Consider the following 139,971-nt stretch of genomic DNA (forward strand, 5'->3'; position numbering starts at 1 on the left):
AGCATACCAAGCAAGGTACTCCTTATCCCACTTGACTACCTAGACCAAACTTCTTTGATGTACTATCATCTCGCCCCACCCTAGTACTATGTTGGCAAGTGTCAACGATTCATGTATCCTTAACTAACAATTCTAAACTAAGCAGAAAATAAACATGATGACATGACATTTACATGCTTTTAAAATAAGACATATACATGAACATGACAAGTATGCATGAGTTAAACAATTCAAGCATTTTTTTAAATTTCTAATAATGTATCAAATTCATGATTTGATATATTTTGTGTGGACCCGGAATGTGTCAACCCACATTGACACAGTTAAATTTTATTAAATTCTTATTTCATTTGGTAATATTTTAAATTAATTTAATAATTATAAGTATTTTATAATTCAGTTCATGGCTTTTAAAATTTTATTTTAATTAAGTTATTTTTAAATTTGTTTGTTTAATTTTTTTTATTAATTTTTAATTTTGAATTTTAAGTTTAATTTTGAATTTTAATTTTGAATTTTAAATTTAATTAGTTTTGAATTTTGATGATTTTGAATTTTATTTTAAATTTAAATTTTTCAAGTTTTTAATCATGAATTTAGATTTAACTTGTTAATTTTATAAAGTTTTTAAGTTTTAAATTTTTAAGATTTAATTTTTAAAATTTTTTAATTTAATTTTTAGAATTATTCAATGTTTCATAATTAAAAGGTACACAATTATAGTTAATTTTATTATTTAATTATAAATTTGTAATATTTAAATTTGAATGATTATTTTTAAAATTTTAAAATTTATTGTAAGATTTTTTAAGATTTAATTTTGATTTTTTATAATTAAATTATTAATTTTAGAATTTATATTAATGGGTTTTGAATTTTTCTTATTATTAAAATTATCTTGATTATTTAATTTTAAATTATTAAGTAAATTTAAATTATTCAACTTATCTTGATTGTTATTAATTTTATCTTATTTAGTTAAATTTTTATTAATTTTTAGATTTATTAAATTAATTAAAGTTGAATTATTTAATTTATCATTATCTTGGTTGAATAAGTTAAAGAATTGGTCTAATTTTTTATTTATTTAAATTAAATCTAGATTAATTAAATTTAAATTATTAATTATTGAATTTATTAAATTTAAATTAGTAAAATTATTATTTAATTTAGATTTATTAATTAATTTATTAAAGTTAATTAGATGAATTTTTATTTTTGATAAGTTTTAAATTTGAATTAATTAATTTTGAATTATTTGAATTGGTAAAATTTGAATTAGTCAAATTATTTGAGTTATCTAAATTTAAATTTTTTAAATTTGAATTGTTCAAATTGAATTGATTAAATTATTTAAATTATCTAGATTTAAATTTTTCAATTGATTTAAATTTTCTAAATTATCTAGATTTGATTTTTCAAGTTATTTAAATTTTCTATTTTATCTAAATTTAAATTTTCTATTTTAAATTTATTATTTATTGAATTAGTCAAGTTGACTTTTTCTAACTTATCTAAATTTTTAGAAAAATTAAATCTAGCATGCAACTTAGGGGTATTTTCATAATTTAAGGTACTTATCGGAATCACACCTCCTAATTCCGATTTCTTCTCAACCGTCTTCCTTCTGGGCACCGATTCTTGTAGTGTCCGCATTTCTGACACTTGAAGTATTTGATATGGTTTTTATTCCTCCAGGTTTCTGGCATCAGTTGCTCCTTTATCGTCGGTTGTGTCGTTCGATTCTTATGACTACGATATTGATTTTTGTAGTGTCCTCTCTCCCTGCATTTAAAACATGTAATATTGAATTTAAAATGAACTTTAAAATTTTTGCCTCACTCACCCTCCATCTTTGTCTTCTTGCTCCCGTAGCGGTGAGACCGATCAAGAGCAGGTCTGCTCTGATACCAATTGTAGGATCGTGGACGCACACTAAAGCGGGGTGAATAGCGCGTATGTCATTCATTCATTTTCGTTCTATCAGAAATCTCTAAGCACCGAAATTAGTAATAGCAGGACTCGCAAATTTACTTGGTTCCTAACCCCCTGTATTAGTATGTCCAAGACCTATGTACGGGAGGCACCTGTCCATTAGTGGTCTCCTTTCCGAACCTTGTTCGGAGACGGAGAAATCCATCTTACAGTCTAATAAAGAATAATAATAAATTAAAACAGTAAGACTTAAAAGAAAACCAAACACTCATGTCAAACCGATCCGGAAGTCCTGAGTATCGTATACTTCTCTTTGAACTTTCCCGGTTGCACGAGCCTGATCCCATTTGTGTTCATCAACACCACTATATGAAGAAGATGGCTTGTAGAAGTTATATTCTGATTGTGCAAGTTCATCCTCCTTATATAGCCTCTTCCATGCGACTAGAAACCTTATTCAGGTTACTGGATAAGATCTGATCCGATCCGATCTTCTCGATCTTATCCGAGCTAAGTCTTCTCGATCGAGTTATCTGGATACACCATCGAGTCGCTTGGTCCGTCCGATCGACTGGATCGAATAGAGTCTCCTAGATCCAATTGACTCAAGTTTAATCTGAGTTGATCCCAAGCTTGGTTCAGCTGTTTTTGTTTGCTTCACTTATGCTTTCTCCATCTTGCTTTCAGGTCCTGATTCCTGCAAGACAAGCATACAAACATACAAACAACCTAAGTCTTACACTGTGGGTTTAACTTTGGATTTTCAATGAAATCATGGGTTAGTTTGACGCCTACTATTCGCACACTAGGAACGCGCCCGTACCCACTCCACTCAGGAGAGTTTTGCCAACAAGTCCTCCAGACTTGTTGGACTTCCCGCTTAGCCATGATCCTTGGCCCCCAAGATTTGCTGCTAGGCTACCGGTCCTCTTGACCGCCTAAACTTCCACCAAGCCTTGGTCCTCCTGACCTGCTTGGATTTTTGCTATGTCTCCCGATCCTTCTGACACTGCTTGGACTTGCACCTAGTGCACTTGACCTTGCTAAGACTTCTATTGGGATGTATACAAGAATCCTAGTTATCAATGTAAATAAACATTCTTATATGAGAATCACTTTTGGTCAATGTTTGCATTTAGTTTTTATGCAAGTGTCCACTTAATCTATATTGTAGATAAATATGGTGTGCGGAGTCACACACAGAAGACCGTGTTATCAGTTCCTTATAGATTATAAACAATGTTCACAACCAAGATGGATTGGACAAATCATTGGACTGGTTGTAGTGTAATTTGGTCTTATTCTGTCTTGACTATAAAATTACACTAGTACACTCAGTGTGTATTGAGCAGGACCATCTGAGGATTGATCAATTTATACTGACTATATAATCGAACTAAACCTCTGTTACTATAGATGTACATGTTCTTAATCCCTATATAATAACAAACACATGTACTTAGTATATATTTCTTTGATTTATCAAAGGGTGAGATTTAGTACGATAGATCAAAAGGCCCGATGAGTTGGGAAGTAGTATTATGTACATGGTGTGTTGTTGATTATAGAAGGAAACTGTGTCCTATAATCTAGACTGATTATGTCTCCTTGAGGAGCTCATAAAGGATTATCATGCAAACCCTGCAGGTGGACTTAGTTCCGCATGATAACAAAGGTTGAGTGGTACTACTCTTGGATTAGAAGTTGATTAAATTTGAATTGTCAGTAACTCATTTAATTGACGGACATATGATATCTTAAACACAGGGAGATTAATGTACTTGTAGTAAGAAGGAACCCATAATATAATATGGGATTGGTGCGGTAGTGCAATAATAACTCTCTAGTGGAATGAGTTATTATTGATGGACTTAAGCTGTGTGTTCAGGAAGAATATGAGAAGCTTAAGCCCATCGGGAGACCAAAACCAATTCCTCCTCGAGGTCCCTACTGTAGCCTCTGAAAATCCTCGAACCCACCTCAGGAAGAATTCATGGAGACCTTCGGAAGAATTCTTGAAGACCTCTTGGAGACCTTCGGAAGAATTCTTGAAGACCTCAGAAGACCTCCGGATGAATTCTGAAAAGAATTTTGTGAGAAATTTTGGATAGGAAATTCTATTTATAAAAGAAAATTTCTGAAATTTTATTTAGAATTTTTTCGGAAAAAATTCGAATAAGAAAAAAATTTTCTATAAGAATTTTCGCTAAGAAATTTCGTCTCTTCTCGTACAAAATTTTATTATAAAATTTTATGAATTAATTTTGTTATATTAACAAAATATTAATTATGGAATCTCGTTGAATATTAGCGAGATATAATTAAAAAGATTTTGTAAAAAGATAAGAACAAAATTAATGGAAATTTATTAGAAAGATAATTAATCTTATCCGTTGATTTTTATTAGATTTCTTTCATAAAAAGTATGGAGTGACATCTAACAAGTACCTTATGATTAATTTGTTGGTGTACTGAGTGACTTAGAATGGTGTGAAATGCTTTGGCTCAAGTTTAGATTTCAGATGTTCACGTCAGTGCATCATTATAAATCTGAGTTAAAAAAACTAATGTACAAAAATCAAGCTAAGTGGTTCTTCCTAGTAAATAATTAGTAGGACAAGTACATTAGATGATTAATGTACTTAATGAAAACTGCTATTTTCTGATAGTCAACGTACGTAGTAATAAAAATTAGATATTTCAACAAGAACAATTTATTAGATAGTTCATTTTTAATTATTATTTTCAAATTTAGATATTTATTTAGCTTCAAATAATATTTGGACTCTAGGATTTTTTTTTTGTTTTGCATTTCATACATGCTTGCACTTATTTTTTTTTAAAGGAGAGAAAATTAAATGGTTTTAAAATTATTTTTAATTGAAATATTTTCCTGAGAAGGTGTTAAGAGTGCGTTCTCCCAATGTCAATGGGGAACAAAGAAAGGATTTTTTTTGCAAAGTGTTCAAGAGCTAAGTATTTTTCGAACAAAAGATTTTTTTTCAAAACTACTGATTTTAAAATTGTTGTTAAGTGTTTTTACCCTAAAATTTCTTAAAGTAGTTGAATGCTAAAAATAACATTTGACTTCTCCTCTATTTATTAAGATACTATATTTTTTTATATTTGTCAAAAGGGAGAAAGAAATAGAGTTAAAGTTGAAGAGAAATGTATATTTCAAGCGGGGAGGATTTTTACTCTCCTTAGAAAATGAAAAATTAACTCAAGAGGGAGAAATTTTTACCCATGTTAATACGGGGAGAATTTTTTTTTGTGCGTACTCTTTATTCTCCCATATTAGTTCATGTTATTTTTCTTTAACTTTAACCATGTTGTCAATTATAAAAAAGGAAGAGATTGTTAGTGCAAATAGCATCATTCGATCAAACTTGAGTCTTGATATTGACAAAGGGTCAAAGTTAAGGTTACTTGTAATTTAAAGTACTTATTAAGTTTACAGGAAGTCCTAGTTGAGGCTAGACAAGGAAGTCTTGGTCGATGGAACTAGGCAAGGAAGTTCGATCATAGTCGGAGGAATTAGGCAGGAAGACTTGACAGATCAAGGACATTGAGTAAGAATCCTTGGGGGTTGAAGGATACTCTGGGGTTGAGGAACAAAAGTCTGAACGGGATTGAGGACCAGAGGTCTAACGAAAGTCCTGAGGGTCAAGATCAGCTGAGCAAAAGTCCAAATAGATTGGGGTGGACTAAGGTTTGACATCAGGTAAACTCTTCCAAGTGAAGTAGTGAGAACACACTCTCGGAAAGAGAGCAGTAGGCGTTAGTTCAACTTAAGGTTTCACGGGAGATCAAAAGTTGAAATCGAATATATGTAAGCCGCTGTTAATATTCATTATACTATGCTTGTACTAATACTGTAATGCAGAGATTGAAAGTTGAAAACACACATTGAAGTCTGGACAAATCCAGGCGCTTGGAAAGGGTTTCAAGCACCTGAAAGTGTCCGAGGTGCCTGGATTGGGCAGAACACAGTAGCAGAGTTGGCAGGTTTTGATTGGTCGGTACACATCATCTTCTAGGTGCCTGAAAGGGATCCAAACGTTCAAAAAAGGATAAGCTGTAGTCAAAGCGAAGTTTAATCCAGTAGCCAGCATGTCCATTCTAGGTGCCCAAAATGGATAAGTTAGTGATGAGATCGAATCGCATTGACCTTGTTAGAGGGGGGCCTGGAAGTGGATCTAAGGGCTCGGATCATTCTATAAAAGTAGAGTTTGACTAGAGCTGCAGAACAAATTCTTTATCGATTGTCCAAATGCTACTTTGTGAATCCAAGTCTTCAAGACAATGTGCTCAAGATTCAATGACACAACAACACCGCGAAACTGTTACGAGCTCAAATGAGCCTAGCTTTTGGTAACGTCTTATTAGTTGCTACATGTCTTTTCATGTTTCTTTTGTGCTCTTAATTTCTAAGGGTCAGTAGGTTATTATCAAACCCTACTATTGTAAAGAAACGAACCTTCTTCTTGTTGGAGAAGAAGTTGAATACTGATTGCCCAATGAAATGTTCAAATTGACTATGGACTTTGGAGTAGTAGTAGCCAAGTGATTAAGAATCAAGTAAAAAATAATTATGTTTTATTTTTGCTGTAACAATTTGAATCGAACGTTTTTTGAATGTGTACGAAACATGTTATTCATCTCCTTCTAGTATTTTTTCGATCCAACAAATTTATCATGTTAAAATAATTTTAATGAAATTTAAATAAATTAATAAACAAAATTTTATTATAAAAGTATTTTATATATTTTTTAATAAAAAAATATTGGTAATTATTACAATACTAAAATAAATAATAATTTACTCTTTTTTCCCGGGTTCGTCAGTATTTTACGTCTTATATAATATATATAAAATTATTCCGAAGATTATTCTAGAAAAAAAGCAAAACTAGAAATGGAAATGATAAAAAATGCCCAACAAAAAAGTCCTCGTTATAAAAAAAAAAGTAAAGCGGCGTTGAGGCCAAAACCATTCTCTTATGGAGTCCAGCGACCAAAGGCGGTGCGACCTTCCCCCTCATCCTTCCGGTTGCAACTCCTTCGATCTCACCCCGTAATCGTGGTTGCGTGTCTCCGCGAAATTTCTCTCTCCTCCTCTCTCAGTTTACCCTTTCGTCAGTGATCGCGTCGGTCGTCTTCGAATAGGCGGCGGCGTTTGTCGGTGAGAGGTGGATGATCCACCGACGGAGTCGTAGCAGCAGCCGCAGAAGCAGCAGTTGATAGAAGACGAAAAAAAATGTTGGAGGACAGAGTTGCCTACCTACTGCAAAAGTATCTCGGCAACTACGTCCGCGGCCTCAGCAAGGAAGCCCTCAAGATCAGCGTCTGGCAAGGTAAACTAAATCGATCACAAGCTATCCCACTGTTGGATTACGTTTTTGATTGCTCCCTACGTTCCTCTTCCTCTTGGTACTTCATGCACTGGTGACGGATTCAAAATTTCCACCCAGTTGAAGTGTCTTAGTAGTATGCGTCAGGAGGACGAGTGAACTCGTCTTACTCTGCTGACATGCAAGAATACTTAAAAATTGAGAATCATTGGGTCTTGTAAAAGTTTGGGCCATTGCCTCCACCCGATCAATTTTGATAATCATTTACTCCAGATCGTCCTCCCACCAGTTTTTTTTTCTTCAGCAAGTTGGCTGGTTACTGACATCAGAAAGAGCCATATTGACATTAAAACATGGAATAAGGAATGTACCATGAACACAAATAATAAAAAAACTTCCAAAAGTTTTATGTTATTGCCTCCATTCTTTCAATTTTGATGATAATTTACTCCAACCATTATGTACAAGACATAATACCTTCAAATGGGAATACTCCACCAGATCAGACCCTTGCTGCAGCATGTTAGCTGGTTACTGATATTGGAAAGAGCCATATTGACATTAAAACTTGGAATAGGAAATGTAACCGTGAGCAAAAATAAGGAGACATAAATTCTTGAGCAATATCAGATGATTGGAAGAATTTGAGTTTTCCCATGCTCAGTATGATGTTAAAAGACCTAATAGAAAAATATCATCTTACTGAACTGGATGAATTACTAAGTCTAGGGAACCTGGAAACAATGAGCAAAGATTAAGACACAATTATTTTCTTGCCATCAAAATGGACCAAGAGTAGGAACTGGATTAATAACCTATCTGTCAGCAATATGAGCAGTGCCTACAAGGAAATTATTGCAGAAGAATTTTGCTAATATTTCCCCCCAGTCATTGGTTCATGCTATGTCCCAAACATATATATGCCATCAATCCAACTGAACATACCCTCACCTTTGAAGAGATAAAGAAGCTTTTCCTGATCTGAGGGTGGGGGTGGGGTGGGGGAGAAAATCATTGGAAGGTAATGGCTTTATGCATGAATTATACAAGAAAACATTGGAGATTGATATGGATAATTTGATAATACTATGGACTAATTTTGTCTTTTTGCCAGGTCAGCAGGATTCATGTCCAAGAGGTAAAATTACCATGCTTACAGAGCTTTATTGTAAAGAAAGGGATAAAGCTAGTGAGTGTACACCACTTGGATGGGCAGTTAACAACTTAGAAGGTATCATCCGGAAAGGGAATTGGTGGGTGCCATGTGTACCCTTGGGTAATGGCTAGGTGTGTTCCATAAGTCTATAAAAGTACTACAATAATTGGGAATTCGTTAGACCATGGTTATAGGCTCCTGTCTAGTTCAGTTGACTTATAGGTTGCGTTCGCTAGTGGATCCAATTCATCACTTGGATCCAATTTGTGCAAGAAACATCAATTCTGACAACTGTGGTTTGGTTGAATCACAAACACTGCAAGCAGTTCAGATTTATATCCTTATGGGAGCTAGTACGTCTTCATGGCTTCCTTTAGTGGAAACAGATTTATATCGTTATAAAGAATCAATTGGTGCAGATTACTCCATCTGATTGTAAACAGAGGCATGAGAAAGCTTTAGTGGATACTTTCGATGAATTTTAAGAAAGGAAACCTAAGACTACAAATTCTCAATTACTTATTATCTCTGATCTTTAAAAACGGAAGATGTTGGAGTTACACAAGATTTAGGCACAATTTAAAAACTTTATTTTGTGTTGGTTGGCGTGGATGAAAATTTTTTGTTTTGTTGGTTGATTAGAACGTTCAATGACCTTGGGACATACAAATAACATAAGAACCACTTCTGTTTGACAAGCATGAAGTTGTTGGTGCCCCAGTTAGTTTTGATGTGATCAACCGAGTTAAGTTAGATCCTGTGTTATTCTAATCCCTTTGCTAAGTGTGCATGAACTTAGGTACGGAGGAAGTCGAGCGTAAGACGTAGTAGACGAGAAGGGATGCGCGGGGAAGTGAGCCGACGGGCTCGGTGCAATCCGAGGGACGCGGAAGCTACGGAAGAGTATGCCGGTGGAGCGAGAAGGACGTGCGCGACGTCCGAGGGACGAGAAGCCGGGAGGAAGCACGCTCGAGGAGCGAAAGGCCAGAGTCGGGTTCGGGTGAGCCTAACTCTGGTTGGTCAGAAATCACCCAAACGATCTACCTACAAAAAGTCAACTAAGTTGACTTTGACCAAGTCAAAATTTGACTTGGATCAGGCTTGACCAAGTTGGAAGCTAGCATGGCTTAATTGGAGATAAACATTGGCATGGCATGGCTAACCAACATTGCATGTGGCTAAACGTTGCATGAACGTTGGAAAATCCAACGTTGCATGAACGTTGGTGTTGCATGAACGTTGGAAAATCCAATGTGCATGAACGTTGGTGTTGCATGAAACGTGGCAAGGCTAAACAACGTGGCATGGTTTGATTGGAGAAATCAACATTGCTTAATGTTGCTTAACGTTGGAGAGATCAACAAGACTCCTTATCTGCTATTAAAGAAAAAGGATAAATTTTATCCTTTTATCAAATCAACGTTTGAGATTTAAAGCTATTTTCGATCAATGATTAGGATCGCATCAACGGATCAACGGCCAAGAGGAAGCTCATCTACTATCAACGATCCAGATCTATTCCTTTAGGTTATAAATAAGACTTAGAATTCTAGAAGTGAAATATCAATTACTTTTGTCATTCTCTCTAAGTCTCTGTGCTACAAGTGTAAAGGCTTCTCCGCCTAAAGGAGTTTTGTTTGAGCGTCAATTGCCTTGGAAGCAACGACCGAGTTGCAACCAAGTTTTTTTTAAAGGAGTGTCTATTCTGCGACTTTGCTTAAACCGTCTATTCACCCCCCTCTAGCCGGTTCAACCCGATCCAACACCACTGCTAGTCTTCCATCAAGCAGCAGGTGGAATAAGGTTCTTGATAGATTGCTTAATAGAGGTCGAGCCGTGAAGGTTGCTAGGTTCTTCTCCTGTTGCCAAACATGAACTCTCCGTTAATTTCATTGAGCATGTGGACTACGACACAACGAGGTTAATCATATAATCTATTTTTTTTTTCTTGTAGCATACAAAATCCCCTTATTCACAGTACTAGGTTGAAGAATTTATACTTTAGTGCCAACACCCAAGCGTCGTTTAAGTCTTTTTCACTTATTTGATAATTCCTATCACAAATTGATTATATTTTAAAATTACGAACTAAAAAAGATTGACTTGAAAAAAAACATGCGAGATCATGCTTAATTTAATAAAGACTATATTTGATTTTTTTTTAAATTTTCATATCTGTATTTTCTAGGCTTATGTTGGATATTCTTTTGGTATGATCCATGTAACTCTCCACATAGATCAAAATTTAAATTTTAGTGATATCTACCATGTGGCAAGTTAACTAATGTTAATTATGGTATCAAAGAAGTATATATGAGTACTTTTTTTTTTTCTTTTGCAATGATTGAAAATAGTTATATAAATTATTTATAATTAAGTAGAACGTGCCATTGTGATTTGTTGGTGCAAATCTGTTTTTAAAGAAAAACAAATGCAAAAGGAATATATAAGGACTTGAGCCAATGACTCCAAAGGATAAGGAAATATACGTTTACCACCATGGAAATGGAATGATTAGTGGATGCCATATTATGCCTTTGATACAATATGTATTGTAAAACTATGATGTCTTGTTAGCATTTTTTTAATCCAAGCACAGTGGGTGCAATTAGGTGGATCTGATGGTCAAACTAAAGCTGTTTCAATTTGATTGGAAACCAAAATTTTGGCTAGAATTTGGGATTTAAAAATTAAATATAAATTAATCAAAAAGGAATCCCAAACTATTTTCTAAAATACAATCTTATTGAGATTAATGATAAAAAATATTATACTTACAGTTTTATGATGGCTAACAAAGATAAAATAAATAAATATATATACCCAAACTCTAAACCAAACTAAATCAATCTAAACTGAAGCATTCAATTTATTCGTGTGCTCTTGGTTTGCATGCTAGGTTAAAGGTTAAATTATTAATCTCAGGTCAGTTTCTGTTTGAACTTGTACACATTGTTAAAATCAAACCTAGCCATTAGGAATTTTAATGATTTGTGCAATTCAAACAAAATATAAACTGAAATCAATAATACCTAGTATGCAAACTAAAACCAAATTGATAAATCAATTGTTTTGGTTTGGTTTGGTTTATCAATCTTGGAACATAGATGCTACCAGAGATTAAAATTTCGTGCCGAGCTTGTTGAAACGAGCGAAACATTTTATTCCGCCCCTGACCGGCACTAGCACGATCCGGCACCAGGCCTAGCCACAGAGGGATCGCACGGAGGGGTTGCGCGACCCTAGCGGCCGAGCTAGAGTGGTCACATGACCGCGGCGGCGGCGTTGGAGGGGTCGCGAGACCTTGCGGCCGCGCCCGGAGGGATTGTGCGATCTCGCAGCGGCACTCGGAGGGGTCGCGCTACCATGACGACCTCGCCAGAGGGGTCGCACGACCTCGCGTCCGTGCGTGCCGAGGTCACACGCATCGGGGAAAAAATTAGGGGTTTTTTAATTAAAATGTAAGATTAACTCAATTAAAACTTAATTAAACCCTAATAAAATTATCTAATTAATTATATATTTTATTTATTTTATTTAAACCTAATAATGATTTATTTATTTATTTCTTAATTATATTATTATTTTTTAATGAATCCAATCAATCCTTAACCTAAATAAATAATCAAACATATTTTCTAAAATTCTAATCAAATTATCCATTAAAATATATAAAAATTTATTTAAAATTCTAATAAAATTTTATATATTCCTAAAACCCTCCACAAGGGTCGCGGTGCCACGACAACCTCCACGGGCTATTGCAGCTGTGATTTTTTTAAATTTTTTGATTTAGTTAATTTTTTTTTAAATATGTATTAAAAAAACTATTATTAATAGTTATAAAATAATAAAAATTATTTCAAAATTTTTAAACAATTTTAAAAATTATTAAATATTTTATAAAATAATTTATTATTTTTTTAAAATTTAAAATTAAATATAAATTTAAAATAATCTAAAAATTTAAAGAAAATATAATTCTTAAACATTTCAAATAATTTTTTTAAAATTAAAAATTTACAAATACATTCAAAAAAATAATTAAATAATTTTATAATTATTTTTATCTTTTCAAATGATTTTATAATTTTAAATTTAATTTTGTATTTTAAAAATTACTTTTTTAAAAGTAATTTTTATAACAATTTAATAAGCATTATCTTATGAGAAAATATTGAAATATAAATTCAATATTTCAACATATAAAATGTATTTAATAATCAAATATTAATAAAATTAATATACATTTATATTTAAAATTTAAAAAATACTGAAACTATATCGGCACGGCACAATACGATACCGAAACTGTATTGTTCTGGTCTAGGACCGAAACTTCAGCACGGGTTGAGATTTTAAATCTTGGATGCTACCCCTAGTTCCTAATGGATTCCTACTGGCATCATGTGTTGACCAGGCCAACACAACACCACTACATCTCATTTTGAGTAGCAACTCAGAACCTTGATTTTAAGCCTAACAGCCTGCTACATTTTATCTTGATAATACTTTCAGAACTTTCCACAAATTACATGAAGCCTTATTTGGAAAGACTATGAAGCCTTTCTATTTAATATCAAAATTTTTAAAAGGGAATGAATATTGATTCTATATGGATGGCAATGATGCATCCCTTTGCAAAATTTTTCATCATCCAATTTTTCTCTCTAGAATTGATTCTTAAAAGTTTTATATATGTGAATTGTTAGGATCCTATGGTAACATATGGGTAACTTAATTAGTTCACTTGATGGTAATGGTACAATGTTTACTTAATGGGAATCTGGGAGTTGAGAAGAATACTGTTTTGTGTTTTCATAAAGAGAACTGTTATGCCTTATTCATATAACTGATTCTAGTAACCAATATTCTTTTCATAAAGGGAACTATTATGCCCTATTCATATAACCAGTCTAGTAACCAATATGAGACTAAACACATAAATGTAACTACTATCAATATTAACTCTTAACCTCATCCTCAAGTTGGAACATTGATATTATCTATACATAATTTGATATATAGAATATAAAAGATCTCATAGAAAGAAAAAACTGAGCCTTGATGATAATATAACATATAAGAGACTTTGACGATGAAGTTTTCTAAATAGAAATTTGCGATGATCATCAAAAGAGAGATCTTCAAAGGACAAAGTGATCGTCTTCAAAAACTTGATATTTATTCTTCCTTGACTCTCTTCAATTGAAGATACTATAGACTTCTGTATCTAGTGAAGATTAAGTGGCAACTCACAAAAGGTTGCATAGTGAGAGAGATAGAAGCAACTTTAGTATCTAGTCTTAGTATAGGGTGGTCAATATCAACAAAGAGATTGAGTAAAGCCTGAAGTTATGTTTAGAGTTGAGGATGTTTCAACCCTTTAACAACTTGAAAACTTCCTTGAGTAACATATGTAGATGATTAGGGCCCTGAGAAAAGTTTTAAACATTCCTCTATTGATTAGGGTATCCTTACTTGTACTAGTCATGAACTTGTAGGAATTGAGAACCATGTTTGAAATCTTGTATTATGCTGGACAACATGGTTGAAATGTATTGTTTTGATAAATTATTGAAATTCGATATTACTCGACATAAACAATGTCATTCGTGCTCTATGTCAATCATGTTAATGAGCATCATGTCATGCGACACTCGCCACCCTTTTATTCTACAATACAAGTCAAGATTAATTGAATAATATTGTTATTATTTTGTAGTTTGTGTCTGTACGGTATAATGTCAAATTTGTATTCCAGATCTCTTCTTTTTCTTCATCTTCTTCCTCTTTCCACCTCTAATTCATCATCAATACTATATATTGAAATGTAGTCGCCATACTGAAATAATATTGTTCTAGTTAAAAGTTAAAACTCTGGTGTGATTTGGGATTTTGAACCATGTTGAGAACTCATCTAGCTCTCATGCTGTGGCTGGAATATGTATATACACATTGAGTTTAATGAATCAGTGACATGCTGGTATCAATTACTTTTGTGACTCATCCTTTATACAATTCTATCTTCCCAATATGTTCTTTGCAACTCTGCTCCTGGAGTCTTTTGTGTTTCACTGTTGTTCTTTACTCTACTCCCCTGTGAAAATATGACGCTTCCATCCTTCTCCTTTGGGTGCAAGTCCCGTTGAGATAGAAGGGTGCAAGGTTGGTAGCTGCAAAAGCACGTTTTCACTTGATTGAAAAGTCAGTCTCATTCTCATCTTGGTATTAATGTGATTATATTCAGGTTTTTCAAGTTTAGTAATAAAACACATGTTGTCTAATATTCATTCAAGCATTGGCTAATATGCCATACCATTTTATAGTTCTTGGTTTCCAAGTGTTATTATCTTGACATGCTTCCACAACATCTATGTTAGCGTTGGCAAGTTGTGTTAGTCCTAACTACTAGTGGTTCAATGTTACTGTTAAAAACCGTGCTAATTAGATTTAGCCACTTTCAATGCAATCCTCCACTTTTTTCATCTGAGCTTGGGAATAATGGTGGAAGTTGTTTTTTGATACACTTCATGTAGTTGGTTCTATAGTACTGCAACCATGTGGAATCATATTTATCATCCTATGCTTAGTTGCAATACACGTTTCTTAGTGCTGAGAGAGGCCACAATTAAAGTTAATCTGTTCTAGTGATTTGGTATTGTCTGTTCTCCTTCCATGATGAATAATAAAATGCTTGGATTTGAAAAACTATCTAAGCATCATAAGACCTTTTGCTGGTGCTGCTCAGATCAGATGGGCAAATTTACTTATATGTTAAAGTGGTTAGCTGAGAACACATGTGCTATCTGACTGGTTTTCGAATAATACTATTGGTTCCTACTAAAACAACAAGCTATCGAATAGAAGTCTGGTGGTTACACATAGGGCATCAACATGGAAAAATATCTGTCTGCCTGATAAATTTTGCCGTTCCAAATAAGCATCTATTATTAAATACCAAACTAGAAATATATCCTCCAATTGATTCAATATAAGCAAAACTTTGGATTGTGTTTGTAAATCATTTGTGAACCTAGGTTTAATAAATGATTCATAGATGGTCAAAGGTCCATCTAATCATCATTTGACTGCCCTGTTGTATTTTCTTTCTAGTGGGACTTGCTTTCATGCCATATATTGCTAACTAATTTTCCTTTTAATTTTTCATGTCATGCAGGGAATGTTGAACTAACAAACATGCAATTGCGGCCAGAGGCCCTTAATGCTTTGAAGTTGCCTGTCAAAGTTAAAGCAGGTTTTCTTGGATCTGTGAAGCTTAAGGTTAATAAAATTTGTTTTCTTATTTAAAGATTCTTAGTTGTATTTCTGAACCATTGATTTCTCATTTGATTTAATGAGGATTGCACTTATCTTTTATTATCCTTCCAGGTACCATGGAGCAGATTGGGTCAAGAACCAGTTCTGGTTTATCTCGATCGAATTCTTATATTAGCTGAACCTGCAACACAAGTTGAGGGTTCTAGTGAAGATGCTATACAAGAAGCAAAGAAGAATAAAGTGAAGGTATGCATTGACTTTGTTATTGTCCATCTGAACTTGAATTTCTTTGTTATAATGCAGTTAATCTTATCATCTTGAGTAGGAACTGGAAATGAAGCTGTTGGAGAATCAGCATCAGCATAAATCTGAAATGGTGCGATGGCTAACTTCTGCTTTAGGAATTCTTTGGTCAAATGGTATTGAGTCATCTCTATAAATATGGAATGTTGAATCTCATGTACGAGTTCAAAATCATAGGTGGAAACCTTAAAGATAACCTAAATATACTTTGTATAGAAAATCATGACATTTCTGGTTGCCAAACATTCACCAAGTTCATGCTATATCACCAGTAAATGAATTGAAAAGTTGAGATCTCATTTGAACATTATCCGGATTATAGATCAAGATGTTTCTACAGAAAGTTTCAGCTTATTCCACTAATCAAATGTTCCTGAAGATGGTTGTATTTTCATAATTTTTGGTTTGCTGGTTTCTACATATTCTTAGGGAATCAGATTTCTCATGCTATATCACCAGTAAATGAATTGGAAAGTTGAGATCTCATTTGGACATATCCAGATTGTAGATCAAGAAGTTTCTACAGAAAATTTACTTGTCAAACATTTCTGAAGATGGTTGTTTTTAATTTTTGGTTTGTGGGTTTCTACGGATTGTTGGGGAACCAGCTAAGTTCTCAGACAACTCAGAAGTAGCAAGTACTATTATTTTTCCCTTTTTCAAGAATTAACATGGTTTATATTAATTTTTAGTAGTTACATCTTAGCCAAAAAAATATGGCTCATTTCACCAGCACTTTCACTGTACTCAAAGAGTTAGGGACAAAGTTAACACAAACAAGAGCCTATTTTGAGTATTTTTCTTTAAGCTTCCAGTTGTTAATATTACATCTATTATTCTGGTTAATTAACATTTAATATTTCTGAAGAATACATCATGGTTGGGATCCTTGGTTAACACTATAATTGGGAATCTCAAGCTATCCATTACCAATATACACATAAGATATGAAGACACAGAAAGGTATGTTCTTTCAGTTTGCCATTACCATTTTTCTATTCCTAGCAATCTTATAACTCGTTTCCTGCAGCAACCCTGGACACCCATTTGCAGCAGGTTTGAAACTTGGAAGACTTTCTGCAGTGACAATAGATGATCTTGGTAGGGAAACCTTTGCTACTGGAGGTGCTTTGGAACACATTCAGAAGGTTGCCCATTTTTCTCTGCTTATGATTTGGAACACTTCATTGTTTCTCTTTTCTTGATGTGCAACATTGTTTTACATAACATGGTAGTCTTTTCTTGATGTGCAACATTGTTTTACATAACATGGTAGCCCAACCTACAAAAAGACACTGGTTGAAGAATTCTCGTCTGATATTCATGATGCAAGTTTATTATTTTTTAGGATCCTGTTGTTTCAATACAGTTATCCCTTATCCAGTTTGTCTTTTTGCAGTCAGTCGAACTTGAAAGTCTGGCCTTCTATTTTGATTCAGATATTTTGCCCTGGACTGTCAACAAGTCATGGGAGGATTTGCTTCCTTCAGAGTGGAATCAGGTATATTTTTCTAAATTAACTTGTATTAGAAAGATAATGCACTGAATTCTTTATTCCATTTTTTTAGATATTTGAACTCAGGAGCGAGACTATCAAAGAACATAACTACATTTTAGAACCAGTAACAGGGAATGCAAAATACAGTAAGCTACAACTAGATGATTCCAGAAGCACAGGACAAGCTCTACAAAATGCAATAATCAATTTGGATAATGTTACATTATCTTTATCAAAGGTATTCACTAACTTTCTCTTGTTTAGAAGTAGATTTTTTTAACATGTTGACCCTTAGTAACCCTGACATTCTGGATATAGGATGGGTACAAAGACATTGTGAAGATGGCTGATAACTTTGCCTCCTTCAACCAGCGCCTGAGATATGCTCACTATCGTCCTTCAGTCTCAATCAAATCAAATCCTGCTACTTGGTGGAAGTATGCATACAAGGTGGTGACCGATGAGACAAAGAAGGCCAGGTAGTTAATCATTTATGTTTTTTTAACACTAGAATTGTATGACTCAGTGATTTTGCACTAGTTGAAGCATAGCCTGAAAACATCAGAAATCATGAAGATAATAGCAAACATCAGTTGGATAAGAAATCAGATGGTGTGGGTTTGCAATTGGTCAGATTTGGGGAGTTGGCAGATTCTTTGAAATTGGTAGAATCAAGAGGGGAAAAGCAGCTTTTTTGAGCATGAAAGATCTTGATAGGAGTTCACTGTGGGTAAGTGGCAAATGGATCAAAATGTAGGAGATGGATGAGTGATGAAGGAGGATTGTTACATAGCACAATATGTTCTACTTCCCTTTCTGATTTGAACAACAAATTCTCTCTGTGCACATGATTGGAAATTGTGTCAAACAATGTATAACTAAACAACAAATCTCAAACAAGGAATCACAGCTAATGATGCAACCAACTCACTAACCAACCTGTAACTAGAGGCCAAAGAAAATAACATTCAAGTGAGCACAATGTGCATAGAGGGTCAACAATAGATGTGCATAAAGTAAAATTCTTCAGAAAGAATATCAATTAATATTAACAAGCTCTTGATGTGAAAATTTTAGGTATCACCAACTATTCAACTTTAGTTATCGACAATAACTAAGTTTGAGTTATGATCAATTATCCATCTTTAAATCATCAACATTTAGAAAACTTTAATTTATCATTTATTTAGAAACACTGATTTTAATGTTATGGTTAAATGCTATAGCAATATTTATTGATCGAGAAGCACAACTAAGGCCTTGTTTGCTAATTGAAAGTTTCTATGTTTGGTTTGCAATTTTAAGAAAATAAAACAAAGTCATTAAAAATTTGAAACATAAATATTTATCACATCATTCACCTCTAATAAATTTAAATATAATAAATAATCAATACTAAGAATTTATTTTATTATTTTATTATTTTTATTTTTAAGGAGACAATTTTCTATATCAAACAAAGGCTTAAATATGTACAACAATTGCCATCTATTATTCAACAAGAAAGATAAAGTGACATAGTAGAACAATTTTGAGGAGATAATATAGATATACAAGAGATTATAAAAATAAACCATTCTAGTATTTTATACCCACATATGTAACCCTCTTTATTACTACACATAAATATTAATATAAGAAGGAGACACCAATCGATTCAACTCACAAATGTTGATTTTCAATCCATTTTAGTAATCAAGTTGCATTTTGTTATTTAATTAAGAATGATGATACTCGAGAGAAAAGACAATAACATCCACTTCAGTTAAAGATCCTCACAACACTCTACCGAGAGGCTAGGCGCCTCAAGGGCATGGAAGCAAGGGGCATGAGGGTATAAGTTGCAATCATGAGGAAAAGAAGATAAAGTGAAGGCGACGTGGGGATGAGCTAGGGAGAGGAGCAGAGGCAGCGGGAGTTAGGTGACACTTAGAGGCTGTGGAAGTGGGGCGCACCGTAGTCACAAGGGATAGAAGAGAAGGTGGAGACAACACAAGTATTAGCTAAGGGGAAGTAAAATATTTAATATTTGCAACAAATTAGAATCCCCACTAATTTAACTAACACATCAAAATCTTGAACTGTGTTGACATTTCGGTCTTTGATTGGAACGATACTATTTTAGTATTGTGCTAATGTTTTGATGTATAGTGTTGGTGGTGATTGGAGGAGGAAGGAGGAAAAAGATGAAGAAGGAAAAGATAAACAATTATATAATTTTTATATATATTTAAGTTCAATGTTTGTTTTTTCATAATTTTAACATTATTTAGTATGGAGACAAACCAAAAAAAAAGAATAACAATATTCTTACAATTTTAGCATGTCAAGAGGTGCCGAATATTGACATGAAATGCTATTCGTTGACATAATTGACATGACAATATATGAGATATTGTCTTAGTGCCAAGTAGTATTGAGTTTCATAAATTTATCAGAATGATGCTTTTCAACTGTTTCGCCTAGCACAGTATGAGCATGGTACGATATTTCAAATCATAATGCTATCCAACTCTTGTGCTCGCTCTGGTGTTGTGGCTTAACCTTACTCGTACATGGGGCACCGTTTGATGCTCATGGTCCATTATTTTAACGTTGAGTGTTTGCAATCATTGGACATCTCATCCTCTCATTGTGACTTCGCACTGTCAACAAAGGAGTTTTGTGGCACTGGGCTGCTCCACATGCTAGTTGGTGTGCAAAACAAAATGTTTCGCTCATGCCGACCAACGCATAAATAAACTTTAAGCAAAGAACCAACCTACTACTTTAATGGTAATAAATCAAATACCTTTAACAATTGTCTAGCTATTATTTTTTTAAAAGTAATTGTCAACAAATAGCTATTTAAAAATACTCTTTTGAATTTAATGCTCTGATACCAAATAACATTAAAATGATCACACTCTGTCAATTAATATTAATTTTGAGAATGATAAGTTGATTTTTTTTTTTTTAAATGTTCACACTTCCGTTGCCCATTATTTGCGCCTCACTTGAACTGAAAAAGGTAAACATGTTATACACTGCCAAAGTTTCTTTTAATCTCACAATAGTAGCAGTAATAGGAGATGGAAACCTAAGCCTAAACCCCTACCAGCAATCTCGAGAGAAGGCTGCTCCTTCAATGTCAATCACTATTAATTGTTTCTCCATATGCGAAAGTTACTTTTGTATCAAGCATATGCTAATTCATTTGAAGTTCATTGTCTATGATGCATTTGCCTAAACGTTCCAGATTGATATCCCACCTTCACAATGTTGATATCACCTTAACAACGTTTTCTTTATTTGCTGTCATGACAATTTTTGAACTGACCTTCCAAGCGGGATTATATGGGAAATTAAATTTTACAGTTTGTTTATTATCTAATTCATATGATGAAAATCAGCTCAGTAGACAATATTGTCAAGGTGCATTGGCAACTGGCATGTATAACATAGGACATCGTTACCTTTCCTCTCTAAAGGGTATTTCTCATTTGTCTTTCCTGTAGTGGTTTGATGTTTTGATAGGTTGCATATGTTTTGAAATTAAAGGTTGGAAAAACAAGATTATCCTTTGTCCCTGCATTCTATGCCTTTATGATTATTGTTCAAATTTGCCGTACATGTTTTTCATTTAGCTGAAATGATCGGAACATGTTCTTGCAGCGGGAAATTCTCATGGGAGCATGTTTTGAAATATGCAAGGCTCCGCAAAACATACATCTCTCTTTATGCGTCTCTCTTGAAATCTGATCCAAACCGTTTGGTAGTAGATGACAAGTTGGTTGAGGAACTAGATCGTGAACTTGACATTGATGTGATTCTTCAGTGGAGGTAATGTTGGTGCCTATTGTTATATCTGGTGAAAATTATTAAAAGTTACCATTCACTTGCCCTTTAATTCACATTAAATCCTTTATAGCCTTTCAAAACTGTTAGTTACAATACTTTCTCAAACTATTTTCCAATTTATGATTGGGAGTAAGACCTTGATCTTCTTTTGGAAGGATGCTGATATTTAACTTTTTTCTCTTTAGGATGTTGGCGCACAAGTTTGTGGAGCAGGTATCAGAATCAGATCTCATGGCTGAGAAAACAAATTCTAAGAGCTCTTGGTGGTCATTTGGATGGTTGCTATTTTTCACATTTCTACACATTTCTTTAGGGATACCTTGAACTACTTATACATCGAATGGTGTCTTTTCTAGGACTGGTTCTTCCAAAGATGACAGTGAGCATAGAGGCTTCAATGATGAAGACTGGGAGCAGCTAAATAAGATCATTGGCTATAAAGAAGGCTCTGATGATTACCAATTGGCTTCTGAGGAGAAAGATATCATGCAATTTTACATGGAAATCCACATGAAACATAATGCATCTAGGCTTGTTTATGAGGGCCAAAATTTCCTTGCTGACTTATCCTGTGAAGGTTTAGCTTGTAAAATAAAAACATATCCAGAAGCAAAAGTTTTTGATCTTACATTGGGGTCCTACAAGCTCTCATCACCATATGGTCTCCTTGCTGAGGTTTGAATCTCTAAAATGTGCTTCAACAGAATTAATTAACTATTTGTCACTATTATAGTGGGGTTTGATTGTGCATCTATTTATATTATGAGACAGAGTGCTACTGCTTCTGATTCGCTGGTTGGCATCTTCTCATACAAACCTTTTGATGCTCAAGTAGACTGGAGCTTTGTCGCTAAAGCTTCTCCATGTTATGTTACTGTATGTTATTGTAGTTGGTTACATTCTGTATTTGTATTGTGCATATTTCTAATTATCCTGATTTTGTTAACAGTATATAAAGGAATCTATTGACCAAATTATTGGATTTTTCAAGAGTAGTAGTTCTGTTAGCCAGACCCTAGCTCTGGAAGCTGCAGCCGCTGTGCAGGTTCTTCAATTTTATTATCAGCAATTTTCTCTAATTGTCAAAACCTATTCATTAGAATTCCTGTTGCTATTATATATAGATGACAATTGATGGAGTCAAGCGCAGTGCTCAACAACAAATGAACAGGGTTTTGAAGGAGCAGACCAGGTTTGTCGGTAGTACTTGTAAGCAAGTAATGTGATAGCCTATTTGATTGCATTAATTTGTAAGGCAGCTTTGTTTGGTGAAAATTTTCCATTGCAAAAGAAAAGAAAGTTTGTCATCATCATCACTAAATCATGTTGTCTAAGTTATTTAAGGATGATTACATGAATCTTATTCCCTAATTATACTTCAAACTTCTAATTATAGAATTTGGCCAAATTTAAGCAAGTCCATATCATCTCTATCTATTTTCTTTCAATTTGTCGAGCTACATCTAATTACTCTCATGTTTTAGTCTCTTGAAATTAGTGATTTTTTATTTCATCATGTTTCATGTTAGTATTTTTATTTGCTACCTTAATTTTTGCTACACTTGATTCTCAATAATGACACTGAATATTAATCAACCCTACTAATGTTACACATATTCATATATTAGTTCATATTACATATGGATATACAATATACACCTGTATATACCATTTATATGGGTTTAGTTTGGTTTATCTATTACTAGCGTTCTTAAACACTCAACCAAAATAAATTTCTTTTAATTTTTTCTAAACTAAAACTAAACAAATAAACTTAATTTTTCTGATTAGTTATAGTTTGGATTTTAGATTTTGCATGCCCTTTAATTCTAAGTATAACGAATGTAGCAAATGTGATTTCAAGAGTGTAAAAGAAGTGATAGAACGTTCAAGTTTGATATGTAAAAATATTTGTAATTAGATTCTCGATGTTATGTTTATGATATCCTTATGAACAAAATGTTATTTGTCGGATAAATAGTGGTGGAAGTTAGATGGAACTTCTAGTCATTGTTAGTACCCTAGTGGAGTTTTGATGTGTGGTCAAATAAGTCTGAAATTAGGTTTTAGTTATATTTAATGCGTTTATCTAAGTGTATAGGGACTTAAGAGAACACTTTCAGATGGTGAACCATGGCAGAAGAGGTAAGCGAGCGAGAAGGATGCCACGGAAAAGGAGCTGACAGGCTTGGTGTATTCGAGATACAAGGAGCTGTGGAAGACTACTCCGACGGAGTGAGGATGCATGGGAGTGAGCGGAAGGGCTCGTTGTGTCCGAGGGATGAGAAGCTACAAAGCAGACTGCGCAAGGTGATCAATGCAGAACGGAGGAGGAAAATGGTCAACACGAGATTGACCATTCCAGGATTTGAAACTATTCCAGGCGCTCGGACTCAGCGGACCCCAAGCGCCCGGATCCATTTCGGGCGCTCGGATACCCCATTCTATGTCAGCGTGAGCCGTTGTCGAGACAGATCAGGATGGAGTCCACGCCATCGGAATCTAGGCGCCTGGATCGTTTCCAGGCAACCCGGATCGCAAGGAATCATCTAGAGCCGTTAGCGAATTGTTGTCAGAGTGGATTGGGTTCGATGAATCTAGGCGTCCGGAAGGCTACTAGGTGTTCGAAAGTGCCACGTCAGCAAAATGGTCATATCGAAGAAAAAGATATAAATAGACTAAAGCTCGAAGAAGAATGTACACAATGGATTTTAATTGTTTTTGTTCAATTTTAGTGTTTATGCTCAACTATTGTATGAGGTTTCTCTGCTTTCGGATCGTTTCTGACGAGGAGATTTTGAATAGAGCTATTCATAGTCTTGGACTAACAACCCGAGGGTTGTAACTAAGTAAATTTTATACTTCGTATTCTTTTATGTTATATTTTTGTTTTAATTAGCATGTGTCCTTGCTAAAACTTTAGCAAGAGAAAAATGTTGACTTTTATTGTAGGTCACTATTCACCCCTCACCTCTAGCGATCCATGAACCGTTTCCGTTGCACCATCAGTCATGTGGTAAGTTTTAATATGGAATTTTAGGTTAGAGGAGCCTACCCATGATGACATAATGCATATGCAGTCAATGTTAAAAAATATCTAAATAGTAGTTAAGTTGATATAGAAATTCAAACTACCTAACATGTATATTATATTTATCAATAAGAGCAATTCATAGCCAGAAGTAAATCTAAAGCAAACAAGTGATACAACTTTTTCCATTGCAAAAAACATATAATATCATAAAAGCACTTAAAATACATAATAGAATAATGTATATTCAATTAAACAAGTTATTGATAAACAAATAAAATCAAAGGATTTAAGGTTTTTAGATATTATCTCATTGCCATCATTGCTAGGAGAAAAAAATTCTCTATGTAGCTAGATAGAAGAGGAGAAAGTTGCAAGGAATTTTACCTAAGATGCTTGAGCCCACTTTAGATTGTTTGTGCATTCACGTCAAGTATTTGTATTTTGATATTTAGATAATGTTTAAGTTAGACAAAAATGTGATTTAACATGTATGTCAAGTTTGTAGGTGTAGATGTGCTTCCACAAGTTGTAGGGGCAACAAGGGAAATCCAAGTGGACACTTGGCTAAGGTCAAGTTGGAATTTTGAATTCCCGGAAGCAAGAGAAAGGTTCTTGGCATAAGAAAGACTCAGAGATCATGGTTGAAAATTCCAGTCCTTGTTGGGTGAAACGGCTAAAATTTCCATTCCGCCCATGGTTTAAAATCTTGAGCTGTGTCGAGGTTTTGATCTTGGACTAGAATAATACAGTTTTGGTACCGTATCATATCATGTCGATATAATTTCGATATTTTAAATATAAAATATATTAATTAAAAATAAAAACTTAATTTAAATATTTAAAAATATAACTATAAAAATAAAAAATAAAATAATTAAAAAATATATTAAATTAATAGGATAATTTTATTAGACTTTAATTAAGTTTATTTAAATTATCCTGATTATGGTTAGGAGTTGAGTGAAATTATTAATCAAATTAAACCTAACTTAACCTTGTTCCGTGCCACCAAGACTGCGGGCATGTTGTGGCTCGTGCGACACGCTCGAACTCGTCTTTGGGTCCTGGTGATGCATCCGGACGCGTCGTCGATTTCTTGCACGACACCTCCGGATGTGTCATCAGGCTCGAGCAACACCTCTAGACGAGTCATCGGGGTGACGCCTTTGGATGTGTCGCTGGCCTGGGTGATGCCTTCAGACGCTTCGTTGGGCCCAAGCAACACTTTCGGATGCAACGCTGAGCTCAAGGGCCGCCTCTGGATGCGTCGCCGAGCTCTGGAGCCACCTCCGGACGCGACACCGATCCCGCACAACGCCTCCGGTCCTGTGCGACATCTTTGGACGCATCGTTGGTCCTGTATGACGCCTTCGGACGCCTCCCGCATGATGCTTTTGGATGTGTCATGTGTCGGTATCGCTTTTGCCGGTGCCGGTCCATGAGTGAAACGAGATGTTTTGCTTGCATCAGATGAAACAACTCGAGATATTAATTTTTAATTCCGCTTGTTGTTTGGTATTGGCACTATGGAGGGGACCTTCACGGGTCATGCTTTGCCGGGGACGTGAAGGTCGCCGTGACTTCTACAGCTTGTGGCGGGGATGCGGAGGCCGCCACTACCTCCCCAGGTTCCAGTGAAGCTGCTACGACGTTCGTGAGTTGCAGTGAGGCCGTTGCGACGTCCTCGGGTCGCGACAGGGACACTGTGGGCGCACGGGGTGTAGGTAGAAAACTTAGGAAAATTAGATTAATAATAAATTTATATTAATATTTCAATCAACTTCTAACTATAAATAGACAATTTAAATAGATTTAATCAAACCCTAATAAAATTACCTCATTAACTTAGTATATATACATGTAAAAGGGCAGCCCGGTGCAAAGCTCCCGCCATGCGGGGTCCGGGGAAAGGATCCATTGTACGCAGCCTTACCTTGCCTTTGGCAAGAGGCTGTTTCCAGTTAGTATATATACATGTATATTATTTAATTTAATTTTAAAAATATATAATAAATTATTATTTTTTTATTTATCATATGGGGCGTTGCAATCCCATATTTTTTTAAAAAATATTTTATATTTTTTAATATTTAGATTAAAATTTTAATTAATATATTTTATATTTAAAAAATATCGAAATTATATTGGCACGACACGATATAGTATCAAAATTGTATCATTACGGTTATAATATGGGTTGAGATTTTAAACATTCCCGGAGATATGAGAATTTTTTGGTAGGGAGAAGTCTTAGAGATATGAAGAACCTCTTGGCCAGTAAAGGTGAGTCTTGAGTGAGCGAGCTTGTAACTTAGGATGTAACTTAGGATGAAGGGAAAAGATGGACTTGGATTTTGAGGTTAAATCAATTGATCTATCGACTTGGATGGAAATACCAATTGATTGGTCAAGGCTCAAACCACAATTCTGAACAGAACAGGTATTCAATTCGTGGTATGAGCAATCGACTACTAAATCTTAAATAAGATACCATAAACTAAAACAAAGTTTTAGTTCATGATATTCTTCTGCAATAAAGTTCATGATATTCAAACTTTGGGATATTGTTTTAGTTCATGATTGATATGTAATTATTTGTTGATTAAAATGTTATTATCAGTTGACTAATTCTGAGCAGTCGATTGATATTGAGTAGTTGATTTTGATGGAATTAAGAACAAACAGAATGACTGTTTGTTCTAGAATTGAGCCTAGTCGACTAGAGAAACTACAGTCGATTGATGCAATCGATTGCTTATAGTAAAAGCTGAAAATAGTACTGTTGATGTGAGTGAAAATAGTATTGTTGATGTGAGTGCCCAAACTATAGAGTGAATTATTTTGATACCTTCTCTTATTGCTAAACTTAGTTTAATCTGGTTATTTATTTCCATGGCAGTCACTTATAATTGACCCTTACACGAATTGGACATCAAAAATGCTTTTCTTCATGGTTATCTCTGAGAGGAAGTTTATATAAAACAACCCTTGGCTTTATTGCTTTGGAGGAGTATGAGAGTTTATTGTCTTCATAAATCCTTATAGGATTTGAATCAAAGTTTCTGCGTCTGGTTTAGCAAATTTAGTTAGGCAATTAAGAAGTTTAGAATGAAGAAATGTAAGTCTGATTATTCTGTGCTCTGCAGACAGTCTGTAGAGGCATCAACTTGTTAGTTGTATATATCGACAATATTGTCATTCCTAGGAATGATATTGTAGATATTTCATCCCTTAAATCTTTTTTTCATAGTCAGTTTCATACAAAGGATTTAGGAAGTTTAAAATACTTGGGTGATGCGGTAACAAGAAGTAAGAAAGGAATCTTGTTATCTCAGAGGAAATATGTAATTGTCTTATTGTCTGAGATAGAAAAATTAGGAGCTAAATCATGAAGCACTTCAATGACTTCTAATATGCAATTCACAAAAGATGGTGAATTATTTGAGAATTCTAAGATGTATAGAAGATTGGCTGGAAAGTTAAAGTATCTCATTATGATTCATCCAGATATTGCATATTCAATTAATATTGTGAGTCAGTATATGACTTCTCCAATAGTTAATCATTGGGCATTGTAGAATGAATTTTGTGCTATTTGAAAGCAACAAGGTATCTTGTATAGCAATCATGGCATACTAAAGTTGAAGGATTATCAAAGATTCACATTCGGTTATTGTGTCTTTGTTAAGGAAAATCTAATTTCATGGAAAGTAAGAAGCAAAATATTCTCTCATGTTCGAGTGTAGAATCAGAATATAGAGTTACAAAGTATGTGAGATAATGCGGATATATCAATTTCTGACTAAAGTAGGTCTTAAAACTTTAGTAGCAGCCTAATTGTGGTGTTATAATCTAGCGACTCTACATATTATTTCCAATACCTTATTTCATGAGCGAATTAAGCATATTGGAATTGATTGTTATTTTGTCCGTGAAAAGATTCAGTAGGGTTTGACCTCTAAGGGTATGTGAAGACAAGAGAACAACTAGGAGATATTTTCACAAAAATTTTAAATGGGTTTCAGGTCAATTATCTTGTAACAAATTGGACATGATCAATATCTATGCTCCAACTACCTTAATTGTAGGGATTTAATTAAGTCAAGGTATTCTCTATATATATACATATGAGATTGATAAATAAAATTAATAGTATACTTTTAATTCCTTCAAAATTTTTTAACACTATCAAATATCAAAATCACATGTTTATCTTCTATTTGAAACTTGATAAACATCAAAATTCAAAATCACATCATTAAAATTTTCACAATGGAGGAAGCAACAAGAATGTTGGTTGAGCATTTTGAGCTCTTCCTGTGGTGATGCAGCAACATGGTGTTGTGAGGGAGTAAAGTTATGCTATGAATTGGTGGTGTTGTGGGCAACAATGAAAAAGTTTTAGGTGGGGGCTGTTGCAATCTCACTGAGAGGGAAAATTCCTAGAAAAGGGTGGATTTAGTGTCAATCCAACTGGGAGCAATAGATAGTTCCCCTTTTTGGTTCTGCAAAGGGAAAGGTGACATTGTCCTTGTTGTGGGCGATCAAGATTGACAAATGGTGGAGGGGAGATGCCCTACTGGTTCTGATCATGATGGAGAAGAATTTGATTTTTGGTGGCTCTATGTTTATACAAGTGAAAAAACATAGACGAGAAGCACTTTGAGATCAACAATGGGATTGCTTGGGCTTAAGATCAGGAGACATTGTGCTCAGAGAAGGAATTGCACAAAAGGAGGAAGAACAAACCGAATTAAGAATTTGTCTTTGATACCAATTCATGTAGCACAAAAATTACAAGAAACCAAAATTGGTAAAGCACTAGGCTAATACCAAATTGATGTAACGCTATGCTACTAAAAATACTAAAAAATATCATAAATTGAAAATGAATTCATGTACAATATTCCTACCCTTTTATAAATTGATAACAAGATGTATTCTTCGTAAAATAACAACTAACTTATCCAAGAAAACTCTCAAACATTTCCCCAAAAAATTAAACAACTTTAGAAATTCATAACAATTCTAAAATTAAATAACCTTGTATAAATTTAAAAAACATTTTAAAGGAAATCCTGAATTCATCCGTAAATCTTGAACTGAGTTAACACTTATAATAAATGATGTAACATCTTTAGAATTGATATTGATTTGGTTTTGAACTTAATTTTTTTTTAACTTCATTAAATAAACTAGTAAAGTTCATTATTTTGTTGATGTTCATGTAAAACTATAAAAAGAAATTTTGTTATAGATTTAGATAACCACACATTTGTTTTTCCAATTATGAATATAGATTTGTGGGTTTACTTGTGCACGGGAGGTCATACTTTTTCCATGGTGTGATGGCTCCACCCCCCTTCATTCTTATTGGGCTCTCTTATTGCCTGTCTACTTATCTTAGACACCTGTCTGGTTGAGCCTATCAAAAATTTTCAGCCGGTCAGTTCGACCTTGTTTGATAACATGTAGTAGATATGGATAATGTTGACATGGAGCAATTTTATTCACTTTTATCTTCATTGACTACTTTATGAGTGAGTGGCTTCTGATTAAATATTAAATATTTGGCGTGCATTTGCCACTTTAATCAAGGCTTTGTTTTTTTCCTTTCATTTTTGTTTTTCCCCTATTCTCTCAGGGAAAATTATAATTGACAGTAGCTCATATGAATGAAAACTTTATACATTTTTTTGTAGCTATTTGGATTGACAATCAACACTTTCAGGTTTTTACTTGATCTGGATATAGCTGCTCCAAAGATTACTATTCCCACCAAGTTCTACCCAGATGATTTGCATGCAACTAAACTTCTCCTTGATTTGGGAAACTTGATGGTGACAACAGAGGTCAGTGAAGATCCTTGTTATTACAACTTGAACTTGTAATAGGAAATTATGTTAAAATTTTTTCTTTCCTGTTAGTAACTAATAGATCTTCTACTTGCAGGATTACTGGGAATGTGATTCTTCAGAAGAGAAGGATTTATACTTGCAGTTCAATTTAGTCCTTAGTGATGTATCTGCATTTTTAGTTGATGGCAATTACCGTTGGAGTGAAACTTCCCTTGATGTTGCTCAAGTAAATAACAACAGTTTCCTACCAGTTATTGAAAAGTGTGGAATTGTTGGAAAACTCCAGCAGGTTCGATCTTTAATTGATTTTTCACCTTCAATAATGTTTTATTTTTTTTAAAAAGAATTTAAGATTTCATCCTATTTTTTGAAATAGATCCATTTGGAAAATCCATTGTATCCATCAACAAGACTTGCTGTGCGATTGCCTTCTTTGGGCTTCCATTTCTCTCCTGCACGGTACCACCGCCTAATGCAAGTTGTGAAGATCTTTCAGGAGGACAACACTGAAATTAGTGTTCAACCATGGAATCAGGCTGATTTTGAAGCATGGTTATCTCTTTTAACATGGAAGGTTTTTGTTCTTGCTCTGTTGTTTTCTTTGTTATACTTAGTAAGTTCTATAGGAAAGTTTATCTGATGGAATATTAATTTATTGCTGCCTAGGTTGTTTACTTGATTTTTATTTAGTTGTTGAAGTTGTGAAGTGGGATAAAGGAGATTAAAACCCATCTTTACATAACCTCTAGGATACCAAACACTTCTAACACTCCTTAAGACATGTATCAATATTTTATTGTCTAACTTATTGTAGAAAAACATAAACTATATCCTTAAACATAAACTATACCATGAAACACTTCTAACACTGAGGTTTCGGTTTATGGTCGGAACAATAATCAATTTAGGTATTTTTTAAAATATAAAAATTTATATATAGAATAATTTAATTTATCAGTAGTAGTATATTTTATAAGGTTAGAAATTATATTATATTTAATTTTTTTAATAATTTATTTTTCTTTTTGTTTACCTCGTGGATGAATGAAGGAGAAAAATTAACAATCCTTAAAGAGTTTAAGAGAATTTTCTACCCTTGTGGAAGAATGGAGAGAAAAAAATTAACCATGAAGAGGGAAAAAATTAACATGAAAGATGGAAAAAATTTAACAATAAAGTATGGAAAAAATCAACAGGGGGAAAGAGAAAAAGGAATAGGGAAAGCAATAAAAAGATAAAAATAGAAATAGGAAAAAGAAAAATAAAAAATAGAAAAATTACCGCGTTGCTTCCTTCACGGCCTCGCGGAGGCCACACAAGGTCACGACTGCCATTGTGATCTCACGGTGGCCGCATGAGGTTGCGATTGCCTTCATGGCCTCGTTGAGGTTGCTGCGAGATCGTAACTCAGACTTTGTACCCGTGTCGGTGTCGGTTGATGGGAGGAACGATAAATTTCGTCTGTGCCGACTAACAAGACATGATATCTTAATCCATGGTTCTTTAATTTTGATAGGGAAAAATGTTAGATGTATATCCTTAGGTTGCTTCCTCTGTACATGTATTAGTCTTACAATATTTATATCTAAGAGCATGTACATTTATATAATCACAAATAGGTTCTCAACACTCCTTTGGGCCTTTCAAGGATTTTGTTATTAAATCTACCAATTGATTGTTACATTGTACTTTATGACGATATGTCGTCGTGCACTTCGTCCTCTGATGGACATTGAATTGGAGTTGATTTCCATGGCTACTTGATTATTATAATATAATTGTGTTGGTCTAATAGGACCTATGCAAATTCTATAAATAAGTATTTGACAGTTTTTTTCTTGTATATCGCCTCTACACTTGATCTTGTGTTTGTCTAATCGTTTTGCTCGATATCGGCGAAATTTCTCATTCTGCTAGCGGTCTGGCATTAACACCAATAGCTTCGGTTAGGACGTTGTCCCAAGGCATTGCCTGGGCCTCGCGATGTCTCCGGAGGCGAGACGCAGGGCCAATCACCCCATCGGAGGCGTCGCTTGGGTCCGGCGATGCCTCCGGACACGTCGCACAGGCCATGCAGAATAGTGAATGGATCGGGTTTTTAAACTTAGATTAATAATTTTAATTAACTCTTAGCTATAGTTGGGATTATTTAAATAGACTCAATTAGAACCTCATAACATTATCCTATTATTTTTAAAAAATTATTTTATCTATATATATAATTTATTTTTTAGATATTTAGATTAAATTTTTGATTTTTTGTTAATATATTTTAAAAATACTGAAATTATATCGGCATAACACGATACTGTACTTAAACTGTATCGTTCCGGTTCGGAATCGAAACCTAGGCACAGCTTGGTATTTTAAACTTTGTGTGGAATATCAAATCATACATCATAAAAACATCACTATCACAAAGCTATATAACTCCTAAAAGTTCTTATTGTCTCAATTGAATGCCTTTTCTTTTGTAAAATATGATTTTGTTAGAATGTATGAGAGCAAAATAACTAATGGAAATATTGTGATTAAAAAAGGAAAGACTAAATGAGATTGAAAGTGGTTTTTTTGCATTGTTACTCATTAACACACAAATTAAGATTCAAAATATTATTTTTATCTCTACACCAAAAGAATGGATAATATATAATCATTATTTAATTGAAGAGCCATGCTATGAGAATAGTTATCAACAATTGATAAAATACCCTAAATCAAATTTTGAAGGGTCACAAGACTCGACCTTTAAGTGTACTAAAATAAGTCATGTAGGTACTTGTGTTGACTTGATTAGGGAATTAGGATTAAAAATGTGGTAACTAGTGGATAGGATGTTAGCTAGTAAACAATGTTGGAAAATTGGTTCCTCTCTTGTGATCACAATCAATCACTATATTTTAATTATTGACAAACACTTTAAGTTAGGGGATTGCATTTCATAATGGCTGTTATAAGCATGATAGATGATTTATATTGATTGGAGATATTATTAAGGAGGCGACAAAGATGAATGGGTGATCAAAAGGATTAGGGAGTTATGTAAAGTGTCTATTAGTGGTTCATGAGGAGTACTTGAGTAATTCAAAGACCAAACATTTGCTATATATCATTTGGGTTTATTTCGGGTAGGTTATTGTAATAATAGCTTATAGGTAATGGGGTTTTCTTTAGAGAGCTATTTCCTTATTATTAGGGCCTAGTGGCCTAAGAGTTTTAGGTTGCTTTATAAAGGGTTTTCTTCTTTTATTGTTCCTATTGTTGCTTCCCTTCTTTTCTTTGTTGATTCTTTCCTCTTCCTCTTTGATGCCATCAACACTATATGTCGACACGATATCATTATAGTATCGTTCCATCTAGTCCACCTTATACTGTGCCACCAAGCCATTGAGTGACTCTACCACATTAAGTTAATTAGCTCTTCAAACTCGACTATATTGAGCTTAATCCGTAGTGCACATAGAGTTTGTGGAGCTCGTTGATTTAATGTGGTTGAGATATATTATATGCTTAATGACTTGGTGGCATGGTATAAGGCAGGCTCATAGTAATGCAGGATTAGATGACATGGAGTAAGCTTGTGGAGCTTAGTGCATTCAATGTATTGGATGTTATTTTTAAGAGGTGTCCTAAGGCAATCGCCTTATGGTAGTACTATTTATTGGATAAATAACAATTCATTATTTGAGTGCACATTCTCTATGTGTTTGATTGGATCTTAAACTCATTTACTGAATGTTCGTAATACGATTCATAACATGAGAGAATTTGTGATTGGATCACAACTAGTGAGTATCTCTACATGTGCAATTATGAATGTATTGAAATTATTCTTAGTTAATGAATTGATGAATACGGACATCATCGATTCTATTGAGACTAGCACGTTTTAAACTCCTTGGTTTACCAAGCAGTTGTTCCCACTGGTTGGAGACATTGAATGTTGAGAGTTAAACAAGGATGTTAGTTAAAGGTGACTAGTTCATTGGAGTGGCCTGCTATGCGACTTCATATGGTTTTATGCATATAGAAATATGTCAATGAAGATCTCAATGCAGCTTAAGTGCGAGTTTCTTTTAACTTGCGATATTCAAGTCATCTTGGTTATAGAGGCTCATACTTTGACATCTTAAGCAAACATCTCCAAGGAGGTATGAACTCGGGATGATTGGGTATAAGTCGAAGTGTCCGAAGGTGTTTGGATAGCCCACAGAGGATTTACCACTCCTTAAAAAAGGAGATGTATACCTTGCGACCGTTTGCCAGGATTGTTATTGGAACTCTTTGACTAAAGCATTATACAGGACAAGAAAGCAAGCTTGGGCTAGGTGTGACGTAGTCAGCCTAGTGAGGATTGACACATATAGACCATGTCCTGAACTAAGCGAGTATAAGACGGTGAAAGAAACGAGACCCGTCTCATTGTAGTTGTTGAAGGGTTCAGAGATGGTTCTGGAATTAATCGTTGATTTTCCGATCAATTGGGGGTCATGATGTACTACTAGGTGTCACTCATGATCGTTCCATAATTAATGGTTAATTACAGGCGACCAACATAATCGAGAACCTATTGGGTCACACGCACTACAAGTTTCTTCGAAGGATTTAAAACGAGTTTGAGAATTAGATTGTCAGATCGAAAGAAATAAAGTCTGGTTGAACCGGACAAAGGGCAAAAATGATGGACTTTGTCTTATGAAGATGAAATGAACCAAATTGGTTTCGTTCTGATGGAAAATATTTTGACAGATCGGAAGCGATGATGGGCTTCGTCTTATGAAGACGAAATAAACAAAACTGATTTGGTTTAATCGGAGGTGTTTTGGTTATTGAATAAAACGATTTGGTTTTGAACAAAATTAACTAACTTGGTTTGATTTTGAATTAAACTTAAGTTGATCGACACATTTTTTTGGGCATTGGGCTGAGGGATGGGGTTTTAGATTAGATCCAAAGCCAATAAGAGATGGAGTTTTTGATTGGATCCAAACCCTAATAAAATGTTATATGAGATATAATATCGAATAGCAATGAGTGATTGGTATTAAATTCTAATGGTTAGGATTGATTACAATCATTTAAACCTTACCTCTATTAAATCCGGTTTGCTATAGTGTCTAGTCTGGTTCGCTACAGCGAATCCTAGGGTTGAACTCAATTCGGCCTCTATCCCGTTTCTCCGATTTTCTCTGTTTGGCTACCGCGCGCACATGGGACAGAGTCGCGATCTTCTCCTTGCGTTCTTGCGTCCGTCGGCGTTGAAATCGCGTGGATTGCGATTTAAGGCCATCCTGGCATCGTGGGAGAGATGACGAAGAAACCCTTGCGCCGCCCTCCGCCCTCTCTAGAATCGCGATTTGGCTAGCCGATCTTTTTTGCTCGCGCGCGAGAAAAGGGTTTTCTTCGTCGTCGATTGAAGAACCCTAATCGTGTCGAACCCTAATCGTGTCAGCCGCCGATCTCGATCGGGCTTTCCTGAGCGCACCCGCACGGAGCCCACTACCGGAGAAAGGGGAAAGGTTCCTCGACGTCGCATTTTCCCTTCTCTGCTGTAATCGTGATTTTCTCCCTGGAAGGCCTATGCTTTGATTCGATTTGGCCGCTGCCTCCTTCGCGAGAGAGAAGCGATCGGAAAGTGAACTAATTAAGGATTGATGCAATGAAAAATGTAAACAAAGGAACAAAATTGTCTCAAACAATTGAATCAATATTACTTCATATAATCTGATTAGTGATATTACCCTACGTTAGCTACAACAAATGATCCATGTAACTGATGCCAGATAGTTGAAACTCTTGTGGTCATAAAGTTGAGTAGCCAATTAATCCATTCAATTTCTTTTTTGTTATTTCACTCAGTTTATCCATTGAAATATGCGCTGTCAATATCAACAAATAATAGTGACATGATTTTCTAGTTCCCTTTAATTTCCATGCTGGTAAGAGGCAAGTTGCTGGGTAACAAATTTCTTACCATGTTATTCATCCTGTGTGAAGTATAGCTGATGTGTACGTGCAATTATTGAGCATAGATCTAATTTTCAATTAGCTATTTTATGACTAATTTGCTTCCTCTTGATAGGGTGTTGGGAATAGGGAAGCTACATGGAAACGCAAGTACTTTTGCCTTGCTGGCCCATTTCTTTATGTATTGGATAATCCCAGATCAAAAACATACAAACAATGCATCAGGTGCCAATATCTTCCTTTATTAACTTCAAAGAAAACTGACTTTTCTCTGTTATCTTTCATTTATTATAGTTTATCATAAATTTCATCATTTGGATTTGATATTCTTATGTTTAATTGATGTTGAAGTTGGTATATTATGATCTGGTGTCTATGTCCATACAATCTTAAGAATTGATATATATAGGGAAAACTAGTACAAGAAGGATTTTTGTCATTTAATTGAACTGATATTTTAGGCGATTACAAGGCATAGAACAAACAAACTATCCACCAAGGATACTAAATCAATACCCATTATGTCCAGTCAGTACTTGAAAACATGGTGAATAGAACATGTACAACTATGCCTTGACTTTTAAGCAGGATGCCCTCTCATATTTTATATGATTTAGTGAATATATATATATATAAAACATACTGATTATACATGTGCTTGTGTGGGGTATTGATAGGATTATGCTTTAAAGTATCGAGCTGTCCCAGGCAGCAAGACCGATACTTTGTTTCGCTCACACCAAGCTAGGAAGATATCAACATGAATAATATAATTTGATCAAGAAATCAAGAAGAGGGAGGGGAAGTTGAGACGAGTAAGAAAATAGACTGAGCAGTGGATGCGAAGACATTCATAGTTGAGGGAAGTGGAGTCGCGAGGGAAGGTGAGTAGAGATGAGATGGGGAGTAGAGAGCAGATCGTAATGTGAAGTGTTGGAGTTGTTGAGACCTAGTTATAGATCATGTCGCGCGATTGAGTTGGGTCATGATTTGCATCGTGTGGTAGAGTCATGGTCACGACCATAGTTTAAAATTTCGAGCCATGTCAAGATTTTGGTCCCGGACTAGAATGATACAGTTTCGATACGATATCGTGCCGTGCCAATATAATTTTGATATTTTTTAAATATAAAATATATTAATTAAAGATAAAAAATTTAATTTAAATATTTAAAAATGTAAAATCTAAAAAATAAAATTATTAAATATATATATATATATAAATATAAAAATATATAATTAACAGGTTAATTTTATTAGTCTTTAATTAAGACTATTTAAATTATCCCAATTATAGTTTGGAATTGATTAAAATTATTAATCTAAAATTTTTAATTAAATAGTTAAAAATCCTTTGTTCCGCTTTATCCGCGCATGACAACGAGCACATGGAGCATCATCCGTCCTTGGCAAAGACTTTGGAGGCCTCGCTAGTACTGGGTGAAGCCTCTAGAGGCGTCGTCGGGACCGGACGAAGCCTCCGCAGCCTCGGCGACGCCACCAGAGGCGTCGCGCGAGCCTGGCGACACCTCTGTGTGTGGGCTGGGTGCGCCCCCTGTTGTGCGTGTGGCTAGTCGTGATTTTTTATTTTATTTTTTTTAAACTTAGGGTTTAATGTGATTTTAATAATAAATTCCTAGCTATAGTTGGAGATAATTTAAATAGACTTTATTAAAATTTATAAAATTATCTTATTATTTTTTAAAAATAATTTATTTTTTATTTTTAAATATTTAGATTAAATTTTTTATTTTAGTTAATATATTTTATATTTTAAAAATATTGAAACTATACCGATACGGTACCGAAACTGTATTGTTTCGGTCCGGAATCGAAACCTCGGTACGACTCGATATTTTAAATCTTGGTTGCTGGTCCCAGGTAATGATTCCGAACGCGTTGTCGATCCTGCATGAGATTTTAATCTATGGTCATGACTCGCACCACATAGCAGAGTCATAATCCAACTTGCGTCGCGTGATGGAATCACTGTTGTGATTTCTTCCCTCATTAGATATTCCATGGAACCAAATAATTATATTATATATATATATACATAATAACTATTTATTTATATAATTATTAACTAATATAACTTTGATAGTTATTAAATTACAGATAAGGTGTCTTTTGATTAGCTAATATTTATATTAACATATAGTTATATTAATATAACAAATAATATATATTAACTTATAATTAACATTTAGTTATACTAATTATCACATTTAATACCTAGTTACAGCTAGCCATCAATTTACTAGGAAGAATTACCTCCTAAGTGTCATTGAAAGTAGTGGAAAGTTTAATTTTGCCACTAGAGTTTTTTTTCTTCCAATGACCCTCAGAATTTTAAAACCATAAAATGCCACACCTAAGATTTTTCAAACTCTTGACATTTCATTCCCCAATAATTAACACTAATAATTAATGTAGCTTACTGTCATGTAACTTTTTTTATAAAATAGGGGCAAAATGATAAGTGTTTTAAAAATTTATGGCTCTTTCAATCAGATTTATACCTTTAACATGATGAAAAGCCAAGTGATTCTAGAGTAATCATTCATGATGATAATTTGGAGTCACATGTTTTTTGAAAAGATTTATACCTTTAACATGAAATTTTACTATCACTTATCTATTTCAATTAAGCAATCATTTTCCCAATATGTTAAGCTATTATGAAAAGACAATTTATAGTTTATGGTGTAACATTTCCTCTCATTATGACATTTGGACTAATCTTGAATCATGGAATTGTTGGTGCAATCATGCCCTAACGTGTGTTTGCATGTTAGTTTGATGTTTAAATAATATATAAGTTAGTCAATGTGGTTTATTTGACATATATATAAGTGTGCAGGGGCATGTAAGTTTGACATAAATTGTGTTAAATTTGAGAGGTGTTCGAGATAAGGCAATCGCTTTACGGTTATACTATTTATTGGATAAATAACAATTCACTATTTGAGTGCACATTTTTTATGTGTTTGATTGGATATTAACTCATTTACTGAATATGCCCGCAATACGATTCATAACATGAGAGAATTTGTGATTGAATCATAACTAATGAACATATCTACATGTGCAATTATGGATGTATTGAAATTATTCCTAGTTGAGGAATTGATGAGCACAGATCTCATCGATTCTATCAAGACTAACACATTTAAACTCCTTGGTTAGCCAAGCAGCTGATCTCGCTGGTTGGAAATATTGGATGTTGAGAGTTAAACATGGATGCTGGTTAAAGGTAACCAGTTCGTTGGAGTGACCTGCCTTGAGACTTTATATGGTTATATACATATGTCAATGAAGATCTCAGTACAGCTTAAGTGCGAGTTTCCTTTTACTTGCGATATTCAAGCCACCTTGGTTATGGAGGCTTATACTTTGACATCTTAAGCAAGCATCTTCGAGAAGGTGTGGACCCAAGATGATTGGGTATAAGTTGAAGTGTCCGAAGGTATTTGAATAACCCATAGAGGATTCACCGCTCTTTTGAAAAGGAAACATATATCCTGCGGCCGCTTGTTAAGATTGTTACTAAAAATCTTTGGCCAAAGCATTACATGTCAAGAGTATGGTACTCTTGGACACATGTACAAGTAACTTGAATCCACAAGACAAGAAAGTTAGCTTGGGTTAGATGTGACGTAGTCAGCCTAGTAGGGACTGACACATATAGTCCATGTCCTGAACCAAGCGGGTATAAGACGGTGAAAGAAATGAGACACGTCTCATTGTAGCTACTGAAGAGTTTAGAAATGTTCTGGAATCAATCGTTGATTTTTCGATCAATTAAGGATCATGATGTACTACTAGGTGCCACTCATGATCGTTCCGTAATTAATGGTTAATTACGGACGACCAACATAATCGGGAACCTATTGGTCACACGCATAACAAGTTCTCTGAAGGACTTAAAACGAGTTTGAGAATTAGATTCTCAGATCGAGAGAAATAAAGTCTGGTTGGATCAGACAAAGGACAAATAATGGAATTCGTCTCATGAAAACGAAATGAACGAAATTGATTTCGTTTAAATCGGAGGTTGTTTGGTTATTGAACCAAATGATTCGGTTTTGAACCAAATTAGACCAATTTGGTTTGGTTCACAATGAAAGAAGTTTTGATAAAACGGAAGAGATGAGTAGATTCGTCTTGTGACGACGAATTGAATAAAACTAATTTGGGTCAAATCGGAGATCGTTTGGTTATTGAACCAAACGAATCAAAATTGAACCCGATCCAGTTCGTTACAGTGCCGGTTCGGTTCAAACAGGAAAAACCCTAAACCAAACCCGGTTCATTCCTAACCCTAATCACTTATTCGAGTTTAAAGGAGAGGCACTATAGCTTCTAAAGAGAGGATCGCGATAAAATCCCTCTTGGCCGCGCCTCTGTTCATTTGCTCCGCGAAAGCCTACGGCGCTAGCTCTTCTCCCTTCCGAGCGGGCGCTGGCCGCAAGTTGGAAAAACCCTAGCCACCGCCGTTGAAATCCCTTCTTCCCGCAGCGAAAACCATTGGGCGCCGCCTTCTCTCTCGCGAGTGCAAAGAAGAAGATCCCCCTCGATTTCTGGCTCCTGGCCAATGTGTGCTACCAAGCGAGCGCTGACTAGCAATCTCGATAGCACGCGACAGCCTGAGCACGCTGCCGCCTCCTTCTCTCCTGTCTATTGATTTTGCCTTCCCAATCAGTGGCCGCCCGCGCGAGCGCAAGATGTAGGGCACCTTGGCCGCGATCAGGAACCCGCGACGTAGTTCTCCTCCTTCACATGTGGTGATAACCTAGCGTTGGTTCCCTCCCAAGCAACGTCGTTGTTTTCTTCGGCTATTTTTCCTGCCGAGCGCCGAGTTCTCCAGCTTCCCGATCGTGATCTTGCTGGCTGGAGATTGATCAGGGGTAGACTACCCCTTTTTTTTGGATTCTCCCCAATAAAGAACCTTGGTTGACCGCATGGAAGAGTGTCTTTTTTATCAGCGTTAGACATTGACAGTTGATTCTTGTGAATAATTGTTGTCGAAGAAGAAAAGATCGCTATTATGTCTTTGCTCGGAGCGATTTGTGAAATCGCTGTCGGAATAACTGTCAAATTGTTGTTGGGAGTTTTTGCTGTCAAATTGTTATCGGAAGCTTATGAAGCTATCGGGTAACGTTCCATCATCATCGGAATGGTTCCGACCTATTTGTTCTTTTATCGGCGGTTAAAGGTTGACCATCGAAAACTACATCTGGAATATAATTTCCGGTGACAGTTAGAAAATTCCAGAAACGATCGTGACAAATAAGGTTTCTCTCGAATTGATCGTTATCGATCATCGACTAGTACTGAAGACGATGAAAGAACTTGTGGCTTCCGAAGCCGTCCAGATGAGAGCTTAGTGTGGATCACTAGTGGAGGCGAGACTTCGACAAGAACCGCTCGATTGATGCCAATTTTGCTCAATGTCATCAATAAGGTACGCGTTGAATACTTTGTTATTTTATAAAATTTTAAGTTTCTGTCATGCCTTATACGCTGTTATTTCCTATTTTGCTTGCGTGTGTTATGTAATAATTTCCTATTAATTATTTGTATATTTCCGCTGCATACGTTTACGAAACGTGTAAATACGCGCATTGCACTGGGATGATTCCAACAAATTGTAGGTGCAACAACAGAAGTCTAGGAAGGTGCTTGGCAAGAAAAAGTTCAAGTGGACACTTGGCATGAAGTTCCAACTGGTTGAGGTCTTGGATGCTTAGCAAGCCGCTAAGGACTAGACACTTGACAACTGCAAGAAGTCTTAGTGAGTTGACGAGGATCAACAAGGATTAGATGCTAGACAGGTGCAAAAACTCCTAGCAGGTTGACGAGGACTAGACGCTAGGCATGAGGAGGTGGTCTTGGAAGCGAGGAGCTTCTTGGCACGAAGTCTCGGAAATCTCATAGCACTAAGGTCAAAATCAACAAGAAAGTGCTAAACACCTTGGGGAATGTAGGTAAGTACAAACTCAATGAGGTGAAATGGACGACTAGTGTAGTCGACCAAAAATCTTTTTTGTTTGTTTAGAGTTTGAAGGTAGTCAGCTGCTAGTCATAACTCCAAAAGTGGATTGATGATCCTAATGGTAACAACCCAATTTACCATTGATTCTTAAAATCGAATCATGTGACTATCAAATCGTGTCAATGGTCGATTGACGATGCCTGCATAGTCGAGTTACTCATCTGAGAAAGCTCATTCTGTGGAGAGAGAAGAAAGTTGATAGTTTGGCTATAAAAGTGGTTTTGTCAACTAGGGAAAATATGAAAGAAAGGCTTATCGCTAAATCTCTGTCTTTCTAAGTGCTCAAAGCTCCCAATCTTATTTTCCTTGTAATTGTGCTCTATTATATAAGACTCCCTTTTACTTCAATTCTTTGTCTTGTACGAGGGAAAGATATATTGCTAAATCTCTGCCTCTCTAAGTGCTCCGAGCTTTCAATCTCATTTTCCTAGTAATTAGGCTCCCTTGTAAGACTCTAATTCTTCGTCTTGTAAGAGAGAAAGTGGAAAAAGGTTTCTCCATCTTTAGCTTTTACAATGAAGGAGAAAGATATTTAATTGTAAGTATTATATGTATATTGTTGTTTTTCGCTTCATTATTTGGTTTTATAGAAATTCGATCAAGTATCCAGCCCCCTTTACTCTACCCTCTCCTCAATCCTACACAAATTAGATGGGAATGCAGGACATGTGTAAGACTCTTGTACTTTAATTCTTCATCTTGTAAGAGAGAAAGTGGAAGAAGGTTTCTCCATCTTTAGCTTTTTACTATGAAGGAGAAAGATATTTAATTGCAAGTATTATATGTATATTGTTGTTTTTCGCTGCATTAATTTGGTTTTATAGAAATTTGATCAAGTATCCAGCCCCCTTTACTCTACCCTCTCCTTGATCCTACATAAATTAGATGGGAATGCAAGACATGTGGCTTTTGCACGATGATGGTGACTAGATAATAATTTATATATTTATGGATAAACTTATATGTAAATATTCTTATATAAATTTCTAATTGTTTTTCGACTTAGTTTTCTAATTATATGCAAACTAGCCACTTCTTTCTGATTTTTTTTTTGATACTATAAATATACAAATCTTTTAAGCTTGTGAATTTATATAGGACCAAGATTCTTGGTTAGTGACTATGTCATAGGTGTCCGTCATCCTATGGATGGCAAAGAATTTATGATATTTTTTTGGCCATCTACCTATATGTTAGAAGATTTGTCTTTGTCTACTATGATCTTAATTAACACTTTGAATAGGCGCATTACTGCCACTTTACTAGTAAATTATAACTTTCCTAGTATTAGTCAATTATGTATTTGTTAAGTTATACAATACAAAGGAGAGATAGTTGACATCTCCCTTAACAGGGAAACTCCGCCCATGGCGAATAAACTCCACCATGACAATCCCAATCTTAGATAAAAGAGTAGAGTTGCCTTGGGTTGTTAGCTAGCATAAAATATAGATAAATGATATGTATGAATCTATTAAACTATTATGGAAATGCTAGGTTGTTTTCTGGAAGGTATGCGTTGTAGGGTCCGACTGCGATATCTCGACAAGGACCGCAATATCTCCTTGAGAACTTGAATATAATATTAAATATGTAAGAGTTTGCACACCTTTGTTGGATAAGAATGAATAGTATAAGAATATTGATTGTCTTAGATTGAAAATATAGAATGTAGAAACTTTCACTCTAACAGAGGTAGTATAATGATTAGGAGAAGAATTAGATTTTGTACTTATAGGAGACAAAATGAGTATAAGAGAAGATAAAGATTATAGAGAATTCAGATTTTAAGTTATAGTATATAAGACAGTCAAACGAGAAATGTAGTAGTTATTGTCGTAGGTAGTTTGTTAAAAGACAAAGTAGCGGAAGTAGGTAGGAAGGAAGATAAGATTATAACTCTCAATATAGTAGTAGTAAAAAAATCTATTAATATAATTAGTATATTGAAAATTTTCCTATAAAGATAGGGTTAGTTCATGGATCGACTTCAAATCCATATCTTTCTATACTAGTTATGAATGAACTCGTTGGACACATCCAAGACACGCTACTATGATATATATTGTTTGCAGGTGATATTATTTTAGTTGATGAAGCACATGAAGTTAATGCTAAACTCTAACTTTGGCAGGAAACGTTGGAAGTAAAATGTTTTAGGCTTAGTAGAGTAAAAATAGAATATATAAAATTTAGGTAGTAAAACAATTATTAAGATAGTAGAAGATGCATTATGTGTCTTTAAATATTTATGATTATTTTTACAAAAGGATGGAGACATTGATAGAGTTGTTTTGCATAGGATACAAACAAGTTTTCTTTGTGTTCATAAACTACCTCTAAGGGGAAGTTTTACAAAATAGTGATTATACCTATTATATTATATAGAGCTGAATATTTGACTATGAATCAAACATATAAGTAAAAAATGAGAATCGCAGAGATGAGGATATTAAGGTGAATGTGTGAATATACGAGGATAGATAATATAAGAAATAAAAACATAAGAAAGAAAGTTGGGGTTGCTCTTATTGAGGAAAAATTTTGAGACACGTATTTAAGATAATATAGATATGTATTTAAGCGACCAATAAATGCCCTAATTATGCGAGACTATGACAAATACACATACAAATTGAGGAAGAGAGCGATCAAAGAAGATTTATTAGCAATGATAAAACAACATAAAATTTATTTAAATATAGATGAGGATATATAGGGGATCGAGCCTAATAACGTAGACGGATTTATATACCCGACTCCACTTAGCGGGATAAAAGTTTGGTTGTTGTTGTATACAATACAAATAGATAACTTGGCATCAAAACATCTTTGTCTTGTTCCTTTCATTCTTTTTCTCTCTTTTCTGCTGCTTCGTAGGGGCTCAAAGAAATGCATCTTTGCATTCATAATCCTTTTAACCAAAACATTGCTTAATTGTAAGATTGGTCTATTCAAGTTTGACTCTAAAGATTAAGAGAGAGTTACACAATCTGAGTCTTAAAAGGCTTCTCTACACAGATGAGTGATTCCTATAAGTTTCTTCTGTGCAATTTTGTCTAATCTCCATGTAAAGCTTGTCCACGTTTGTCACTCATACACATCCAATTTTCTTTTTCTTTTTCACTCAGGGTGGAGCCCCTTGTATGCTTGTTTAGGAGTTGGTCTCTCTACACGTACATGTGATTGCTTATTGGTTTATATGATTATCTATTTTCCCTGGTTCTTATGCCCTTGGTTCTCAAAGTTAACATGCTTAATGTTGGATAATTGTTCTAAATTTTTTGATACTTAACATAAGATGCCTTTCTATCATTGATAAGTTTCTTTTAAGATTTTAGTTTTATGGACTTTTATTTTATCATACTGTCATAGTAATAAAACAATATTTTTGGCAGTTTAAGAGGGAAACAGGTACATCAAGTTCCTACAGAGTTCACCCGTGGTGTGCAGAATGTCCTAGCATTGTATGATGCTGGACAATTCAATTCGAAGGTGTGGTTGAGTGAAAGCATATGGACTCGATGATATCAACTTCTACTGTTTGATCACCTGATGTTTAAATAGCTTTCTTATTCTTGTAGGTTGTTGAAGATGCCAACGCATTAATCTTACTTTGCGATAACGATGAAGTTCTGAAATCATGGCAAAAAAGACTTCAGGGAACAATATATCGTGCATCTGTATGTTTTTTTATCTAATTGATTTGACTTCATATTTTCTTTTTGTCAATTTTATATATTGTTTATGCTGCATATTCCTCTACGATTCAATAGTATGTATTCATTATTTTGATTGTGCATTATCATTTTTCATTCAACTCCACCTTGCTTTTCACTACTGACATTAGCTGCCTAAGTTCAAAATCTCAAGGTTGGAGCTGGTTTTGTGCTCTGATCTGAATGATCTTTTTATAAGTGCTGACATTTGGCGACACACCATACAGTTGAATACTTGGAACAATGCAATTGTGTAGAAGAGGAAAAAGAGGAAGCAGTAGAAGAAAAGGAGGAAAGAAGAGGAAGAGGAAGAGGAAGAGGAAGATGAACACGAACTGTGCCACCTCTATTGTTAGATGACTAACCTGATCACATCACCCATGTTGGAAAAGATTGCAAACTCTTAAGAAATGATGCCTGCTTGCTATAGAACCTTGCATGATGCCACGTCTCTCTTGTTTCAGACCTGAGCATGAGGAGGATGCAATAAGATGCAGTGATCACATCTTCCTTATCTTTTGTAGTAAACCCGAAATCAAACTCAAAACTATTAGCTCTCTATCCATCAAATTATTGACTACTTAAATGTAGTTCTCTTTGATTAGGAGTTCTCCCCAGCAGCATGAGGAGTGGTGAAGTGGTTGAAATGCAATTGGCTTCTATGGTGTATTTATGGCTGACAATAATGACAATTTCTTCCAATGATTGCACTTTAGCTGATGGTATGTAGATCAAGCCAGGGCAATGACAACTTGTATTAGTAGCTCATTTCTTGTTAGTATGAGTGGTGGGGTAGTTGGTCTTACCTTAGAAGTTGATACGTATCCTCTTATAAGGTTAAAAATTTCGAACTGTGTTGAAGTTTTAATTTATGACCAAAACAATACGATTTCGATATCATATAGTGCCTTGCTGATATAATTTTAATATTTTTAAATATAAATATATTAATTAAAATATTTTTATTAATAATTGATTATTCTATATAATTATCGAGTAAAATTAATTTAGAATTAATTAAAGTCCACGAAGTAAATATGATAAGATCAAATAGATTTAAATTGAATTTAGCTTGGATTATTTTAATCAATTTAAAATTAAATTAAATTTATATATATAAATTTCATTGACAATAGTATATTTATAAAGATTTGAAATTATATTATATTTAATTCTTTTTTATTTTTTCATAACTCCATTTTAAAGAGGTTTATTTTTTTTTGTTGACTTTGTGGATAGATAACAACAACAACAACACCAATCAAGTCTTATCCCACTAGGTGCGGTTGACTATATGGATTCTCTATGCCATTGGGCTCTATCCCCTATTATAAATTTTATCTTGTTTCATTGTTGCTAACTAAGATTTTTTGGGCTTCTTCCTCGTTTGATGTACACATTTGTCATAATTTCATATCGCCTAATTGGAACAACTATTGGTCGTCTATATACATGTCTGTATCATTTTAAATGTGTCTCCCTGAGTTTTCTCTCAATAGATGCAACCTTTTCTTTCTAATATTTTCATTTCTTATCTTGTCTATCCTTATGTTCGCACATCCACCTTAAAATCCTTATATTTACAACTTTTATCTTCTGCTAATGTACTCGAGTTGTAGCCCAATATTCAGCTGTATATAACATAGTAGGTCTAATCGTCGTTTTGTAAAAATTTTCATTAAATCTTAGAGGTATTTTACGATCACAAAGAACATCTAACACTGTTCTCCATTTTAACCATCCTATTTGTATTCTATGTAAGACATCTTTCTCAATCCCTTCATTCTTTTATAGAAATGATCCTAAATATTTAAAACTCTCTGTTATAGATAACTCATCATTTCCTATATCTCCTATATTAATAATTATCTCATGACGTATAATATTATTAAATTTAAATTTTATATATTCTTTCTTTACTCTACTAAACCTAAAATCTTTCACTTTTAGCGTTTCCTATCAAGATTCGAGTTTAGTATTTACTTCTTCACGTGTCTTATCCACCAAAACAATATCATCTGCAAATAACATACACTATGGTATCATATCTTGGATGTGTTCAATGAGTTCGTCCATGATTAGTGTAAAACGATAGAGACTTAAAGCTGATCCTTGATGTAATCCTATCTTTATAGGGAACGTTTCGGTTAATTCGCCTGAAGTCTTCACTTTTGTTATTAAATTATTATACATATTAATATGCGCAATGTTAATACCTCTCTTTTCTAGAATTCTTTATATAATTTTCGTTGAGACTTTATCTAAACTTTTTTAGGTTGACGATTACCATATGTAAATCTTGCTTTTATTTTCGATATTTTTCAATTAATTGTCTAAGAAGATATATAATTTTTCTTGTTGACTTTCTAAGCATAAATCCAAATTGATTTTCAGTCACTATGATCTTCTTTCTTAGTTTTTTTCTATTATTTTTTTTAAAGTTTCATGATATGACTTATTAGTTTAATACCTCTATAGTTTGTATATCTCCTTTATTCTTATTATATAAGAGATATAAATTACTTACCCTCCACTGATCAGATATTTTTTTTAATTTTTAATATCAGGTTGAATAATTTTGTAAGCCTTCTAATATTTTGTTTCCCTAGGTACTTCCATACCTCTCTTGAAACATCATCTGGTCTAATTGCTTTTTCATTTTATATTCATTTAAAATTTGTTCTACTTTTGAAGTTTAAATTCTACGATAAAAATTTAAATTTCTATACTCATTTAACCTACTTAAATTATCCAAGTTAAGTTGGTTACCTAAACTTTCATTAAAAAGTTGATGAAAATATTTCTTCCATTGCTCTTTTATTTCTTTATCATTTACTAGTATCCTATTGCATTCATCTTTAATATATGTTATTTGAATAAGATCTCTTGTCTTATTCTCTCATGTTTTAGTTATTCTATAAATGCCTCTTTCCCCTTCTTTTGTATCTAATTTTCGATATAAATGTTTAAAAATTTCATTCTTAATTTAATTCACTGCTTTCTTGGCCTCTTTCTTGGCTACTATATATATTTTTAAAAATTTTCTCATTCTTACAAGTATAAAACGTTTTTTTTTCACTTTTTTTTATACTTTCCCATTCCATCATCAAGATTTTTTACTTGGTGGTGCATGTCCCTTTGACTCACTGGGTATACTTTTGACTACTATTTTCAACTTTGGTACCATCTTATCCCCATGTCGAATTTGAGTCACCATATATTTTTTCTAATAGTTGTACTTATATCCTCTACTTAAATATATTTTGTTTTCATCTTTTAATTTTCACTATTTAATTTTAGGAGTCGTGCATATTTTTCTTCTATTGATGTTATGTTTGGGGTGTATATTCAACACTACTAACATATGTTAAGTAGTTAAGTTTCTCTAAGGATGAACTTGCAATTTTTACAAATCTTGCGATTTATTATTTACATTTTTGAATGTGATCAAGTATTTTTCTCTTTTCTTAAAAAACGTATTAACTAGTATAAAATTATATGTTATCGCAAAATCCAATATAGTTTTTCCTTTTTCATTTCTTGTTTCAAATCCATAACTCCTATGCACTCTATCATATTCCTCATTCTTCACTCCTACATACCCATTTATATCTCCTCCTATTAAAATCATTTCGATCAATGAAATATTTTGTAATACCTCATCTAGGTCGTCATAAATTATAAATTTGGTGTATTTATCTAATTCTACTTGAGGTACATATATGCTAATTCCACCACTATCTTAAGAGGTATAATCCCATCCCCTTTCTAACTACTCTTACTACTTCATCCTTTAGTGAATTATCGACAAAAATGTTTATAGTATACACGAAGGAGTAAAATAAGAAATGGAATAAATATTTTTGTTGATAATTCGCTAAAGGATGAAGTAGTAGTAGTTAGAAAGGGGGATGATATTATAGCTCTTAAGATAGTGGTGGAATTAGCATATATGTATATACTATAATTTAAAATGAATTCTCTATCGTTTTTGCTTTCTCTTCTATTTATTTTATTTCTTGTACACATGCAATATTAATTCTTCTCCTAATCATTGTATCTACTATTTCTATTGTTTTACCAGTGAGTGTTGCTAGATTCATATTCCAAACCTTAAACAATTAGATTTTCTATAATATTTGTTCTTACTCAATTTATGGTGTGAGAACTCTTGCATATTTAATATTATACCTGAGTTCTTATGGAGATGTAGCAGTTCTTGCTAAGATGTTATAGTCGGAATCTACAACGCATTCCTTATGGGAAACATCCTAGCATTAGTATAATAATTGGATAGATCCATTCATTGAATATTTGTCTCTAAGTCTATGCTGGTTGGTAACCAAACGCGCAACCCTCGTTCTTTTTCAATCGGGCTTGGGACTGACTTTGGCGGAATTGACAATGTGGATGGATAAAGGGAAAATAAACCAACCTTTAAGAGGTATCTTTTTCATGAATAGATTGAGGAAAAAAATTAATCATTGTTAGAGAGGTAAAGATGTTTTTTCTCCACTTTGTTCATGGACATATGAACGAAAAAAATTAATGACGAAGGAGGAAAAATATTAACAGATCAAGAAAAAAAATTAAAAGGAAAAACAAGGGAAGGAATTTAAATTAATAGTTAGAATTGAAAAATTAATGGTTTTGAGGGGTCGACTTGTAGTCCCTCTACTACTGCAGTTTGTGTGAGATCACAAAGCTGCCATCAATTTATTTTGTGGTACGAGAATTTGTCTATTAAAGTTGTGGTTTTACTGCTAGTTTCATTTCTTTTGAGATGTTCTCTGTGCTGAGTGTTGGGCTTCTCTACTGGTGGACTTTGATTCACACCAAATTGGTATCAAAGCAAATACCTTGGTTTCTAATGGCTGAAGGACGTGCACAAGGAAATCACAGTTAAAAGAGTGGGAATTCTATGATTGAACAAGTGCAGAAGCTGCAAGAACAAGTGCAGAACCTCACTGCCATGATTGAACAAATTGTTAATATTCAAAGGATGCTAATGGAAATGTTGCTGGTCATGAAGATAAGGCAGAAGATGTGATCAATCAAGTATCTAACAAAGAAAACCATAGTTTTAGTGAAGATGCGACTGATTATATTAGACAACCTTTTTTTCATTGTGATAGGAGACCGCAACATTTGGGAGGATCATATATTACATGCCTTGCAAAATACCAAAGAGTATGGTGTACGAGTTCAAATTTCAGAATTAGATGGTGAAATGGAAGTAGATAACTTTCTTGATTAGATGGACAACATTGACAGCATTAACAATTATTTTGATTGGAAAAAAGCACTGGAAGAAAGGAAAGTAAAGCATGTTGGAGCAAAATTGAGAGGACCAACCTTTTCTAGGTGGAAGCATTACTAAAATGATTGAGAAATCAGAGGTAAGGGAAAATAAGAATTAAGATGATGGAAAAGTTAAAAGCTCATTTTTTGTCTCGAGATTATGATAAGGCAATATATCAGAGGGTACACATTTGCGATAGCAAAAGAAGTCTGTAAAGGAGTATTTCCATAGAATAATACTAAGAAGCAATTTGATTGAGATTGAAATTCAACGAGTTGGTCACTATGTAAGTGGCCTTCGTTGAGCGATCCAAGACCAAGTGAACCTACATCAGTCATTTAAAGTAAGTGATGCATATCAACTTTCTCTTAAGGTTGTGAGCTGAAACCCAACGTGTTGGCAGAAGCAGTGAGATTGATTTTGGTTTCTCAAGAAATGGTGGATAAACTAAACCTTAATACCATAAGGTATCCACAACCATATCATATTTTATGGTTCAACCAAGGGGAATGTGGTGACTTTATCATCAAATTATCTTGTTAATTTTTCAATTAGAAATTCCTATAAGGAATCCGTATGGTGTGATGTCATACATATTGATGTTTGACACATCCTTCTAACATGACCTTGGCAATTTGATAAGAAAGTGTTGAAGTTGATCCAATCAAGGTGCAAGCAATATCATAAGCAGGCCCACCCCTAAGACTCTTATTAATTTATCAAAAGTTTCTATGGTTTGGCTACATTTTGTAGGTGGTTTATATAGAATTTCAGCAATGTAATTGTTCCAATTACACATTGCCTTAAGGGAGGAAAGTATAAGAAAGTGTAGGATCAAATTGTCACGGGTAGGTGGCAATGGCGGTGGTGAAGAGTCTGTTTGCTTTCTTTGATTTTTGTCATTTCTATGGTCGTCTACAAAGTGTTTTGAAACCCTCGATCCATACTCTGCAACCTTGATGGATTAGTCACAATAACACTGTTAACTTTCTACTTGTTGGATTCCTTTTGAAGTCGAGAAACCTCTTACAAATGCATGCTCTTACAAGAGATACAAGGAACACAACAAAAACAAATACAAGCAAATATAAACTTATATAACAAGACAATAACGACAACCAAGTCTCATGCCATTAGGTTCGGGAGTTGCTGATTGAAGAATTGCATTGTGGTGGTTTGGGAGTACATTTTGGCAGGAACATGAAACTCTATTTGGTAGCTGAAAGACTTTTGGACCTACTTACGCCAAGATGTGTATAGACATGTTGATAGGTGTCAAACATGGCAAGTTTCTAAAAGTTGACAACAAAATATTGGGTCGTACACTCCCTTACTAGTAACCACAGCTCCATTGACAACGTTAGTATGGATTGTGTTGGGCATGCCAAAAAGAGCGAGGTGTATCGATTTAGTGCCAATTGTAGTTGATCATTTTAAAAAAATGAAGCATTTTATTGCTTGTACAAGGATTGGATGCAACAGATGCTGCAAATATTTTCTTTAGAGAGGTTGTTCAAATGCATAGTGCCAAAATTATATTTGATTAGGATGTAAGATTTATGAGTCATTTCAAGAGGGTTTTGTTGAAACTAATGACTACTAAATTGCAATACAGTAGTGCATTTCATTCACAAGCAGATGGTCAAATGGTTAGACAGAAGTGGTGAATTTGAGTCAGGCAATTTAGATGTCTTGCCAAAGACAACATTAAACAATGAGATCTGAGTTTGACACAAGTTGAGTTTGCTTATAATAGTTCTGTAAAGAGAACCACGGGGAAATATCCTTCCAAAATAGTGAGTGGACTATTCTGAGGCAAATTATAAACCTTGACTTTGCTATGTATCAACCTTGATCTTGCTATATAGCCATTGGGTTTGATCCCTTACTATATCATCATCTATATTTAAATATATTTAATTGAAATTTATCTTGTTTTATCTTTGCTAACTAAGTTTTTTTATTTTTTTCTCGATTAATGTGCATATTTGTCATGGTCTCACATCGCTTTACTAGAGTATTTATTGTTCTCTCAAGTATATCTTCATACAATTTTAAATGTGTCTCGGAGTTTTCCCTTAATATTTACAACTCTTACTTTCTTGCTAATGTTCTCATTTCTTATACTGTCTATTCTCATATGTACGCACATCTACTTTAACATTTTTATCTTTACTACTCTTATCTTCTGCTTGTGTGCTCGCTTTACAATCCAACATTCAACTATTGTCATTTTTTAAAATTTCCTTTTAGCTTTAAAGGTACTTTACAATCATAAAGAACACCTGATGCCTTCCATTTTAACTATATCCTATGTAAAATATTTTTATCAACCCCTCCATTTTTTCAAAAACAATCCTAGATATTTAAAAATTTCAATTACTAATAACTCGTCATCTATTATCTTAATAATTGTCTTACTATGTGTACTACTAATTAAACTTAAATTTTACATGTTCTATTTTTTACTTTATTAAACCTAAAACCTTTAACTTTCGGTGTCTCCTTTTAAGATTCAAACTTAACATTTACTCATTCACGAATCTTATCGACCAAAATAATGTCATTTACAAACATGCACCATAGTAACTCATCTAGGATATATTCAGTGAGTTTATCTATAATTAGTGTAAAAACATATGGACTTAGAGTTAATTTTTGATGTAATCCTATTTTAGAGGAAACGTTTTAGTTAATCTGTTTGGATTTATAACTCCTATCATTACATTATTATATATATCCTTAATTGTCTCAATATATGCTATACTAACACCTTTATTTTATAGAATTATCAACACAATTTTCTCAGGACTCTATTATAAGCTTTTTCTAGGTTAATGGATATCATGTATAGTTTTATTTCTTGTCTCGGTACTTTTCAATCAGTTGCCTAAGAAGATGTATAATTTTTATTGTCGATCTTTCAAATATTAATACAAATCAATTTCTGTCACCTTGATCTCCTTAATTTTTTTTCATTTATTTTTTTAAAAGTTTCATAGTATGACTTATTAGCTTAATGATCCTATGATTCACACAATTTTATATATCTCCTTTGTTTTTTTATGTAGGGGACTAAAATACTTACCCTCCATTAATTATGTATTTTTTTTATTTTCAATATTAGGTTGAATAACTTTGTAAGTCATTCAATACTCTACTTCCTTAGACACTTCTATACTATTATTGAAATATCATATCATCTAAGCACATTTTCATTTTTCATCCCATTTAATGCCTGTTCTACTTTTGCAATTTAAATTTTTCAATTTTTTTTACCTACTTAAGTTTTCTAAGCTAAGTTGATTATCTAAACTTCATTAAAAATCATTAATAATTAATAAAAATACCTCTTTCATCATTCTTTTATTTCCTTATCCTTTCCTAGTTCTCTATTGGATTTAGCTTTGATTCATTTTATTAGGGTAAAATTCTTTATTTTCCTTTCTCTCACTTAGCTATTTTATAGATGCCCCTTTCCCTTTCTTTTATATCATGTTGTAGATACAAGTTTGGTTGTTGTTGTTGTATAGATACAAGCATTCAAAAGCTTTATGCTTGGCTTTACTCCTTGATTTCTTATCTTTTTTTTTGACTATTGCATACTTTTTAAACTTTTCTTTATTCTTACAAGTGTACAATTACTTATAAATTATTTTTTCTTCAATTTCTTTGTATTTTTTCATTCCACCACAAATATTCTTTATTTGGTGGTGTCTCTCTTGACTTACCGAGTATGCTTTTGGTCATTGTTTTTAAATTTGACATTATCTTATCCTATATTGTATTAGAGTAACATATATTTCTCTTAATACTTACGTTTTTACTCTTTCTACTTTGCTTCTTATTTTTTAACTTTCATCACTTAATCCATGAGCCATGTACATTTTCCTTTTATTGATATTATGTTCGAGGGGCATATCTAATACCACTAATCTATACTGGGTGGTTAAGTTTTCTCAAAGAATGACTTTTCAATCTTTATAATTTCTTTTATCGTCTTCCTGACTATAATAAAATCAATTTGCAATTTATTGTTTTCACTTTGAAAGTAATTAGGTGTTTTTCTTTCTTCTTGAAAAATGTATTAACTATTATTAAAATTCATATACTATCGTGAAATCGAATATAATTTTTTCTTCTTCATTTTTATTTCAGAATCATAACTCCCCATGATCCTATTATATTTCTTGTTTCTTACTCCCACATACTCATTTAGATCAACTTCTATTAAAATGATCTCGTTTGTCAATGTTTTTTTACACTACCTCATTTAGGTCTTCCTAAAATCTATATTTAGTATCTTCATTTAATCCAACTTGAGGTATATATATATGCTAATTATATTAATAAATTTTTTGCTATCACTATCTTGAGAGTTATAATCTTTTCTCCCTTCCTAACTAATCCTATTATTTCTTCTTTTAACGAACTATCTAGAACACTACCTATTCCATTTGTCAACTCTTTCTTGGGTACTTAAAACCTAAGTTTTCCATCACCTTGCCTACCCATCTTCTCCCTTATTTTCTTTCTTGTAAACATAAAATATTAATTGTTACATTATTACTTTGCATGTGAGCGTTCCTACGTTCCATATTCCAAATCTAAGACAATCAATATTTCTATAATGTTTGTTATTATCCAACTTAGGGTATTAGAACTCTTGCATGTTTGTTATTTAACACTACATTCAAGTTCTCATGTAGAAATAGCGGTCCTTATCAAGATATTGTTGTTGGACACTGTAATACATTTTATTTGGGGAACAACCTAGCATTAGTGCAATAATATTGTACAAATTTGAAGAAAATGCTTATGAAGTGGAGCTGTCTCAAGACTTAAACATATCTCCTATATCAAGACTTAAACATATCTCCTATATTTAATATAGCTGATCTTCATACCTTTCATGGGAACATGGGCTCTGAAGACAACATTTTATACAGTGATATTAAACCAATTCTTAGAAATGAAGCTGAAATTATTGCAACAGTTTTCCAGGTGCGAGAGATGAAAATTGAATTGGTTCATATTTTTGTGTTCTTGTAAAATGGATGGGGAAACCCGACTGTGAAAATTCATGGATAAGAGAAGAAGAGATTGTGCAGATTGATGCTGTAAAGTGCCAAGAAGCAAAGACAAACTCACACTTAAGCTAGTTTCTTTTCACCGGAGGAAAATGAGAAAAATAATAAAGTTTCAAGAAACAAAGTAGAGTAGTGCTGGAAAAAGAGTAGCACTAGAAAACAGAGTAGTGCTGAAAACAGAGAGTAATAGAGTAGTCCTGGAAACAGAATAATGCATTATTCTGGAAGAATTTAATCAGAAGTCAAAGACTCAGCTGTTGGTCAATATGGGTTTGTAAACCATTTCCATTAGTTCTAGGGAGGTGAAAGAGTTTATTAATAGGTATTGGAACTCCAAGTCTATTGAAATTTCCTTTAAGACTTTGTTTTGACACCAAGGTTTTTTGGAGAGGAACAAAATTTTCAATTTCGGTCTCGAAGTAAATCCTGTTCCCAGAATTATCTTTTTAAAGACTCAGAAGAATTGAGTTTGTGGAGTCGGCCTGTAGCATCTTCTAGTCCCTCTACTGCTGCGTTTCATGCGAGAGGACAAAGCTGCCATTAATTTATCTTGTGGTACCAAATTTGTCTATTAAAGTTGTGGTTTTGCTATTTGTCTCATTTCCTTCTATAGAATTTTCTGTGCTTAGTGTTGCACTTCTTTACTGTGGAGCTTTGATTTACACCAAATATTAAATACAAACTCTAAGACTCATGCTCAACGTTAATCTTCTTCTTTACTTGTGAATCTTAAATGGAAATAATTTTACAAATAAATATTATAAAGTAATTTAAAAGCTTTAGTAAACTTGACTGATTATAAATAGATAAACGAAATTGATAAGTGTGGAGCAACATAATTAACCTTTCCCCAATTTGATAAGTGACAAGCATGACATTGATAGATGAATTAAGCAATGTAAATGCGGTGAATGAGGAATGTTAAGCAAGAATTCAGAGAGATACTTCAATTAAGGATTCAAGTAGAAGAACCATTGAAATGTATCATAAATGCAGTAGAAGTATCATTTACGAAATAACACATCACGTCACTAAGCAGTGGTATTTGTTGCGGCTTAGAGCCATAAATCAGTATACTAAATAAGAACTATGATAGAATAGCTAGAGCTAGAGGAGATGGGAATAGATGAATCATAAGTAGTTGTGGTTGACTATGTAACATGGGCAATATGTAGGGAATGACATATCCAAGGTTTAAAATATCGAGCCGTGCCGAGGTTTCGGCTCCGGACCGGAATGATACAGTTTCGGTACTGTATCGTACCGTTCCGGTATAGTTTCGGTATTTTTAAAATATAAAATATATTAACTAGAGGTTTCGGCTCCGGAAGGGGAGCCTTGGCGCAACGGTAAGGTTGCTGCCATGTGACCTAGAGGTCACGGGTTCAAATCCTGGAAACAGCCTCTTGCCAAAGGCAAGGTAAGGCTGCGTACAATGGATCCTTTCCCCGGACCCCGCATGGCGGGAGCTTCGTGCACCGGACTGCTCTTTTTTTATTAACTAAAATAAAAAATTTAATCTAAATATTTAAAAAATAAAAAATAAAATATTTTTAAAAAATAATAAGCTAATTTTATGGATTTTATTAAAGCCTATTTAAATTATCCTGAACTATAGCTAGGAATTGATTATTAAAATTTAATTAAATCTTAAGTTAAAAAATAAAAAAAACCAAAAATCGCACATCACGCGCTGCCCGCACGCGGAGGCATCGCCGGGCCTGCGCGGCGCCTCCGGTGGTGTCGCCGGGCCCGGGCATCGCCTCCGGTGGCGTTGCCGGGCCCCGGAGGTGTCGCCGAGCCCGTGTGACGCTTCTGGAGGCATCGCCGTGCCTGGGCGATGCCTCCAGCGGCGTTTCTCGGCTGGAATCGCGATGCCAGTGCTGTGTCGGTGTCGGTCCATCGGCGGAACGAAAAATTTCGTCCATATCGCGCGATACGACTCGAAATTTTAATCCCTGGGCATATGAACTTTTGCGGAGAGAGAATGATGGGAGATATGCTACCAAGTAAAATAATAATCTTCATTATGCCAGGAGATTATGTCGCTTGTATGTGTATAGCCTCTAGGCCTCATTAATTAATTGGAAATATACATAGCTAAGTGTGCTGTTCTTCAAATTCCTAAAGAGATAAAACTACTTATACAGATGTTATTTTTTTTCCCCTGGGGAAGTGGAAGGGAGGATAAACACAATTAATTGCTGAATAGTTGATTTTCATGTGTGGTACCTTAGCTTTATTCTCTTAGTTATATATATATATATATTGAAGTAAATATTTGTATCTTTTAAGTTGATGACCTTTGTTTTCTGATTTAGGAAGTTATGCAATATTTACTCTTTAATTATCTGCCTTGCATTATTTTGCTACTAAAATTCTCTTTTTTGGGTCATAATTGATTTGACTATCCAGGGTTCCACTGCAATTAGTAGCATGTCTGACATTTCTTCCACAACAGAAACTACTAAAGACACATCTGATGAAATTGCTACAGTTGAAAGACTTTTTGTAATTGGTGTTCTGGATGAGTTAAGGGTTGCTTTTAGCTGCAGTTATCAAGTAAGATTTTGTATGCATTAATTCAATTTTTACTTATAATTTACTACATATACCTTCCTAGGATATCAATGATCTTTTTGTAGGGCAACCAAAGTTTAAAGAAAATGCTGATCAATAAAGAAAATCATCTATTTGAGTTCCGAGCAATTGGTGGGCAGGTAATTGGTCTGGTACTGTATTTTGTTTAGATGTTTATGCCTTCTTTTGACAAAATGAGTCCTAAACTCAGATTGAGCTTTCAATGAGGGAGCGAAACATTTTCATTGGAACTGCCTTAAAATCTTTGGAAATTGAAAATCAACTTTGTTATGAGGGAGGGAAAATGCCTAGATACATTGCTAGATCATTTATCAACAGTGAAGAGGCTACTGCAGTGAATAATATTTCTTCCTTTTCAGAAAGCAGTGAAGAGAGTATAGAAAAAAATTCACTCAATAAAATTGAGAGTGAAAAATTTTATGAAGCAATGGATGATCTGGATGATCTGGTTGATAATTTCAGTTCCCAGGACTCACTTCAATCTCCAAAACCTTCCTTCAGATATTCTAGTTGCATTAGAATCCCTGGTTTAACGCCTAATGCTGATCTTAGAACCTGGAGCTTGAGCTTTGAGAAAGGTGATACATTGGATAGTTTTGTTAAAGCTCAGATTGTTATATATGATCAAAGTTCTTCCTACTACAATAACATAGATAACAGGGTAAGTAAAATTGTTGCATCTATATCCTCAATTTTGCATGAATAATTGCTAGATTTTTATTTGTTCACGTCATGTTTATAATCAGTTGATGGTCACCCTTGCTACCCTTTCCTTTTTCTTCCATCGACCTACCATGCTTGCGACTTTGGAGTTTTTTAATGCTGTCAACATATCTGACAAGAATGCTGATGCTGAATATGAAAGCATTCCGGAGCAGTCTGAATCTCTAGTCAGCACATCAGAAAATACTTCATTTCATGGTTCGAATGCAACTGTTTATGAAGATTCTAAACTTAAAGGATTACTTGGTAGTGGCAAAAGCAGAACAATTTTTCATCTTACACTGAATATGGCTATGGCTCAAATTTTTTTGATGAGTGAGGATGGAACTTCACTTGCAACTTTATTACAGAATAACTTGCTGACAGATATCAAGGTTTGTTGTCTACACCTATGATTACTCTATCATCTTCTTGAACTTCTGTGCTAACATTTGTGCTTTTCCATCTAAGGTATTCCCCTCTTCATTTAGTATAAAAGCTGCTCTTGGAAACTTAAAAATTAGTGATGGCAGTCTTCCTAAAAATCATCCTTACTTCTGGGTATGTGATATGAGGGATCCCAGGGGGAGTTCGTTTGTTGAGGTATTTCTTTTTGGATTTCATCTTTCAAATGTTTTGATTTGCAACATGCTTCGTTCCAGCCTTATCAGGTGGCAGATTATCATGATATGCTTGTTCCATATTGACTGGAATATTTGTTTTTGTTAAATAGCATCAAATGCTTCAGCTCTGGTTTCTATATAGGCCCTCTATATATTCCTCAGATTTGTTTGCCAAATCTAATAGAGTTTCTTGTATGTTTTTTTTAATAATCATATCAAGTCATGTAATCTTACAAAGAACGAAACTTTAAATCTTTGTCTGGCACTCACAGAACTGATCGATTAAGGTGTTGATCCTTTTCTTTTCTGATTATAGGTTCTTTTAAGTTTTTTCTCATTGGCGTTGGTCTTTTTCCTGTACTATTCATTAGTCTTCTCACTAGTCTACTTATCCAACAGATCTAATCCTCCTGGTGCAGTTTTGATCTTCTTCTGTAGTTAATTTAGCAACCTCAATTGACAGTAACTACTAAATCTTGCTGTTCTATATTGATCATGGATAGTTTCTACTTGTCTCATAATTTCCTTGACTTATCTTTCTTCTCTCAGCATCATTTCCCTATATATCTACTCTGCTATCAAGTCCATTATCATTGTCATCAGGACGAAAGCTCCCCTTGGATCCAGATCTTGGTCCTCCCATTACCTAATCTTATTTGTTCTTGCTTACCTTGTGAGATGGGCTTGGCAGATTCTGTTCAACTCATTGCCCACATCTAGTCTTGCTTCTCTCTGATAGTCCTGCATGTTGTTGGTTGTGCTGTTTCAACCCTAGGATACCTCAGAGCGTTTACATTCTCCCCTTTCTTCAGTTTATCATGTGTTGTTGTATATGCCTCTTTTGAGAGAAGCTCATTATAGAAATGTTTCATAGGTCTTTATCTCATCCTTTGGTCATGTTCCACTGGAAGGAGAAGAACACTTGATTATGCTATGTTCTTGTCCACACCTGTTATCACTCCTACTCTCCAACTACCCATCCGAGATATCCACTGGTAAGCATAGTGATGGTCCTAATTCTAGTTCTAAGGCATGTCATTGCCCCACTATGGGATCATGTATAACCGAACCTTGCTAGTAGGAAAACTAGCAATACTTGGTGATAGGAGCCCGATTGATGATTTTGATGACCTTGACTACTTTGATTTAGAAAATTTACTAGGGTCACAGAAGCTGAGATCCCTATGGACCTAGTTAATCCAACTTACTTCACTTAATTAACACTTAGGAAAACTTAGATTCTTTAATTTCTAGGCTAGAGAAACTAGAAATTATAAGAGAAAACCTAACTAAATATTGGGAGAGAGATAAGATATACTGTAAGTTACCTATTATCAATTCTGATCTCATTATAAAAGCACACGACTTAAAATACTCTATTTGGGAAATTGAAAAATGTACCATGCATATCAACTAAAGCTTGGCGCTATACAAAGATTTATATCTAGACATAGAAGTCCGACCTTTATAGTAAATAAAGGAGCAGAACAAAAAAGGGAACAACCTAGAATGATATTCCATTATAAACGTCTCAATGATAATTGTCATGAAGATTATAAAATACCAAACAAGGATCAACTTCTGAATAAGATTCAAAATTCAAAATGATATTCTAAATTTGATATGAAATTTGGATGTTAGCAGGTCAAGATGCATCCAGACTCTACAGAATGGATAATATTCTCGTATCCTGAAGGGCATTTTGAATGACTAGTTATGCCTTTCGGCTAGCCCTTCAAATCTTCCAAAGAAAAATGGATGATATTTTTAGAGGGATATCCACTTTTACTTGTGTTTATATTGATGATATTCTAGTCTTCTCTAAAACTAAGGAAGAACACTAGTGCATATCTTCATATGTTTTTTAATTTATTTGAAAAACATGGATTGATAGTTTCGTGAAAGAAAATGAAATTAGCTACTAATCATATCGACTTTCTAGGAACGGAGATTAGACAAGGAAAAATTTCTCTTTAACCCATATCTCTTTTAAAATACTTGACATTCTAGACAAGATGGAGGAAAGAAAAACACTTAGATCCTCTCTTGGGCTTCTCAATTTTGCAATTTCTTATTTAAAAAATATAAGAAAAATTACCAGGCCTCTGTATAACAAAACCTCAATAACAGGACAAAGATATTTAAACCAATAAGATTTAGATTTGGTCAGACAAATCAAGACTTTGGTTAAAAATCTTTCGGTACTTACATTACTCCTAGATTCAGACTATCTGGTTATTGAAATGGATGGATGTGAAGTAGGATGGAGAGGAGTCTTATTTTGAAAAAGTTCAAAATATTACCCAAAAACTTCAGAATCACTTTGTAGTTATGCTTCAGAAAAATACAAAGAAAAAGGACACTTAACTTCATTGGGTTATGAGATCCTAACAATAATTTACTGTGTTGATGCTTTCATGCTTTTTATTTGCAACAAGCAGGAAATCACTATCAGGACTGACTGCGAAGCCATTGTCAAATATAATCATCAAACTAGGGGAATTAGAAAAGGTCTAGGTGCCAAAATATGGATGAAATTTGCAGATGGATTAAAAATACATTGAGAACATATTAAAGACATTAATAATTCTCTAGTTGATACACTATCCAAGTTTTTTCACTAAAGTTTTCTTATCTTCTTATAGGAAAAATAAAACATAAGACTTAAGCTCCATGTTATCATTGGTAATAGCAGAATAGTACAATTTTTGCCTATCCATAATATCCATATGGACCGCTAGAAAAAGATAAGAGCTTTTATATGAACAAAAACTATGAACTTTGGAAATCAAGAGCTTCAGCAGTTTATGAGAAGAGAAGATCAATTCCAATTTGAGTCCAGATTAAAACTGGACAATATCCAACAATGCTTAATAGATAATGTTTAGAATATCCCTACAACACCAGAGATTTCAAACCATAAAATTGCAATTATTAATGCATTGTCTAACTACTTCCTTACCATTGTTAAAAAAATCTGTGGGAAAGAAGTTCTCTTGCTATGCTGTATTTATAGGAAATTAAGCAGGAATCTACTCCACTTGAGAGGAAGTCAAAATTGCCATCTCTGGATGTGAAACACCTTCTTATAGAGGTTTTTACTCCTTCGATGAAGCTTTTGACTCATTTAGGGCTAAGACATGTCCTAATTTCTACATCAACACTTAAAGCTAATGAAAAAAATTCAGATAAAACCTACTTAATAACAGATGAATCGAACAGAAGAGATTTCCATGGTTTCAGCCCTGAAAAACTAGATGACTTTTGTGATTGAAGCCTTGCTAGTACAACACCAGTTTCCAAGCTATCACAACGGCCAAAGGATTATCAGTCACTTGAAATCCTTAAAGTAAAGGCTGAAAATACTTTTGAAAGCATCTTAACTGGGTAGATGAATAATCTACCATAAGATATTTCAAGTCTTGGGGAAAATTCAACTTTTCAAAAATTCTTAGATTTATGTGAAGTCCTTAAATGGTTTCATGAAAATCCCACTACATGCATCTCCATAATACATGAAGCAGAATTCAACTATAAATTGAAATGCCTCGAGATATTTCCTCAATTCTCTAATCCGTAGAAAACACAATTCGGATGCAGATGCCAATTACTCTATTTTTTTGAAAAGCCAATATTAATTTCGAAAAGTTTGAACATCATCACTACAAAGAAAGGCTCATCACTCCTTTCACAATTATGGATTTCAAACTTCTAAACAAGTTATGGATACAAGATATAGAATCCACTCCAGAATTTCCCCATAAATTTGGCACAATACTAAGACATGCTTTAGAACTTGAAACTTTTGTAGTATGCAATTTTGAAAGCTCTCCACCTGAATGGATCAATCTAAAAATTGAGCACAAGGAGTTAATGTACAACTTCTAAACTTCGTAGAATATCCATTTGGTTCAGATCTTGAATGGTTAGCAAGCACAAAAATTGAAGAACAACTACCTCTATCCAAGGAAGTTCTTGGATGTGGGACAAATACCAAGATCCATTTGAATTTCTACTGGATGGAGAAACATATACTGAAAAATACTCTGACCAAAAGAAATAGATACAATTTTCTTCCCATATACATTTAATACTCAGCATTCTATTTTATGCCAATTCTATCATAAAAAAATGAAGAATGGATAAACAAGAATATAGCCCGCTCATCCCAAGGACAATCAACTATTCCCCCATCAGTTGCATGAAGAAGCAAATCTTATCAACATGATGGAAATGCAAGAGATGATGCCAGAGGCTCAATAATGCAGCTGAAGAAATTGTTTAATGCATTATCAAAGTTACTTTTCTATCCACTAAGTCAAAAAGAGTTTTATTACTTTATGACGTATAGGGGTTTGCATAGCTCTATATAAGGACCTTTTCTGTTAAGAAGAAGAAATCAAGGAAGAAGGGAAGATAAGCTTTACATCATCCTAGTTCTTAGTCCTTAGCTTTTCTTGAACAAATCTTATAGAAGAAGCAAGCAAGTTTTAGATATTTCCCGTAAGCTTTTAAGTTCTTTTTCCCGTAAGTTTTCTTTTAAGTTCTTGTAAGTTCTTGTACTTTCCATAAGTATTTCCATGCCAACTTAATAAACTTTTTGGTCAAGAAAGGCTCTGTTTTTTTCTTCCCTAAATTTCTTTTATCATCCTAGTTCTCAGTCCTTATCCTAGTTTACTCAGTAGAATGGTAACTGTATAAGGAATGAGATTATAACAACTTTGTTTTCTACTTATAAGACTTGTGTTGACTAACATAAGGCAGTAAAGCTTAAGGCTACAGTAACACGTAAAGATAGCCGGGGCTATGACAGGAATACAAAGCTGTTCTCATTTCCTTAAACAGGTGAGACTCACTGTAATGGGTAAAGAAGACAAACGTTGTGAAGAAATAAATTACATCTTTTCAAGATTGACCTAATCTCACATAAGACGAACAAATTTCATTCCTCCATAACCTTAACTAGAGAAGATCTAAAAAAACCTAGGGTAAGCTTTTAGGCTTGTTTCTTTGGTCACTCTTAGATAACTAACACACTCAAAATCCTCTAGTTTTGGTATTTTTTTGTGTAATTGCTTTCAGATATGGTACCAGATTGCTTAAGATTGGGGTCAAGATGGGGGTGTGTGTGTGTGGGGGGGGGGGGGGGGGGGGGGGGGGGGGTGGTCACTAGAAATCAAGATAGGTAGTTGACAATTGATAGAGAGGAGAGATCCTTCACTGGTGTTGGCGACTATGTATCATAGCAGATCCAATCTAGCTTGACCTCCATGCAGATGGAGCAAAGTGCAGTGCTTTGACATTGATGACAAGATTGCTTAAGATTGGGATCAAGAAGACAAACTATGTTTGGGGAAGGAATATGCTTCCAAGTGCTAGAGGAGGGTGAATGAACAAAATCTGGAACTCATGTCAGAAGATGACAGGGAATTGCACCACATAAAACTCAAAACTCTCAATCTCACTAAAGAGATATTGAAGAATGATAAAAAAAACTTTTAGAAGATCAGATTAAAGCACTTACAATTTTAAAATAAATTTAAGAACTTCCATTTTTAAACTCTATAATTTTAAAATAAATTTCTAAAATGATTCCTATATTTGAACTGTGTTTGCTTATCTTTCTATTGTGGCTTCATCTAGAATACCCCAACATTGTCATGATGCATCATCTTGATATTATTTTATGCAGCTTGATTTTACTTCATTCAGCACAGACGATGATGACTATACTAGTTATGACTACAGTCTAACAGGACAGCTGTCTGAAGTACGAATCGTTTATTTAAATCGTTTTGTACAGGAGGTAAGCAGTTTTGAGGTGAATTTTAGCTTATTGTTGTCATTTGTGATTATGAATATGATGTTAGAAATGAATTCTACAGGTTATTAGTTACTTCACGGGTCTAGTACCTACTAATGTTGATGCTGTTGTTAAGCTGAAAGATCATGTAACTGAATCTGAAAAGTGGGTTAGTGAAAGTGAAATTGAAGGATCACCTGCAGTCAGGTTGGATCTATCATTGAGTAGACCTATAATCTTGATGCCCCGTCAAACAGAAAGCATGGAGTATGTTCCCTCAGGACATGATTATCATATTTCAGTATTTTTTGGAGCTTAGAGTCTGTTGACTGTAAGCATATCTAAATCTAATAACTGTTTTTTCTGTAGTTATTTAGAACTTGATGTTCTCCAAATTACTGTCGAAAACTCATTTCAATGGCTTGGTGGGAATAAAAATGAGATCAGTGCAGTTCATCGGGAGACTTTGGTTATCAAAGTATGATATTCCTTTGAGAGTATTATTTTTATGGTTTTTCTATTGTTTATATGGGTGATATACTGTTATTATCAGACATTTGCAAGTATGCAAACTCTAGATTCCTAAATTTTTACATTTCACTATTCATCTTGATCTTGCATATATAGAAAGCTGTGAACTCCTGGATATGCAATGTTTTTTTTATCTGGGTATTTTGGCCATCTTGTTTGATTTTGGGTTCCAATTAATGTAAAAGCTTCCTTAGTTCTATTTTTCAGTCTTGATTTTTGGGGGCAATTATAATGTCATTTTGATGTTTCTGTATTCTTGCTGTTTGAGAAGTTCACTATTAGTGAGATTTGCATTTACCTTCTATCTTCCATCTATAGTTCATATTTCTGAAAATTCAACCAAAATTGATGTGCATGTTTCTTAGTACTATACTAAGAAACCTTGGGAAGATGGTTCTGTCCAATGCTTTACTAGAGAAAACTTGTGCTATTTTTTAAAGATTTGACTCTGTGGGATATAATATATGCATTATATGCAGTATTGGTGCGACATAGATTGCTGAAATCCTTAATTTTACCTTTTCAATTTATTATTCAAACTTCAATTCCATGTTTTCTTAAAGGTTAGAGACGTCAACTTGACTGTTGGTATCAGAATGAAGCCTGGCAAAACAATCATTCAAGATGTTGAAGGATTATCTGTAGTAATCCAAAGGTCTCTCCGTGATTTGTTGCATCAAACTCCAAACACAGAAGCTGCTATAAAGGTAATATATTATATATATATATATTTTATTTAGTGCTTCCACAGATATTTCCAGATTTTTTTTCTTATTTTTAGAATATCTTGGATTTAAATCATCTAATTTACAGATTGAAGTCCTGAAAGCTTCAATGTCAAACCGCGAGTATGATATAATCACAGAATGTGCACTGTCAAACTTCTCCGAGACCCCACATGTGGTTCCTTCTCTGGGAAAGGTATTTGGAGCTCTAGAAGATGATATCCTGGTTCCTGCAGCATCACCTTCAGGTGCTATTAGATCAGAGTTCCAAGACTCCCAAAGTACGGCTACATGGATAACAATGAAAGTGTCAGTGGCCATTGATGTGGTTAATCTCTTGTTGCACTCAGGAAACTCAAGAGACTCCCCTCTAGCAAGTATACAGGTGCCTAATTTTATATGTTCATTCTTGATTATCCCTTTAAAATTGTTCTATTTATCTTGTAGTTAAAAGCATTACTCCCCTATAATTGAAAATATTTTCTCTACAAGCTGTAACTAGGTAGAAAACCCAAATGATATAGCAAAAAGAGATGAAATTATAGTTGTGCTTGTTGACTAAACTGGAGGTATTGGCCAAGTTTTGATATTACTGCATTATGAACAATGCGATGCATGGGTTTTACCTATTATAGGTGTATATTCTCAGTTGTCATGTTATTCAAATAAACTTACAAAATGATTTATACACAGAAAAATTAATTTTCTACCATCATGAAGAACCTAAAAGTAATAACATCAAGCATGTGCAACATTTTTTTTACCATGTTTTTGAAGCATGGTGAAGGTTTGTGAAAAATAAAAGGATAGAAATCGTTTAAGATGAATCAAGATGCCTTTTCTGTAAAAAATAATTACAGTAGAAATTTGATTTGTGTTATGGTTAATATAACAAAAGTTACAAAAGTCTACTAATCATTCAATTAGCTCGGACCTCATTGGGGAATTTGGTTAGAGAGTTCAAATTGAAGAACTCGGCCGATTTGAATGAAGCTGTGTGTTCAATTCAGTTGAGTTCAGTTGTTTTATAGAGGGGGATTCATTAAGGCTGATTGGAAGGTGGGTTGTTATCTCAACTTTATGGGTTTGGGATTGCCTCTAGCTGACTGGGTTTTGTAAAGCTTAGATGTAGGGTGAGGTTAGCTAAACTAGAGGATAAAAGGGTTGAGTTGAAGAAGGTTTTAACCAATTAGTCTGAAGCTTGGATGTAGGGATTGTCTCAAGATACTCTTGATGCTCTTCTGTTGTCAATTGAAAGGTCCATCTCTTGTCTACGTGGTATGACTCCCTTTCATAGGCCTCAAAAATCAATGCCTCCAATTGCCACATGGAAAAGCCTCCTTGGGGAATCCAACCTGTGCTTGTAATTATGATGCAACATTGAAACCATAAAAAATAATCTCACACACAAAATAAATTTCACATGAAGGAGAAAATGCCATAAATTGAAGAATAATTCATTGCATGAGAGCTTAACCCCTTTATAAACTTGTAGCATGATCAAGTTGTCATAAATTGTCAAAATTTCTTTAAAAATCATAACGACAATAAGAACAACCAAGTCTTATCCTACTAGTTGGGGACGACTATATGGATTCTTCTTTACCATTAGACTCTATCCCCTATTATATCATCATTTATATTTAAATAAATTTTATCTTATTTTATTATTGCCAACTAAGTCTTTTGTAGTCTTCCTCGTTTGATGTGTATATTTATCATAGTTTTATATTATCTAACTGTAGCATTTATTAGTCATTTAAGTACATATCCGTACAATCTTAAACTTGTCTTTTGGAGTTTTCCCTTAATAGATGCAATCCCGATTTTCTTTTTAATATTTTCATTTGTTATCCTACCCATCCTTGTATGCTCGCATATTTACTTTAATATTCTCATCTCTGCAATTCTAATCTTTTGTTCATTTGTTGAGTCATAGTCCAACATTAAGCTCTATATAACAAAGTGAGTCTAAGCGTTATTTTGTAAAATTGTCTTTTGTACTTAACGATCACACAGGACTCCTAACGCTCTCCTCTATTTCAACCATCCTGCTTGTATTTTATATAATACATCTCTCTCAATTTTTCTATCCCTTTGCAAAAATGATTCTAAGTACTTAAAACTCTCAGTTGCAGACAACTCATCATCTCCTATCTTAACAATTGTCTCAATACGTCTAATATTTCTAAACTTAAATTTCATATATTTTGTTTTTATTCCATTAAGCCTGAAACCTTTTACTTCTAGCGTTTTCCATCAAGATTTAAGTTTAACATTTACTTTACGTGTTTCATCTACCAAAACAATATCATCTACAAATAATATGCACTGTGGTATCATATCTTAGACGTGTCTAGTGACTTCGTCTATGATTAGTGTAAAAAGATAGAGATTTAGCGTTGATCTTAGATGTAACTTTACTTTTATGGGAAATACTTGGTTAATCCGTCTGAAGTCTTTACTCTTGTTATTATGTTCACATACATATCCTTAATTAGTTCAATATATGTTATGCTAACATATATTTTTTTATAGAATTCTTCATATAATTTTCCTTAGAACTCTATTATAAGTTTTTTTCTAGGTCGACGAATATCATATGTAAATCAAGCTTTTGTCTTGATGCTTTCTAATTAGTTGCTTGAGAAGATGTATATCTTCTAATGTCGACCTTCCAAGCATAAATCCAAATTGATTTTCGATCACCGTGATATCTTTTCTTTGTCTTTTTTCTTAATCTTTCTCAAAATTTTATTGTATGACTTATTAGTTTAATACCCCTATAGTGTTGTACATCTATTTTATTCTTATAAAGGAACTAGAGTATTTATCCTCCATTAATGGGATATTTTTTTACTTTTCAATATCAGATTGAATAACTTTGTAAGCTATACAATACTTTGTTTCCCTAGACACGCTCAGCCTTTTATTGGAATATCATATGGTACAACTGCTTTTGTATTTTGTATCCCATTTAAAACTTTTTTCTACTTCTAAAGTTTGAATTCTACAATAAAAATTTAAAATTTTATACTCATTTGATCTATTTAGATTAACTTAAGTTGATCACCTAAACTTTCATTAAAAAAATTGATGAAAATCTTTTCCATCACTTTTTTATATCTTCATCATTTACTAGCACTCTATTGCATTCATCTTTAATACATCATATTTGAATAAGATTTCTTGTATTTCTTTCTTTCGCTTTAGCTATTTTGTAAATATCTCTTTTCCCGTCTTTTGTATCCAATTTTTAATAAAAGTGTTTAAAAATTTTATTCTTAGCTTCATTCACTACTTTCTTGGCCTCTTTTTTAGATACTGTATATTTTTAAAAATTTTTCTCATTCTTACAAGTATATAATATCTTATAGGCTTTTCGTTTTTCCTTTAATTTTTCTTGTATTTTCTCATTCGACTATCAAAATTTTTTACTTGATGGTGTACGTCTCTTTGATTCACCAAGTAGACTCTTGATTACTATTTTTAATTTTGATAACATCTTATCCCATATTATATTCATGTTGCCGTATATTTTTTCTAATACTTGTACTCTTACCCTCTCCTTAAATATATTTTGCTTCTCATCCTTTAATTTCCACCACTAAATTTTAGGAATTGTGTATATTTTTCTTTTATTAATACTATACATGAGGTGTATATCTAACACTATTAACTTATGTTGGGTAGTTAAGTCTTTTCCGGGGATGATCTTGTAATTTTTATAAATTTTTCTATCCTTTTTTCTAATCATAAGAAAGTTAATTTATGATTTATTATTCTCGATTTTTGAACGTGACCAAGTGTTCTTTTCTTTTCTTAAAAAAACGTATTAGCTAGTATAAGGTTATATGCTATTGTAAAATCTAACATAGTTTTCTCTTCTTCATTTCTTGTTCTAAACTCATAACCCCCATGCTCCCTATCATATTCCTCATTTTTCACTCATATATCAATTTAGATCTCTGCTCATTAAAATTATTTAGTATGTTTTGGCGGAATGTTTTGTAATACTTCATTTAGGTCATCTCAAAATCTAAATTTGATGTGTTTATATAACCCTACTTAAAGTGCATGGATGCTAATTATATTAATAGTTGCTTTTGCTATCACTATCTTGAGAGCTATAATCCTATCTCCCTTTCTAACTACTCCTACTTCATTATTTAGCGAACTATCAACAATAATACATACCCAATTTCTTGTTTTACTCATTCCTGTTTACCCTAACTTAAAATCTAAATTCTCTATTATCTGTCTTCTTTTCTATCTATTTTGTCTCTTGTACATATAAAATTTTAATTATTTTCCTAATTATTGTATCTACTACCTCCATTATTTTATCCGTGAATGTTACTAGATTTTATGTTTCAAATCTTAGACAATTAGATTTCTTATAATATTTGTTTTACTCAACCTATGATGTGAGAATTCTTACATATTTAATACTACACTTGAGTTCTTACTGAGATATAGCAGTCTTTGTCAAGAAGTTACAGTCGGATCCTATAATGTGTTCCTCACGGGGAACATCCTAATATTAACATAATAGTTTGATGAATCCATTAATTAAACATTATTTGAAAGTCTACGCTGGTTGACAACCTAACATGCAACTCTCATTCTTTTTCAACCGGGCTTGGGATTGATTTTGACGGATTTTCTAAAATTCATAACGAGCTTTTAAAAATTTAAAACATGTAAAAATTATACTAAATTGTAAATTTTTTAAAAATGAATATAGTTTATCCACATTTTAAATTGCATCGTTCTCCCTGCCATAGTTAAACACTTTAAGAGAGTTGTGAGCATCTTTTCTCTGTGGTTGTTTCCATGCATAAATAGTAATAGAATTGCCAAGATTTTTGTACATGGTTTCTTCATTATCTTTTCTTTTGCGACCTTTCTAATGAGTGCATGAGAAACTAGATTTGTTCTTTGTTTCTCAAGAAGTCAGCCTTCTCTATCACTTTTAAACTTCCTCTCAATTAAAAAGAAATAGTTGTATCTTCTTTTAAACCTGCTAATGTCACTCCCAAGCTTGGATGAAAAAGGACGAGAATTGTCCGTTAAGTTGCTAGTCGCCATAGACTTTTAGATAAATTTCAACGAATGAATCTATCAAACTATTATCCTAATACTAGGATGTTTGTTGGAAGAAACGTATTGAAGGCGTGCAATTATAACGTCTCGGCAATGTCCGCTATATTTCCATGAGAATTTTGATGTAGTGTTAAATATGTAAGAATTCTTACACCATAGGTTGGTAATAACAAATATTATAGGAAAACTAATTATCTAAAATTTGAAATATAAAATCTAGGAACACTCATTAATAAAACAATGAAGGTAGTAGATACAATCAAGGTTTAAAATTTTGACCCGTGCCGAGGTTTCGGTCCTGGACCGGAATAATATAGTTTTAGTATCGTATCATGCCGTGCTAATATAATATCGGTATTTTTTTTAAATTTTAAATATAAATGTATATTAATTTTATTAATATTTGATTATTAAATATGTTTTATATGTTGAATGTTAAATTTATATTTCAATATTAATTTATCATGCCGTGTTTATAAATTATTTTTTTGAATGTATTTGTAAATTTTTAACTTTAAAAAATGTATTTGAAATGTTTAAGAATTATATTTTCTTTAAATTTTTAGATTATTTTAAATCTATATTTAATTTTAAAATTATTTTTGAATTATAAAATATTTATTAATTTTTAAAATTTATTGAAAAATTTTGAAATAATTTTTAACTTTGTATAACTATTAATAATCATTTATTTTGTATAAAATACATATTTAAAAAATAAAAAATAACTAAATAAAAAAATCGTGGTTGTAATAGCCCGTGGAGGTCGTCGCGGCAACGCAATCCTTGTAGAGATTTTTAAAAATATATAAAATTTTATTAGAATTTTAATTACATTTTGTTTTATTTTAACGGGATAATTTGATTAGAATTTTAGGAAATATGATTGTTTATTTATATGGGTTAGGAGTCTATTGGATTTTTTAAAAAATAATGATAAATAAATAAATAATTATTAAGGTTTAAATAAAATATATAATTAATTAAATAATTTTATTGGGGTTTAATTGAGTTAATTAAAGTTCCATTTAATTAAAAAATCTAATTTTTTCTTGAGTCGTGCGCGACCTCAGCACGCACAGACTCGAGGTCGTGCGATCTCGCGACCGCGCCAAAGGGATCGTGTGACCCCTCTGGCAAGGTTGCTGCTGTCGCGCGACCCCCTCGGGCCGGCCGCGGGGTCGTGTTACCCCTTCGGGCCGATCGCGGGGCCGCGCGATCCCTCCAGGCGTGGCCGTGGGGTCTTGCGGCCCTTCTGGCGTCGTCGCTGGGGTTGTGCGACTAGTCCGGCATGGTCATTGGGATCGCGTGGCCCCTCCGTGCGATCGCTCCTGCGACTGACTTGGTGCCTGGTCGTGTCGGTGCGGGTCAGCGGGCGGAACGAAATGTTTCATCCGTTTTGACCGATTCTGTACGAAATTTTATTCCCTGGATATGATGATTAGGAGAATAATTAATATTTTGCGTGTATGAGAGACAAAATAGGTAGTAGAGAAGGTAAAGATAATAGAGAATTTGAATTTTAATACAGGAAGAAGTAAAACAAGAAAAGAACTAAATATTTTTGTCGATAGTACATTAAAGAATAAAGTAGTAGTTAGAAAGGAGGATAAGATTATAACTTTCAAGATAATAGTTGAGAAAGAAACTATTTATGTAATTAACATATTTGTGCATCAAATTTAGATTTTAGGACCACCTAATTGAGGTATTACAAATATATTCTACCAACCAAAATGATTTTAATAAGAGGAGATCTAAATAGATGCAAAGTACACATTTTAAATACAAAATACTATTTAGGAAAATTTATTTCAAAATTAGTAATTGGTATTTTCCTAGGATATTCAACAACTAGTAGAACCTATAGAGTCTATAACAAAAACACTTTAAAAGTTGAAGAAATAACTAACATTATATTTGACGAAGATAATGACTCTAATAAATTTAATAAATCAATATCAAATAATGAAGTTTAACTTGAATCAAACACAAATAAAGAAGAAAAATAAAATGTTAATACAACTACATGAACATCCCACATAAGTTCAAGTCATCCAGCCATCCAAATTTTGGGGCACTTAACTGTAGGAGTCAGAACCCGATCATTACTTAGAAACATGAGTCAAATTGCATTAATATCTAAACTTAACCCTAAAACCAAGGATTAAAATCTCGTGCCGTATCGGACGATATGTACGAAATTTTTCGTTCCACCGCGGCACCGACACCGCACAGGAAATCCGGCCGGAAACGCGTCCGGAGGCATCGCCCGGGCTCGGTGACGCCTCCGGAGGCGTCGCCCGGGCTCGGTGACGCCTCCGGAGGCGTCGCCGCGGCTGGAGGCGTCGCGCGGCGGCGATGCCTCCGGAGGCCCCGTTCGAGGCCGGCGATGCCACCGGGTCCCGGTGACGCTCCGCGCGGGCCGCGCACGATCGCGCGGTTTTTTTTTTTTAAACTTTAGGCTTAATCGGATTTTAATAATTAACTCCTAGCTATAGTTCAAAATTATAATTTGGGATAATTTAAATAGCCTATTAAAACCTATAAAATTATCAAAAAAAATTTATTTTTTATTTTTAAATATTTAGATTAAATTTTTTTATTTTAATTAATATATTTTATATTTTAAAAATACCGAAACTATACCGGCACGGTACGATATGGTACCGAAACTGTAACGTTCCGGTCCGGGACCGAAACTTCGACACGGCTCGATATTTTAAACCTTGCCTAGAACTATAGATGAAGTCTTACTTGACCCTAATTGGGTAATAATAATGCAAGAAGAGCTAGCCAATTCGAAAGAAACCATGTCTGGGACTTAGTACCATTATCTAAAGATAAGTCCATTATTGATTCTACATGAGTCTTTCGAAATAAACTTTACGATTAAGGTGAAATTGTTAGAAATGAAGTCCGATTAGTAACTAAAAGATTTAGTCAAGTAGAAAGTTTAGATTATGATGAAACATATACACCAGTAACTAGACTTGAATCCATTAGGATGTTGTTAGCCTATGTAGCATACAAAAGATTCAAGTTATATCAAATGGATGTCAAATCGACATTCCTTAATAGTTTAATAAAAGAAGAGGTTTATATAAGTCAATCATCAGGATTTGAAGACTTAGGCCACTCAAACCATGTATTTAGACTAAAGAAAGTTTTATATGATCTAAAACAAACACCTAGGATTTGGTATGATAGGTTATCAACCTACTTAGTGTCAAAAGAGTTTAAACAAGGACAAATCGATTCAACCTTGTTTGTGAAAACACTTGAAAAAAGACATTCATAGTCCAAATCTACGTAGATGACATAATTTTCGATTCAACCAACACAAAATTCTTTAAAAATTTTATAATTTTAATGAAAAGCGAATTTGAAATGAGCCTAGTAGGTGAATAAATCTTCTTTTTAGGACTATAAATAAAACAAACAAAAGATGAAAATTATGTATTTCAAAATGAATATGTTAAGGAATTAATAAAAAAAAATTTCGTAGGAAAAATGCTAAAGAAATTAATATATCTATGACAACAAACGTAAAAATTGATAAGGATCTAAAAGGAAAACCAATGAGCCTAAAATACTTTAGAAGTGCTATAGGAAGTCTGCTTTACGTAACTGTAAGTCAACCTGATATTACAGTTGAGATGTGTACATGAGATCAATCTTGTGTCAAAGAATCACACTTGACAATTGTAAAAAGAATACTTAGATATATTAAAGGGACACTAAATGTAGGAATTTGTTACTTTAAGATAAACAACTTTGACTTAGTAGGATACTCTGACTCAGATATGCTGATTGTAAATTAGACAGAAAAAATACAAGTGATAGTTGCCAACTATTAGGTCAAAGTCTAATTAGCTAGTGTAATAGAAAACATGTTATATTATCAGCTACTAAAGCAGAATATATAACAATGAGGGAATGTATAGCGCTACTATTATAGATAATGCCATTAAGAGACTTCTAGTTAAATTACAAAAATATTAAAGTATTAATCAACAATATAAGCTCAATCAATTTAACTAAAAATCTTATACATCACTCAAAAACTAAACACATAGAAGTAAAATATCACTTTATAAGGGATCATATAGCTAGGGTGACATTGTACATGACTATATTGAGTTCAAGTCAAACATAACAGACATTTTCACTAAATCTTTATCAGAAATTTAGTTTAACACATAGAAAACAACTAGGAATGTGCTTAGTAGAATAGGATGTTATTTTACTTATATGCCTATGTATTTATATCTGACTTATTTACTTATTTGCAAAAATGGAACTAGTCTAGACTATATTGTTTATTTTATGTACCCATAGATCTAGACAGTCATCGCATCTCACAAAGATCTTAGGATTAATTTGTTTGTATACCAAGTTACTTAGATCGGCGTGAGATGCATAAGTCAAAGCCTAGATTTCAAATGTTTATATCAGTGCATCAATATAAATTAGGGTTAAAAATTTTAAATTGAACAAATTGAGTAATTTTCTATGTTCACAGTTAACATATGAGGTGAAAACTTTTACTTAACTTGACTAATTTATTAAAGTCTTCTATCCTATGGGTAGTTAAGGTAAAAAAGAAGTTAGACAATTTTTAAAAGACACTTTCTTAGATGAATTATTTTTAAATATTATATTTATTATTCTAAAGTTTTTAACCGTGCTTTAGCAATGATTAGAATCAAATTGGGATGTATGGTTGGATTCCAAGGACTCATTTAATCATGCATAGTATTTTAGCTTGCTTAGTTTTAATTGTTTAATTTCAATTAAGTTTAGCTTGCCTAGTTTTTATTGATTGAGTTTAGCTTGAAAGCATTAATATATTTTCTTTAATAAATATTCCAATTTCATATTGTTAAATATTACTTGAACAATCTTGTTTAGAATTTTAAAATATTTTTAAAAATTCTTTTTAATTTGAAAAATCTTAGTCAGAAATTCAAAATACTTTTGAAAATCTTTTAGAATTTGAAAAATATTGTTCAAAATAATTTTTAAAATGTTTTTAGAACTTGAAAAATATTGCTCAAAATAATTTTTTAAATCTCTTTAGAACTTGAAAATTTTGCTTAGAAATTTAAATCTTGTTAAAAGATTTATTTTCTAAACTTCAAATTATTTTTGAAAATAGCATTATAATACGTAATAAACTTTTTAAAATATTCCAAGTACTTGAAATTTTTTTTGGACTTTTAAAAGTACTTGAACAAATAATATAAGTACCTTTTGAAAACATTGCTTGAAATTTAGTGGTTTTAAAGACTTGAAATTTTTTTAAATGTTACATGATTTTAAAACACTTTTAAGTATATTAGATGCTTTCAAAAATTATTTCCATACACTTAACTTCTTATTTTCTTTTGGAAAATATGTTTTTGAAAAAAATATTTATGTTTTCTAGAGTCTTCCATTTTTTGATGTATGTCAAAGGTGGAGAAAATGAGTGTAAAATGTTTTAAGATGCTAAGTATTTTCAAAAACAAAACCTTAAGTAATGTTAAACTCACGAGGGGTAGTTTAAGTTGAGGGGAGTTATTTTTGAAAACCTTGTTTATTTGAGCATATTATTCTTAACTTTAAACTAGGGTCAAATATTTAAAAGGGGGAGATTGTTGATGCAGGGAGCACCATAATTGAATTTATGTTTTGATGTTGACAAAGGTTTAAGTTCAAGTCTTGTTGTGGCTTAATGGCTTTATTGAGTGTATTGGTATCTCAACCAGAAAAGCTCTAGTAAGTCAAGATGATCGGATACTAGGCAAGTGAAAGCCCTAGTAGGTCAAGTGGATTGGATACTAGGCGATGAAAGACTTAGCAGATCAAGGACACCAGGCACGGAGGTCTAAATGAGTCAGTAGACTGAACATCTAGAAAAATGGATTCGATGGGTCAATGAAGATCGGACATCGAGTTGGAGAAAAGCCCTAGCGGATCAAGTGATCAGATGTTAAGTAGCAGAAGCTCAAACAGGTCTAGAGGATTGGATGTTTGACAAATGGTAAGGTAAACTCCTAGAGTGGAGAAGTTCTTTTGAAAAGAAAAATGGATAAGGACGAATCCTTGTTATGGGGACATCCTTAGGCGATGATCTGATGAAAGGTTTCCACTTGGATTCCAAGTCGACAGATAATTAATATAATTGTCTTTCATACTTGTATCATGATAGTCTATGCTAATCTTGTTTTGCAAGGTTCGGTAAACCGATAGAGCTTATTAGTAGATCGAAAAGCAAGGTTTGGTCGATCGAAAGCAAGGTTCGGTTCACCTTATGCTGAGTGTCAGTCGATATGTCTTGTGTGCTAAGGTAACATTTGAGGTGGATGGGATAAGTCTTGGATGGCTGACGTGGCACGGGATTAGGATCACCTGGCTGATGTGGCGTGGGGATAAGAATTGACTTGTTGACGTGGCACAAGGCGTGGTCAAGGATAAGGGTTGCGGAGCTGACGTGGCAGATGCTTGATGTCAAGATGCTGATGTGGCAGGAAGACACTGGCCGAAGGCTGGATCGGTAGGCCGATCGCTCAATAGACCGGATCTGGATCTGATTATCGAGGCGGTTGGTAGACAGATCAGGCTGATCGGTAGATCGAACCTAGTCTATAAAAAGAATGCTCGATCAAAGACTTCAGCATCAACTTCTACTGCGACCTCCTGTTTTCCACTTGTGCGAAACTCCCACGCTACGACTCCGTGCTCCTCCGACAACGAACTTCACTTCGAGCAACCCTTCCTGTCAGTATTTTTGTTTTAGTTGTCTTTGTTTCTCTTCATGCTTTAAATCTTAAGAGGCGGTAAGCTTGTTATCGCACCTTATTTTTTGTAAAGAACCGATATTTCTCTTTGGAGAAAGAGATTAATAGTGGTTAATAGTGGATTGCCCAATCGAAGCGATCAACAATCGTGGGAGTAGCAGCATGAGGCTGTGAATTAAGTAAAAATAAATGAGTTCTTGCTTTGTGTTTACATTTCCACTACACACTTTAAAAAAGAAAAATGAGTTTTAAACGAGTAAGCGACATGCACTATTTCTCCCTCTCGATTCTATACTTTTTCCACTTTAACATCTCTTTCCATCAACATTAGTTGACTAGTTGCTCATATCAGTCGATTAGTCTAGACTGTCACGATCCATTGGTTAGCTTTAGTTGACTACCTAGTCAACTGACTCCTAAATAGAATCATTTTATTTGTTTGCATTCCAATCCGAATCGACTATCTAATTTGCTCAGCCATCGGTAATTGAAGTTTTATTAGTTGACTGATACCATGATATCAGCCATCCTAAGGTCAGATCATTATCGTGCCAAGAGACTCCATGTCTTAGGATTTCCTTATTTGTTTAGTACAAGTCGATCTCAACTTATTAAGATTTTCAATATTTAGAAATGACATCTCTGCAACTTCATCCATTTTCTAATACTTGATCGACCTCAACCTACCTATTGGACTTTCACTAATGCCAACACCTGTTGAACTTTTCCCTTTGCTAAATGTATGATTTTCCTTTGCTAAATGTTTGATCAAATTTGATCCATCTGGATTTATTTAATGTTAGTATCCAGTCAACCTTATTAGATATCGGCCTAACTTAATCAATCTCAATCATGTTGTGGGCAACATGGTTAGACCAACATATTGTTCAAACATTAAAACCCAACCATTGGTCTATCAGGACCAAGCTAGGTGTGATTGCTCTAGTAATCTCCCTAACAAGACTAAGCTAGGCTTGATCGCACCAACATTATTAACTTTGGTTGAATATCTATACCATCTTATCTTTTTTCCTTCAGTTTGTCATCTAGTTGAGCTACACTAAATTGCTCTTGAAACAGTAATTTGAATTTATCGTTTCTAGTAATTCAACATATCTATTTTAGAATTTTTTAAATTATTATAGTGGCTTTGTTTTCTTGCTATATCTTTGCTATATTAATATTTTATATATGTTGATTTAGCAACCCAACACTTTTGATCCAAGAATTGCATGTACAACACACTTAAAAAACTTTCTTTTAACCTTAGGTACACACAGCTATCACAGTCTACATAAACTTGTTCTAAAGGTGTAAAGGTTAGTTCACCAGTCACATGAACTAGGATGTGACTTTTGTAATACTTATATAGATTGTATTCTCTCTACTTGATGTTTTGGATATTTGGACTACATTTATCACCTCTGTATCTATGTCAGGTACTGAGACTCGCACTTGATAACCTGCATTTGTAATGGTTGTGGAAATTCTTTTAGAAACAATCATGTTGCTCGCTTAGCTGCATACCCATGTACTCATAACAAGTCAAGTAACATACCTTTTTTTGCTTCCTCTTTAACTATTCCTCATTATTTAATAATATTTAATTTATGCTACTTTGGTTTGGTGTTTGTATTTTGCTTGTAATGAGTGCTAATTCTTCCTACTTAATCTGGTATTTTTCTCTCCATTAAATGGTCCTGAGAAACTTCATATTGTACTTTATAATTGTGTAGCTAATAGTATAGTTTTGTAATCAAGAGCATGATTTATTCATACATTCTTTTTTATTTCCTCAATAATGAGTTTTACAGGCAAGTGGAGCTTGGCTGCTTTATAAATCTAATGCATCTGAGGAGAGTTCTGTTTCTGCAACACTTAAAGGGTTCTCTGTTGTTGATGAACGGGAAGGTGTCAAGGATGAATTCAAGCTTGCCATAGGAAAATCTAGGACAATTGGCTACACAAATTTTGGAAGTGTTCATGGTAGTCACCTCTCCGATACTGTAGTAGAGCAAGCAAAAGGGCGATATGTCTCTGAGCCAGTACCTTCTATGCTTATTGTTGATGCAATGTTAGCAAAGTCTCTAGTGAGTGTAAATCTATACATCCAGAGGCCGAAGCTGCTTGTTGCCCTTGATTTTTTATTGGCTATTGCTGAGTTTTTTGCTCCTTCAGTTCGCAAAGTTCTGTCGGATGAGGAAGATGCAGACGCATTGAATATGACAAGAGCTATTATTCTTGATTGTCCAGTTTATTCTCAGCCATCCCATGTATTTTCATTATCACCTCAAAAACCATTAGTAGTTGATGATGAAATGTTTGACCATTTCATATATGATGGAAGAGGTGGCAAATTGTATTTGCACGATAGACTTGGGAAAATTCTTGCACATCCTAGCACTGAGACCATTATTTATGTTGGCAGTGGCAAGAGGCTGCAATTCAAAAATGTGACTATAGTGGTACTACTATCAACTAACCTAGCTTTTTGCATCTTCTTGTTTTTTATGCAGGGATAGACGTAATTAATTTTCTTTATAAAATAGGATGGGGATTATTTGGATTCTTCTGTATTCCTGGGAGCTGATAGCAGCTATTCAATATCAATAGATGATCATGTTTTCCTTGAAAAATGGAAGGAGGTTGATTCTGTAGATTCTCGTAAGGAAACGTCAAATGGTGCAGGAGTTTCTAAACCTGTTGATGATGACTTAACTGAGTATGTGATTGAGCTGCAGGTAAACATTGCATCAAAGATGTCTGTAACATATTACATTTCCATTTGCTTATTCCAATTTATAATCATTTTCTTAACTTCAGACCTTCTCTTATGTGTTAGTTTCATGGGCTTAATTAGGTTGAAAGAAATCAAGATTTAAAGAAATAAATTATCTTGAGTTTTAGGAACTTAACAAGTTGGGTAGGAGTTAATCTTTAACAACTTGAGTAGGAATTTCTTTGTAAATTTATTATTCAAACCAATCGACTGCAGTATGCAGCAAGTAAATATCATTTTTCATTTTACTTCCCATTAATGTACCTCTATTAAGAAATAAAATAGATAGACTGACTGCACTAAAATATAGATATATATTGGTTGAGAACCCTAGACCTGTGTTCATCTTTTCATTTGCTTGATGGTTGCTGTTAATGGATTTTTTTTTTTTTTTACCCTAGGCTATTGGACCAGAACTCACATTCTACAGCACTTCAAAAGATGTTGGCGAATCTTTCATACTGTCAAAGAAGGTTATCCATGCAAATCTAGATGTATTTTCCAGGTGCGTAGTTCATTTTCTTTTATATTAGTGGTATAGTGCTTGAGCTAATTCTCTGATGGATGTCTTGTCCATCTTCTGTCCATACCTCTCATGTGTTTCCTAGATCTAGAGCTATTATGATAAACCTCTTTCTCTTGTAACTTTCAAGACTGGGTTGGGTCAGCTTTTTCATTTGTAACATAGAATCAAATCAGCAAAATTTGCTTGAATCACTTGGATTGGTGTGGGAGCATAAACACACACCTGGACTTCCCTATATCCATTTCAATAGTTACTAATTGATCTTTCCATGGTTGTCTGTATAGATATAGTTATCAATATCACAGAAAGTTCAAAAATAAAAACTTATGTAATAAATCACAAATCGTCCAAAATCTTAAATTCAATGTCTTTATCTAATCCTACTTGAGGTATATATATATATTAATTACATTAATAGTTTTTCGCTACTACTATCTTGAGAGCTATAATTTTATCTCCCTTTTTAACTACTCTTATTACTTCATTCTTTAGTGAATTATTTACAACAATATCTACTCTATTTTTTGTTTTACTCTTTCATGTGTACCATAATTTAAAATCCGAATTATCTATCATCTTTGCCTCCTCTGCTACTTATTTTGTCTTTTGTACATATAAAATATTAATTTTTTCTTAATAATCATATTTACTAGTGAGGGTTCCTAGGTTACATGCTTTAAATCATAGACAATTAATTTTTCTATAATATTTATTCTTATTCCAACCTATGGTGTGAGAATTTTTGTATATTTAACAGTACATCCAAGCTCTCAAAGAAATGTAGCAATCCTTGCCAAGCCATAACAATTAGACCTTATAACACGTTTCTTTCTGGGAACAATCTAGCATTGACACAATAGTTTAATTGATCCATTTATTGAATATTTGTAAGAAAGTTAACGCTGACCGGTAATCTAATACACAACTTTCACCCTTTTTCATCCGGATTTGGGATCGACATTGGCAGGTTTAATTAATAAAAGATAATTTAATTAAATAGTGCTGAAATTGTATCGATATGACATGATATGAGTCCAAAATTATAGAGATCGAAACTCCATAGTTTAAAATTTTAAACCTTGATCAAGCACACACTAGTTTGTACTTCTCTTGATGTAGGGCTAGTTTTTGTTATATAATGATAATGGAATTTATAAAAATATACTATACTAGTAAACTGAGAAAAAAAAAGGGATTACCATTAGATTACTTTTTATATAATGAATTAATCTAAGAAATACCAAAAGCAAGTATAGGATAAATAATTTTTTAAGAGGAGAAAGTTAGGGTTTTGTGAGAAAACTGCCTAAATGCATGAGGGATTCATGTGAATTATTCTGTTGAAATTGCCATATGGTGTCTCAATCAAGTGTGTTTTCCATAAACACAAAAAGAATATTCTTATTGTAGTAAAAATGTTCCCTCTCACTATAGCTACAATAGTTCGTCCTTTTCTTATACAAAGAATTGTAATAAAGATGATTTGCGAAGGAGGTATCATGGATGAATGTTCCTATTGTTGGTTGATCAATAGTCATGCCATTGAGTGTCTCTATTTTTCTAATAGACAAGATAGTGGTTGATGTTTGATGATTGCATGAGGAGCAACGACGGTGGTGCAATGTTGCTGTGATGTACAAGACATCATGGAACTCCTTTAGCAGCTGCAAAAGGTATGACTAGCAATGCTAGCATGATGCCTTGGTCATCAAATGGGGATGTTCCATTGGGAAGGGGAGTAGATGAAAGAAGGCCCTATCACTTCACATAAGATCAAGTGGTTAGGAAAGCCAACTTTGAGGAAGATTTCATGGTATAAAATACCGTGTCGGTTGACACGAGTAAAATTTTTCGTTCCACCTGCCGATCGACATCGGCATGGTTTCACAAGGTCGTGGAGCAGTGACATCATTGCTTCCTCAATTGTTTTAAATTAAATTAAATTAAAATTATTTTATATTTTTTTATTTATTTTCATTTCTATTTATTTATTTAAGACATTTAATTCAAATTCCCGTCTCTCTCTAAATTTTTTTCCCTCCTTGATTTGTTTAATTCTTTTTCCTCCATCTTTAATTTTTTCCATGTCCACAATGGTAAACAAAGAGGAAAAACCTCTTTAACATAATTAATTTTTTCCCCTCTTTCTATCCAAGAGATAAATAGAGAAAAAAATTTCTAATAAAGAGTGGTTAATTTTTTTTATCCTCCATTTGTCCATGAGGTAAAAAGAGAAAATAAACCTTTTTAAAATAGAGGGAACAAATTATTAGAAAAATAAAAAATCAATAAATATAATATAATTTTTAAACTTATAAAATATACAACTATGAATTAAATTATTATATATAAATTTGATTTAATTTTAAACTGATTAAAATAAATTCAAATTAAATCTAATTTACACCTATTTGATCTTGCCATTTTTGCTTGGTGGCCTTCAGCTAACTATAAATTGACTTTTACTCAATAAGCATCAAATATTTCATAGATAATGTCAAAATTTAAATTCAACATTTAATGTCTCAAATATAACTCAATGTAAGCATATTTAACAATCAAATATTAGTCAAAATATTTTTTAATTAATATATTTATATTTAGAAAATATCAAAACCGTATCGGCACGACACAATACAATACCAAAACTGTATGTTGTGGTTGTAAACTAAAATTTCAATATAGTTCAAAATTTTAAACCTTGAAAGATTTAATGCACTTTGAGATTTGACTGAAGGGATCACCCTAATTTACAAATTTCTTGCTTAATTGTTGTGTCTTAATGGATAAAGAAGAAGAACTAAATCAGGAATTTGGCTCTAAGACCATGTTATGTAGCTCAAAAAATTGCACAAGGAACAAACTCAAGCTCACATAACTTACAAAGAAGAAATACATGTTATTAACCAAAAATAATAAGACCAATTCTTCCAAAAAAATTACATATAACAAATTTTATTTAAAAAGTTTAAAATAAAATTATAATATTGGGTATTTAAAGTTAACCCTAATTAACTCTATACGTGTTCATCCCATTCATGAATTACTAAAAATTTAATCAGTGTGGAGGTTTTTTTACAAAAATCAGGGTTGTAATTCTTGTGTCATGTTTTCAAGAATTGTCAGTAAGTGGTTGAGATGTGACTAAACACCTCTTTGGTACAGTTGCATCTTTTACTCTCGCTTATTCTTTCTAATGGTATCTTTTGAGTAGATATGGCCAATCTTTTTTAGATAAAACTAGAAAATCAGATTTTGATAACCATATTTGTTTTGTCAATATTTATTTATGTATTTACAGACGCAACCTTTGAATTGAATGATGTTAATTGTAGTCTGTCATTTTGTACCTTATGCAAACTATTAATATGCTTGGATATGTCTTTTTTTTAAAGAAAGATTTACATAGTTTTGCTGTAGTTGGGATTTAAGATGAGTCGTTTAGTACTTCTCTGTGTCAGACACTTACTGAAATATTTTAATGGGTTTCAGTTTGATTAAGTTTCTCAATTGCTATTCTGAAAAATATTCATCATACATGAACATTGTTCACTAATTGCAGGCTTGTAATCAAGGGTGATAGCTTAGAAACGAGTGGAAACATTCTTGGTCTAAAGCTGGAGAGTAATGGAATCACAGTGTTGGAGCCATTTGATATCTTCTTAAAATTATCAAATACTTATGGGAAAACAAACATACATTTGGCTGTATCTGATGTAGTTATTAATTTCTCATTCAGCATCCTAAAACTTTTCATAGCTGTTGAGGAAGATATTTTAGCATTTCTAAGGAAGTCTACTAAGAAAGTTTCAGTTGTTTGTTCTCAGTTTGACAAGATTGCTATGATAAAGGGTATGCCAATTGTTCTGAATGTACCATCTAGCAACTTTACTTCTGTTAGTCAATTTCAACTGTTCACATAACCTCTCCTTTTTCTATTAGGTTACAATCATTCATATGCATTTTGGAGACCACAGGCACCATCAGGATACGCTGTCCTTGGAGATTGTCTGACTCCTCAGTTTGTACACTATTCTATATTTCTTTTCAAGGTTGGATCTTGAATCTAATGCAAATTTTTGTATGTAGGAATCAGCCACCTTCAAAGGGAGTTCTTGCTTTGAATACCAGTTTTTTGAGAGTGAAGAGACCTCTTTCCTATAATTTAATATGGAGAAGTGGCTATCCTAGTCCTGATAAAAGCAAATATGACCATGGAAGTAATGTATCCAGTAATGACAATCATGTAGTAAATGGAGGTTTGTCCATTTGGTTTCCTGTAGCACCTAGTGGTTATGTTGCAGTGGGTTGTGTAGTTTCTTCTGGAAGTTCTCAACCACCACTTTCCTCTGGTTTGTGTATTTTGGCTTCCTTGGTTTCTCCATCCTCATTCAAGGATTGTGTTGCACTCAATTTAAGCAATTCGTATGCTTCTTTTTTCTCAAATCTTTCCTTTTTCCATTATAAAACTTTTAAACATTTAAAATTCATATGCTACCTTCATTTTTTTACAATAAATATTGTAGGAAGCATGCAGATTTTGCATTTTGGCGAGTGGATAATTCTTTTGGTTCTTTTCTGCCTGCAAATCCTAACAATAAGAATTTGATTGATAAAGCTTATGAGTTGCGTCATGTGCACTTTGACAATTTCAATTTCTCTACCAAAGATAGAAGTTCCAATGTCAAATACAATACAAGGGATGACATTAATGGTGGTGGTTCTCATTTTGAAAGAGCTGGAGTATTCACTTCTAGTCGCTTGTTTGAATCTGTAGCTAATTTTAAATTAGTCTGGTGGAATCATGGTACATCCTCCCAGAAAAAACTATCAATATGGCGGCCAGTGTTTTCACCTGAAATGGTTTTCCTTGGTGATATTGCCATTCAAGGGTATGTATCCTCATTTATCCTTCTACTTTGATATTCTCCTGTACCTTTTCTTACCATTTATATTATGAAGCAGGTATGAACCACCTAATTCAGGCATTGTTCTTCATGATCCTGGAGATGAGTCTTTTCTTAAAGCCCCTAAAGATTTTCAGCTTGTTGGTTATATCAAGAAACAAAAAGGTGCTGAGAGTATCTCTTTTTGGTTGCCACAAGCTCCTCCAGGATTTGTTGCCTTAGGATGTGTTGCATCTAAGGGATATCCTAGGGATGATGACATCAGCTTATTAAGATGCATTCGCAGTGATATGGTGACAGGAGATCAGTTTGATGATGAGAGTATATGGAATACATCGGAAACAAGTGTATCAGAACAATTTAGCTTGTGGCATGTGGACAATGATCTGGGAACATTCCTTGTCAGAAATGGATTTAAAAAGCCTCCTAGAAGATTTGCATTAAAATTTGCAGGATCATCTTTACCTACTGAATCAGATAACACTGTCATTGGCGCGGAAATTAAATCCGTCTCTGCAGCAGTATATGACGACTATGGGGGACTGGTGAGAATTTCTCATCAAAAATAGCCATCAAAAATATAATTTAATGATTTTTGTAAGATTACACTTTCAACTTTTTTTGTAACATTATTATCTTTTAAAAGTTTAAGATTGATTAGGATGTTGGTTTTAGAAAAATGGAATTGTTGAGAAAATCATGTAATAAGCTTATTTGGTTCATTCGAATGAGTATCCTATTTCCTAGGAATTTTCTTGAAATAGTTATTTCTATGTTTGGATGCAAAAATAACTATGGGCTATCATAGTATAGTTATTCCAAATCCGTAAGGAATAGGTATTTCATGTTCTGTTCCATCATTCGTATAACATATTTGATTGCCCCAATCAGACTTAGCCTAGACAATTGAATCAAATGGGTTGGGTATGCCAGTCTATCTAGATAAGTCAACACTATGAGCGAGCAAGTCGTTATAAGAGCAACGAGCAAGTTATATGGCCGACTAAGTTGGTTGAGCAGGGTGGACAGTTTGAATGGTTGGATTGATTGATTAGGTTGGTCAATTTGAATAGTTTGACCCATCGACCGGTTTTATGAGTCTAGGTGAGATTGCTGATTTTGACAATCTAGTTGAACCAATTGGTTAGGCAGGTCAGCTAGGCTTCATGAACTGATCTGGTAGATAATAGGGGATGGGCCAATCGAGTTGGGCGGATGGATGGGCTAAGTGATTCAGTCAAGTCGGGTTGGTTGGACAAGTTGGTTAGGCCAAACAAACTGATTGGGTAGATGATGCATGCAATATGAGTTAGACAAATTTGTGTAGGCTATTTTTTTCATTGTGAAAAATATTTTTTTAGTCTATTCCTTATAACATTCAACCACACTAAGGAATACTTATTTTTTTATCTATTCCTTGTTTATTCTATTTCTTAGGAATAACTATGTTCTATTTCATGAACCAAATGCACTGAAGCAAGAAAATGTTTTAGCAAGATAAAAAAAATATTAAAGAAATTACATAATATTGGAATAATATGAATTTATTAAAGAGATTTGATTTTGTTATTCTAATATAACTTATCAATGAGAGACAACAGAATTTTCTCCATTTGTATTGCAATACAAATTTAGTTTAGAATTTTGAATTGCGTGCATTTTAGATAAAAAATTGTTTTATTGAACAGTTTTTGTTTAAGTGGTTATTGAACCAACATGTAACATGTAGAGATAGTTCTGTGTTATTGTGCATTCTCAAGTAAACAAAGTTGGATTTTCTCAAGCAAACAAATCTGATGAACTGAATGTTAATATTTATTTATAATATATATTATGTTACTTTTAGCAAAGCTTTAGGGTGTAAATTGACCCTGCAACCATACACAGCTCCTCCTAGGGATTCCATCATTGTTAACTTCGACAGGAGAGGGAAAGCTAGCTGATATAGCCATGTATATCACTCAATGGAGGGAAAGATCCATGTTGTTATGTTATCCCAAATAGTTGGGACAAATACAACTTGATGATGAGGAAGAAGAGGAGAGGGAGGCGATAAACCTATTTTGAGGATCAAAAACTTTAATTTTCATTTCTTGTTCTGATATATTTCCTTATTCTCTTTGAATATGCTGAAATTTGTCTAAAGACTGATGTAGTACTGCTGTTAAAGAATACAAACTTACCATCATATTGTTGTTGACTGAGAGAATATCCATATATTCTATTTGGTACATGGAGATAAATCATTGGTGTCGATATGTTTCTCATGCATATGTTCATTCTTTACTTTATCTTCTTCAAATCAATGTTTTCTTTCTGGAAAATCGAGGATATCATTTAGAATTAAGCTTTATACATCTGCATATTGGCTTCATGCAGATGGTTCCACTGTTTAACGTGTGTTTGGATAAAACTGCATTTAGTCTACATGGAAGACCAGATTACATAAATTCTACTGTGACTTTTTTCTTGGCTGCAAAATCCTACAATGATAAATATGATTTATGGGAGCCAGTTATTGAACCCATGGATGGATTTGTAAGGTATGAAACTTGTTTCCTTCTCATTAAGGGAGTTCTTATTCTTCTCAAGATGACTTCAATTCATTGCGAACCTTCATGTTATTAGCTTTATAGAGGCCATCTGGTCTTTGCATATGGTAGAAGAATTTGACCCCATACTACTTTCTGGGTTCACCACTTGTTAATGCAAATCACTAAATTTGTCCTGATTATTTATTTTAAATCCATGATGTACAGGTATCAGTATGATAAGAAAGCACCAGGTGCTTCCACACAGCTTCGTATGACTTCTACTCAGGATCTTAACCTGAACTTCTCTGTTTCTAATGCAAACATGCTGATTCAAGCTTATTCTAGTTGGAATAGTCTAAATCATATTGATGAATCCTATAGAAAAAAAGTGTGTACTTTCACAACCCAATTATTTCTTCACTTTCTATATGGCATGACATTATTTCGATTTGTTTGTTAACTTTTGATTACTCATCTGTTTAATTAAGGAATCAGTTCTTCCTACATCTGGTGAGAGTTCTATCCTTGATATTCATCATAAGAGTGGCTATTATATCATACCACAAAACAAGCTTGGTCAAGACATATATATAAGAGGTATTGAAGGGTCTGGGACATCAAGCATCATCAAAATTCCTCCGGGAGGCAATAAACCTGTAAAAGTTCCAGCACTAAAAAATATGATGTATCCTCATCTGAAAGAAAAGCTGAGCCTTGTTCCTAGGTCAATGCTGACAGTAATTATTGCAGATGCTGAGGTGAGATTTTTGATGATATCTCTAATATTTAATTGCAGTGTCCTAGCTTCCATAGCTGCACGTTTTGGTTGGTAACTTGCTTAATGCTGTGACTGCCTCTTAGGCATTGGCGATTGCTATTAATCAATGAGTTCTTTCAGAGATATTGTCTGTCAACAATCTTATTGGTGGTTTATGGCAATGACAGGAAGGGCAGAAGATCCATCCCCTGGATAGTCAGCATTTGCCACAATTTGGATCATATGCTGAATGTCTATGGTTGTCAAATTGCTATAAGTGGTTAGGATGGATAAAAGAATCTAAATATTGGTCATATTTAAATCTATAAGAACAAAAGTAGGAATGTAAACAATTCAAGCCGAGCCAAGCTTTGTAGTGTTCAAATTTGTTTGATAAGGTAATTGAGCCAAGTCGAGCCTAATCTAAAATGAGCTATGCTATTGACACGACTGTTTAAGTTTGACTTGGTTTTTTTTTTATTAGCTTGAGCTTGGTTCAATCTTGGCTTGAGCTTGGTTCGTTTATGTTATCGAGCTCTCAATTCAAGTTTATTTGATTGTTTGAAACTTTTACATTTAAGTTTGTTTGGTTGATTATTGAACTTGATAATTCAAACTTATTTGTTCATTTTGAAAGTTTATTTATTTAGCATGTTGATAAGAGTTTTATTAATAAACATGGTTCATGAACTTTGTTCATGAATATTGTTCACAAACACTTCACAATCTCTGTTCATGAATATTAACGAGTTGAATAGACGTGTTTAAGCTTGTTCATTTGATTGATCTTGTGTATTGAATGAGCATAAACAAACTTTTACCAAGTCGAACACCAAGTTTGTTCATGAACATTTAGTTCATTTACAACTCTAAATCCAATTCTAGCTGATGAGTCTTGTAGCTTGTCTTTAGATTCGTCCTAGAATCTCAAATTTCGATATTTAAGCTCGAGTTTGAACCTCAATTTCAATGTCTAGCATTAGAAAAACTGAGTATCATTGTTGAATCGTGAGTTCTTAAATCTTTAATTTTGATCTTTGACCTCAAATTCAAGCCTCGAACCTTGTTCTTGACTCTTAATCCATGAATCTCGAAGGTAGAGTCCCAGACTTAAACTCGATGGTTGTTAATGAATGTTGAATCATGTTCTTGAATCTCGATCTTCGATTTGAATTGGAATATCTATGTTGAATTTTCTTGAATCCAAATCTTTGATTTGTTCGTTGAATCTTAAAATCTTATTCTTGTGTCTTTAATTTTGAACTTTCCGATTGAATTAAAATATTCCTATTGAATCTCGAAACTTATTTCTTAATCTTGACCTCCAATCACACATTTGTATCTTGGTTTCAAATCTTGAAACTTACTATTGAATCATCGCGAATTGGAATCTACTAGTTGAATCCTAAATCGACGAATCTTCGATCTTCAATCTCATGTTTGAATCTTGCCTATGGAATCTTGAATCTCATACTTAATTTTAAAGAATCTTGTTCTAGAACCTTTAGTTTTGATATTTTTTTATTCTCGAATACAATCCCAATTGATGAGTCTTGCAACTTTCGTCTTTAGTTTCGTTTATGAATCTTAAATTTTGATACTTAAGCCCAAGTTTGAACCTCAATTTCAGTGTCTAGCCTTTGAAGAATTGAATATCATAGTTGAATCTTGAAATCTTTTCTTGTGTCTTTAATTTTGAACTTTGCGCTGAAATTTAAATATTCCTATTGAATCTCGAAATTTATTTCTTGATCTCAACTTCCAATCATGCATTTGAATCTTATTTTCGAATCTTAAAACTTGCTATTGAATCTCATGGGTCTCGAACTCTCATCACGAAATGGAATCTATCAATTGAATCCTAAATCGAGGCATCTTTGATCTTCGATCTGTTTGAATCCTACCCATCGAATTCTGAATCTGATACTCAATTTTAAAGAATCTTATTCTTGAACCTTTATTTTTGATTTTTTTAATCTTGAATCCAATTAGGGTTGTAAACAATCCAAGCCAAGCCGAACCTAAAACGAACCAAACCGTTGAAATGACTGTTCAAGCTTGAATTAATTTCTTTTTTATGAGCTTGAGCTTGGTTCGTTTAGATATTTTCGAGCTCTCAATTCACACTGTTTGATTGTTTGCAATTTTTACATTTTAAGCTTATTTGGTTAGTTATTGAGCTTGTAATACAAACTTGTATGTTCATTTTGAAAGTTTCTTTGTTTGTTTAGTATGTTGATAAGAGTTTTATTGATGAACATAGTTCTTGAATATTGTTTATGAGTATTGTTCACGAACAGTTCACAATTTCTGTTCAAGTTTGTTCATTTATATTAACGAGCTAAACACATATATGTTTAAGTTTGTTCATTTAGTTTAACGAGTTGTTTAAACTTATTCATTTAAATGATCTTCTGTGTATTGAACGAACATAAACAAACTTCAACCAAGTCAAACACCGATGAACGTTTGGTTTATTTACAACCCTAAACAAAAGATAAAATGTAGAACAATAAAATAATTTCATATGACATAATTGATGATGTTTGATCATATTGATAATTAAACTTGAAAGTATAATAAAGAATTCATTAATAATAAAATTAATAAAAATTTGGCATGATATGGATAAAGATCATATTACTTCTATCATTTTAGTAATATCATATTATTTCTATTTGATATAGTCATATTTTAAAATATTAAATAATATTAGATGATTATTATTATAAATCTTTATCTATTAAAAAAAAATCAGTCCTATTACTAACATAGGATCAATATATAATATATACTACATTAATAATAAATGTTTAGATTATATTTATTTGCATTTATTCAATAACATCATGCTACTAATGTAGTATGTATTAAAATATATATTATTATTATTTTAATATTTATATCATAATATTTATGTGCGACCTTGCTTTATTCCAAAGTGGGATTGTAGGAGAGATTTTCATATCATTGTTGATGGTGAGAGGCAAGGTTTAAAATCTCAAGTCATGCTTGACATTTCATCTTTGACTTGAACAAGTCATGTCATAGTTTTGGTCTCTAACTGGGACAGCCATGCGTTTGTCTTTATTTATTACCAAAATGATACAAGCTTCAAAAATGTATCGTGTGACATTGATATGGTTTCAATATTTATTCATAGAGATATATAATAATATAAATATGTACATATATATCAGTATATTGATATAAAATAATATAATATCAGATATATCACTCTATATAAGAACCAACTAAATAAGAAATAATGATAGATTTCAGGACCACTAAGAGCAATCTAAAAGAAATAGTTGGACAAACTAAATCTAATGGAATAAAGATTTATGCCCTTTGTAAACCAACAATCACTTTTAAGTCCAGCGAAAACTCAATGGCAATATATATAACTTGAAACTCGATGACGATGATTTATAATTGTGTCAAGATGCATTGTTTTATATAATTATGTATGCCTTCTCTAAACCTGAATCATTGAGGTAGAAGGACATGACAATTGTAGGCAGTGGTGGACCTGCTAATTCTGAACATCAAATGATAATGAACATGTCAATTCTTTAGCTTTCAAAAATATAAAGCAAGGGGAAGCAAGCTTCTCCTGCTCTGAATAAGTGTTCTCATTTATAAGAAGAAAGATTCAGTTTTGTTGAAGAAGAGGCATATAGATGAAGAGACAAACAAAGGAAGAGGGAGTGAAGGAAGAGGAGGGAAGAGGTGAATGGAGGAAGAGGGATATCTTGAAGAAGTGGTAGAGAAGTTGTAGAGGGAGTTGCGGAACCCTAGTTTTGTCACTTGTAGAGGACGAAGTGCTTCTCATAATTGTAGTTGCATTAGGGCATCTTCTCCCTTCTCGCATATCAATCTGCCAGGGAAACACTAAATTCCACCTTTGTCTGCACAACTCAACATTTTAAACACTAGTGAGAGGTATTGAATTCTCTCTTAATCAACACAGGTGAATATTCAAGACCAAGCACTTTTTGATTTAATTAAGTTTGATTTGAAAAGTTAGTCTTTTCTTTTAACTCCTACCTTGGGGTTCTAATTATTTTTTCATTTTGCTTTTTATATTTGTATTACTTTTTATGTTCTAGAAAGAGTTGTTAATTGTATATTAGGGCCCTAGGTCTATTGTTTCAGATAACTTCTTTAGTTAATAAAGTTTTCTTTGAGGTTTCTCTTCTCTCATTTTCTTTCCTTTCATTAGATTGTCAATTGATCTTGTTTTACTTGGCATCAATGTCCGGACCTAACATATCTATCAGTTTTCTACAGTTTCCCCATCGGGTCCTAACTCTATCCCTTAGCTCTTGCTCACTTCCCATGCTTTTTAACCATGCTACAGGCACATCTAGCTATGCTACACATCGCCTCTATAGTTCACATATTCTCCACCTCCACAAACTCTCTATCCTTTGTCAACCAATCCTACCTCCTCCAAACTAATGATCCAACATTTGTCACAAACCTACGACAGTTTTGAAAAAATGGTAGAATCTAGTACATTAGATTTGATGCAATGAGTATTGCCAAGAAAATAATTAATTTAAAAATTGAATTACATTTCCAGGAAACTGAAGTATTCCTCTTATCTTAATGCAAAGTATTCCTTCCATTTATTCAGGCTCTTGCTTCCTAGTCTATTGGGAAAAGTGATTAAGCTCTAGTTTAGCTTATAATTTATTTATTTATTTATAATTTTCTTATCAATAATCTTAGATTAGCATGGTATAATGATGTAAAGATTGAGAAGTGTTTGAAAACTCAATGCCTAATATGATGACCTCCTTAGGAAACATAGTACCCTGGCTTAAATAGAAAATCCTGACCATTATTGTTGACTGACAAATCCAAATAGCAAATGTTTTCACTTTCCTGGAAGGGATTAAGGTTTAAGGTCCTGATGTTGAACCACTTTTGTCATTCCAAGCCAATGCCATCCAGTGCTGAACCACTTTTGTCATTCCAAGCCAATGCCATCCAGTGCTAATACACAGTAAAGTCAGCACAAGTGTCAATTGTGTTGACAGAGGATAGATGTTGGAGAACAGGAGAAGTCCCATCCGTAAGCAACAAAAATAAGACAACCTTCTACTAAACTGGAGGTTGGACACAATAGCAGCATAAGAAGAATCTCAAAGCATCGGTGTTATATCTTGAAGAGAATGACAACAAAGAAGCACATCATGTGGGCCTATGCAACAATTCACGTAATCATACGACAGAAAAAGTTTCTATTGTGTTGACCAAAATATTAAAAAAGGCAGTCCGGTGCATAAAGCTCCCACCAATGTAAAATCTCGGATAAGGGTCTATTGTACGCAATTAAAACCATGTTAAAGATCACAAACATCAAAATACCTATTTATTCTTAACTAAAGGCATGGAACTGATTGTCAATGGATAAGGGCACATTGTAAATATACAAACCATATGGATGTAAATGTAAAATTGTAAATGAGATAATATATACCGGTAGAGAGGATCACCTAGATGCCAATTTTAATCTTCCCCTCTTCTACGTGATATCAGAGCTAATGATTCTATGATGTTAATCTCTCATTTTCACACTTTGCACGAGCTATGCTTGTCACGAAACTAGCTTCCCTCTCTGCGCATGAACTATAATAATGTCAGAGCAAAGATATATACAATGCTAACCAATCTAACTAAATGCATAACTTGGAAGAAACTCCACCGGTGTTATGCTTATGATCACATCTCAACAAATAACTTGGAGGTCAAAAACTCCAAAAGTGAGCACAAAATATAAAGTGGATATAAGAGAAAAGTGCATGGTATCAAAAAACATATCTCATAACAAAATCCAAGGAACACATTGCTTTTGACAATTTAAAATATCAATCTTTTATCATAAACTTCTCTTAAATCAACTCTTAGACAAATTTATCATTTCTTGTATTTTTTTTTTTCTTTCACTTAAGTATTCTTGATTTAGTTTATCAAGGAATCCACATATATACATATGGCAGATGACCTACAATCTACTTAGTAAAAGATGCATATATATATATATATATATATATATATGAATGAATGAATAACTTACAATTCATCCAAAACGAAATGCATCATACACATATATAAATGTATAGGGTAAACGACACACAATCCACCTAGAAAAGATGTGTTGTATATATAGAGTGATTAACCTGCAATCCAACCAAATGCATCTCACACATAATAGGGTGAATGACCCTCAATCCATCGAGTGAGAAAAGAACTCAAAGGTTCTTTTTAAGCGTGGAGCCAATGCTCTATATTAGTAACTCATTTTATTTACATATTTCAGCATAATAAATCATGCAACTCTTCTAGAGCATGGAGCCAAAGCTCTATAACCTAATTGTTACGTTTATTATCTTGTCAATTTTATATCATTAATGACACAACCCCTTAAGGTTCAAAGCCGAAGCTCTAAGGATAAATGCTACATCCATTATCTTGTTAATTTAATATTAGTGTTAACGCAACCCCCAATGTGGGAGAAAGTTATCAAGCAACAAGAATTCATGTAAAGAAATCCATTTCTAACAACTTCATAATTATGTCTACTTTCACAAACTTAATCATGCACATGGTCAATATAATGAAACAAGCAAGAAAAACCCACCTGAAATGAAGAAAAATATACATCACTAAAGAAACCCACTTCATCCTAATCACCCAAAACGTCTCTATACTCTTCCAATTACCATGCAAGATATGAATGAGAACACAAATTAGTTATGACCCCCTTACTATAAATTAATTATCACGGTAGAGAAGTTTACCTTATGTACCAACATTAAGTAACATGATATAATAAACTCTTAAGTCAAATTTCGTTCCACCACCAGTAATGGCCGAAAGGATTAAGGATAAGATTCTGAATGAAAGAAAACCCAGCAGCTAGGTCTTCGTCCATAAAAGTGTAAAACATCGTTATAGCATAACAATAGTAACTCCCATCTGAACAGAAATCCATCAGAAGCTCCTCTTGCAATGTGCTCTCTGCCGGAAGAAATATCCAACCATCTGAGGATCTCTCTAGCACAATCAAAGAGCTTCAGTGGAAGACTCTTTTTAATCCTTAGGTGACTTTCTTTGCCCTTCCTAATTGTCTGCCTGTTGTGGTTATAACCTACATATAAACTGCACTCTTGGTTGAGAGGTTGATAACCGAGACATCAGAAAGTATTTCATCAATATCCATTTCCTATGTGAGTTGTGAAAACTCAAGGATTATAACACTCATTCATCATCTTAGATCCTAGCATTGGGCAACTCGTGGTTTTTGTGCTGTATTTCCAACTGCTGATATATCTAACTATATGTCCATAGGTTAGAGTACCTACCTTCTCCAGTGGACAAGTCTCCTACTTGATTCTGCTGCACTTCCATGTAGGAAGCTGCAATGAGTCATCTTCTCAAGCAGTGTCTTTTTCTTTATGTTTAGAATAAGGCAGTGAGCAATGCTTCCTCTTCTTATTGTGTTGATTCCTATTGTTATGCATCCTCTTCCACCTGCATCAATTCCTCCTTCAGTTACTTCCTAAGGCTAGATCAAATCTCTTGTTTGAGCTCTTCCATGATTAGGTATTCCTAGAACTACTTTTGGTGTGCTTTAATGATCGCATGCCATCAACAAGTCCTTAGATTTTATTAGTGGAAAAGGCCTCACTCAGTGTTGTTACTTCCCTGCTACTACACTTGGCACTGGTATGATTTTAATATTATATATTTCATGCTGACACTGGACCCACTTCGGCATGTGTCGAAACATGACAGAATTTTAGATGAGTTTACTGGTTTAACTCTCTTTCTTACAAAAGAAGATAACACACTAAATCAAATTGTATTGTACCACACCATGGCAACACTTAACATGATTTGCTACATATTGAAGCATGTTAAGATGAACTTAGATGCTTTAGTGCTTCAAGAATATAGAAATTATCCCGACTGACAATGACTCAAATTCATCTTTGATGTGTGCTGGCGCAAGTGCCGGCATAATAACATACTCCTGAGTGTCATGTTACTCGCATTATTTGGTTTTGGTAATTTATTAGAATGGTAAATTTTAGGCATGCTAGAAGAGCATGATATTGCAAACCATGGACTGATGGATTTGGTAATTTTAACCCAATTATGTCATTTCATGATCTAAATTATATTTATGACTTTCTTTTATAGTGTAATGTGAAATAGCACCCAAATGGATGTTTGTTTAAAATACTGAAAGAGATCATCTTCCAAAAGTTAAATTTTGTTTGCTGACGTGCAGTTAAGATCAATTAAAGGAGCAAGCAATGGAGAGTACATGGTAGCACTTCGTCTATTCATAGATCATCCTATTGCATCACCACTGCAGCAACAAAGTGCCCGTACTTCTGGTGTCATGACTGAGTCCTCTTCTTCAGGCACTACCACTGTGAATTGGCATGAAATGTTTTCCTTCAAAATTGACTCTATGGTTTGTTGGTCCTCTTGTGACATACATTCTAGTTCCTTGATTACCAATTTAACATATTGGCTTGCTATGTTTGCAGGTTATACCATTGCAGGTTTATTGTATACAAATTTCTTTTCTAATAGTTGTATGCATGTAATTTAGTCATACAAAAACTTCTTTTCTGTGTCACTAGATCAAACATGTAGCAATGTGAATCTGTGTCTAAAATGTTTGGCAAAGGAAAATTTTCTCATTTTTTGGAATATTCTACTTTTCTTAAACTGAGGAACTTGGAACTAAACCAAACTAAAAGGAAACACTTTATAAGGAATCATAGTACTTTGAATGATCTGAGGAAAAGAGTGTATGCATGGTACATACCTAAAGGATTCTAAACATGTAGAACCGTTTCAGGATCAAGATGCTTGAATGGTGACCTCAATACAAATGCTGTCCAGATTTACTCTTTATCATGAGAGCATCGAAGTTGGAAAAGGTCATTCTAGTTGGCATGCCACAGCTAAAAGAAAAGAGAATGAACTTGCTAAAAGTTCACTTCTTGCATCTTGCTGACAAATCAAACAAATCAGAGGAAATTTGCGTTGACAACAAAACGTGAATCTAAATGCCTTGCGAAAATTTGAAACTTCCCTACTAGATTACTCTGTAATCAAAATGAGAAGGAAAAAAATGAAGTATTGGAGGTCAATAATTAACTTGAAAAAAGATATGTGCTCGTTCTCATCGTCATGTCCTATGTTTTATGTCAAGGAAAATTCAATCATCAAAATATCATGTTTTTATTTATTTTGTTTTCTCTTTCTTTTTTTTTGTCATATAGGTAACTTGACTAGTTTTCTCCTTTCAGACATGCACCTCTAATCTTTATTCTTAAAGATTTTCTGTTCATCATTCCTATTCTACTTCGCTTGATTGGTAAACATAAAATGTTAAACTTCTGCTACATACTTCTACCATTTTGATCATCTACATATTCCTTTGAATGTAACATTAATAAGGTTTTCTAGTCAAGCGCTCTCTTGATCACTAACTACAAGTTGCATTCCCAATTTTCTAATGATACTGAAATTTGTGTCTTAACTAAACAGGACTATTATATGCTGGAGCTTACCGTAGTTGATCTGGGTAGAGGTACTTCTTTTGTTTAATATGTCTATGTTATTTACATCATTTTTTGAAAATTTAACCAAATTTGTCATCAAATATCTCAACTGTGACTTTGACAGGAGAGACGATAGGAATTGTTTCTGCCCTTTTGAACCAAATAGCATATGAACTTCCATTTGGATCAAATTCAAATGATTATAATAATTGTTTTTCTTGGAAGGAACTCTCACCAGCCATTTCATTGGTAATTGTTTTTTTTTTTGCACTTTTTTCATCTTAGTTTGAACTGGCATCCTTTCTGCAATGTTGTACCTTTAGGCAACAACCCATGGAAGTTACTGAAAATAGTTATCATTGCATGCCACTAAATTATTTTATATATCATCCTTGATCATAGAATTGTCAAAGTGAAGACCAGAGTAATTTATATGGAAGAATCAGATGTGCTATACTACTTCCTGCGAAACCTGAATCTAAAAATGACAACTGTGAATCTACTGTTGCAAATACGGCTGGGTTTATTCAAATCAGTCCATCCAGGGAAGGACCCTGGACATCTATGAGGTTAAACTATGCTGCTCCTACAGCATGTTGGAGGTTTCATAATGATGTTGTTGCAAGTGAAGTATCTGTAATAAATGGCAACAGATATGTTGACATTCGATCTTTGGTATCTGTTACTAACAACACTGACATCTTTATTGATCTGTGTTTGATCTCCAAGTCTTCTTCTGATAATCATACTACAATGGATGAAAAAAGTGATGGCCTGGATAGAAGACCTGATGATGATAAATATGAAACTGAGGAGTTCTTTGAAACACAAAAGTTCCATCCTTCAGATGGTTGGATAAGCCATTACTCAAGTACACCATTTGCAAACCAGTCTGATTGCTCTTCAGATGATAGAAATAAGGTAAAGAGAGCTAGAATATTACTTTTATCTTTAAGGTCTAAAACATTTTTGTTAGTATTTTCCTTTTGTTAGTATGATTACACTGCCTTTCATGAGAATAGTGCCATCAGTGGATTAATGCAAATGTTGAGAGTTCAAGCAATGTTGAAGATATCAGATGTGTATGATAGTCATCTTTAAGAATGTTCTGAACAAACTTCGCTAGTTTATTAGTGATTAGTCTAAGCACTAAATGTCAGCACCTCACATTTGTTTTATCCTGAATTACTAGCAGTTGATTTGCTATGTTATGATACTACAGAAAAGAGTGGTACCACTCTGGATTCCCTTGTGTTTATAAAACATTGTCTTGATATATAAATTTTAAATTAGTCCTATTTGAGTTTCTTAGTATATTTATATGTATTCTTATGTTCAGGTAGCATCTATTGTTGAACTGCCAGATGGTTGGGAATGGGCTGATGATTGGCATGTTGATACAAGATCTGTACTTGCAAAGGATGGATGGGTTTATGCTGCAGATACTGAACAGCTGAAGTGGCCTGAGTCAACAGAAGTTAAAGAACAATTATATTCCGTTGATTGTGCAAGGCAAAGAAAGTGGATTCGGCATAGGAAATATGTGCCTCCATTCAAAGAAGATAAGCAAATATCAGTTGGATTATTGAAACCTGGAGATACTATTCCTCTTCCATTGTTAGTCTTGTCAAACCCTGTGCAATCCTTTATGTTGCAGTTGAAGCCAAAAAACACTGAAGATAAGAAAGAATATTGTTGGGGTGTTGTGACACAGAGGCATTATCAAACTGAAATTTGTGGAGGCAATGAAGATTTACGTGACATATGTGTATCATCTCTTGATGAGTCTGATGTGCTCTTGTTTTGCTCCCAAAGAGAAGGAACTTCTTCAGATCAATGTGAAGGTTTGTGGTTCTGTGTTAGCATACGAGCAAAAGAGGTCGGCAAAGATATCAAATCAGTTCCTATAAATGATTGGAATATTAATATTGACTCTCCGTTAGCAATATTCAACTACCTCCCCCTTTCGTCTGAATACAATATCTCTTCTAGTAAATTGAGTGGTGGACAAATAACTTGCTCTCAAGGTGAACTTATGCCAGGTGAAACTATAAAAATTCACAGTGTAGACATGAGAAATCCATTGTACATATCAATACTTCCGGAAGGGGGATGGCAACCCCTACATGTAAGTTAACTTCTGATTGAAACTTTAAAATTCTCAATTATCTTGCAATTTATGTTCTTCCTATAATTCACTTCTCTTATTTTAAAGGAGCCTGTGCTTTTATCACATCAAAGCAAAACACCCTCGAAATTGATGAACTTGAGAAGCTCTTTTTCTGAAAGGTCTGCTATTAAAGAATTATATTGGATTCTTTAGATTTTCCTGAGTATTAATGTCTGGCATTGTTCAGGTTTCAAATTTCAAACCAACTTATCGCTTTTTGTAGGATCGTTCAAGTGATTCTTGAGCAAAATTATGAGAAGGAACATTTGATAGCTAGGGTTATCAAAATTTACACTCCATATTGGATTTCAATTGCAAGATGTCCACCACTTACCTTGAAGGTTATGGCCCTTCCTGGGAAAAGAGGAGCACAATTTCCTGTTTCATTTCATTCTCATAAAAAAACAAAGAGAACACTTTGGCATATTACTGATGAGGAATTGTTTGGTGGATATACAATAGCTTCTTTTTTGAACTTCAAGCTATTAGGATTATCAGCGTCCATTAGTGGACCTGATGAGGAGTGCTTTGGACCAGATACTGAACTTTCTCCTCTTGGTGACATGGTAACTTTTTTCTATTCTCTTACTACTATGTATTACTTGACAAAGCCTCTGATTATTGATCACCTGGTAATGTCAGGATGGATCAATTAATCTTTATGCATACAACACAGACGGCAATTGCATGCGGTTACTTGTTTGCTCAAAACCATCCCCTTACCAATCTGTTCCTACAAAGGTTACTTGTTGCCTAAAATCCTGTTCTATGTGTTGAAGTTATATGCTGATGAACTTGTTTTTTGTTTATATTTCCAGGTTATTTCTATCCGTCCTTATATGACATTCACAAACAGGATAGGACAAGATATTCTTCTTAGGTTTAATTCTGCAGATGAGCCTAAGACTCTGCATGCTTTTGACTCTAGAGTGTCCTTCCTTTATTCTGAATCAGGACGATCAGATAAGCTTCAAGTATGTTTCATTCTTCTTTTACCCGTTTTCCTATTAATTTTATGAATTTAAATAGGCTTGGAGCAGTTGTTTTGCACATTTTCCAATTCTTACTCTTTTCTCAAAAGGACGACCTAACTAAAGATCCCCATAACTTGTCTAGAGCCGAGTTCTCCTAATGGAGGAGAATGACGCAAACATTTGAAATGAATTGTTTTGAATTTTAAATTCATAATTGATTTTGATAATTGCCCTATTTTAAATGGCGAATTGGTATCTTTAAATTTTAAATTCGATAATTGTATCTATTTTGGTGAAGGGGAGCCTTAGTGCAACAATAAAGTTATTGCCATATGACCTTGAGATCATGGGTTCGAGTCGCAGAAATAGTCTCTTGCAAAATGCAAAGTAAGGATACATACAATAGACCCAATATGATCTGATCCTTCTCTAGGACACCCCGTATTGGCAGGAGCTTCATGCATCGAGCTGTTCTTTTTAATTGTATCTATTTTAGTAAGAGATTATGAAATTATTGTCGTTCCCAATTTGTGGTGTTTCTTATTTAATTTGGATAAAGTTGACTATATAAAAGAGTATCATGTCTATATAATTAGAAGCTTTAATTAATACAATTATCGTTAATTATATGAGACATTTCTCTTGTTTGTGGGTTTCTTTTCTGTGTTAGATTCCCTTTTATTTGAACAATTTCGTCTCAAATTTCTATGTGATTCAAGGATTTGATTTGGTGCTGCATCAAACAGGTATCTCACCTCAAGTTCTTATGCATGCTATAATAGGATTGTAAAAGTACACAAATGTGTATCCATGCTATAATAGGATTGTAAAAGTACACAAATGTTTGTATCCATGCTATAATAGGATTGTGAAAGTACACATGTGTACTTTTATTTGATTTGATTGTGAAAGTCTTTTGTGTTAAACAGAGATTTAATTTAAACACTTGTTTTGCATGTATTCAATTATATGCATGCTCCATACACATATATATATGATATGTTTGACATTGTTGATGAACCTAGATTCCGATATGTTATGTGTTTTATGTTGTATGGTTACATTATATATGTTTTATGGAACTTTTGATTGGATAGCTTTGTTACTTTCTTATTCATGTGTTTAAAAATTTTTCAGTAATATAATTAAATTTTAATATATTTTAATATAGGTGCTTTTTGAAATCTTGAATTTATATAAAGCTTCATGGGCTTTCAATCCTTATTTCATTGGTTATTTTTCACTAATATTTCTATGATCTGGTAACCCTAGTTTGTTTTGGTATGATGCCAAGTTTGGTACCTTCATTTAATTCAGAAGTGTTACTTTCTTGCTTCCTATTTACCACACATTATGATCAATGTTTCTAATATTTTGTTTAGGTCCAACTTGAAGACACACACTGGTCCTTACCTATAGAAATCATCAAGGAAGACACGATTGTTGTTGTTTTGAGGAAGCATCAAGGTGGTAGGAGATTTATAAGAGCTGAAATTCGTGGTTATGAGGAGGGCTCACGATTCGTAGTTGTTTTCCGTCTAGAATCAACAACTGATACTTATAGGTGACTTTTGAGTATATCTTTTGTTATAGTAACATAGATCATTTCCTAGTCATTTTCCATCTAGAATCAACAACCAATACTTCTAGAGGATTTTTAGTGTATTTTTTGTTTGTTATAGTAACATAGATCTTTTTTTTTTGTCCCATTAAATATCTCTAATAGAAGTTTCTTGTTTTACAGAATAGAAAATAGGATGTGGAGTACAAGAATTGAAATACGCCAATCTGGCCTAGATGAAATTAGCTGGATCCATTTGGAACCTCTTTCAACTGCAAAGTTTTCATGGGATGATCCACTTGGACCTAAATCCATTGATGTCCGTGTCATTAGGGAAAATGAAATTTGTGTTCAAGATGTTTGTTTGGATAGGAAAATAGAGGTCTCCAAAGATTTGCAAGCACTGGGTGTACAGATTATAGCCACTGAAGTGGGTGATATGAAAATTCTGCGATTAATTGACTACATAAGAATGTTAACATCAGGTTCACATGATAGGATTGTTCCTGTACCTATTGACAGAATGGGTATTTCCTCTCTTCCAAAAGAGCCTCACAATGAGAATGCACCGCTAGAACTTATAATCGAATTAGGTGTTATCGGGGTCTCTGTTATAGACCATAGACCAAGAGAACTGTTGTACTTTTACTTGGAGAAAGTGTTCATTTCCTATTCAACAGGATTTGATGCCGGTACAACAAGCAGGTAAGCATTGTTTGTGAAGTTTCTTTTTCAATTTAATTCATTATTTTGATATATACATGAGAGCCCAGAAATTGCGTGTTTGTTGTTTTCACTAGGCAGCACTTGTACTGTCTAAACTTTGTTAGCCTAACTTAATATATCTTAAAGTTTATTCAATTTTGTAATCAAACATTTATCTATTAGATTCAGATTCTAGAATCTGCGTTTGTGTTGGATTAATATTTTGCTTTTGCCTCTGTTGGCTGCAATTCTTCATGAATTACTTTTTTAAAAGCTAAAACCAACATATTTTTTCTGATATTTTTATAGGAATAAAGATTGACAATGCTTTCATATTTGTGTTGCCACCTGTGTCTTGTCTCTATAAATTTGATTCAGGTTGTCTGATCAGTTTCAAATTTTTACTGTTGTCTCTCAGGTTTAAGCTTATTTTTGGTTATCTTCAGTTGGATAATCAACTACCATTAACAGTGATGCCTGTTCTTTTGGCACCTGAGGATATGCCTGACAGAAAGCATCCAGTCTTTAAAACAACCGTTATGAAAAGAAATGAGACTTCAGATGGCACTCAAATCTATCCATACATCTATGTTCGGGTAAATTTTCATTTAGAGATGTCATAGTCATAGACGAATGATAGTGATAATTTTGTGTATTTAATTGCATGGACTATTTTATATATTAGGTCACAGAAAAGCCTTGGAGAACCAATATTCATGAGCCAATCATATGGGCATTAATGGACTTCTATAATAATATTCGTATGGATAGTCTTCCTGGAAGCTCGGGAACTATGCAAGTTGATCCAGAGATCCAACTCGAGTAAGAAAAGTTCAACTTTAACTCTAGCTACCCTTCCATATAATGATATCTGCCCTTTCAACTTTGGATGATTTGGTTAAAATCATGTTCCATGTTATTTCCTTAATGATCAAGTGCATTGTGATAATGCCTCCTTATAGACAGACCAACAATTTTCCTACATCCATTTTAACTTAGATGAAATTTGCACATATGAGGAATGATTTTTAGCTGAAAATAATATAAAATCAAATGGGGATTTTGTGCTTGAGCAACATGGGTTAAAGCAGATTTCTTACGTCAATATTCTCTATAGTAAACTTTCTACAATCACCTCACTAGTTGAGAGTATTTATGGTCACCTTATTACAGCACTCTTTGAGTGCACCTTCTCAATCCATAACTTTCTTAGTTAATGAAGATAACTCCATAGCTTGCAACACATCTAATACTAGGTTTAAAACCCTAGATTCTAGGTTAAAGCTAGTTACATTTCATCTTTCACTTATCTTACATCAATATCTTATCCTAGTAATGTTACCTAGTCAATAGGTCCTTTGTTGGATTGGGTGTTGGCATTGTAGAGGGATGAATACCACTTTCGACCTCCATGGTTAGTGTTCTTAAAGATGTGTGTAGTGAAAATAAATTGAACATAAAGAAGAGCAAACCATGAAGACATGGTTGATTTAATGTGATTCATGATTCCCCAAAACTACTACGTCCACAGTCTATGATTCGTTAGATGAATCAACTCCGAATTCCACTATCTTTTCTCCTCTTCAATTGAGCACTTTACAATATTAGCAGATACAAGAAGTAAAACAGTAATAAAAAGTCTAAATTAAAGCTTTTTGTGGAGACAAGATTTAAGCATTGTTTGCACTAGATAGATGATACTTCTTAGTGCCTCAAGCCCTTTTTATAGTCTTCTCTTTGAATCCTTAGCTGATGTGGCAACCATCAGTTAACAGTTAACTGATCCACTAGATCTTATCCGTTGAAACTTTCTTCTTTGACTACATTTGAATTGGTCGTGGTAGCATCTTCGACTTAGTTGATTGTGTATCGGTTGACTTGTAAATCTCTTCTGGCGAATCTTAATCTATTGGAAAACATTGTTCATTTTCAAACGAACCTCCGTCGATTGGTCACCGATTGGAAAATCTTCTATTTTGTTTCTCAGTTGATAGATTCTTACCCACCAGTCAACTCAGGATGCCCCAATCAGACTTACAAAACACTAAATGTAGCGATCTTTTGGACACTAGTCAATTGATACACATTCATGAATCGATTGGTCAAACCACAAAATCACTAATACACTCGGGGTTTTTTCTCAACCACCAGTCGATTAATTCTCCCGACTTCAACCACATCTAAGGTCAAGTTTGACCAAGTTGTCATCTACCCTCGTTTATTGTATCCTCCTCAGCTTGTCATGCTCTAATATATCTTATCCTGCGATCCCTCAGATGCACCATTCTTCTCAATCTCACGAACCTTGAGTCATCGAGCCATCCTGTGTATATCCTACGAGTAATTGAGTTGGATCTACACCATGTAGGCTAGACTTGCTAAGCTTGAAGGGGATCCTATCCCCCAATATCAATTACAAACATTTTTTATTCTAAAAATTAATATGATCAAATTAATTAACAATGATTAATTAAAGAACAAACATATATTAACAATACAATTGATTATTAATTAAACATTTTATTATAATAAAAATTAAAAATTATGTATATTAAGTAAAATTAATTATATAATTAATAATAATTTAATTAAATGAATATTAAAATCGTACTAGCACGGCGTGAGATGATACCAAAACTATATCATGCTATCTAGTCGAAGACAAACTCTAACGTGGCTCGAGATTATGGACCTTAGTTATATGCATATTACTTATATCTTTGATCTAGTTTGTGTTATTAATTCTTATATTAATTATGTTGTACATGTTACTTATAACCTTGATTTTTTTTTTTTCATATTTCTTATATCTTTGATCTTACATAATTGACAAACATTACTTACTATATAGAATTATGAATGGGATGTGTGGGTAAATGTACTTTATGTATGCCATTTTTGTGAACAAATGTTTTTAATATTGCATGTGAGGTATGCAATGAATCGAATGCTTATCGTCTGCATACATCTTTTAAAATTATTAATTAGATAGATCAATAGCATAATTAAGATTAATAACATGGAAAGAGAAAAGTACAATAGCAGCACCTCATTTTCATACCTTGGATTGTTGCTTGATAATATGAGGGGCCTATTTGCTGATATGTGCATGAGATAGACACCCGAATGTTATGGTTTGCCAACATTGACCTGCAAGTGTTAGTGCAGTAGCAGATTTTATTTATTCAATTTTTGTCATTCAGGTTGATAGATGTTTCAGAGATTAGGTTGAAGATGTCATTGGAGACTGCACCAGCTCAACGACCACCTGGGGCCCTGGGTGTTTGGGGTCCCATATTGTCTGCTGTGGGAAATGCTTTTAAAATTCAGGTAAATAGTTGCAACCAATTTTGCTCAAGCAATTACTGGATCACAGTTGATTGAATGAAAGAATAAGTTATGATTTTCTAGCTTCCTTTGAATCAATGTTCTTTGAGAATGAACTTGACTTTATCTAACAATCAATAATCCACTAGTCCTATAACTATAACTTTGGTGTCAAAAGTAGCATAAGTTATATGCCCGAGCTTTTTTACATTTACAATGTTACTATCAGTTAAGGGATCTTCATCTAACGGCTATAGCTTGTATCAATTTCTTTCCTTCTGTTTTATGTGGCATAGATTTATTTGTAGTTCCAGAAAATTTTTGCAGATAATTTTTGTTCTTAGTGGCATTATTTTTTATCAAGAGAGCTTGGCTGAAAATAGCATGTTGTCAAACAAGTTAAGAAAGACTGTTTGACAATCTTATGCTAAGGTATCTTTGTGTAAACTAACTAGCATAAAATAACCTTTAAAATTCCATGGTCATAATGGTGGCCGTCCTTGGTTCTGAAGATCTCCAATAATTGGGACTGCCTCTTGTTTACTCATGTCAGACAGCAACCCTTAACACTGACACTTTGAGCGAAAACCAACACCCCTTTTGATCAGGTGCAATTATGTTTAGAAGCCATTGTATCACAAACTTGGAGCCACACTTGTGTTGGACAAGGTTTAAAATATCGAGCCGTGCCGGAGTTTCGGTCTCAGACCGGAACGATACAGTTTCGGTATCGTATCGTACCGTGCTGGTATAGTTTCGGTATTTTTAAAATATAAAATATATTAATTAAAATAAAAAATTTAATCTAAATATTTAAAAATAAAAAATAAATTTTTTTTGATAATTTTATAGGTTTTAATAAAGCCTATTTAAATTATCTCAAATTATAGTTTTGAACTATAGCTAGGAGTTAATTATTAAAATCCGATTAAGCCTAAAGTTTTAAAATGAAAAAAAAAAATCGTGCGGACCGCGCGATCGTGTGTGGCCCGTGCAGAGCGTCACTGGGCCCCGGCGGCGTCGCTAGCCCCGGGCGGCGCCTCCGGTGACGTCGCCGGCTCCGGGCGGGGCCTCCGGCGGCGTCGCCGAGGCCTCGCGACGCCTCAGGAGGCGTTGCCGAGGCCTCGCGACGCCTCCGGAGCCGTCGCCGAGCTCGGGCGACGCCTCCGGATGCGTTTCCGGCCGGATTTCCTGTGCCGGCGCTGTGCCGGTGCCGCGGCGGAATGAAAAATTTCGTGCGTATCGTCCGATACGGCACGAGATTTTAATCCTTGGTGTTGGATACTCAAAATGAATAACTTATGTTGATTGGAATTAGACAACTACATAAGATTTGTGCAAAGTTGAGTTTTGTTTTTGATACAATGCAAAAGGCTAGAAAGTTGCTCAGGGTTTCATAAACTTATCTGTTATTAACTATAATTCATTTGGTTGTATCATTTGCCTCAGGTGCACCTTAGGAAAGTTATACACAGGAGTAGATACATGAGACAGAGTTCGATTATCCCTGCTATTGTTGATCGCATTAAAAGAGATCTCATCCACAATCCTTTACACTTGATCTTTTCAGTAGATGTTCTTGGTATGACAAAGTCAACCTTTGCATCACTAAGTAAAGGTTTTGCAGAACTTTCAACTGATGGACAGTTTCTTCAACTAAGATCAAAGCAGGTAATGCCTCATTTACTCTATTCTTACCTGCCCTCAAGTTCCGATACTCCACTGTGCAATATTACAGGTTACATCAAGGAGAATCACTGGTGTTGGTGATGGAATACTTCAAGGAACAGAAGCTCTTGCACAAGGAGTAGCTTTTGGAGTGTCTGGTGTGCTGAGAAAACCTGTAGAGAGTGCCAGGCAGCATGGTATCCTTGGTCTTGCGCATGGACTTGGGCGTGCTTTTGTTGGGTTTCTTGTTCAGCCATTGAGTGGAGCTCTGGATTTTGTCTCACTAACTATTGATGGAATTGGTGCCAGTTTTGCCAGATGTTTAGATATCTTAAATAACAAGACAATAGTTCAGAGGATAAGAAATCCTCGTTCTATTCATGAAGATGGTGTTATCAGAGAGTACAATGAGCAAGAAGCTATAGGACAGGTATATTTTGCTGCATACCTTGATTCATATGAGTTTTTCTAGATTGTCTTAATCTATACAAAAAATAAAGTGTTTCATTACGTGTCATTAAGTTCAATTTTTTATATTCAATTTCATTTCTAATCTTTAACACTCCCTGTTCCATGTGTATGAAAATAATCTGGCAGAATAGTCTTTTAACAAATTCACTAATTGGACAGAGCTTATAATGATTTTAGGAACCTTGACTATTGGAATGATTATGCTTAGTATGACTTTTGGTGTATAAAGCTACAGGAGTAGCTTGGTCAGTTTTCAATTAAGCTACAGGATTTGTTGTTGGATATTATGATCTTGGTTAAATGTGGACAAAAGATTATTGATTAAAAGTTCTAGGTATATGGGATCTCTGTTATTCAACTAAAGGTTTCCAACTGTGTAGTGATAGGTTTTTATAGAGTGAAAAATTGGTAGGTTTAGTATGTTAAGTTTTGGGATTTTGAATGTGTTGTGATGCTTTTGGTTTAAGGAAATCAATTTTACAGATTGGAGTAATGCCTAAGAATAAGAACAGGGAAATGATCGAAAATAATTGAACATTTAAAAACAGCTATGAGATTCTATATGTTGAGTTGAAAAGATGGATGAGAAAAAAGAGCAGCTCGGTGTATGAAGCTCTTGCCGATGCGAGGTCTTAGGAAAGGGTCGAACAACATTGAGTCTATTATATGCAGTCATACGTTGCATTGCAAGAGATTATTTCACGACTTGAACTTGTGACCATAAGGTCACACAGAAAGATTTCTAGAAATGGTAGAAAATAAAATATTGTCTCAAACAAAGAAAGAAAACTGTCTTTAATTTTTCCTAACACATTCAAGATGGATATATTCAAAGAAGACCCATTATTATATAATAGACAAGGTCATCCAAAATAACTAGGCCAGTTACCTCTCATGATGCTTGCATGTCAGCCAAAATTTTCGCTTGTTACTTGCCTATACTCCATGCAATCAGTCCCTAGGGTTAGAGAAAGTGTGAAGCATGGCGTTGTGCAAGCACATAAGGATGTTGCAAATAAGCTGCAAGGTTCTTCTCTCATCCATTTCCATTTCCATTTCAATCTGACCAATATCTGCTGATCTTATTATGCTTGTATATGCTGACTGACTTGTTAATAGAAGCTAGGCACTGCAGCTTCTTGTTCTTGCTCAAGCTTGTGAACTCCTTACACCTCAAGAAAAGTGAGACACAGACATCCTTGCCCATTGAATGTGTTAAAAGACTAACACACGTTCTCTTCCACTTCCCCCAATTCATTCCATCTAAGCATCCCAAGATCATCCAAATTGAAGCATCTTTGACTGTGTGTACATCTTATTGAAGAAAATTGTAATTTTCTACTATGCTTTCTTTTATTCCGAGTCCTGAGATCCAATGATGCAATCAAATGTAAGGTAATCCTGAATATATGACTCCTTGCCTAGATGACTAGAAATATATAAACAAGTGTTCATCCATGCTCAAAAAGAGTGCATTTTTCATATGAACTGCATAGATATTTTAAGGTGAAATAGAGGGTGACCTAAAAACCCCTATGATAGATGTCATTTGACTTCTCTTAGTTTGCCTAGAGATATTGTTCCTTTGGTATGAAAAGTCATGTAGCCAATTCCAACTAGTTTCAATATGAGACTCTTGTTTTCAAATTTATACACAGATAACTGGTTATTGTCTTGTGTTTTCCTCATGATACTTTTACTCATCAAATATGCCTTTGCCTGTCTTCAGATGATCCTCTACTTAGCAGAAGCTAGTAGGCATCTGGGTTGTACTGACCTTTTCAAAGAACCTTCAAAGTATGCATGGTCTGATTACTACGAAGATTATTTTATCCTGCCATATCAAAGGATTGCTCTTGTAACAAATAAGCGTGTCATGCTACTGCAGGTTGGAATAAGTGGTACTTATTTTTCATTTTTGTCATCAATTTTAATTATTTACTTTCTTTCTCTGGGCCTCAGTGTTCTTCTTTAGATAAATTAGACAAGAAACCTTGCAAGATACTTTGGGATGTTCCATGGGAGAATCTCCTTGCAATTGAGTTAGCCAAAGCAGGATATGACAAACCTTCTCACTTGATTATTCATCTTCGAAACTTTAGAAGGTCAGAAAGCTTTGCACGAATAATCAGATGTGATGTTGGCAATGATGAAGAACAAGAACCTCAAGCAATCATTATATGTTCCACAATTCGAAGGATGTGGAAAGCGCATCAGGCAAATAAAAAAATTGTAGTTTTGAAGGTTGGCATGCCATGAATGTCCGTAACCTTTAACAAATGACATGGTTTTGATATTTTATTGTTGATGAGACAGGCTCCTTCCAGCCAACGGAACTTACACTTTGCTTGGGGAAGCAGAAGGGCGAGAGTCTCGCAGCCTCACTAGACCTTTCATAAAACCAAGAGGAAGTTCAATATCTAGCAAAGGAAGATTCATAAAACACACTGTAAACTTTAGAAAAATCTGGAGCAGTGAACAAGAATATAAAAGTCGATGCACCTTGTTCCCAAAGCAGGTGATTGTATAACTACCTTGTATCTCTCCTATGAAACTTATTATGGTTCATCATCTCTTATGTTTTCATGTGTTTCATTTGGTTGCTAGGTTGTTGAAGACGAAACTTTATGTAGTATTTGGCGGCCTATTTGTCCAGATGGGTAATTAAAACATCAACGCCAGCTTTTCTATGTTATATTTGATTTTTGTCACTTTCTTATTTTCCACTTGAAATTTCTTATATTGCATAGAGCATATCTACGTGAAAACTCACTGGTTACAAAACTATTGCCTTTTGAGTTGAACTCAAAAATAAAACCATAAGGACTATGGGGATAATAGCAGGGGGGCTCCCAGCGATCTTTTGTTTGAAGGGAGCATTGTTGGGATACAATCAAAGTTCCACATTGAAAATACATGAAAAAGAACATGGGTTTATAGGATGGAAGATATCTCTATCGGAATGAGGTCTTTTGGGAAATATTTAAAAAATAAAATTATGAGAACTTAGACACAAAGTGGATCATACTATTGTATAAATATATTGATTTCATCGGTACTAATAATTAGATATAAACTATACTATTTGGCTTCTTGATTATATGAAACTATTTGATTAGGTGAATCTTGATCTTTTTTGAATGCATAGCTCTTACAAAGTATCTTTTGATAGGTATGTATCTGTTGGAGATGTTGCCCATGTCGGCAACCATCCACCAACAGTTGCTGCTGTCTACAAAGATTTTGATGGAAATTTTGCACTTCCTGTGGGTTATGACCTAGTAAGTCATTCGAAAATATTTTAGTTAATTTCAGTGGTTTTTGTATCCACTTTATATTCTGAATTAGAAAGAGCTCAGTTTATTCTTTTTGCATCCTTAATCAAATCTTATATCCAGAATTGGTTTCTGGATTTATTGTTTCTCGGCTATTTGGTTAGATGGCACCATCGTTGGATTCCATTGTGGTTGCATGATTCTTAAAGAGTTATCCTACGTGTTTATGCACAGGTATGGAGGAATTGTGCCCAGGACTATGCTGCTCCTCTGACAATTTGGCTACCACGTGCACCTGAAGGCTACGTGGCAGTTGGATGTGTGGCATTGGCAGCTTATGAGGAACCACTGCTTGATTCCGCATACTGTGTGAGTGAACAGATCGCCGAGGAGGCAGCATTTGAGGAGCAATCAGTTTGGATGGCTCCTGACTCTTATCCATGGTCATGCTACATTTACCAAATACAGAGTGAGGCTCTTCAGTTTGTTGCACTGCGACAGCCCAAAGAAGAATCTGACTGGAGGCCTATGAGAGTCTCTGAACATGAATCTCTATCAGCATCAGAAGCTTCACAGAATCCAACCTGAAAGATAAAATCTGGATTCTCCCTTGTTCTCTGAGCTTCATCCTAACTAGCAAATTACTCCATACTTGCAATCATGTAACTATTTTATGCTTTCCACGTGTTTGGCCTCTGACTGAGTGCTATAGAGCACTTCTGCTGAGACTTTTGAAAGCGTCAGTCAGTATTTGTGCGGGCGCTAACGAGTTATATGCCTTTGTAGCTGGGGATTTTCCATCTCAAATGATCATCTCGTAACTCTCTTTCATTCTGATCTCACATCAATTGGGGATTTTCCTCAGTCAAATTCACTTTGTAGGAAATGGCACCTCGAACTCTAAATGATAATATTAAAATGTTAATGAATGAAGAACTCAACATACACTTTCCCTAAGAACCTTTTGACAAATGGTGAAGCACAAAATACACCATTTTCATCATATTTCTGCACCAAATAAAGAGCTGTGAAATCATTCTTTATTAGGTAACATAATGATTTTCTTGCAAATTCTCAAAGGGTGCGCTTGAAATTTTAGAATTACATAAGTTTTCATTCTCATATAATCCGTCAGGTATTCAGAAGGCAGTCTATGGTATAGATTCTGGATGCATTGCCACCTGATGGAATCCACTTTTTAGATCAAATTTAGAATAAATTTTACTGCTACTGACCTTTGAAGGATTGTGTTGATTCTTGGCAAATTGTACTGATCCTTGTGGGTTAAGTCATTGAGACGTTTGTAATTAAACATCATCCGCTTCTTTCCTTTTACTTCTCTGCATGTTTTAGGGTCAATAGAAGTACCTGAGTTGACTATTATTGTCGTGGTTCTGTGACGACTGGTGCTTGGACGAATTACTCCAATCTTTTACAAATCCTTGACATGTTTGGAAAAGGACTCCTTTTGCTGTGGTGTTAGGTGTTTTAAAGGTCTATCTTCAATTGTGAAATCAGGGTTTTTGATGTCAAGGTAGCACATAACTTGATTTTTTGGCCAATGTTTCAGGGGATTTTCTCCAATGAAACCTTGCTCCCTTAAGGCCTCGAGTAATGGCTGAAATTTAATCTGAAACCTTTAGTTGATTGCCCCAGGTTGTAATACACCATTTTTTGAATTTGTATATACTCTTCCTCTTCCATATCCAGTTCTTCTATAGCTGCTGCAGACACAACTGAGGGCAGAGTATTAATTGTGGTAAGATTTTTATAAAAAGTAACTATATTCCCTTCAATTCGGACACCACCATGCATTGCTCTTATAAAATTGCATCCAATAATCATTTGTATATCATCCCCTAATACCATGGGAAAACTGTATGTATAGGGAATTCGGAAATAATTGCCCCCAATGAACATTTTACCTTGTTTAAGCTTTCATTCGAGCAGTTTGTTTGGAATTAATTCCACTGAATTGGACCACATATGAATTCTTTTCAAGGGCTTCTTTTGGAGTTGATTTTTGGTCCATACAGCAAGTGGTTGCTCCAGTATCCAAGATAGCTCGTAATATGAATTTCGGTACTCCTCGGATATCAAATTCAACGGTTAGATTATATAACATATTGCGAACTAACCTTGGTCCTCCTCCTTCTTTAGTGGTTATGTTGTTTAATAGAACGTTTGCAACTTCCACTTCCTGCTGTTCTGTTTCATCAGTTAGAGGTTGTTTACCCTTTTCTAACTGTTGAAAATCTTCTTCGAAATCCCTTTCCATTAGTAAAGCTTCATAATGTTTTGTAAAAAGTTACCTCTGACATCTATTCCGTATCTGAAGGCGAGGATAATTGTGAAGTATCAGAGAACTTTGACATCCTCATGATTCAAGATGATCAGCCCAGACTGCTGATAAAGAAGGTACATCCTATGGCTCAAATACCAAAACGTAAAACTGACGGATCTGCAGGATATGGAGTTCTGCAGCTAGACGACTACCCTGAACTACAACAAACGGAGAACCAAATCGAGAATATTTTATCAACTGAGTCCGCGATCAGCAGGTACAGGCCACCCACTGATGTTGACATGACAACACCAGGATATGCGCCTGCAAATGCACCAGAAGGCTATGGTGCTGGGGAAGATCCTGGCATATCAAACATACGCCGGCCAAGACGGTGGGAAAATAGCTCGGAATGGTTCCAGCTGCCATCCGCCAACATAAATCGGGGTTCGATTTTTATTATGCCCTTTGATTTTGATACTAAAGTATTCGACAGATGGGAAAGTTCTACCCTACTACATATGGCGGACAAAAACTTTGATAATGCGGAGGATAAGATCTTGTACATTGAAAATCTCCTTGGAGAATCAGAAAAGAAGATCTTTATGACCTGGAGGATGAAGTACACTGAGGAGTTCGAACAGATGAAGCAACAAGCTCTGGGCTCCAACGGTACTCAGAATATCATTAATCAGATTAGACTGATGTTTTTCTTAGAGAACCCGCAGGTGGGAACTACAGGTGAACAGGATGCAGCCTATAAAACCTTGAAGGGACTTGTCTGTACAGAAATGACGGATACAGCTATCAACCCCTCGGAAATAGAAAGACTCAAGAGATTAGGCTTTATTGGGGAAGAGCCGCTTAAGCACTGGTCAAAAAATCAAATAAAGTGCAGAATCCTGATTTAGAATCCAGATGTGATCATAGAAGACCGTCCTCTTAAGCATGTGACTCCAAAGCTAAAGGAAACAATGAGCAGGCATGTTCAGAAGCTCTTGAATATGAAGGTCATCAGGCCATCTGAAAGCAAGCACAGAACTACTGCAATTATGGTGGAATCAGGGACAGAGGTCGACCCGATTACTGGGAATGAGACCAAAGGTAAGGAAAGACTGGTTTTTAATTACAAAAGGTTAAATGATAATACTGAGTTCTTTTGTCCTGTTGAACCGAGTTCTTGTGTGCTTTTCCCAGTAGGTTCAAGTTCAAATACCTCCTGAATCTCAGGAACAGCTATTTTTTCTAGAATTAGCTGTGCTATACTTTCTCTTGGCTGTACATAAATTGCTGCATCAGTGAGATTTATTGTTAGAATTTTAATCTCACCTTGGAAATCCATGTCAATTACACCTCCATTGATAAATATTTCTTTAAGGTAGGCTTTCGTGAATGTGATCCGGCCCGTGATACCAATAGTATTATTTGGATATCTTGCCTTGAAAGCCCTTTCGAGCCTGTCCCCCAAGGGCCTAGGCATTTTGGTGAAGAATTCTGAGGAGAGTTCCTCATTTGCCCATGATCTTCCGCTTTTGGATGCCAGGTGAAAATAATCAAACATACCTTTTAAATATCAGGGTTAACATTGAAATTGACGGTAAAAAATTTTTTTTGAACGCAATACTAGACACAGGTGCAGCTATTTGTGTCTGCAATGGAGAGCTGATCCCAGAAGAATTCAAGCAACCCTCACTAACTGAGACGCTAATACAAGGCGTAAACGGAGCTACAAAGGTGAAGGAAATTCTGTTTGTATCTGTGGGGATGAATGAATCAGATATCTCTGACATCTATTCCGTATCTAAAGGCGAGGATAATTGTGAAGTATCAGAGAACTTTGACATCCTCATGATTCAAGATGATCAGCCCAGACTGTTGATAAAGAAGGTACATCCTATGGCTCAAATACCAAAATGTAAAACTGACGGATCTGCAGGATATGATTTGTACCTATGCGAAGGGGCAAAGCTGGTGCCCAACAAGCAACAAGTTCTGAGGACAGGTATTAACGCCCAACTACCTGAAGGAACTTATGGAAGGATTGCACCCAGAACTAGTGCCGCAGTTAAAGGCATATTTATCAATGGAGGTGTAATTGACATGGATTTCCAAGGTGAGATTAAAATTCTAACAATAAATCTCACTAATGCAGCAATTTATGTACAGCCAAGAGAAATCTCTTTCAGGTAGGGGCCTAATCTTGGCTCTGCTTATCTTTATTTCTGTTTAAAGCTTTCTCTGACATTCAATAAGTCGAATAACTATTCATGCTACTGAGGAAGAAGTGATTCTTGCATGCTATAAGTTTACCCATAAGAAAAATGAGCACTTACCCTACCGGAGTTGGGAGAACAGAGTGGGCGTTGCTTAAGGTCAATGAGATGGCCAAAGGTGTCAATGAAGACCATGTCAGCCCAGGAGTATCTCTAGTAACCTCCTAAGGAAGATGCACTACGTGAAGTATTAAGGGTAACTCTTATGCATGCAGGGAAAAACTATTCCAAAGGAGCAAAACATAGTTAGTAAGATGTACGAATGAAAGAGTAATTCCACTCATGTTGACACATGAACTCCTCCCTAGTTGCTCTTACTTGGGGTCTCCATTCCGACTCCCCAATCAGGTATTCATTAGGCTCCTCAGTCATCATGAGAACATCAAATTTTTCATCATAATTTTTGTCAAAAAATATGTCAGATGAATTCCCAGCCCTGAATATAATCTGTTCTCTAAATAATAAAGGATCAAAGGTACCTGTCTTGTACCTAGTGCCTTCCACATTCCCTGGTGAAGACGATGATGACTCAGTGTCTGCATATAACTTTAGCCTTTCTCTTTGGGCAGCATCATAGATCTGGGCTTCTTCAATATTTCTTAGTCTCTCCAGCCCTGTAAAATGATCTTGCATAAATGACCGCTAACCTGATTCTGCTAACTCTTTTCTATACGTTTTGCTTGACCTTAGCACCCTTGGTTCAGGAATAATCGCTGCTTCAGTTTCAATTGTCCTCAGACCTGGGACCAATATCTTCATTATCTTCAGATGCTCCTTGTGCTCTTCTGGACTATTAGAGAAAACTAATATGTCATCAATATATACAGCAATGAAATTTTCTGTACCTTTAAAACATTGGTCCATCTTGCGCTGAAATATAGCGGGGGCGTTTTTCAGTCCGAATGGCATAACAAGCCATTCATATAACCCGTCTATTGCCCAGAAAGCCGTCCAAGGAATAGATTCTTCCTCCATAGCGACTTGATGAAATCCACTCTTCAGATCAAACTTTGAGTAGATACTAGAATGACTGATTTTGGCAATTATAGTGTTGATGCCAGGTAATGAATACTGATCCTTTTCAGTATTATCATTTAACCTTTTGTAATTAAAAACCAGTCTTTCCTTACCTTTGGTCTCCTTCCCAGTAATCGGGTCGACCTCTATCCCTGATTCCACCATAATTGCAGTAATTGGTTAATTTTCAAAGCTGCAAGAGTTGGGTAGTCGTCATCCTGATCATCAAGAATTGTGATGACATTAATCATATGAGTTTCTTCATCCGTATCGTCATCCGTGGTAGTGTATTGTGGCGCCTTGGATGTTGATGCAGCTTGATAATTGGCGAAGCGCAAAGATGTGCTGCCATCATAATTAGTATGTGTAAGCATAGAAGAGGGTAGTTCCGGAGTGATTACCGATGATGGCCGTAAGTTCCAGGCTTCAGTGTGATACTGCCTGGATGAGTGCTTGGTTGCATCAATAGCCTTTGTGCCTGTGGAGGCAACCTTTTCTACACGGAACGCAAAACCCACGTTCGATGTATTTGATAGCCTTGCTGTGATACTCCTTGTAATTAATAGATTTGCTTCAGCTGCATTCCAGGTGTTATAACCTTTTGTTCTGATGGAAATATGAATATGTCTGAAGAAATCCCTAATCGTCATCATGATATCTGGCATGATATAGATCAGTTGGCTGCCTTCCGCTAGGTCCACCTCCATTGCTGCTATGATGCTTCTATCATCAGTTCCCCACCTTGTGTCTCTGAAGACTACAAGGGTCATAGTTCCTGCATAACGTCTATGCAATATTTGAAATCGTAGCTGGAGTATCCCAAGGTGGATAAACTCCATCCCTGCCTGTGATAGCCTTTCAAAGGAATCCTCAGTGATGAAGGCCCTGTCTTGCTGGTCAGAGTTGACTATCAGCATTCGTTCTTCGGAATTATGCCAGGATCTTCCCCAGCACCATAGCCTTCTGGTGCATTTGCAGGCGCATATCCTGGTGTTGTCATGTCAACATCAGTGGGTGGCCTGTACCTGCTGATCGCGGACTCAGTTGATAAAATATTCTCGATTTGGTTCTCCGTTTGTTGTAGTTCAGGGTAGTCGTCTAGCTGCAGAACTCCATACTTCTCTTTAGGGGATGAGGCTTCAGTTTCAAAGTCTCCGAAATAGTAAGCAAGCAGTCTGTACAATGCATTCTTGCTCGTTGCATTGTGATTCTTCTACAACACGAACATACAGGGGATTGTGGTGGTAGTGTTGGCTCATTATAATGCCATTTATGTTGACATGTTGATTGATCTTCATTAAGCCTGATCTGAGGTTTATAACCTCCTTCCCCTATAAGCATGAAGAGAGATTCATTAGGAAAAACAAGGGTTTGAATTGACCTTCTTAAATCCTCAGTGTCATTTTCTCCTTCAGAGATACTAAAAATAGCATCACTTTGATCTTCTCCTTCCTGTACTGAGAGAATATCACAGTCATCTGGCAAATTTAGCTGTTCAAAGATGGCCACTCTCTTTATGTTTCTGCGTTCATTTGGGCATTCCTTGGCAAAATGCCCTTCTTGTCCACATAAATAACATTTGCACCTTTTACTGCGAATTAGGTGCTTCCGCCTTTCTATCCTTGCATGAGATTCATGCGGCTTGCCTTTATAGGTAGTGGATTTCCGAATCCCATACTTCCTTTGGTTCTTTTGATAATAACCAGGGATTGGTATTTGGCTGCAGAAAGTTAGGTTCTTCAACTCCCTTTTGAATGCTGCATCCTTGCATTTTTGTTCCAAAAATTGGTAAGCAAATATTACTCTAGGAAGTAAACCAACAACCAAACCTGGGTATTTTGCATCAAATGCTGTCTTTATGCGCTGCCCAAGTTCTCCTGGCATTTTAAGCCAAAATTTCTCTGATATTTCTGGCCCAGTGTATAGGCGTCCAGTCTTTGATGCTAGTTTCAGATAATCATTCATATAATGAATGATATCTTTCAAATTGTTACATGATAATTTTTCCAGGTCTCGGTAGGCTTCATCTTGAATTGTTGTTGATCCCTGGGCAGGGTCTTCCATAGCAAAAATAGTTCTTATCTGAGATAAAATATTCTGTGTTCCATCCCTTCCACTGATGCTGTAATTAAGGCTTCATATTCATCTGGATAAGTCATTCGCCATTGTATCCAGACTAACTTTTTCACTTCTCCCAAGAGATTTTCTATAAATTCTGCCTTGTCTCGAGGGTCAGTAATTCCTTGAGAGGCTACAAAATTCTTTGTAATTGATTCCCACCGAGAAAATGCATCATGGAATAGCCCCAATTGGTGGGGAATCACAAATATAGCTCCTCCCAGTTGCTGTGCTGACGGGAATGTCCACATTTCATTATTCATCCCTTCTCGAAACCTTACGTTTCGAGTGGGAAACTCCTGAATATTGTGATTAAAAGGAGTTGTATTTGCTCCCGCTCTTGCTGGTGGATATCCTGGTGGCCCCATTGCTATATCAGGTGCGGGCCTATATGGAGATACGACTGTTGTATTTGAAGAGTATACATGCTGATTACCTCCTTCAGTTTGTTCTTCCTCAGTTTGTTCTTCTGCTAATCTTCGTAGAATAGGATAATCCATCCCGGCTGCTAACAATTGAACTGGAGATACCTGAGTTTGTACAAGATCTTTAGGAGCTTCAAGTTCTTCAGAAAACCGTTTCTTCTGGGTGTACTTCAATAGTTTCTTCATAATCCCATCCTGTGGGAGTAGGAGTATAATTCCAGTACCATTCAGGTTGTTCCGGAATTTCATAAGAGACATAATAGTCATATTTTCCACTAGGTTCCCCTAGTGTATCCCATCTCTTTGCATTCCCTTTTTCAAAAACTTCATATCTTCGCCTGGGGGGCGGACTTTCATCTTCAGTTTCCTCTTCAACTGCAGGAGTAGTGATAGAGGCCATATATTGAAGTGTGCTTATAAAATCATCCTCATCCTCATCAGAGTCTAGTTCCTCTAATGAACATTCCATGGACCGGAGTGCAGAGGCCCCTGGGCTTGCATTTCCTGCATGGATGTCCAATAGATTTCCTTGACTTGACTCGGATTGTATTTTTTCGATAAAAGCACATATAGTGTGTTTTCCTTTGGTCCTTCTTTCCTGTAATTCCTGCAGAGTAATATAATCAGTTCGTGCAGGTTGAACTTGCTGCTTTTGTAGTTCTTCAATAAATTTTATATCTTCAGCTTTGCTTGTTGAGCCAAAACCTCCTTGTCCGCGTTCTGTTTCTTCAAGTATTTGGACTTCATAAATATCAGGGGTTATAATTTTCTCAAAAATTATTTGTGCAATGGATTGCCCCTGTGAAATTTTAACAGCATTGTTAGAGTGATTAAATACCATAATCATGATTTCACCTCGATAGTCGGAGTCTATGACGCCTTCTCCGACGTCCAAGCCCAATTTCCAGGCAGCACTAGAGCGTGCCGCAATCCTCCCATAAGACCCGAAGGGTATATCCATGCTAAGTCCAGTGGAAATGAGGGTGCGTCCCCTTGCTTCAATATAAAAGTCTATATCGGCTGCCAAATCAAAACCTGCAGCTCCCAAGCTTCTTTTCTCAGGAATTATAGCTGTGGATGATAATCTTTTTACCAATATGTATGGATCCATATCATAAGGTAAATTTAGTTTAATATCATTTTGTTTTAACTATATCCCATAAGTGATTAGTGTGTGACTCTACATTCCAGGGTGGTTGGTTGATACATCACTATCAAGTGTGGCACAATTTCAACCCAATGTCAAAACACATATTAAGAATGAAGTTTTGGTGCGACTTGTAGACTCTTATCGGAACCCAATTTTGTCAGAGCAGACAAAATTGTGTCTTCTACTACTTACAGCGAACAATTCAAGTTTATGAGATGGGAATTTCAGGACAATCAAGATGGATCATATACTGGCTACTACATGGCAAAAGATCTTGGTGCTTACAATATGTGTATTCTATTTGACGACAGGCATTTGTCTCCTTGTCCTTTTGAGGTGAATGCGTATGAGAGTAAGTCCATCAATCAGTTAACCTGTGTATGACATCTTAAATTTTGATCACTTATGATTACATTAACATTCTCTTCCATTTTAAATTGAATCTATCTTATTAGATGGTGTGTCATTGTCATGCCCAAATGAGATCTTATCGGTTGCACAATTCCATAAGCAAGTGCTTGTATCGATACTGGACTATGCTGCAGGGACACTAGACAACACTCAAAATGTCCTCACAACGCCATTGGGAGAAGAGATGATTATCACAGAAGTAACCGTAGGAGTAATAACACTATGAATCAGCCAAGAAACATACAAGTAGAAACTGTAATAAAATTTATAACAAGTCATATCTTATACAAACAAAATGTAGGATAGTAAACAAGTAGCAAATTAAAAAAAAATCTGAAAATGTTATGCAAACCTCTACCTCAATAATATATAGTGATGTTTCAAGCAACAATAACGGAAGCACACCTGAAGACCAGATTGATGCCCCTACCACTTGCGTTAGGCTAATTTGAAGGCAAACAGAAGTATGCAACATTGAGATAAACTGCTAGGAGAGCCTTATGAGAAGTCAAAGTTAATAGTTCGACAAGGCCACAAGGATAGAGCAAGAAAGATGATGCGACGCCACAGTTCCATAAGTATATCAATCTCTAAAACATACAGAAAGAATTGTATCACTGGTTCTTACCATCACATACCCACAATACCTAGAAGTCACTTGATCATTAGTAAAACATTAGTCCCCCATTGTCGTTTACCTGCAACATCCATGAAGTTGTGTAATCTGTAGTTAGGCATTGACGACCCTAACATTACATGTCTCACCGTCAATGGCCATAGGGTCTTTGTGACCACCCTTTAGATAAGTCCAAGATACATTTAACCATTCATCATACCCTAGCTCATTTCATGCACCTGGTATATTTGTTATTCTATAAGTTCTCGATGGTAGGGTAAACATTTGGCATATGACATATTAGAACGAGTAATGTGTAACAAAAAGAATCTCCAAACATGCTTCATTAAATAAGGATAACAATTTTATGTATGCATCATTAAATGAGACTATTAATTCTAAGCATATTATCAATACATCCAAGTCACTTGAAGCATATATCACCATAGACAATAAGGTAAGCATGCCATGATTACATAGAGGATTCAAGATATACATGAAGCAAAAGAAGAAGATGAACGAAAAAGGCAAATAGGGCATCCATGGAGTTAGGTTTTGATTAGAGCCTCTTCCTAGCATTATCCAAGGTTTAGGGTTTTTCAAGATATTAGTTTCAAAAGAGGTTAACCACACTTCACTTGCATTATCTACAATCTCTCTCCTAAAGTGTCAATGCAAATATATTTTGTGGAGGCCGTGTAAGGTGTCTTCTTGGGTGACATTCAGTGTCAAATTAGAAGATAAGCTGGCATAAAATTGAACTTCCTTGTGTGACTTCATATGGTATGTTTGTCTATGTCAATTATGGCAATCCTTTGTTATGTTTTGCATGGATGTTTTTTATGTAGGGATTGTCAGCATCTTTTCTATTAGTTGTTTGCTAGTATAGCTTAGCTTGGTCTTATTTTGAACTTTTAACATCTAATCGGAGTCTCTCTTGCCATTCTACTTTTTTCTAAAAGAATAGTTGATATTATCTTGTTAAAAAAAAATTAGAGCCTTTTGTAGTTTTTGTAGCAGTGTGGAGTTAGAACATCCTGAGAATTCAGGTTGGTCGTGTGTCTTACATCAGAATCCATCATCAGGAAAGGGAAAGGTCAAATTAATTCTCCCCCAAAATTGAACAAAGTTCACACTAGTGGTTACATCTGCAAATTCCACACAAAATTTGCTTGCTTCTGGAAACATTCTATCTTTTATTTTGTTTATTCTCTTGAGGAGAGAGATAATATCTTTACCAGTTATAATTGTAACTTGAAGGCAAGCATATCCTTTTTGAGTTAAGGCCTTTGTTTTCTAGTGCCCTATGAATCACGAAGAAAACATAAATTTTTATTCATTGGATAGTTTGATGTCATGTTTGTTGATGCATGTTCTGTTATTAATCATATAGGAAAAGAATGCTAAAGAAGGTATGTATTTATTTAGAATGATATCTTTCTAATGGTTTATTGTCTTTTTTTTGTTTTCCAGGAGAGTATTTTTCTAAGGCTAACAATGACAGTATCTTTGTTTGGGAGGATGAATCACTTGCTTTTGATGTCCTTTCAAATGATTATGTTACAGGCAGAAATTCTAATACAATTGAATTCTCAATTGTAAGACTTCACATCACTAATTGTTCATTCATTTCTAAATCTCCAACGTATTCTTGCTCTAATATTAACTCTCTTGTTTTCTAATCAAAACCATGGATTTAGATTTCGAGCTATGCCAGTCGTTATGGATGAAATTTACCGTTCTATCCGTCGACCGACACGGAACTCATTTTGGCACTGGGCTCGGAGCCACAAGGCAAAAGCGGCGTCATGGTGGCCTTTGTGTGGTCAGAAGGCTGCCACGACCTTGCGGCGACCTCATGGTAGCCTTTGTGGGTTGCAAAGCTGCCCCGACCTCACAAAGGCCTCTGCGAGATCGCAAGGCCACCGTGACCTTACAAAGGCCTTCGCAAGGTCACAAGGCCGCCATGATTGGTTGCAAGTTTTTTTTCTTTATTTTTCTCCTTAAATTCCTTTCCCTCTCTTCGTTTCATCATTTTTTTCATTAATTTCCTCCTTCCTCAATAAATAGAGATATGAGAAAAAAACATCTTTACGAATGTAGGAAGACAATCCCGAAACCGTATCGGCACGACATAATATTGTACCAAAACTGTATTGTTCCGATCATAAACTGAAACTCTTAACACGCACAAAATTTTAAACATTGATCAAAACCACCATTGGTTATGCAACCGCTAATTTGAAAAACTTTAGCCGTTAGGAGTATATCCAACACCTATACTAAATTATTAACACTAGAAGAATTCAAACATAGAACCCACTGCTCTCATGCAAGTTAAATTTGAGTGACCACTTATTCCAAAATTGTAAGCTCTTAGGACTGGACCCCACCCATACATTTATATTTTTAACAAATGCAGGATGCTATCATTCTAGCATTTGAGCTGACTAATCTATTCTCTATGTTAATGAGAGGATCAACCCCAAATAACTAGATAAATACAATTCTTTTTTCAGCTTTATATCGAACTTCAATGATAAGCTCATGTGCCAAAGATTGGCTCCAGTCTCCACCTCTGTTACTAGTTATGCAGTACATTTATATTTGTTATAGGCCAGATAAGCCAGAACAATAATAAGAAAGAAGTTTTGAACCAATGTTTGGCAATAAGTGAATGTGGAAGAACATTTATCAAAGAATACCATTTTTGGCATCATCATGATGCTTTTTGTTGGTACTATGAACCTGATCCGATTGATTAGTATTGATTGTTTTCTTTTTTTCTTGAATTACAACTTCCTTTCACTGCTTCATAACCTAAAAGAGGGGTTTAGAGAGAAAGGGGTATAATAAAATAGATCTTTAGAAATATGATGGCTTGTATGGTTGCACCAGCTAACTTTTGTTAGAATATTTAGGGATAAATATTCCTTTAATTCGTCTTTTCTTTATTGAATAATTTTTCCTAGAATATAAATAGGGACTTATGTCTTGTAATATCCTAAGATATTCCATAATATTTTACGTGGTATCAGAGCAACCAAATTAGGTTTAGGTTTATCCTTCCTTCAATCTATTCGCCGCCGCCACGTGTGTTCCTCGCGTGCGGCGTGCATCCCTGTTTTCCATTCAGAAGAGTTATCCTCTCTTCTCCAGCGTCGCGGCGTTCTCCCAGCTTCCCGACACCACCCGTCGCGATCCCTCGCTGCCCGACGCCGCTACACGCTGCGACCTTCCGCTGCACACTGCTCTCCGCCGTCATCTTCTGCCGATCGTTGCCGATCTTTGCAGCCGCCGCCGTCCCCTACAAATCCCTGATCGTGACCTAATCCAGAGCACACGTGCAACGATCTCTCCCTCCTTGTGAAGATGCTAAGATCAAGTAGACAAATTGTTTTAATTGAATCAAAGCATGTTGTGAGTAGTTTGGTTGTCAGATTTGGCGCAAAGGGATTGACAAGTGTTAAACAATGTGTGCTAAATTTAATATGAAGTGTGCAAAAATCTGAATTTTGGAAGCCCTTGTGGATGTGTTTGACAGTTTATTGTTGAGCTATACTGCTGTGAAGCTGTTAAAAAGAAAAGCTATAGAATTCATGAGCTAAGGTTCAGATGAAGTAATTCCATTGCTGATTAAAAGCAGAAGAATCAAGGCTGCAAAGGTTTATGGTAAACTTTCAAGTGCAGAATTGGTGCTAAAGGAAGAGAATGGCTTTCAGATTCAAGCAGAGGCAAACCCTATTGAATTGTTTTCTGCCAGTAAATTGAGTTTGTAATCATAATTGAGATGCAGAAGAAAAAAAAACAGAATGGTGAAAAACAGAATGTAAAGAAGAAAATGCAGAATAATAGAAGTTGCAAGTTCTGTTGAAGCTCTAGAGGTTTTTCAGAATTGAAAGAAATGGATTGACTGATGATATCAGTTTCTGAAAAATGCAGATACCGGAATCTGGAAATGTTAGAATTTGGCACAAAGGTTTTGCAGATTTGGCACAAAAAAAAAAGGGGGCTGGCATATGCTAGAATCTGGAATTTCTGGAGCTGGAATCAGACTGTTATATTTGAGGCAATTGCAGATTCTGGAGCTGGTTTTGTTTTGATTTGTCTGGGACAGACAAATGTTTAAGTGTGGGGGAGTGGTTCCATTGCTGGAATAGAACAGAAGGAAAAAACTGCAGAGAAAAAAAAACAGAAAAACTGCAATTCTATCTTGATTTTTTCTCAGCTGAGTTTGCATTTTTATGGCTACTGATCTGAACTATAATTGAAGGGAAAATTGTAGTATGATGTACGATAGAAATCAAGTGACAAATTGGAAAAAGAATGGAAGGAAATTAGGAAAGAACAGCATAAAGAAAAGAGTTTCAGAAAAACAGAAAAATGCAGAAATTTAGTATTTTCCAGCTTGGTTTTGAAAATTGTTTGAGCACTGATTTGAGCTCGGATTGTAGGGAAATTGCAGTATGATAAGCATTAGTAATCAATCTTCATTATGGAAAAAGAATGGATGAAAAACAGTGAAGAAATTGAGAGAACAAAGAAAGTATCAATTTGGTTTTGAATTGTTTTTGGATTTAAAGTTGCTATTGATACTTTGCAATTATGGTTTCATGTGCATTGAATTTTGCTTGCTGATGATTGATTGCTATTTCTTAGTTTGTATACAACTTAAATGTGAAGGAATTGGGTTTGTTGATGAAAGGAAACCAAAGATAGCATATATGGTGGAATTTGAAGCAAAGTGAGGAAAAGAGGAGGGGAAAGTATCAAGAAGAGGAATTGCAAGAGTTTAGACCAGAATTTTTTCATGGATTTGAAGAACAAACAGAAACAAATGTGTTACAAAAGAAATGAAATAGAAAAGAGGGCAAGAAGTCATTGATTAGCATTTAATTGTATTCATGTCTTCCACTACAATTGAATTTCCTTTAAGCATTTTCCTTGAACTTTTCTTTCTTAAAAATTTGCATTTCATTTATCTTAATTCTTGATTTCTTTATTGTCTTCAATAATCCTTAATAAGTGTGGATTCCAAATCAAGAATGCTAGTGGAGAGTAGAAAACAAGCAAGCCTATGGAAGTGCATGAAACTTAAGTTGCTTGAGTGAGCCCTACTTTACTTGATCATGAATTAGAATTAGGGTGAGAGCCACTGATTTATCTACTGAAAACAACCTTGTGAGAATGAGTGTGGTGCATTTATCTTAATTAGTCATGAAGGATGAAACTTGCTAGGTGGTTAACCAAGTACAAGAGTTTAGTTTATGGACTTAAACTTTTGAGATTCTACAACTTTAGATAATTCTCTTTCAATTGTTTTCTAATTATGATTGAGGATGATCTAGGGGGGTACGATAGTAGGAGTTTCTTAGTTTTATTGTTTTGGCTTGAGCGGGACGCACAAGGCTAAGTGTGGGGGAATTTGATAAGGTTAGGATTTTATTGCATTTTATGGATTCAATTTGGATTTCTACATGAAAATAAAATGCTAAATGACATGAATTGATTGCAATTATGATTTGTTGTATATTTGGATGATTAATTCTAATTTCTGTGATTTAATGGTTAATTTGATATTAATTGAGCTTGATTTCTTGTAGGGTCCAAATTGAACCACGATTGAGCCAAATGGAGACCGAGTCAAGCAAATTTGGTCAAATTGATGGTCCTAAAACTTCATGATCAAGATTTGGGTTCAATTGGAGCTGGAATTGGATCAATTGGAGCTTAATTGGATGAATTGGGCTGAACCAGAGCTAACACAGGGCTGAACCCGTTAAGCAAGTTGCAGACCCGGCTAGCTACAGTAGTTTTAAAGAGGAATTGAATTCAGTGTTATGACGAGAAGTTACTGTAGCGCGGTTACTGTAGCTGTAGCAGCTTCGTTCTCGCCATTTTCTTCTTGTTTTCTTTAGGTTTAGCGTAGCCAGATCTTGGGTTTTTCTTCTTCCAAACTCATTTCCAGCTTCCAGAGATGACTACAAGCTCAGTTTGGGCAATCAAGGAGGTCGGAATTCGCGTTGAGGGTTTCTTCAGCGTTTTCGTTGCCGCCGCGGATTTCAGCTGAGTTCTTCAGATCTAAACCGATCGGAGCTACAAATTACACTCGGAGGCGTTCCTCGAAGGTTATTGAAGGTTCCTGAGCTTTAACTCACCAGCGATTTGAAGGACAACAGCTTGATCATTAGATTCTAGATTGTCTCTGTTCTGCATTTCAAGGGCGTTCCCTGTGGCTGATCAGATGCAATTCAGACAAGTTCGAGCTGAGAATTGGAGTTCATCTTCTGGGATTTCTGGTTGTTTACCAGTCTTTGTGTGACGGCAAGGAGGGGATCGATTTGGAAGGGAAGATCTGAAGCATTTTATTTCTGATTTCTGTTTCATGTTCTGTTTTTTTGATTCTTGTTTCTGTAATGCAATTTTGAATTCATGTTTGATCAAATTGTGCCATTGATTCTTGAATTTGATTTACTTGGTTAAGGTTCTTGATATTGTTTGAATTCTGATCTTTTAAATGTTTTCTTAATTTCACTTTTCAGCTTTCCTGTATCTGATTTCAATTTCTGAAATTTCAAGTTCACTGTTCACCGTATCAGAATTTTGATCTGATAACATTTCAGATTTTGAAACCTTAGTTTAAGTTTCATTTGTTAGTTAATTGCATGTAATAATTAGATTGCAGTTATTTTGCAATTTAGGTTGATTTCTTTGAAATTCAACTCTTGTCTCAGTTCTAGGTTTGTTGATTTCCTTTAGCTATTATCTTAATTGTTTTGCAATGCATTATATAGCTTAATTACTGATTGCAATAGCTTGTTTTAGTTGTGATAATTGCATTTAGTTCATGAACATTAGTTGAATTTCAAATTCCTTGAATTGAGTTGAATTGCATTTTTAGGTTTGATTTGATACTTAGTTCTAATAGTTGCATTCCTAGATTAGTAAACTTTCATTTTGTTCTATTTGTTGGTTTCAAATTTACATTTCATTTGAAAAATGCCAAAACCCCCATTTATATTAAAAACCCAAAAAGAACGACATCCTAGCTTGGTTCATACAAATTCTCTGCTAGTCCTTGGAAAATACGACTCGTGGCCCCTGTATTACATTTACTTGTGAGTTAAGGGTTTTCGATTATAAATTCTAATTTGAAGCTCATTCGTGACACAACTAGTGTCACAATTGAGCATCAAATTAAAATTTATAATCGAAAACCCTTAAGCTCACAAGAAAATGTAATATAGGGGCCACGAGTCGTATTTTCCAAGGATTAATAAAGAATCGTATGAATCGAGCTACGATGTCGTTCTATTTTTGGGTTTTTTATATAAAATGGGGGTTTTGGTGTTTTTCAAAAGTAATGTAAATGAAAGAAATAAATGCAAGAATTAAAGCTTGATACTAAAGCCTAGCAAACACTAATACAAAAATCAAGAACATGGATTGCTTACTTACTGAAATTCTGATTTAAGATTCAGCGAATAATTCGAATAATGAAATTGCTATACTAACTTGATCCAAACATGTTGCAATTAAAGTGTTCAACAGATTCTAAACTGGTCCAAACATCTAAACATGAAACAAGATATTAACAAAAGCAAAGCACTGAAACTAAATTCAAGGAATAGAATTACAAGGAACAGAAACTCAAAAGATCCAATCTCAATTGCAAGATAACTAATGCATCATCCACAAACCTACATTCTGATACAAAACATGAATCTGATACGTAACAGTAAGTGCTGAAATTTTTCAGTAAACAACAGATTGAAACGAAGAAAGAAATAAGGAAAACTGAAACAATAGAATCTCTAAGACAAACTAAAACAATTCAGATGATGAACACATCAAACAACATGAATTCAGGCATCGTGAAACGGATCTGATCGAAACAGAATTAAGAAGCATGACAATCAGAAACAGAAACAATACAGAACAGAGAAATCAAAACAAACTCAGCTTCCCTTCCAAATCCATCTCCAACTTGCCGTCACACAAGCTCTGATAAGACCAGAAATCCCAGAAGATAACCATTCAGCTTAGCTCGGTTTAATCTAACTTGGATCTGATCAGCAATAGGGAACGCCCTTGAATTGCAGAACAGAAACCATCTGGAATCTGATGAACAAGCTGTGATCCTCCAATTCGCTGGTGAGTTAAAGCTCAAGAACCTTCAATAACCTTCGAGGAACGCCTCCGAGTGTAATTTGTAGCTCTGATCGGTTTAAATTTGAAGAACTCAGCTGAAATCCGTGGCGGAACAACTTCCTCTGGCGAAACCCTCACCCGATGAAATCGCTCCTTAATGATGCTGAGCTTCGCTTGAAATTGCCTTCTAGGATCAGGAAATCAATTTGGAATGGAGAGATCTGGAGTTTCGCTATGCTAAACCTAAGGAAAACGGCGAAAAAATGCAGCGGAACGAAGATGAACAGTGCTATCTACAGTAACAGCGATTTTGCTACAGTGTTTCTTCTCTTTATACCATGAATTTGAATTCTACTGTAGCTAGCCGGGTCAACTTGACTGGGTTCAGCTTGAGTTAGCTCAGGTTCAGCCCAATTCATCCAATTAAGCTCCAATTGATCCAATTAAGCTCCAATTGAACCCTAATCTTGATCATGACGTTTTAGGACCATCAATTTGACCAATTTTTGCTTGACTCGGTCTCCATTTGGCTCGATCACGGTTCAATTCGAGTCCTACAAAAGATTAAAATCAATTAATACCAAGTTAACCATAAAAATTATAGAAATTATATCAATCATCCAAAAATACACCATGCCACAAATGCAATTCAATTATATCGATTAAGCATTTAATTGTCCACAATAAAATCCAAATTGAACCAACAAAATATCATAAAAACCTAGCTTATCATTTATCAAGATCTTCCACGTCAGTTTAGAGTCAACTGGAATGGATATTCCAGTCGACCTGAAGGCCAAGTTAGCTGCGGAGAAAGAGGATCGCGGTTTACGTGGGGTCGACTTGAGATGCATTTCAGTCGACCTGAAGATGCTATAAAAGAAGGGTGAACGTGCACAACCAGGAATATGAAACAGAGGTTCTCGTCTCTAACTAGTGGCAATTCTGAATGCGAACGGGGCTAGACACGTGCAACCAAGGAAGATCCAGGAAGAGTGCGTGGCGCTCAGGACTTCCAGATCGGCATCACCTGTTTAGTTAATTTCTTACTTGTCTTATGTTGTACTTATTTACTTGTTATTGTTTATTGAACTGTAAGACGGGTTTCTCCGCCTTCGAACAACGTTCGGAAAGGAGACCACTAGTGGACGGGCGCCTCTTATACATAGGACTTGGGCGTACTAACCCTGGGGGATTAGGAACCAAGTAAAAATCCGCATGTCCCTGCTTTTGTGTTTAATATCCGCTGCTTAGTACTTTAATAGAAATGAACAAACGAAAACACGAAGAACGCACTATTCACCCCCCTCTAGCGTATTACAAGATCCTACAATCTCCAATGAGGTGTCGACCTGAGATGATTAGGTATAAGTTGAAGTGCCCGAAAGTATTTGAATAGCCCATAAAGGATTTACCGTTCTATATAAAAAGAGATGTATATCCTGTGGCTGCTTGTTAGGATTGTTACTAGAGGATTTACCGTTCTATGTAAAAAGAGACGTATATCCTGTGGCTGCTTGTTAGGATTGTTACTCGAAGTCTTTGGCCAAAGCATCATATGTCAAGAGTATGACACTCTTGGATATATATACAAGTAACTTGAATTCACAAGATAAGAAAGCAGCTTAGGCTAGGTGTGACGTAGTCAGCCTAGTGGGTACTGACACACATAGATCATGTCCTGAACCAAGAGGTTATGAGACAGTAAAAGGAACGAAGCATGTTCATTAAAGCTGCTGAAAGGTTTAAAAATTATTCTGGAATCAATCATTGATTTTTCGATCAATTGAGGATCATGATGTACTACTGAGTGTCACTCATGATCGTTTCACAATTAATGATTAATTACGGACAGCCAACATAACCGAGAACCTATTGGGTCACACACTAGAAGTTTTCTGAAGGACTTAAAACGAATTTGAGAATTTAATTCTTAGATCGAGAGAATGTTAGTTTGGTTGAAGCAAACAACAAGAAAAATTGATTTGGTTCAAATCAGATAAGGCTTGGTTATTTAACCAAATAATTTGATGTTGAATCAAAATTAAACCAACTTGGTTTGGTTTATAATGGAAAATATTTTGACAAAATAAAAGGGATGAGAAGATTTATCTTGTGAAGACAAATCAAATAAAACTTATATGGGTCAAATTGGAGGCCGTTTGATTATTGAACCAAGCGAACTAAGATTAAACCGATCTGTTACAGTAACTCTGATACTGGTCCGGTTTAAACATATTTGATTCTGGTTCAACACAATCTCGGTTTAGCCCTGGCCCGACCCACCGTGTTTTCTTCATGTGCGACTTCTTCTTCTCGTGCGGTGCCCACGTCCGATGGAACAGTCAAACGAATTCGTTGCTGTTCCAGCTCTACAAGTGATACATAAGGAAAAGATCAATACTATGTAATAGGTATAGGAATCATGTAAATTTAAACAATGCATGTCATATCATACAATGCAACAGTCATATATCATACAAGTTCAATAGTCACACACAAAGATGTTATAAATAACAATGTAGTATAATATAATAGCAAATGCATGCAGATATGCAACACATATCACAGGCAACATACATGGTCACTGTCTGCACTCGCCATCGCCATTCACCCATCCAGTGTAGTGAACTGAGGCGCCAAACAGGACAATTGCACAAACTCCAATAACTAATCACTACTAATCAAGTGGGGAGCGGACAATATCTTAGGAGGGCTATCTAGTCAGTCCTAGTCGCACCTAACATAGCGCAACAAATGCTCTCACCCTTGTCCCACCATAACACGGTGTCAGGTGAGTGACAACAACAACAACAGCCAACAACCGTCAATAACACTTACGACTAGCATGTAGATGTTATGATGATCATCTCAATATATAATAGCTACATCTAATCAGCATAATCAACACGAATCAAGATGAGTCCTCACAGGTCGATGATACAAAATTGAGACTGTACTGTTAATGAATAGATCAATCAAAGGTCAACCAGCATGTATCAAGTAACAAGTAACACAAAGTATCAATTAGGTAAATAACATAGGTAACAGGAGTAGCAACAGGATAGCTAAAAGCAATAACAATAGATCATGCACTAAGAATGAAGCCTGTAGTGACCAAGTACAGGATACCCACGTGATACGACGAGTGTAACAATAAGAACCCCCAATATACGCTCCAAGTATAATAGGATCAATCAAATCAAGATCCTAAAATTAAGTAACAATACAATGCTTACTAATATGATACTGTATTAAATTTACAGTAATTAAATCCCATAATCTAATCCAACTAAATCCCCTTATTAAAATTCATCTCATATTAGTTGATAAATCCAATTAATGGATTATCAACTCCCATCCTAATTGTTAATGATCAAACCAGGTCTTGATCATTAATTACTAACCTAATCCTATCATATGAACCCTAGTCAAGCCCATGTTTGATCGGTCTCAACACACCCGATCAAAACCTAATTCTAATCATTTTCCCAACAACACTACACCTTCCAACAGATTATACACAAACCCCAGATCAATTCCAATAATCACAACAATCCAATAGCAACCTATACTCCCAATGTACAGATCAATACCACCATCCAATGGAAACCCCACAACAAGCAACAAAGTTATACCGAATTAAAACATTCTAACAACAACTAATCAATAGACTCAATTAACCACAAAACTCCCTTAATCCTTACCGATTAGGGCTAAATCATTTATAATTTACCTCAAATTTTCTCGTATCTTACAGAGTTAGCACTTTACAAAAAATAGGACCGATAATAAGTATACTGACCTAGTAATTTAAGAATAAATTGTAAAGTGCAAATGATTATACCGATAGAGTAAAGATATGCAGATTCTGATGTAGCTCTTCGGCGTGACAACAACGTTCCTGGTTGAAGATTCGCGTGCAGATGGTCGTCGTTTGATTGTAGATTGATGCTTCAAGGGCTCTTCTTCGAGGCTCTTTTATTGGGCTATCCGGGCACCTGGAAGCCTTTCTGGGTGATTCCACGTTGTCCATCGATCCACTATCAACGCAGCTGACTTAGCACTTTTGGACGTCTACATCCCTTTCCGGGTGCCTCTATGCTGATGTGGAGGTTCCAGATCAACCTTGACTCCACAACGTCTTATCTAGATCGGAGCGCTTGGAACCAATCTGAGCGCCTGGAAGCTAAGGTGTCCCGACCACTAGGACTCTGCCACCTCACAGCTTCGCTGGCCCCGTTTCGCTTACTTTCAGTCACCTGGAATCAATCCAAGCACCTGGAGGTCTAGTCGACTGGATCCAGATAAGGACGTCCGGAACATAAAGTTTCAATACCTCTTTTCCTGCATTATAAGTTAGTACAAAACATAAATATCGCAGGAAAAATAACAGTTTTAACAAACTATTTTGGTCTTGACTTCAGATTTCCAATGAAACTCTGAGTCAGACCGACGCCTACTATTTCCCTTACCGAGAACGGGTCCTCAACCACTCCGCTTAGGAGAATTTACCTTGTGTCAACCAAGTCCTCCAGACTTATTAGACTTTTGCTTAGCCTCAATCCTTGGCCTTCAGGATTTCCACCGCTAGACATCCAGTCCTCCAAACTTGTTAGATTTGAGAGGTGTCCTAAGGCAATCGCCTTACAGTTATACTATTTATTGGATAAATAGCAATTCACTATTTGAGTGCACATTCCATATGTATTTGATTGGATCTTAAACTCAAATTGAATGTCCGCAATACGATTCATAGCGTGAGAGAATTTGTGATTGGATCACAACTAGTGAGCATCTCTACACGTGTAATTATGAATGTATTGGAATTATCCCTAGTCAAGAAATTGATGAACACGGACGTCATCGATTCTGTCGAGACTAGCACGTTTTGAACTCCTTGGTTAGCCAAGCAGCTGATCTCACTGTTGTCGACATTAGATGTTGAGAGTTAAACATGGATGGTGGTTAAAGGTAACCAGTTCATTGGAGTGACTTGCTTTGAGACTTCATATGGTTCGATATATATATGTCAATGAAGATCTTAGTGTAGCTTAAGTGCGAGTTTCCTTCGACTTGCGGTATTCAAGTCACCTTGGTCACATAGGCTTATACTTTGGCATCTTAAGCAAGCATCTCCGAGAAGGTATGGATTGGAGATGATTGGGTATAAGACGAAGTGCCCGAAGGTGTTTGAATAGCCCACAGAGGATTCACCACTCCTTGGAAAAGGAGATGTATACCTTGCGACCACTTGTCAGGATTGTTACTAAAAGTCTTTGGCCAAAATATTACATGTCAAGAGTACGGTACTCTTGGATACATGTACAAGTAACTTGAATCCACAAGATAAGAAAGCAGCTTGGGCTAGGTGTGACATAGTCAACCTAGTGGGGACCGACACATAGACCATGTCCTGAACCAAGCGGGTATAAGACGGTGAAAGGAACGAGGCACGTTTAATTGAAGCTGCTGAAGGGTTTAGAATTATTCTGGAGTCAATCGTTAATTTTTCAATCAATTGGGGATCATGATGTACTACTAGGTGTCACTCATGATCGTTCCGTAATTAATTATTAATTATGGTTAGCCAACATAATCGGAAAACTATTGGGTCACACGCACTACAAGTTCTCCGAAGGTATAAAATGAGTTTGAGAATTGGATTCTCATAACGAGAGAGATAAAGTCTGGTTGGACCAGACAATGGATAAAATGATGGAATTCGTCTTACAAAAACGAAACGAACGAAACTGATTTCGTTTAAATCAGAGATCGTTTAGTTAGTGAACCAAATGATTTAATTTTGAACCAAATTGAACCAACTTGGTTTGTTTCGTGATGGAAGAGATTTTGGCAGAACGGATGTGATGAGAAGCTTCGTCTTGTGAAGAAGAATCGAACAAAATTGATTTAGGTCAAATCAAAGTTCGTTTGGTTAGTGAACCAAGTTTGAACCTGGTTCGTTATAGTAACGTGGTCCGGTTCAATCCGATTTAAGTTTGCCCCGGTTTAGGTTTTCTTCCTCCTCCGGTTCGCGCCCGACCCACACGACGCTTCTCCATCGCGATAAAAATAGGGCAATGCCATGTTCACGAAGAGGCTTCCTCCAATCCGACACCGGCCGTCACCTTCCTCCTGGGTGGCACGCCGGTGGCTCCGCCCGTCTCCTCCGGCTACTCTGCCCGACATAGCCGGCCAAGGGGAAGGCGGAGCGTAGAGGAAACTCTAGGTGGCTGCGACAGAACGGAGGAGAAACAGGGCTGAGCTTCTTCACCGATTGGAGGCGTCGTTGTCCCCTCTTTCCCCGTCCACGTGAGCATCACCGGACCGGAGAGCCACCTTTGCCAACTGCGGAGGTGAGATAAGCAGGCCAATATCCTAATCGCGATCCCTCTCTCCATCTCATGGCGCCTTGTTCTTCCCCTTGGACGCGACGCGCTGCCATGTCCTTTGCTTGCCATGTCGCCGAAGAAGAAAGGGGTGGAACGCTGATGGTGAAGAGAGGGAAGGAAGGAAAAACCTTAGCCAGCCGCGATTAGCTCCTCCTCTTCTACAAATGATCGTCGCCTATGTCCGAGGCTCTTCGTTCGCTATAGAAGAGCAGCGCCTGCTGCCGCCTTCTTTGTGTGCGTGGATAATCGGAGAAATCAGGGAGTTCTATTTCTTTCTGCCGGACATGCTGAAGGAGCAGAGGTTTTCTTCCTTGCTGTGAAAATGCAGAAGACAACACAGGAGGAGATGTTGTGCCATCCCTGTTTTGGCAGTGTTGGAGTGGAGGGAGAATGCTGTCGGTGTTAGATTGTATTAGGTTGTCATCGGAATTCTGTACACTTATCAAAAATTATTTCTGATCATTGGACAGATTATTTGGACGTTGCCAATCAATCCTGATCATCTGACAGTCATCCACCATCCTCTCGGAAGCTTATGAAGCTTCCGGAGAATTGTTCTATCATTATCGGAATAAGGTTTTCGATTGTTTGTCCTAAATTGACGGTC

The 139,971-nt window shown here is 34.7% G+C and overlaps 1 protein-coding gene across 1 annotated transcript; it reads left to right on the forward strand.

Moving 5' to 3' along the window:
• The first annotated feature begins 6,955 nt into the window (after positions 1–6,955).
• Positions 6,956–115,358, forward strand: LOC141832830 (uncharacterized). Its single transcript, XM_074720202.1, is given in 65 exon segments — positions 6,956–7,292; positions 15,626–15,729; positions 15,838–15,972; positions 16,052–16,102; positions 16,898–16,992; positions 17,060–17,177; positions 17,429–17,530; positions 17,598–17,765; positions 17,846–18,006; positions 21,182–21,349; positions 21,553–21,645; positions 21,724–22,042; positions 22,139–22,243; positions 22,317–22,412; positions 22,492–22,559; positions 30,133–30,253; positions 30,354–30,548; positions 30,636–30,833; positions 36,342–36,451; positions 45,683–45,779; positions 45,869–45,967; positions 58,811–58,957; positions 59,041–59,115; positions 59,187–59,657; positions 59,743–60,093; positions 60,170–60,301; positions 66,014–66,127; positions 66,207–66,391; positions 66,494–66,602; positions 67,219–67,362; positions 67,469–67,765; positions 81,086–81,736; positions 81,821–82,012; positions 82,452–82,555; positions 86,139–86,428; positions 86,519–86,597; positions 86,666–87,001; positions 87,103–87,468; positions 87,542–88,028; positions 89,863–90,026; positions 90,243–90,405; positions 90,506–90,775; positions 99,083–99,271; positions 100,360–100,402; positions 100,498–100,622; positions 100,776–101,294; positions 101,713–102,501; positions 102,589–102,662; positions 102,767–103,109; positions 103,186–103,284; positions 103,362–103,517; positions 104,900–105,081; positions 105,262–105,783; positions 106,202–106,379; positions 106,469–106,605; positions 108,987–109,113; positions 110,560–110,781; positions 110,849–111,208; positions 112,979–113,137; positions 113,212–113,493; positions 113,566–113,597; positions 113,599–113,767; positions 113,857–113,909; positions 114,422–114,530; positions 114,759–115,358. Coding segments are annotated over 65 exon segments (13,050 nt in total). The 5' UTR covers positions 6,956–7,195; the 3' UTR covers positions 115,113–115,358.
• The last annotated feature ends 24,613 nt before the right edge of the window (positions 115,359–139,971 follow it).

Source organism: Curcuma longa, chromosome 8 (assembly GCF_044706935.1).
Source record: "Curcuma longa cultivar G26 ecotype Majalengka, Jawa Barat chromosome 8, ITB_CL_G26_1.1, whole genome shotgun sequence".
In the NCBI taxonomy this organism is placed as follows: domain Eukaryota; kingdom Viridiplantae; phylum Streptophyta; class Magnoliopsida; order Zingiberales; family Zingiberaceae; genus Curcuma; species Curcuma longa.